The 143,601-nt window shown below is 42.7% G+C and overlaps 3 protein-coding genes and 2 long non-coding RNA genes across 8 annotated transcripts; 2 read left to right on the top strand and 3 right to left on the bottom strand.

Moving 5' to 3' along the window:
- Positions 1–9,145: 9,145 nt before the first annotated feature.
- On the bottom strand, positions 9,146–21,197 carry LOC122181146. The gene is made up of 4 exons (XR_006179365.1): positions 20,918–21,197; positions 15,292–15,476; positions 14,134–14,280; positions 9,146–14,016 (listed from the first exon to the last, which is right to left on the bottom strand). It is a non-coding gene; the product is annotated as an uncharacterized LOC122181146 (long non-coding RNA).
- Positions 21,198–21,368: 171 nt separating this feature from the next.
- PCNX4 (pecanex 4) lies at positions 21,369–35,512 on the top strand. 2 transcript variants are annotated; one of them, XM_042866309.1, is made up of 11 exons: positions 21,369–21,482; positions 24,193–24,919; positions 25,794–25,973; positions 26,065–26,579; positions 27,349–27,449; positions 27,600–27,722; positions 27,972–28,335; positions 30,836–30,939; positions 31,377–32,413; positions 32,908–33,094; positions 33,509–35,512. In XM_042866309.1, the coding sequence occupies exons 2-11, from the start codon at positions 24,231–24,233 to the stop codon at positions 33,758–33,760; spliced, it is 3,552 nt and encodes a 1,183-aa protein (XP_042722243.1). In that variant the 5' UTR covers positions 21,369–21,482; positions 24,193–24,230; the 3' UTR covers positions 33,761–35,512. The 2 variants fall into 2 exon arrangements, with proteins under 2 accessions (XP_042722243.1, XP_042722252.1); XM_042866318.1 differs by lacking the exon at positions 27,600–27,722.
- A 1,966-nt stretch (positions 35,513–37,478) lies between these two features.
- Positions 37,479–53,968, bottom strand: DHRS7 (dehydrogenase/reductase 7). The gene is made up of 7 exons (XM_042866330.1): positions 53,818–53,968; positions 49,768–49,920; positions 45,026–45,132; positions 44,023–44,262; positions 40,081–40,203; positions 38,427–38,642; positions 37,479–37,686 (listed from the first exon to the last, which is right to left on the bottom strand). The coding sequence occupies exons 1-7, from the start codon at positions 53,951–53,953 to the stop codon at positions 37,651–37,653; spliced, it is 1,011 nt and encodes a 336-aa protein (XP_042722264.1). The 5' UTR covers positions 53,954–53,968; the 3' UTR covers positions 37,479–37,650.
- Positions 53,969–63,504: 9,536 nt separating this feature from the next.
- On the bottom strand, positions 63,505–67,511 carry LOC122177180. Its single transcript, XR_006177969.1, has 3 exons — positions 67,239–67,511; positions 65,935–66,074; positions 63,505–64,301 (listed from the first exon to the last, which is right to left on the bottom strand). It is a non-coding gene; the product is annotated as an uncharacterized LOC122177180 (long non-coding RNA).
- A 550-nt stretch (positions 67,512–68,061) lies between these two features.
- PPM1A (protein phosphatase, Mg2+/Mn2+ dependent 1A) lies at positions 68,062–99,751 on the top strand. 3 transcript variants are annotated; one of them, XM_042876436.1, is made up of 6 exons: positions 68,062–68,120; positions 80,466–81,317; positions 82,953–83,070; positions 87,883–87,991; positions 90,082–90,139; positions 92,085–99,751. In XM_042876436.1, exons 2-6 carry the CDS (start codon positions 80,484–80,486, stop codon positions 92,112–92,114), a joined length of 1,149 nt encoding a protein of 382 aa, XP_042732370.1. In that variant the 5' UTR covers positions 68,062–68,120; positions 80,466–80,483; the 3' UTR covers positions 92,115–99,751. The 3 variants fall into 3 exon arrangements, with proteins under 3 accessions (XP_042732370.1, XP_042732285.1, XP_042732451.1); XM_042876351.1 differs by having other exon boundaries at positions 92,013–92,095; XM_042876517.1 differs by lacking the exon at positions 87,883–87,991 and having other exon boundaries at positions 92,085–92,110.
- Positions 99,752–143,601: the final 43,850 nt, after the last annotated feature.

Here is a 143,601-nt window from a genome sequence, read left to right as displayed (position 1 = left end):
TTCGTTTGTTTGGGTTTTTTTAAGCCTCCATGGTTTTGAATTGCTCCTTTATTTTAAAGGAAATTAACTAAAAGCCTTTCCCAGCCAAAGTGGCCATAAAAGTCAACAGCAACCATGAAAATGTGAGAAGTTAGAGGAAATTCTTTTTCTTCAGTATTATTACACAGACTGGAGTGGTGCTGCAGTAGTGGCATTTTGTATTTCCATTTTAAGGCTGTCATTGTCAATGTATAATGAATGACATGAAATGGCAATTAAGTAATGAAATCATTTCATTCAGTGAAGCAAACAATTCAACACATGTAGAATGCCTGGATCCTGTGGGACTCCGAGATCCCTTTGTCTGGTTCTGTTCTAACTCACCCCAGTATCAATCTGGATTCAATTTTCTGGATCCAGTTGCTAAGAAGTCTGAATTCAGCAGTATTTCTGCAGATCTGCATTGGAATAGTGGAGCATAGTCTGTTCTCTCCATCTTTACTATGCAGTACTGTTGTCTTCCAGGAGCTTCATGATCCCAATCACTGCTCAGTTTTTACTGAACTGGAAAAACAGCACAGATTCCATTATAATGAATTTTCTTGAAAAGGTGGGAAACTGAAAAAAAAAATATCAGTACGAATCAGATCAAGGATTATGCTGGCAAATTTACTGCCTTGCTGTTCAGATAACATTTCAGCGATCTGAAGGAGCAGTCAGTGTCCATTATGCTTACAGGCACACGGCAGGCAGCAGTGCGAAGGCTGTTGACTGACCGCAGACATTCAGGTTGCGGTTGAATCCCCTGCCCGGCTGCTGTTTCCTTTGTCTCGTGTGTAGTTTGCAGGGCAGCCGCAAGGTGTCTTTGTCGTACCGCTCATTTTCCAGACCAGGGCGGCTAACGTATGCCTCCAGCACTCAGCATCACAGCGACTCTCGCTTCGTTTGGGTTACGGCAGATTTGCACCTGAACAAACCAAAGCTGTAGGTCCTGTCCTTGCATTTTACAAGGCAAGAATAAATTATTTGTGGTGTTGCGGAACTCAGCAGGGCCTGCGAGGGCAGCACAGCCACCGAGTCAGAAATTGTTTTCTGCTTAACGTGGAGCTCTGACTTCTTGGGTAATGGATCTGAGAACAACTGGTTTATTTTTTGTGCAAACAATTTGTATCACCTTGCATCTGAAAGTCACTGCCTGAGAGCCAGAGGAAAGGAACTGCAGTGCTGTCAGGGAAAGACATTTCATACTCAGAAGAGTTCATCCTGTAAGGTGAGCCTGCAGGAGAGAGGAGCCCATGTGCAGCTAATGGAGATGGAGGAGTAACGCAGAGCAGGTGGTCTCCCACCATGAGCTGATTGTAAAAGTACTGTGCTAAAGAAAATTAAGGTGCTCATGCAGGTGTGGTGGTACTCACAGCCTTGTGTCACTGATCTTTGTACAAAATCCACCTCAGCCTCACACAGGTAACAAATTTTAAGGCATTTTAAGGCACAGTTGCCTTAAGTGAGAGAAGTGGGGAGGAAAAGGATGAGAAAGAGCTCTTCTTGTTCTCTTCAGAGACCACCCAGTGCAGCTTTTTGCTCTTGTGTGCTCCGTGTGAATTCAAACCAGGTAGCAAACGCCCTGTTTATGCCTGAACAAAAGTACCCTTTGGCATGCCACCTGCTTCCAAGATGGAGAGCGTTGTTCTGGCAGCCTGTTAGAGGTGAACAGCTCTCCTTTATGTAGGCTGTAAAAGCACAACGTGGTGAACGTAAAATTAGGAATACATGTGTGTTCCCTCTGGCTTTACTTTGTTTTCATTGTCTGAACTACATTATGGGTCTATGTGCATAATATTCTTTTGAATTCCAACGCCTTTCAGAGATTTCAAATTTCACTTTTGTCTTTTGCCAGGGCATTTTGAAGTGCAGCATTTTATAATGGAAGCATAACTCTGGTTTTGGGGCTAACTGGTCTCCATTTAAAAACACTTTCAGGATATCCTGGTGTAGGAAAATATATATATATATATATTATATATATGTATCCTTTTTGAGTAACAGTAGATTTAGAGATGCAGAAGCATCGTAACTGTAGAGGGCACTCATGCTACAAAACTTTTAGAAGAGGTGTCTGCATGGGAGAAACAGGTTGGAGCAGTGAGAAATGCTTAACATTCAGATTTGTCTCCCAAAATTGTGACATTTGATAACATTTTGTTTGCTTTTGATCCATGCTCAAAGACCGCTAGTGATGGCAGAGGGTGGCAAAGGGGATGCAGCAGGAGATAAAAGCCTTGAGACCCCAGTCCAGTATCTGTTCATTACAGCTTTAAGCCTTATTATCTCTGGTTTTCTGGTGTAAAACTCACGGTTATTATGAGGTTCTCTCAATGATGTTGGGGTACACGGGATGATGGAGGCCCTTCTCACCCCCACTGACACATTCAGTTCCTGACAAGCAGCCCCACCACAGCCTTTGCTGTGAGAGACATTAGTGGGGTATCACCATGCTCACCAGGGCAGATCCAGCCTAAGTGGTCACACAGCCCACAGACGGTTCAGCAGGAAGGCTATAATTAGGCTGCTGACAAGGAAAGGGATAAACCTTCCAAGGAAAATCCCAGACCAGGATTTAAAGGCTCTGCAGTGGCACACTCAGTTCTTCGGATGGATGTGCCCAGGATTATCAGCGTTTACTTGTCAGCCTCCTCTGTGGGAAGAATCCTGTACAGAAGAAAGCAAGCCTTCCTGAAGCATCTCTGCCGAGTCTCATACAGCAAGCTTTCTTCCAGCAATGGGAACAGATTGCTTCTGCAAGCACCTTTCGTCAGTTTGGCCCAACAAACTGTAGTAGCGCTGAGCAGAGCAGTCTTCATCCCATACATGCATTGAAATCAATGGACGCAGGAGTAGCCCTTAGTCCTTTCTGACCCTTGTCAGAAAGTCTAAAGAACAGTAAAGACTCTTGCACAGAAACAACTTGCAAACATTCCCTGTAAAATACAGAATGAAAGCTTAGAACCTGAAGAACACCAATCTGCAACAGAGGCCTCACATCTGCAGCAGTGCCCTGGGCAGCACTGCAATCGTGGAGTCTTTGTCTATTGCCTTCTTATTTAATTTTGTTTAAATTCACCAAAAAAAGCAAATAAAACGTTGAATCTCCCCATCTGTATATGAATGCAGACAGTTAAGAAGTAATGCTACTGCACCATTTCAATAGCTTTTGTCTGCAAAGTGTCATACTTTTCATTTACCATTTAATTCTTCTAAATGGATGTTGCTCTTCTTCCCATTATGGATCTGCACCGCTTCCATGAAACATTATTTGCATAAAAGGAACTAAATAATTGATGGAGGACGTGAGCAAAAGCTAGCACACATCTTGGTAGGGGTTTGCTGGTAATCCCAGCGAGTCTAACACATAGCTCATAGCTTGTTTAATGGGATGGAAGCTGACAGGGTTTTCTTGTACCTCTGCTACAGAACTCATAGCTTCTGAATGACCTCCTTGTACTTAGCTGCTTTTCTTGTTGATCTCACTGCTCTTTTCCTCCATTAGCGGGAGAATTCTTCAAGGCAGTGATACAGTATGCTACAACTTGTGTTCACATCCACCATAAAACACTGCTGCAGCTCAGGCCTGGTGGATTTATTCTGCTGCTTTTAGAAAGTGAACTAAAAAGGAAGCAAAATCGAAAACAGATCGTACCATTAAGGGCAAAGTCTGCAAGCAGCTTTCATTTACAGGTTTGTTTGACCTTGGATCCAAACCTGAGTTCGACCTTGGGATTACAGGCTTAGGGCTTTTTTCCCACGTTAAAAGTTCTGTTGGTAAAAATCTCTTAAGGCTGTAAGATGAGATACATATTGAACACGTTCTGAATTTTAGACATTTTAGATGACTGTCAGAATATGTTTCTGAAAGGAGGATGAGCCGTGGAAGCAACAGATCTGGAAAATAAAGCTGTCAGTTGTCTGTAAGAAATGATCTAAGACTGCATTCAAATTGAATAATTCTTTTTTACGTCTTTCTACATCTCTGAAGTGTACATTCCTTACTGATCAGCAGCAGGAGTCGGGGAGTCTGGAAACAGCCAGGCTGCCTTGCTTGCTGAGGGAGCCGTTCAGCTGCTCTGACGAGCAAGGTGCCATTTTCCATGCGATCGCTGCTGATTGTGAAGCGGTTGTTTCGCTCTTAACTTTGCGCAAATCCCTCTTGGTTTTTCTCTTTTGAAAGTAAGACGTATTTCCATATGTCCATAGAAGCTTTCCTGACAGTTCAGCATGCTCTTTGGGATGTCTTATTCCTGTTGGGTGACAGGTGAAATCGGCTGCTTTGTTTATTAAGTGCACGTGACACCGTGTAAAACATACTTAATATCCTCAACCACTGCACAGGTGTTTTTGTGCCGAAAGGAGACTCCAAGTTTTGCCGATCTGACCAGCCTTGTGTTCTCTCCCATTTGGAAAGCCAAGAACTCCCATTGCTGATAAACACGTTATTGCACGGCTCCAGTGTTATTCTTAGAAACAAACAGTTTTCAGCCTTCTCCAAAGAGGAGCACTTGAAAATAAAACGATTCTGTAAGAATTAATGCTGACACGTTCCCTGTTTGGGGCCTGCTTTAGGTTTTTTGGGAAAAGGCTTTCCATGACAAAAGCGGGGTGTTTTGTTGGTGTCTCAATATTTTATTCCTCACCATGTTTTACACATGCTATTTCCATTCCCATAAAACTAAGTAGCAAACAAATATATATCGGTAGCATTTTTAGATTTCAGTTCTTATTCCTTCCCATCAATTTGGCTGAAAACAGGTATTTGCAAACACTGGTAGCCTAATTTCTCATGGCCTTTCATTTTTTATGAAGTGTTTTCAAAAGACTTCAATCAACCTTAATGGTGCGTTTTTAGTTAAGGAAACAGAATGGAGAGAAGTCAATTTAAGCTCCCCAATGAACAAGTGTGTACAGAAAAAAAGGCACAAATGGGTTTAGAAAACAGAGCCAGTACAAGCAAAATGCAGCGAGCAGAGCGCTCGGGGAAGCCAAGATATAATGGAAAGAGTAAAATACTGCAGAGCTTTTTAAACTATATACAATTGGAACAATGGACTGGACCCAGACATCCATGTTAAACTGTTGGAAGATAGGTGAAAAGCAAGCTGCAATTCTGTAGCCGGGGCCAGAGAATACTAGAATGGAAGGGCTTAAAGCCGAAGCAAATGAACGTGGGGTGGTTTAGCTTGACAGAAATCACGTCAAAATTGGTATATTTCGCTGTTTAATTTACCACGTGCAGAACCATCTCCTGGCTTTCTGTATTAAAGGACTATCAGTACCAGCCGCCTTAATGAAGCTCCTTCTAAGCCACCTGTGAAATAACAATATCGTGGTTGTTGCACCTCTGTTTTTGCCAAAACACCTTAAAAGCATCGGCTAATTAAGTAACACAGCCACTGTGAGAACAGGCCACATAGCTACAAAATGTATGCTAAAGAAATACACCTGGGGGGCTATTGCACGGTGATTGTTTAATTGCCTCCCGTTATTTAAACGTGGTATTAATTATACATGCAATGCCTTGTTCCAAAGCGTCACAGCCTCGCTGGAAAAAGGGTAAGTACATCAATATTAAAAATCCAAAGGCTAAAATAACCCAGTCCTGCTGAACCAGTGCTCTCAGATGTCTGGGCCCAAGCACCTCTTTGAAGCAATCTGCTGCACAGTGCACCAGCGCTGATCAGCGCTTGCACGGCAGCGTATCAGTTATACTTTGTTTTTATGCGCGCTTACAGTCGAGTGCAATTGTTTTTAATGCCTGCCTTGCGATGTGATTCAATCCATTTGGGTGGCTTAATGCAAAGATTCCGTAATGCGACGAGCAGCGCTAAGGCAACTCGCACAGCACTCATTATTCTTTTAACGGGAATGTCAACAAGAAGAGGAATTAGAGAGGAAATCGCTGTAACTCCAAAAGAACATCTGACTAACCACTACAGATGACATGTTTTTTCCCTTTTTATCCTCTTCACAAGCCATAAAGGAGGATTTCTCCAAAACAATTAATTTGGTTGCCAAACCCTTCTTAATTCTAAGGAGATTTAAAACTCATCTACTTGGAGTCTGTCTCATGGAGCTAGACCCACAACCGGATTACGAGCTATTCCATCATATGGCTGTTGTTAGCCCAGTTGCTGCTACGTGGTACATAATTGGACCATTAAAAAAAGAAAGAAAGAAAGAAAAAGAAAGGAAAAACAAGAAAAAGACATATAAACCCTTCAATCTTCTTTACTGAGCCCACTGGCACTTCCAGCATTTTATTGTTTGTGTTACTTTCTCCACTAAATAAAAGCCTGGCAGCCTGAGAGAAAAAGGATTTTCTACAGCTTCTTCCAAGTAACTCTGAGATAGAGCCTGCAGTACGAGCATTGACGCTCTGAAATAAACTGATAACAGACAGAATTGTGAGCTTTGATCCCACAGCAAAACTCAGGTTTAAGTTAGAAAAACGCCTCATCTTTGTGTCTGGTGTTGGAGAGCATCTGGCAAATTTCCACTTAGCAGGAATCCTGGTTTGCAGCACAAACTAGGTCCAGTGTTAATTCTTTTAATTATTGCATGTGTGTTTTGTTTTGTTTCTTTAGGGAGAATCGGTGACCTTAAACAAGACAAGGAAGACTTAAACCCAGATTCACCCCTTTGTAACATGGCTGGCTTAGAGCTGAGGTCATGGTAATGTTTTGTTTCTCTCTGCTGTGGTGCACAATGGTCGGCTCTTGATCTTTGCAAGCCAAGATGAGACCAACAGTTAGATAATGTCTGCACTGACAGCCACAGTCTCAGACCTGTGATGTTCCAAATTAGACACACCTCGTGAATGCGACAAAGCCACCATGTAGGCACCGTGCATGTCACCTTTATATGGGGAAGGCAGAAGATGGAAGGAATGTACTAAAGCCTTGTCCTAAAACGGCACCAGAAGTACTTGGTCACGTAGTTCAGAGGTGCTGTCGAAGTACACAGATGAGGGTTTTACTTTAAAGTATAAACCACTCTTTGGCTGGCAGCCTCATGCCTTTTACATTCTTTCAATGTAATTGTTTTATTTAATGTACTGTAGGCATATAATTGGTATTAAGCTTGTAAGCATAATCTGTGGAAGCCCGTAAAGTGCGGCTGCGTGCCATCTCAGCACAGATCAACAAGTACCGCAGTCTGGGAGGACAACAAGTGCACCAACAGAAACGTATTTCTTCTCTATGAACTTTAGTTTAGTAAACAAATCTGTACCATGCTAGTATTTATTACAGGTTATGGCTTGACGTGCAGATTAGGCTGACTTTTAGAAGAGAGAACATTGTGGCCAGGATAAAGTCTCTGCCCAGGAAGACACTACTGATTTTGCCAATAGAAGGGATGAAATATTGTAAGACAAAGGGACGCTTCCGCATGTGAGGACCAACCATTCAGGCTCCCTGCCCCATTTCCATATGGGGTTGAAAGACTTAATTTTACTGTCTAAATCTCAGCGTGCCAAGAAAGAAACTGCTTAAAGCTAAATATTTAAACTTAGAGTATCTCTCTTCAGATATTTTCTTCAGAAACAAAATACATTCGCTCCATATTTTCACCTTCAAGTTTCCGTTTTCCAGCTTGCAATAAGGCAGAGCCCAAGTGTATCCTGTAAACATTACCCTCACGCCAGGACAGGAGCTGTTTCACAGTGCCCCTACTTGACTGTGATCCTCTTTGGAGAAAAAAAACTCAAGTGTGAGTTTCTGATAAGTTCCAGCTTCTGAATCCGTGCTGAGATTTCTCTCTCACTCTCTGCAGGGCCCAGAAGAAATGCCCACTCTTCATTTCCTTCCTTTCGTACAGCTCCAGCCGACTCTACCAACATCAATGAACAATAGCCCTTCCTCTCCCTGTTGCGTTCGGTGCGTTACGTCACCCAGAACCAAACAAACCGCAACGTTTCCGAAAACAGAAATTGTTTTTAACAAATTCAGGCCGGCCAGCTGTTTGCTGTCTGCCAGCTGGGAGCGCTGCCTTCAGAATCCACACTGGATGCTCCTGCTCGTCCCCGCGTTGCTCACCAATCTGTCCATCTGTCCGCATGGCGTGGTGCCAGCACTTCAGCTGGCCCGATCCTTATCCTGGGCACAAAGCGGCGTGCAGTTGGATGACAGTCTCAGCAACTGCAAGCGTTTGCTACAAGTCCCTCTAACGTGACAGCATTGCTCCAAGAGGAGAGCTAGAGAGACCTCAGGTTGGTGTTATGCTACCGATGGTCTTCAGCTTTTGGAAAATGACACAGAGTCATTGGCAGAACTACAGTCACCAGTGAATATAAAATGACAAACACTGCAGTTTTATACATATATATCTTTAAGTGCATCAATGTATTCCTTAGATTAGTAGTTAGGCATCCGCAGTACCTGAAAACGTACGACAAGTTTTGTTATTGTATAACATACAAATTACGTCACAAAACTCCCATTGATTTTACTGAGAGCAGCATTTGCCTTTAAGTATATTTCTCCTAAAGCTTTTTTAAAGCAACAGCTTAGGACTCAACTTTGCCATCATTCACTGAATGCTCCAAAGAAGTCCCACTGAAACGGATGAAGTTTCTGCTAGGAAGTCCACCGTGAGTCTTGGTACCAGGAGATGCTTTGGGGAGCAGGACTCGTGGCTTGCAGCATTTCTCTTTTCCACAGTTCCATGTATCACTGCTGATTCAGATGGACTCGAATTCTGACACTCCGCTGTGTTGCTGGGTTTGTTAGAATTTACAGGTGGCTTCCTTCCCAAACCTGTCTTAGTTTCAAGAAGCTTATTTGCCCTGAAGTCCTCAGAGACCAACAGGGCATTACTCTTTTTTCAGGAATTGAGGTAGCCTACCCATTGGACAGAGGGAGCGAGCACCGGGTCATCACTGCAACCATAATTTCTCTCTGATTCAATTGTTACACAGAAAAAAGTACAAGTTACATCTTTCATCAGAAAATAATTGATTTAAGTTCTTGTTTTCTTGTTTTATAAGACTACCTGGTGTATGCAGTTGATTGTATCTGAGTGAAGAAATCTTGTAATTGACTTTTTTAAAATTAACAATTTCTTATATTTGGCATTAACTATCCTTTTAATTAAAATTTATTTTTAGAGCCTCTTCCATTAGGAAAAAAAACAACTTTAAAAAATAAACATATTAATGATACTCGTACTCTGCTGCTCCTTACGTCTCCAAATCCAAGACAGAGCAGCTGAAGGAACTGGGGCTGCTCATTCTGGAGAAGAGGAGGCTGAGGGGAGGCTTCATCGTGCTCTAGAGCTGTCTGAAAGGAGTTTGCAGCAAGGAGGGTGTTGGTCTCTTTTCCCAGGTAACGTGACAGGATGTGAGGAAACAGCCTCCAGTCGCACCAAGGGAAGTTTAGATTGGACATTGAGAGTATTTTCTTCACAGAGCAGGTGGTTAAGCTTTGGAACAGGCTGCTGAAGGAGGCAGCAGAGTCCCCATCGCTGGAGGTATGTAGGAGGTGTGGATGTGGCACTGCTGGACATGGCGTAGCGATGGGACCTGGTAGGTCAGGCTGCTAGTTTGACTGGATGACCCTACAGGTCCTTTACATCCTAGATGGCTCTATGGTTTGCACCGTGGGAAAGCTGGTCACTTACATCTGTCTTTAAGCACCTTTAAAGCTGAGGCGCTCATTTCTAGGCATCACAATTTAAGACAAATCAGAGGAGCTGTATGAGCTCTGAAAGCTCAGTGTGCTCCTGTCTTCACAAAACAATGACTGCCAAAGCGAGGCAACCTGACCGCTTCAGAACACCTCTCCATTTTGTACTGAAATCTTTCCATGCTTACCAGAAAGGTTTTGAGCAGGTGCTGCCCAAGGGCTGTGTGTGCTCGGGACCTGTCTATGGATAGGGTTATATTTATACAGGTTATAATTATATATAGACATGTCTAATTGCATTATTGCCAAAATTCCCTATTTGCATTCTTTCAATTTTTTTATGGGCTGTTCTTAGCTTGCCTTTATTTTCTGTTGTTTTGTTTCTGTGCAGTCGAAGATTCTTCATCAGATGAAGCTCTAAAAGAAAACAGACGCACAGCACAGCACAGTTTCTCTGCTGGCAGGGAAACAACATGAAAACTGCCCCAGTACTTATTGTGGCATTCAGGCTCTGTCAGTCTTCTTCAGGAGCAGTAATAACATTATAATGACTGGGAGACAAAACTGCCAAAGTCTTTCCAAGACAATCTTCTGGGCTCATCAGCATAGACAATCATTCTTTTCACTTCTGGAGTAATAGGAAGATTTTAAGCAACATCTTTTGATTTGAGTTGGACTTGAAAAATGACATAGCTGGGGGCCTTATTTTAAATGCAACGAGACTGAAATGTAAAGTGCAATTTCCCATGCAGTCTGTGGAGAGAATGAGGCACTTGTCCCAGTTCTCTTAATTGTCTCTGATTGCTGTTTGTGTAGCACAGTCACTTCCTCATCTTCAAAATCACCTTCAAGGGCTGCAACATTTTTCACTTCACTGTTTTAAATCAGGAAGGGCTAAACACTCACCCATTCAGCCATTATGGCTCTTTTATGTTATTTATGTGGTTTATGCTATTAGGCTGTAAAATTTTGTTTATTTAATTGGCTTTAACAAGTCCTTAAGTAACAGTTTTGAGGACACATCAGTGGGACTCGGCGCATGTTGATTAAGGTGTGCTTAACCTGACAGTTATATTTTGTACCATTTTCCCAGCAGCCGTTACTGTTATGGAAGAAGTGCTAATTTTCCAAAAATGGTGGCAGCCCGATTATTATGTTGGTTCTTTATTCATGCAGCTTCATTATTTTGTTGGCGCTGCTCTGTGAGAGATGAAGCAGTGCTATTATTTCTACTCCCAACTCCTTTCAGTCCTTTGCAATCACTCGGGCACATGTGTGGCATTACTCAGATAAGCAATTCTGTTTGCCTTCAGTGAGACTGGGTGTATGAATACACCCTGTAAAACAGCTGCTCACCTTCCTATGTCAGCACAGTATTTCCTGGCATGCACTTTGAGCGATGAAGAAGAAAGAGTAAAGACCCATCAAATCTTTGTTCCATCAAATCTTTGTTTAAGTTTTAATTCAGAAGGGAAGTTCTGCCAGTGAGGAGCTCTTGGTTTTATGGGGAACCCAAAAGGAGGGAAAAGGAGTGGAAATTTCCAAGGTGGTTACAGATAAGTGGAGATCAGAGAGGCCGCTTTGGCCTCTAAAAGTAGAAAGGCTGCTTAGGTCTGTGGCTGGAATATTAGAAACTGGTACTCCAAAGTTACTCAAGACTGCAGAAGTTCAACTTAGCTTTTACAACAAATTATTCATGGAAGTCAGCAGGAGCTGGAGATAAACTGTTCCTTTTGTGCATATCTACGTGAACGGAACTCTCAAGAGAGATCCTCAAGGTCCTGCCAAGAAAACAAGTGGAAACATTTTGAGAATGGAGTAAAGATTTATAATTGAAAGCACCAAAAGTGTGTTTTGGTTAGATGCCACCTTTCCTCAGACGAGCGGGTGGCACAGAGGGCAAGGAAAGGTACGAGGGCTGGAAGGAATGTGGCTGTGACACCAGGCTGCTTTTAAACGTATGGCTGGAGCTCTGTGCACTCAGCTCCCAAGACACCTTGACTCCACCAGAGCGCCCAGCTTAGACCTTCCACCTCCTTTATTTTTTCCCTGGTTGCCAAGATGACACCAGGTGTCATCACACCACGCTTGGCCTCTAGTGGAGATACATCGAAATGCTGCCTTCTACAGCCTCTGAATCCCTAGCAGCGCAGTTGCAAATAAAGGGCAGGACTGCAGACAGAAGCTTTCTTTCTCTCACATTTCTTCACTGGAGAAATAAAAATTGAACTTGTTGAAATGCATACTGTCTTATTTTTCACAACTTGATTATTATTTGAGTTACCATTGCAAACCCGTGCATGGATCTGAACGCACTGCACATGCATCCTGACCTAAGGAGCTGAGAACAGGGCAAGAGACCATGGTTGGGCAGTGACTAACAGGCCACAGGCAAAGGAACGATCAAGTAAGCCAGGTTAGCATGTGTTTAGGGGCTCAGAACACCTGCACTTTCATCTTAAATAAGACTCTGGCCATATTAAAGATGGTGGCAGTTTCAGACCACATAAGCAACTTTTTTTCCAACAAGAAGAAAATTAGTGCCACACAAAATGTGAATTTTCTTTAAAGCACTGAGTGTAGCAGTGGGGAAAGGGAATAAAGGATGTTCTTACAATGAACACTTCTGCTTTAAACAGAGCATTGGAAATGAAAAATACTATTTTTCATATTTCACCCTTAATAACACATTAAAGGGTTTCTTAGCAGTACTTCTGACAATGGGAATAAGTCAGGGTTAACTTGGCAGAAACCCCAAACCACACTTAGCTGCTCCCTATTGTAGCAGTGAACAAAGGTTTTATTAACATCTTACCCCTCGTTGGGCCCAAGAGTTCTTTTCCACACAACAGGAGCTTTGAGTCAATTTACAGCTCTGCAGAGGGGATTTGTGCTATCAGATTCCGCATGTCATTCAGCAGTTGTTTACATTTATTTCCCACCATCCCCATCAAAATTTATCCATGAGAAGTGGGGACTTTTTTTTTAAGAGTGTTTTTAAAACATATCCATGATGAGCACAAAATCAATGGATGAAAAACCTTCTAACCTCTAAAACCAAGCTGCACATAAAAGATGGACAGAGGAGGTGCTGTAGTTCATGAAGTCTGCCTTCTATAGTAAAAGCAGAAGAAAATCAGACCAAAAAAGAAAAACCCTTCAGGAAATCTTGTTCCCCAGGTGTCTCTGAAGACCACAGCTGTCTTGCTATCAGAAGGAAAAAAAGGCCACTTGCTAAGGTGCAGCATTCATCAGCCCACTTTGTTGCACCTAATCTGTGTGAGCTGCCTTCTCTGGTAGCCACAGCCTCCACTGCCTCCTAGTTCTGAAAGCATGGCCATCTCAAGCCCTCTGTGGCTATCTGGCCTGAAGGGTGCAGCTGAATCAATGTTGGTCCAATGAACATAACAGACTTCCAGTGAGTGCTGCTGTTGGGACAATTTGGTGTGGCAGGAGGTCTGAAAGGACTTCGACAAAATACAGCCAGCAATTGCCTCCTGTGTCTAACCCATATCGGGTGGGAGTAGCCTGGGATGACTCAGAAAGATCCTGTGAAAAGGTGACAGCAAAGTGGACACAGGTGAAATTTATCCAACGCAGCAGAACGGCAGCCTACTGATAAAACAGCACGCACCCACAGCATACTCATCTGTCAGATGGAGTCCTTGCCCCAAAACACTCAGCTTCTACCCATCTCAGTCCAAAACAAATGTAATGCATTCAATGAGTCTAAAGGACTTATGGCACTGATAATCCTCACTCCTTGCTGGATTTAAGATGAGGCCTTTGGAAAGGAGAATCTGCCGTCGCATGGCAAAAGATGTTTCCAACCCAATCATCTGATAATTGCTGTTAACAGGAAGCCTGCAGTTTGTAGTCCTTCACAGAGCAGCAGTGATTGCATCCCTCCGCTCAGCTTCCCAGGCCATGCAAGGCTTTCTCCCACAAGCACAGGGCCCTCTATTTAACTTGAAGCCAGAGGCTGGCCTTCCTAATGCATCGAGGTTTCGGATCCCCTTATTACCCAAACATATCCTAGACTTCAAGGGAAATGAGCACACTGTGGGAAGTGTGTCCCTGCCCTCATGGAAGCAGGCAGCCTTTAACTTTGATCGGCTCTCACACAGGGGAGAAACACCTTTGGCTTTCACAAAAAAGTTGGAGGCAGAGGGATCAGTGTGCGCTTTTAAATGGAATCCAGAACCCACCAACTTTGCGTGGAGTTACTGCAGTGGTTCTTTTCCAAAGCAAACTGATTTCTCAGCTTCTTCAGCAAGGGCTGCGCTTCCAGTCCGCATCCCTGCTGCTCTAAACAGTGAATGAAACGAGCAGCTCTCCACCTCGAGAGGGCACCACGAGACAGCTGAAAAAAGGAACGGAGGCAAACAGGCTTTACCTCAGGCCCCAAATATTCCTGTCATGAGGATGTTCAATTACAGTAATTAGCAATAATCACATAAGCAACAGGAGCTCCCCTTACCTCCCTTCACCCCACCAAAGAATGGATTCTGCTTCATTAAAACCTCCACTTCCTCCTTAATCCTGCAGCCTCGTTCCTGGGCGCTTCCTTCAGCAACGGGAGGACCTGGATCCCACTTGTGCTGCCTGACTGGGTCAGCATGTCAGCCTGGGAGGGAAAAAAGTGTCCCTTGTGAGTCACCTGCCTTCAAAATTGAAAATTAGGAGGGGATGGATGTCTTAAATGCGAACGGATGGTACTCAACAAGCTGAAGCCTATCACAAGTGTGACTGCTGCTGTTTTTTTGTAACAACCCTGACCTACTTAACATAAATGAGCTGTCTATGAAGCAGGATTTGTTGTTGTTTTTTTTTTCTCTCAATAATTATGTTTTCCCCCCTCCCACCCACCCTATAGCCAATAAATTTACCCTGGCAGTACCTAATTTGCAGGAGGAAAAATGAAGTCAGAAGATTTACTGAAGGTCAGATGAAAACACATTTGTTCAAACACCATTTTTCATTCTTGGAAGCACCTCAGCTTAGTAACTTCAACACGAGACCATTCTCCATCCCTCTCCATCCCTCCATCCCTCTGCATTGATGCTTCCCAGCAGTGAGTCACTGGCAGCAAGGCAACACCAGGGGCACGATGAAATTATAGACTAAACAAATATGTTTAAGAAGTAAATACACCTGCTAAAACATACTGGTTGAGTTTGAGCAAAGCAAGGAGAGCAGAGAGTTTTGAATGAGCTTAAGTTCTCAGTACAGATGAAATAAGGGGCCTGGATGCTCCTGACCTCCAAACGCAGGCTGCCTCCAGCACAAAGGCATTTTCAGTGCTGAGTCCCCAGAAACCAGGATTATGTCCCAAAGTCTGTGCACTGTCTGAGCCTTGGTACAGACCAGAAAGTGCAGATCCAAGGAAGAGCCTCAAGTAAGAAATCTTCACAGACAGAAATCAATCCATGCTGGGCATCTGGATGCCTCCCTGTGAGAGCTACTGCGGGGAGCCTGCTTTAGCAGGGGGGTGGGACTTGATGATCTTGAGGTCCCTTCCAACCCCTGCAATTCTGTGAACCAATGCAACGTGGATGGCAAACGTAAAGGAAGGGACCAGCAGCCCCATCCATCAGTCTGCTCCGTGAGGCTCTAAGTCTCATTTACCCCCACATACCAGCTAAAATGAGAAAGGCAAAGACAGAATTCTGGATATTCAGGACATCTGGCAATCTGATGGAGATTCCAGTCTGCGGCAGCATTTCCCAGTATTTTATACAATCAGGAAACAGCACAGATGCTCTGCTTTCTCATCGTAGGTGAGCTGAGGACAGAATTGGTGAGGCCTGGTTGGAAAGAACCCTGAGGAAAAAGCACAGTACACAGAGGAAACTATGAATTTCAGCTGGATAAATACAAAGAACATTAAGTGATTCATTCATAACCAAGAGGCTTTAATTTATACACATTCATTTTTGGGCATGATTCCTGTTGTTAAAACAGAAATGCCATAAATAAAAAATTTGTATGACTCAGGTAATAACATGGAGAATTAAATACCTTTCCTTCCTTTTTCTGCATAAACTTACAAAGCAAATAACTTCATGGATTGCTTTTCTTTTCATTTTAGATTCAGTGAGAGATCAGGGTGATGACATGGTTTTATAGAGGGTCACGAGACCAAAAAAGTTAAGGAATGATGTGTGGATTTTGTGGGAACATGAGGTAATTAAATCTCCATCCCTCCAACTCTGTCCTGAGAGGTTCTTTATAAAGACAGCAGGCAAACAGCAACTTCATAAAGTCCAACAAAGAGAATTGCAAAGCCCTGCCCCTGGGCAAGAACGACCACAAGTCCCAGAACAGGGTAGAACAGCTGGAAAGCAGCTGTGCAGGAGCTCCCATGGGAGACCTGGAGGGCAACAATTTGAGCACAAGCCAGCAATGTGCCCTTACAGCAAAAGCTACATTAGGAAGAGCATCTCCAGCAAGCCAAAGGAGATAATCCTTCTCTCCTCTGCAATAGAGAGGTCACATCTGCACTTCTTGGTTCAGTCTTTGGCTCCTCAGTACAGTGGAAGCACAGACATTCTAGGATGGGTCCAGTGAAGGGCCATGATGGTGGTTAAGGGGTTGGAGCGTCTGTCGTAAGGGGACAGGATGACAGAGCTGAGCCTGTGAGCCTGGGCTTCAGGAGTATCTTGCCAATGTGAACCAACACCTGATGGGAAGGGGTAGGAAACTGAGCCCGACTTCTAAATGGCGCTCAGTGAGCAATGGACACTGAAATACAGGAAACTATTTAAACATAAGAAAAAAAACAGACACCAAAAAAGTAAACCAAACCCTGACAACCCACACTGGAACAGGTTATGCACTCTCAATCCTTGGAAATACTAAAAGCCCAGCCAGACACAGCCCTGAGTAGCCTGCTCCACTGACCCTGCTTTGAGCAGCACTTGGACTAGGTCACCTCCAAAGGTCCCTTCCAACCTGAACACTCCTGAGGTTCTGACTGTGCAGGTTATTGATCTGTTCTGTGACAGGAAGAGCAACAAGCTGTATCAACAAACTTTGCTACTGAAAGAGCTAGGTTAGTTGCTAGAATCACACTCACCAGCTGGAGTGAAAGTGAGTTTCTGTTCAAAGCCCTGCCAATGTAAACACTATTGTTCCTGAATGTGAGCTGTATCTGTGGGATTTCTTAATGTGCCTCAAGAACATGGACATCATTAGGCACCTTATTAGCACCCTGATGAGAGCTGATGGCTAGCAAGGAGAGGGGCTGGCTGCCCAGCCTGAATGCAGCGCTTAGCTGAGCTTCTCCTTGAAAACATTCAAACCTTGTGGATGGAATGCAAAAATGGGAGAGAAATAAGGAAGGGCTGGTCCTTCCCTTTCATCTCCTGGTTAAATGATGACCTGCTTGGTAAAGAGATACAGGACACTTCACTGCAAACCTTCCCTACTTGGCACACAGCATTTTTAATTTGCCGTTCATGGAATGCATTTAAGCTTTCATTTTACTCAGGGTTAATGATTCCTGAAATAAAAAAAAGCAATGTAAATATAACTCCTGAAGATGGAACATTCAGAAGCAATACTCCTTCCATCTCAAAATTGCTCAGCTCACTTTTAAAATCATTCTCAGAAGTAGGGCAAGAGGTCTGCCTAATTATTTACCGAGCATTTGCACTTGAAAACACCATTCTAAATTACACTGATTGTATCCCAGAGCCCAACTCCAGGCCTAACAGTATGGTCTGTTACACCAGAGGAAGCTGTTTTAGCAGTGTTCCAGCAGGAATATTGTTTAGGTTTTAGAGCCCTCTTCTATCTAGGTGCCATGAAACGTAAGAAAATGAAATCAGCTAGAGCTAGGTAATCAGGAATGATTTATTTTGTAAAACTGTCCGTTTTTAATCAAGGCAGACTTAATTATTTAGATAGACCTGTTTGGGAACAAAATTAACTTCTGTGCTGGCTTCATTTTTCATCTGGGAATATATTATGACTGTGAATGCTGAGCTATAGTTTATTTCTAATCCTGCTGGTGTTCTTGCTGTACACACAATAAATTAACACAGGATGTCCTCTGCATCTTGTTACCGCTTCAGCACTTTCCACTTCAGTCCACACTGCTCTTTTCTCTTTGCATCCTTGCACGGTTCTGCACATCAGCTATCTATAATTGCCATCATCCAAACTGCAAATACAGCCTGTTTATTTCTCATATCCAAAACAGGAGCACGAGAAGAAAGGCTGGGTAAGCTGAGCATAGCTGCGGTTCAACAGAACAATGTCACTGGGTCCAAATCTAGCAAAGTTTGTAGGCACAAACTTAATTTAAAACATGTTAGTATTGTTTTTGCAAGAACACTTCTAATGTTAAGGCTTCAGTAGCAATTTTCATACTTGAATTATGCAGAAGGCAAAGAACTTCACTAGACAGAGGCCTGACCTCCAACACTAAATGCAACCCTCTTTGTCTTTCAGAACCAAATTAATTCTCTTATCCTCACACTGCAGTGCACCCCTTAGACTCAGATTTTGATTGAAGATTTAAAATGGATAATATAAATGTGACATATACATTAAGTGAAATTTCAGATAGATGGCTTTTTAACGTTCCAAAGCAGCTTCCCTGGAAGCGGCTCACTCTTAGTAAATTACCTCTGACAAGTCCGAATCTCCCCAATAAGCCTCTCAAACACTACAGCTTCTGCTCAGAGGAATATCTAAAAACTCATCACGCCCAGTCCTTGACAAAGAACAAGAATTAGATTCAAACTGAAAAGAAGCGATGCTGGGAGAGGCTGACATTCAAAAAGGGTAGGAGGATAAAAGAGAGAGAAAAATGACAGACCCAGTCTGCACCATTACTAAAATTAGATCATTTCTTTTGTTCTCCTGAACCTTCTGCTCTATTTGCCAGGAATCATATTAGCAACAGAAACTGTGAGAATCTGTCCAACCTTATTAGAGAAGCTGGGCACAAAGAAATGATGAAAATCCTTTTTAAATGTACTTGCACATACAAAGGAAAAAAGCGGAGTTTCAGGATTTTGAAAGATTGGATCAAAACCCACGTCGGAAAAACTGGACATCAAACTAACAAAGCTTAATTAGCAGTACTGCAGTGCATGGAGAACAAGCAAAGAACAGAACTTTACCACTTGCATCAGTATAGATATAGGCTTAATGCTCCACAACAGGGGTAAACACAGGCATGCTCTCAAGCTCTTCTCCTCCAAAACATTCATCTACTGTCCAAGCACTGCCACCTGTAAGAGCTCCGAGGGGTCAGCTCTGCTATTGGGAAGCCTTCTGGCAGCTGACTTATGCTGCAGGACAGTGCATTTCTTCCCCATCCTCCTCCCATAGCTCCAGCACCCCAGCTGGGTGGGGTGGATATTGTCAGCCTCTATCCATTAGGCTAAAAAGGCATTTGTTCATATAACGTGGGAGATTCACCTGCAGGCCTAATGGTCTGCACTCCATAGGAGCAGCTGATGGTGTGTACAAATCACGCACCCCTCAGCGTTGTTGGAATGTCACGAGGATCTTCACAGTCAGATCCTGATGGAGGCCATTGGAACCCACACCCTGATAACTACGGGGTGTGAAGGCAACCATTCTTGACTGGGTGAAGTGCACCCACTGGCTTGCATGCAGATGACACAAATTCAGTACTCATACAAGAGCTACAACTTGTCCTGAAGCTCCAGCAGTGAGAGGCTGCTGGAATGGCATCTCTTGCACAGTCTGCCTCCATTCATAAGCACATCTACATGGCCATGGAGCGTGGGACAAATGACAACTGTGACGTCTGCATGGCCACAGGACTCTTACGCCCTGTCAAACCAAAGATGCAGAATATCCCATAGTCAATCCTGGGTTGTCACTTACAATTCAAGCAGTACACAAATTTGCAATTTGTAGTTCTTTTTCTGTCCCCTTCTCCTCGGATCAGTGACAGATTCTCAAAGCACAGCAATCGAAAGAGACTTCCAAGACAAGTGAGCAGCTGAATGAAAGTTAATACTTGATAAAATTCACCACATGAATGACTGTTACACTGGCACGATCAATAGTAGTTCAGAAATACCACCGAAAGCCCTTGGCCCTGGGGAAATGCAGGTATCTTTCACACAGAGGAACTTTTTAAAACTTTTTTAATGAAGTAGATGGTTTATTTTAAAGGGATAAAGTCATCCAGAAAGAAGCAAATTCCCAAGTATTCCATGGCTTTCTGCCAGCCTAAGGTCATACTGTCTAAAGGAATTACTTCTAAGGGAGCCATGAAAAAGTAGTTGTGGATAATACACATCCAGCATACACAGCTTCATCAATCTTAAGAAAGTAACCATAAAAAGTATGAAAATATGCAAGATGATTACTTGGGGGATCAGAATTAAGAGCCCTTTCACCAACTAAAAAGAAGCAACCCAAAAAACAAGTCTTAAGCCTGCAAATAGTTTATGTATATCTCAATTCAGGCAGATGAGAACTATTAATTTCAGAAGAATTGTTCACATGCTTGCAGTTACACACTACAGTAATCTGGAAAGGACAGCTGGAGGCTGGCAAAATTGACCTGCAACACTTTGCAAGTTTTATTTTATATGACCAAGAAAGCTCTTCTAACTTCTGGAGAAATAAATTAGTGTGCTCTCTTTTCCAGTACTTAAGAGTTTGCATTGACTCAATTTCTGATTAATTCTTGAGTAAGGACAGGCAAGAATCTTTTCTCTAAGTTCTGAAACACAAGCTGCAGAGACTGTCTTTAAATAAAGCTTATGTCTGCTTACCCCCGAAATTGTCAGATTTACACATTTCAGTACAGTGTTTTAATAGGATTGCAAGAGACACATTTCAAGGACAAGGTGTGAATAAACCTGGAATGCTGGAGAAACCGAGCAGCCTGAGATGTGCATCGTCCTGCCTACTGGGCTCTGAGTCACTTGTACGGTTGACCTCCACGGGAAAGAAACCCCATAAATGTAAATCTGTCTTTTTTGGTAGTGTTTCCCGAGTTCTACACTGGATACCCCCCACTTTGTCGCTTTGTTATCTTTGAAGAATACAGACTAACAAGCCTCTAAAAAAAGTTACTACGCTTCTGACTCAAACTGCTCAGAAGAATTCCTTTGCTGTATTTACAATTTCAAGTACACAGAAATGCATTAGACGTTATTAGGGATTCAGATTCCAACTGATGCAATTGTTTCCAAGAACTCACAACATGAATATTAAGGCAGACAGATGCATGCCCTGCTACCCTACAGTACACAGTTACACACCGTAATGCTGTTAGATGTAAATCCTGTTAAGGACGCTCCGGCTGCTAAACAGTGTGCAATGGGCCTGATGTGGTCCGCAGGGCCCAGGCTGGTGAGGGACCCAGGGACAGCAACCTGCTGCAGCTGCTGGATGGGCCGGGGGCTTTTCTTCACTTTTTTCTTCATTTTGGGAGCCTGCCAGCAAGCCACGGCTAGACAGGGCCCTCACGTCTCGTTTTACAGCGGGACGACGGCAGTTCGGGGCGGCAGACGCACACGGTGCTGCCGACGGAGCTTCGCCCTCAGCGCCGCGCGGCCGTTTCCCTCAGGCGGCAAAATGGCGGCGGCGGCTACGAAGGGGGGGCGCGCCGCCGCGAGGCCGGAATCCGTTATCCAACGCCTCCTCCTGCTGCTCTTCCCGCCCTGCCGGCGGGGAGGAGCGCCGGGCCGCGGCCTGCACCGTTCACGCCCCCTGAGGGAACCGGTGGGGCCGGGGTGCGGGGCAGCGCTCCACCGTCCTCCTCCTCCTGCCGCAGGCTCGGCCCCGTTCCCCTTCTCCCCGAGCTGCTCGGAGCCCAGGCCCGAGGTAGGTGCCGCCGCGGTGCTCGGAGGAGCCGATCTGATCTGCGGGCTCCGTGGCTCGGCGAGGCCTGATGGCAACGGGGAGAAACCTCCCCACCGCCGGCACGGGGCCAGAGCCGTCCGCCACAGAGCCGCGGCTTTCCCCGCAGGAATACGGGGACTTCAGCACGTGGGAGGGGGCATCCCGTGCGCGGTGCCTTGAGCGCTCCGTGCGGACGCGGATGGGGGCTGGAACGCGTGGAGCGGTCTGATGGCGCTGCAGCCCTGTAGCGCCGCTACGACGCTTCGGTCCCCGCCTGGGATGAGCAGCTGTTGTCCCGCGGACTGTTTGGGTAACCAGGAGGGTTGTCAGCGCTGGGCCAGGCCCCTATGATAGGAATGCGTGCTGGAGCCAGGTCCTGTAAACAGTCGGTGCCTCGTGGAGCCCCGTTGCTAAGGGCTCAGCAATAACGAGACGCGTGAGCGCCTCGTGGGAGCCGGGAGGTGTTACCTGACTGCTGGCAGCCGGCAGGACTGCTGATGGGGGCATTTCCACGTTTCTTCAGCTTAAGTTTTGGGCTTTATAAATAAACTCTCTTCCTTTTCTGGCTCCTGGTAGGTTTTTGGAGGGTGGCCAAGTGGAGCTGTATTGTTTGTGTGTGTAGATTCTGCGTCTCGCACAAAGATGTCTGTTGTTTACACAGAAGCTGTAAGAGGGATGTTTTGTTGGCGTTTGGTTGGCAATACAAATCGACACAACGCAAACAAAGCCTTGAAACAGAAATAGCCCTTTTTACAGAGAGCTGAACTTCACGGCTGCCAAAGATCTGCTTTTAAAGGAGGACGGTGCACCTTTTGGTTCTACTTTCTTCTTTGGTTTTGTTTGAAAGCTCGTCTTCTGTCCTTTACATACATATGAATCTGCTGCACCTAACTGTGGGAGCAACTTACTTTTGTGTATGCAGGTCATTTAAGCAGCATTCTTATAAAAGAGGTTGGCTGAACTGTAAACTTTTAAAACGACATTTGAAAATTGTTTTTAATTGGATGCGTCACTGTTAGGTTTTCACATCCTCGAGCTGACTGCAGTGAATTCCTCTCCCCATTGTCAACATGTGTCTTTTCCATTATGACTGATTTCTGCCTTCTCCTTTCCTCTAGCTTGGAATTTTTACAGTTTGGAAGAAAAAATAATCCAGCGTTGGTGGAGAGTGGTTGAAGAAAGCCTGCAGGGCCCCACGTTTCACTGGGGTGTGTGTTGGGGTAGTGTTCCCTGAAAGCAAGCTTCTGGTTGAGCTAGTGCATAGAAATGGCCTTTAGAATCCCTCATTTGCACTGCTTCTTAGTCTGAGAATGATGAGCAGCTACCTCTGCCGCTAGTATGTGATTAAATGTGAGGAGTGAAGTGGGCACCTAAAAGGATTTGGTATGTAGGGATCACAGGAAAGGATCACAGTAGGTGGGAACTCCATGGTGGTCAATGTGTTTCACTGTATCAACAATGATGTCTAGTAGGCTTTCATTGGGTTGTGCACATCCAGTGGAAGGAAGGCAGAATTGCATCTTCCAAGGCAATCCAGCATCTCTTTTTAAGAAGCATTCTTATCAATGAATTAGTTCTGCCATTGCATGCTTTGTGCTGCTCTTGGAGGAGTAGAAGTGCCATTCTACCCCATGTCTTACCTCAAGTATTTGTACATGTTGGCATCTCCCAAGAACATCTGTGGGTTTTCGCTTTTGTGACCAGTCTTGTAAGATTATATTTGAATATTGGAGTTACCATCATTATTTCTCAGTGTTTGTGACTGGCTCTTACATGGTGATCCACTGTAAAGGTTTAGAGGCGTTTTAAAGTTCTTACTCTAAGAGTGGTGAGGTGCTGGAAGAGCTGCCCAGAGAGGTTGTGGATGCCCCGTCCCTAGGGGTGTTCAAGGCCAGGTTGGATGGGGCCCTGGGCAGCCTGGGCTGGTATTAAATGGGGAGTTTGGTGGCCTTGCATGTGGCAGGGGGTTGGAGATTCATGATCCTTGAGGTCCCTTCCAACCCTGGCCATTCTGTGATTCTGTTTTCTCCTTCTTTCAGCTTTCCCCACTGCCATGAGGAAGATGTGAGTTGTGCAGGATCAGTGCATGGAAAACTATCAGTGTCATTTCCTTTATATGTTTTAGGAGGCAGAAAGCTATGTTGGAAAGAGACTAAAGATGCTGGTGTTACAGAAATAATAGGCTTTTCTAATTTTTTACAGTTTATTTCATAGTGCTTTGATTTTTGTTGGGACTTCAGGTGTGACTGTATGCCTGATTATGTGCCCAAATCAGTGACTCTTCAGTTTGTCCGTGGAGATCTGTAACAGGATTAATTGAAGTTGGAGTTCCATAGCAAGACGTGTTTGGAGTTAGCCCAGGTGAAAAAGAAATCCTTTTTAGGCAGACACTGTGGTGTGGAGATGAGTGGTTTTCTCATTTCCCAGCAACAGGTTAGATCATCTGCTGCCTAAAGCTTTGGATCGTTAGCATATTCTTTAATTTAAAAAATGGTCTTATTGACATTCTTGGCGTTTGCTTACTAGTTGTATTCTAGTAGCAAAATCTCTGGACGTGTTTCGGCAGTTTCTGGTACTACTGTTAAAATTCAGCTAGAATTAGCTACATGAAAATAGGAGAAGAGAACTCTCGGTCTCGGTTTTGAGTAAGATTCAGTAATGTTTGCTCCTTCTTCTTTCTGCTCTCTTACAGGAAAAATGATACTCATCCAGCATTCCTGAGTAATAAGAATGGGTCCAGATGTACCGCTGCTCAATGATTACAAGCAGGAGTTCTTCTTGAAGCGCTTTCCGCAGACTGTGCTGGGAGGTCCCCGCTTTAAGCTGGGCTATTGTGCCCCTCCTTACGTATATGTGAATCAGATCATTCTTTTCTTGATGCCATGGGTTTTGGGAGGAGTAGGAACGCTTCTGTACCAATTAGACATTATGAAAGACTATTATACTGCAGCACTTTCAGGAGGACTGATGTTTGCCACTGCGCTTATTCTTCAGATGGCAAATCTATATGCAAAACAGAAAACAGTGACAGTAGAAAGAATGCAAATCCAGAATGCTCTAACAGATGAAGATGAGTTTGAATTTTCCAGCTGTGTAGGTTCAGAGACAATAAAATTTATTATTCCTGGAAAGAAATACATCATCAACACTGTATTCCATTCGCTTCTGGCAGGGGTATTGTGCGGGCTGGGAACTTGGTATTTGCTGCCAAACAGAATAACCTTGCTGTATAACAACATAGGAGGAACTGTTATGATCTTTGTGTTTGGATGGGTGACTGTATGTATAGCAGAGTATTCGTTAATCGTAAATACAGCTACTGAGACTGCTACTTTCCAAGCGCTGGATACTTACGAAATCACCGCTCTGATGAGGCCTTTCTATATTTTTGTCTTTATTGCAGTGGATCTTGCACACAGGTAAACCTAATGCAGCATTTTCCTAATTAAAGCTCTAGTTATTTTGTGTGTGTTTTTATGAGAAAGGTGCAATTATTCTTCTGAGGGAAATTAACCAACTGTAGGTTGTCCAAAAGAAGGCAGAGAAGTGTTATGTCAAATACTGATGCTCTACATTGTGTATAAAAGGTTGTTCTTAAATTGCTGTATTTTGTCACGTAAATTGGGAAGACCCTGAGCAGCTTATAAGTTAGAAACAGTTAAAACTGTCTTTTGCAGTGTTAATTTGCTTTTAGATGTACTTCACACAAGCTTTCTCCTTGTCAAGCAGTAGTGATATCACTTAGTCAGAAAATGTGTTCATGTGACAGAGGTACTTCAAATGCATTATTAAAAAAAGCGTGTTTGCTTTTGATTGGATTAGTTTTGCACTTTTAGATGTAATTTACCCTAGTTGCTTTTTCAGTTACAATGTGATAATTACACAAACACTCTTGGACCCCAAATAGTTCCCTATAAACTCATGAACAGAAAATTCAGACGTTCTTTAAATTCCTGAAAACATTCCTTTGAGGCAGGCGTATTTGTTTACTAGGAAGCAGAGGGAAATCCAGTACCTTAGCAGTCCACCTGTGAGTCAGTGTGCTTGCTGATGAACTATATATGGCTTAGAATTTATGCCGACTTCTAATACTGATCTTTGTGTTTTTACAGAAAGGTTTAGATGCTTTTATGTACAAAATTACTACAATTTTGAAAGATAGAGGCTGAGGTCTTGTAGATTGAATAGGTCGTGTTTATGCTTCTGGATGGACTGTACTAGTTGAGCAAAAAGCCTTCCCACACATCAGCTGTATTTTCCTTCACAAAAGTCAAATGCGTTTCTTCTTTCCAGGTTTGCTGTCAACGCACCCATTCTAGAGCAGGCAAACCAGATTTTGCACGTCGTATTTCTTTGTCTGCCGTTCTTGTGGGCAATGGGAATTCTGCCCCCGCTTGACGCGCTTTTTCTGTGGGGAATGGAACAACTGTTGGAGTTTGGACTAGGAGGTTCACCTATGTCAAGTAACACAAAGTAAATTTTGTTTATATAATGATAAAATACAGCAAGATTGTTTATAACCTTTTTCTTTTCAAGCAAATCTTTTTTATTTTCTCCTTCACAGGTTGTTAGTAATGTTTCTCATTTCTGCTGGAACAGCAATAGCATCGTATTTCATTCCCAGCACTCTCGGTGCGATCCTCTTCATGACTGGATTTGGGTTCATACTGAGTCTTAACCTAAGCGAGATTGGCTTTGCCTTCAAACGCCCCATGAGCAGCCGTTTAGCCTCCAGCAAATCTAAAGATATGCATAGTGGTCTTAGAATACAGCTTGGGTGGAGGGAGTTGATTTTTTATTTGACTGTACTGACACTTGCTCTCACAGAAGCTAGCCTGCTGCATCAGTTTGCAGGCTTTTCATCGTTTTCCAAGGCCAGTCCCCAGGCTGTAGTGAGTTACGTTCTGCTGGTATTACTTGTAACTGTGTGGATTCTTAGAGAGATTCAGAGAGTGTACTTGTTTGGAACCTTCCGAAACCCCTTTTATCCCAAGGATATCAGGACTGTGACTGTATTCATGGAGAAGCAAAGAAGGCTAATGAAAGTTGGTGTTGTCAGGAGGATTTTACTAACACTAGGTAGGAATGCACACTATCTGTTGTTTGTTAGATGATGATTGTAGGAAGATTGAAACAACACTAGAATTACTTTATGTGCAAGACTGTGAATGAACTAAGAAAAACCGAGTAGCTGGAATTATTTGTTGTTCTTTGCTGTTCTTTCTGCATTGAGAAAATACGGGCTCCGAATATTTGAAAGTGATTACCAGTTTATTTTTTTTAAAGGGATAAACTTTAAAGTTTGAGAATATTAAAACTCCAGCTCGAGAAGTAAGGCCTGCTAAAGGATTTTAGTTAAAACATCAGTATGCACTTAAAAAACAAAACAAAACAAAACAAAACTTTTCTTGATTTTTTTTAAAAAAGGTCTTTGGAATCTGAAGTGATTTGAGAGTCTTCAGGTTTACTGAATTTGCTAGCAAACAGAACACTCTCCTTTCTGGTGGGGTTAGGGACAAATTTGTTTACTTTGAGGGAACCAAAATTTGACCTAAGTTCATTCAATTTCATAAGAAGTTCCAGTTTGGGGAAGTGGACTGACCTAGAAATATTCCCTTCTCAGGGAAACAAAGAAAGTAATAATGAGTGAAAAGCAAGCACTGACATAAATGTTTGCATTGCCATTAGTTCTTTGATGTCTTGGAAATGTAGTACAAAGAGGAGCTTGTCACAATGAAAGAAGGAATTCTCTTTTCACACTAAGACTTTACTCTGCAATAATACTGCTTACCACTGTAAACTTCATGTTTCTGAAAGGAAATCAATTACTCTTTTGTTTCCATTTCAGTGTCTCCGTTTGCTATGATAGCATTCCTGTCACTAGACCGGTCGCTGCAAAACCTTCATTCTGTCTCTGTTTCCATTGGATTCACAAGAATATTTAGGATGGTAATTTGAAGTTTAATTACGTTAGCCTAAGAAATTCTCTTTAGCGTTATTCCAGTATTAAGATGACTTGGCAGAAATATTCCAGGTCAAGAAAGCTGAGAAAAATTAAGGACGTTTTTAGAATGTACTTCTAACATACCTTTATTTTAGGTATGGCAGAATACAGAAAATGCCCTACTGGACATTGTGATTGTGTCAGTAGTGCAAATGTTGGTGTTCAATCCAGACCTGTGGTGGAACAAGAGCCTTGATACAGGAATCAGACTATTGCTGGTAATTGTCATAATGTATATTTTTGCATTTAGTTGTAATCTAAACTCTGTTTCCTTGCCCTCCCCTATGAGACATGCACAGAGTTCAGGATCTAGCAGAGACTAAAAAGCTGTGTACTAAGACATGCACTCTGAAGAAGTCAATGATAATCACTCTTCACTTTCTTAAAATTATTCTAGATAAGGCAGTTTTAGCAGTGCTGTGATAGAAAATACAGATAAACATACTCATGTTATATGTATCTTGCAGGTTGGTATCCTACGGGATCGACTGCTTCAGTTTGCCTCAAAGCTGCAATTTGCCATAGCCATTCTTTTGACATCATGGACAGAGAAAAAACAGCGTCGTAAATCTGCTGCCACCTTAATCACGTTGAACGTGGTTTTCTTCCCAATCCTGCTGATCTTCATTGCCATCTCTGCGCTCCTTTCTTCTCCACTGCTGCCTCTCTTCACACTACCAGTATTTCTGATTGGCTTTCCTAGGCCGATCCGAAGCTGGCCAGGACCAGTGGGTGCTACAGCGTGTGTTTGTTCTGACACGGTGTACTACCAGCAGATGGTTCCAAGCCTGGCTCTTGCTCTGCAGTCTGCATTAGCAGCTGGTAGCTTAGGTAGGTATGGCAGCTCCACCACAATGGAATGTAATTAATGCTTTGAGAAATGTGATCTTGCTGCAACATGGCAGAATCAGCATCTGGTTGATAATACTTCTCAAGTGCTTAGATTAAATCTGATAACCAGAGATTTTTCATTTGAGGAAAAACTGATTACTTCCCATCTTTCTCATGCCACTCTACTTCTTAGGTTCTCTCAAGGAAATATTTCTCTTTGTTGCCTTTAAAATAAGCAAATAAGCAGAAACAAAGGGGCAGTGGCGCAGTATCAGTCTTGATCTTACTGTACTGAACAAAAAAAGATGGCATGAATTCATCTCACCTATATAGAGACAGTGAATTGAGGAGTTCTCTTGACAGTGGAGAGAAGGAGGTGTCAAACTGCTCTTTGTGTTTGTATATGTGCATGCCTTTCTCTTCATCCATCCCAGTATTTGGGGACTAGAAGGTGATTCTACTAATTTGATTATGTTATAAGGTGAAATGAATATGGATGGAATGTCCATTAAGGTATATGGTGTCACCTAACTAGCATTAGCAGTTGAGACCAGAACCAGTTGATGAGACTTAATGTCATACCTTGTAGGGTTGCCACAACACTTCTCATCTTAAAGCCTGAGATGAACGTGATGCTGGGTGTTTCACAGGTTTATATAAATAAAAGGGAAGAAATGCTGCTGTTTTTCCCAGCTGGAGACAGAATAACTTGAAATTGCAAGCTCATTTTCTAGATGAGCAGTCTCTGTATAGCATAAATAATCAAAAGCTCGTTACCCTGTGACAAAGGACAAACATTTTCAGAAGCCTGTGGCTTATGGTTTACAACTAGAAAAGTTGGACTGATATTTAAAGAGGGTGGAAGTTAATCACTCTATCTAGTGAAGACTGAATACAGTTAGAGAGATATTTAAAAAAAAAAAGCTGTTTTCCTCTAAAGAAGTGAGACATTTAACTGTCCAGTCCATCAGCCTCTGTGTGTGTATTGTATGTTTCTCTATGGCCATTGTGGTTTTGGTGGCATGTATACTTCAGCTTAAATAATTTAAACACTAGTCTTGATGGAAAAAGTGTCTTCTCTTTAATGGGAAACTCTGTGAATGAATGTCCTCAAGCAAGAAAAAATGTTGTGTTCTCAGATGAGTTAAAATATGAAAATGTTTCACTTTGTGTGTCTCCATTTTAATTTAAAGCCGTACTTTTTTATGTAAAGAAGTTTTAGTAGCTTTAACAGCTAGTAAGAAAAATGTTGCAGTCTTTGCAAAATGTTAGCAAGAAAATGCACTTCATTAGTTCACTGGGATAGAAAAGGTTACTTAAATTTTAACTGCAGCTTAATGCTTGGTTTCACTGATGCCATCTTACAACTTTCTAAAACTGAAATTCTCCATGGAAGTGAGTGATCACTTGGATGTGAGTGGGAGCAGAAGCAAGTCATAAACTGCTGCAGAGGTACCTCATCAGGCTTTGAAACAGCACCAATGTGTGAGGAGGTGACAGTGGTTGTAACTTAAATACACGATAACCACCAGTTGGAAGGAAGTTTGGCGTTGCCTCTTTTACTGAAATAGGTTAAAAGAGAGAAATAGAACGTGTGTGTTTGGGAATAAGCTGTGTAATTCTTACAGTCGTCACCACATTGTGGGACTTTTGAGCATTAATGACTTTGATCTGTGATCTGATGTTGTTCAGAACTTAATTTTCAAATTTCAGTTTGTTTTTCCTGACTATTTTTGGTGATGTCAAACTTACAACAGCTGATTTTTTTTCTTGCTCTTGTTAAACCTCGTGCAGTTGGTGATTGCTCAGCCTTCCACTTTGTGTAGATCCCTCTGCAACCCCTCTCAGCCCTCAAGAGAATCAACAGCCACTCCCAACCTAGCAGAATGATTTAAGCTCTGTATTTTGTATCCTGAGTAATACTTCTTTAATCACTGTAATACAGACAAATTAATTTAGGAACTGGGAGTATAGGTACCGACTTCCATTGAGTGAGAATTTTCTTGTTCCCTTAGCTTTGTACTCCAGTAAGCAGGGCCACTGAGATACCCATATGCTAGATAATAATTCTTCACTGTATTCCACAGTCTCAAGAATTTTATATCTCCATGATGTATCTCCATTTATATCTCCATTGATGGAACCTGTGCACTTGGAAATGCAGCTAAAGGTGATCTTCGATCACAGAAGACTATGAAGGCAGTTGAGGGTGGAGTTACTTAATCCTGGTTCAGTGTGAATACTGTGGTCATGCAGTTGTGTAAGGATTTCACAATTTTCTACAGCTTTTTCGAAGATAGCAGGACAACTACAAGGTCAGGCTTTGCAGCTAGTTCCTTCAAGGTCCTAGGGTACTAATTAGCCAGGTATAATTAATTGTTATGTTGATGTTTTGCGTTTGCAATTGAGTTTCTTAGCTGGCATGTGGAAAAGGCTTTCACTGATAGAATGCTACAGTAACACAGCAGTTGGTTTGGCTTTTTTCTTTTTTCTTGTTTAGGTCTCTCTCTACCTGGATCACATTATTTGTGCCGTTTTCAGGATAGACTAATGTGGATATTGGTGCTGGAAAAAGGCTTCACTTACTGTGGTGTTAATATCAAGGTAACTGCATGCTTTACTTAACTTGAGATTTACTTTTGAATGTTTTAGAACCATGTAGAGATTTTGCTGTATTGCTGTTGAACACATAACTGATTTACCTGCTGTTACAGTCAGTTTTTTAAGATGAGTGTTCCATCTGCATTAACTAGTCTTGCAGCTGACATGCCAAGCAGGTGTAAAATTATTTATTTTCTGTCTTGTCATGTTTTTATTAGCTGGTAGACATTTGCATGAGGCAAATTCTTGGCTTCTTCTAAAGTCACTTATCTGTGCCTAACAGTGTAGTGATTGTCTAGTTAGATTTATAGGCAGCTCCTCTCTGAAAATACTCTGATAATGGAGCACATCTTCATTTGTTGGGAAAAATGTTGTTGTAAGAAAACAGAGGATAAGGACTGGTAAAAACTAAAACTAAATTGTTTGCATTTCTGCTGTAGGGACTGGAGCTGCAGGAAACATCTTGTCATGCTGCTGAAGCTCACAGGGTGGATGAGATTTTTGAAATGGCCTTTGAACATCAAGAGCACGCAAAGATTCTCTCTCTCAATCACCATTTTGGACACATTTTGACTCCTTGTACCGTTCTACCCGTGAGACTGTATTCTGATGCCAGAAATGTGTTATCTGGAATAATTGACTCCCATGAGAATTTAAAGCATCTAAAAGATGATTTCATTAAAGTGCTTGTATGGATGCTTGTCCAGTATTGTTATAAAAAATCAAAAGCATGGGAAACCCTGGGCAGTGCAGACAGGAACAAGAAAGGACCGTTTGCAGGAAAGCAGCACACTGGTGCAGTAGGAGCACCCAGGGCCCTGAGGGACGAAGAGAGCGTTAGCGTTGATACAGTTGAGGACTGGACTGATGATAGTGATGTTTTTGATCTCGAACCCAGGGGCAGAATGAGAGACAGAAAAGAACCTCGGCATTTGGGAATGACACCAAAAGTGCATCTGTCTATTCCAGGATCTGTAGAAACACAAAGCCAAGGTGTCCTGCAGGAAATGTTGCCAGAAGATAAATTACACAGGGCTGTTGTGCTTGGGCTTCCTGCTGTAGACAAAGGAAAACAGCAGGAAGTTTTACCTCGGGTTGAGTTTAGTTGCTCTTACTCAGAGCTACTGAGCATCCCTGAAGAATGGAGAACAGCCCCAGTGCCTCCTTCCAAAGTCCATGAAATGAGGCAGAAGTTTCCAGAAGAATGGTACCACTTTATTTTGAGTCAGCTGGACTTTTTTCACCTGAAAGACAAGCCTTCCAATTTACTTGATGACCTTATGAAAGATAAAGCTTTACAAGACTTATACGTCCATGGTGTATTGTCGTGTTGTTTTGGTCTGTTTGGACTGGATAACACGGTGCCTGCCCCGAGCCATGTGTTCAGAGCCTACACTGGTGGTATTCCTTGGTCTGTAGGCTTGGACTGGCTAACTGGCAAACCAGAGCTGTTCCAACTTGCATTAAAAGCATTCAGGTAAATGCAAAATGCTCTCTCAGATTTGAAAAATGACATAGGGAATACTGAACTTTGAAAGTCTGCAAAGATTAGTTCACTTTAAAACCATCTCATTTAAAGGTATTTGTAGCTTCTTTCTACCTAAATACTGCCTGTGTGCCAAGGCCACAAAGCCTGTAGTATGGAGTTTCCTTCTTTATTCATTCCCTGCTTGCAGCTGCCTCCAACTCTTGAAATTCGACCCATTTTCACTGTCCACATCACCTGGGAGAATTGCGATGGAGTGAAATGTTTGGCACTTCCTTTTAGCAGACAGGGTAACAGTGTTTGAGGTGAATGAAAGATGTTTCAGCTAATGTGCTTTACGTCTGGGTGAGCTAAAAGCATATGCTCACTAACTGCTAGTTACTCAGCTGTCAAGAAGTAACTGACAAAGTTAGTACTGCCTAAGAGGCTTTCTTCCTCCCCTCCTTTGCAGCAGCACTTACTGTATGTCTTTCTGTACCTTTCAGATACACTTTTAAACTCATGGTTGACAAAGCAAGCCTGGGTCCAGTTGAGAACTTCAAAGAGCTCGTTAACTATCTAGAAGAATATGAAAACGACTGGTACATCGGGCTGGTGTCAGATCTTGAGTGGCAGCAAGCAGTTCTCCAAGAAAAGCCATACCTTTTTTCTTTGGGGCATGATCGAAATATGGTAAGAAGAATCATAGCAAGCGGTGTCAAAGCTTGGTTTTCTTTTCCACTATTTTGTGGTTTGTCTGGTGTTTCGTTTGTACGTGTTTTGTGTGTGTTTTTTGGTTTTTCTTGTTTTGTTTTGTTCCAGAAGATGTAGGCTGTGCCACCAAATTGTGCTAGACAGGAGCTGACTTCACCATTGCTGAAAATAGCAAGGCATTGTTCTTCAGATGCTGTCATGTTTGCTGGTTATGTTCCAGAATGGAAGAGTTGAATCAGGAAGACTAGCTGATGCACTTTGCCATTTTAGAGAGCCAGTGCTCATAGCATGAGATGTCCCAGTGCTTCAGAGCCTCATTCAGTGCTTTGTAACTGAGGTGCTTGTGTGACTGCTTGGAGAAAATAATGAACGTTTTGATGTTTGTTTTTGAAGGGAATTTACACTGGGCGAGTCCTCACTCTCCAGGAACTGTTAGTACAAGTGGGAAAGCTTAATGATGAAGCTGTCCGAGGTCAGTGGGCAAATCTGTCCTGGGAGCTGCTGTATGCCACGAACGATGATGAAGAACGCTACAGCATCCAGGCACACCCAGTTCTTCTGAGAAACCTCACTGTGCAAGCTGCAGACCCACCTCTTGGCTACCCTGTTTATTCTTCTGAGCTTCTGCATCTGTCTTTGTTCTAGACTGTCCGTAGCACTTCTTTGTTGTTATTTTCTATTTTCCATTTGCCTGTTGGGAAAATGCTCATGCTACATTTATACGCTAGAAGTAAGACTGAGAATCGCGCTGGGTGGCAGTGCCAGACCAGTGTATGTGATTTGCACAGAAGTGGTGCTAGCCAGAACCTTCAGCAGGCAAGAAGTTCTGTTTTCTTGCTGCTGGAACATTTGAGACACCATTGCCAGTGTGGCTGACAAGCCAGGAGATGCTGAAATTCTCTTCTCCAGGTTAGAGAAGAGCAGCATGATTCTGATCATTAACTGTGGTGCGTTCTGATCTTTTTCTTTCTAATAGTTGGACAGGTGACTTGCACTGACAGGTTACAGCTCCCTGTAGAACCGTCAACCACAGAGTTGGTAACCAAAGTGTATATATGACTATTTATATGATTTTTTTTTTTTTTTTTATTCTGGCCATTTTATATTGGACTGAGTTCAGTTTTAGTACTTGTGATAATATATGATTTTGGGTGATCTTCCTTAGTTGTAGTAAGTTATCAGCTGTGCTTTTGTGAAGTCGTAAGGAGGATTTTTACCAAAGTACATGTTGTGGGGGGCAAAGACGTTCATATAAAACAGTTTGCATTCTGACACGTTAATAACCCGTATGGCCTGCTGATGAAAGTGGGCGAGTGTGGTCAGGGGACAGATGGAATTTAAGTCCAAATGCATTAATTTTATTTCCTTCTTCCAGTAAAACTGTTGTGTGCATCCTATGTCCCCATCACTAAGCCGTCTTCCACAAATGCAGTGAGTGCTGGATAACTGAGGGTGGAGCCCAGCTGTCTTTGGCAGATCTGTTGTTATGTTTTTGTTCTGGTTTGTTTTTTTTACCTTAGCAGAGCTTAAAACAATTGGCAATTGTTTTATATTATTTGAGGTCTCCTTTGAAACAGGTCTGGGTCATCTCTCCACTTTATCCTGGTCGTTACCACCAGACATTAGCACATAAATGTATTTTCTCTGTAGATCTGTAGTTATAGTGTAGTTATTGCTGGTGTAGGTTGAGCAGGATTAAATACTCGACTTTCTTCAAGCTGTAGAATCAATTTAAAGCACATCTGCTCTGTAACTGGTATGGTGTTGGTTTAGAGAACCCTGTCCTGCATAACCTGGAGCATGTGTATTACTTCTGCTCCTCACCTTTAAGATGTTTTCCTCTTGGATAAAATATGTCACGGGATTGTGTGCAATGTACGTGGTTATTAACTGTGTGTTTTCACCAGTGAAGTATGCAAACCTTGTAATGGAATTCAGAAGTGGTACCAGAACACCCATCAAACACCAAAGCGTAACTCTTCCACAGTACAGTATGAAATTCACATTGAGTATTCATGGAATCAGCTTTTTAGACAGTGGTTGTTTGGTGTGCCACAGGAGCATGAACAGCAGAGTGCTGATAATGACAAAAACCCTTGCTTGCCCTGTACCTGGAAACAGAGAGTTGTGGACACAGATCTGCTGAGGGCTTTTACACAGCACCTGCTTCAGCTCCCAGTCAAGGAGGACTATCCTGGCAAATGTTTTATCCAACTTAAAACATTTCATACCAGTTGGAAAGGTTGGGATTGTTGTTTGTTCGTTTCTTTTTTTCTTGTCCAATTTAAACCTCCCTGCCTCAGTGTACACCTCCTACTGACTTACCTTCACAGACAGTTTAATTCTTTTGTTTTCTACTTTGTCTTCTGTAAACCAAATAAACTAGTTGAGAAAAGACTGAAGAGAGCTGTGATCATTTTCTCTCGTTTCCCTGGTTCTGTCCATCTGGTACCCAGCCTTCTTGAAAAGCATTGCTGGTAACTGGTGTTACTGGCCCCGGTGTTCCAGCAGAGATCTCGATTGGTACCAGATGGAGGAATAGAATTAGTTATGTGCAGAATTCCTGTTTATGGACAGACTCCAGCATCCTGAAACATCCTGTCCCCAGCTACTGCAGGCAGCATGTCCTGCAGCCCCTCATGCATGGGTACACTGAGCCAATTCATACATTCCACTATGTTGTGTGGCAGCATGACTGATTCTTGGTAATGATTTTCTGTACCCCTCTTCAGAATCTAATTTTTGGCAGAACTGCTGGTTAAAGTCTCTTGGTCTGCACTGCAGATTGATGTGGCTCAGTGCCTCTGTTACGTGTGTTGTTTTCTGTGTGCTACTCGAACAGTCCTGTTTGGTTTGGAGCATTTCTTTGAGTTCTGAGGAATTTACAGCACCTTCAAGCCAGGTTTGTCTGCAGCTCTTGTAAGCACATATGCTACTACTCATCTGTCTGAGGGAATGATTTGGGATGCAGTATCTGGTTGCTGTGTGACCCCTGAGAACTGTTCTAGCTTTTTAACCAGGTATGCATCAGCTGTGTTATAAATTCTTATTAACACCTGCTTGCATTACAGATCGCAATATTCATCACACAAAGGTAAGCATAAGACACTGCGGCCTTGAAAAAGAATACTGAACAAGATCAGCTTTAATGTAACAAAAGTTCAGTGCTCATTAGAGGATTTTTACCCCTTCTGATTTAAGCAGGATTTTTTTAGCTCTCATACAAAAACATTAAGTCCCAGAGACAGCCTGTCTCATTTTGTTATTATGAGGCAACAGGAATCAGCTTAATGGAGTGAAATGAACCTTCTGTTCTTCCAGAGCTGCGTGAGACTCGCTTGTCATTTGATCAGTCATTTTTGTTCTAGACGGTAGATTCCTTCTGTATTAAAAGCCATGTGAAAAATGTCACTTTTGACTCTGCTACACTTAGAAAGTTTCAATAATTTATGAATGGGTTACTCTTTTATTATTGCTCAATAATATATATGAAGTAGGATTTTTATTTTTATTTTACCTAGAGAGTGTGGCTTCAGGTACATCCAAACATTACTGAGGACTTCAGCAGCAAAATGGTCACCAAGCTTGTAAACACAAAGAAATTACAGAGGTATTTCTAGTGAACAATTAAACTGAATGTTAATTTGACTGTAGAAGTTTTAAAACTGCAGTCCTCGGTTCTCCACCGCTGATGTTGGGATTTGCTTCTGCTTTGTATGAGGGTGCCTGCTCCTGGCAGGGCTGGGAGCTTTGTCTCGTGCTTGAGTCACCCACAATGCAATGCCTGCCCTAATCCAGCTCTGACACAAGCGCTGTTGTCTTGGCTGTAAGCAACCTGATGTAACAAGTTCTTTGTTAATGCCATGCCTGTGCTTGTAGCTACATGTTGTTCTGCTATAGGAACTCTTCCCTTCTTTTCATGATACTCTAGAGCATGTACCAGGCTTAGTGCAAAGCTGAGTGCCTGCTGTGACAGAGGTTACAGTCATATCATCACTTTCTTCCTTCCCCATTGCCTAAGTTTCACACTTCACCTCACCAACCAGAAACTTGAGGTCTGGGGGCTCTGCAGTTGTCCTTGGAGTCCCGAAGACAAAGTACTTCTAAATACTGATGAAATCTCCTTTTCCTAAAGGAACAATTCTCAAACACTGACTATGCTTCCTTTAACCACAAGCTTCTACCTGTGTTTTTCTTCTGCTAATGGCCCATTAAGAGTAAAAGTGAAGGAAATGGAATCCTGTGGGTATATAATTCATAGCTTGCTCACACAGTATTTGCTAGTGTCATAGCAGCAGAAAACAAAGCAATGCTTGACCTCTGTCTCAGTTGCTGTAAGTTTTTAAACATGTTTTAAACCAGGTGTATTTAAAAACTGAACTTTATTTAGCCAAGTGCGTATACAGCTTGATAGATCTGTCGAGTCATACGATGAGAAAGGTACAAGTGATAAAAAAGTTCTCATTTGCAGTCATGCAGCATGGGAAAGTTTCTCAGCTTCAGCACGAGTACAGCAGGATTCTGTACATTTCTCCTTATTTCTTCTTTCTTGAATAAGAGGCATCAGCATCCTGGAGTGAGAATACATTGTCAGCATTTCCCCTCCTTGTGCTATACTGGTGTCCTTCACTCACAGTGTTACTTTGCCAGAACCACCCTGTGACAGTGGGCAGCTGCAACTTAAAGCTTCCTGCCTTTGCAATCCATGTGCCAACGTTAGTGTTCCATTTCCTGATTTTTGAATGCTTCAACACGTTATTGCACACTAAGTTCAAGAACACAGCAAAAAGTGTACCATCTACCAAGTAGTGCTGCAAGATCAAGATACACCGTTGTATGTCTGTCTTCTGGGAAATGAATGAGAGGGAAGAGGCCTGACGCAGAGCCATACTCTTAACGTGCTTTGGGAGATGCTCTGATTACACATCTGATAGAGAAACTTGACAGAACTCCCAGAGAGTCTGTCAACAGTCTTAATTTCAAACTGCGTTAAATAATCCGTGCTGGTGACTTACAGCTCAGCCCTGCACTGCTGCTGAGTGTGAACTCGTGGCCTGCGTGACAAAGAGTAGAGGCAAGACCCTGGCACTACAAGATGTACTGACTTCACTGCTCTGCAATGTGACGGTGCTGCAGTAATTCTAGACTACCGGGCACACAGCTGTGAAGCCGAGCTGGGCATCAGCTGCCAGGGAAGTGAGGAGGAAGAAAAGAAACGGATCCAAAATTGCAATCCCAGCATTCCTGCAGCTAAAGAGTCTGTCAGCAGCATAAAAAAAGCAACAAGTGGGGGAGAGAAGAATAAACTCACCACTCCGCTCTTAAAGTTCTCTATTCTCCTCTTGCCCATTCTGTTCATCAGCCACCAGGCCCAGGTGGGCGCGTACTGCCAGAGGTAGCAGACAGCCAGGTAGGGCTGGTCGCTGATCCAGGCCTCCTTCAGGTCATTGACTGTGCTCACCAGCGTGAGCCGGACGCAGCGCTCGGTTGGCATCTTGTGGGACTGGTCACCGCTGTTCTCTAGCGACTGCAGCACAGAGAGGGCAGGAATCAGAACCAATCTGTGGTTGTGGCTGACAGAGGGAGAGAAAGGGCCGGGCTCTGTGCAGCAGGCATGCTCTTCTTAATTTCTGCACTGTGCAAATGAGGAACAACCCATCTCTCCCTGCTAATCCACTGGCTTTCTGTGTGGGAAAGCTTACTGCCTTCCTTTAGATTAAATAAAGGACCTTTTTAATTAATGCCTTATTGAATAGTTCCAAGGTTAAAAATGCCTCAAAAATCTATTCTGGTTTGGCATGAAATTACACTGAAGGAGATACATCAGGACAAATTACCCATTCTGCACCTAAAGGCTTTGAGAAATGCAAACTTTCCTGTTCCCAGCTGCCTACCCCATTATACATTCCAAGTTAATCTGTAATCAAATTAGTACGAGGACATGTCCTCCATTAACTTAAAACTTCCTGCCAGCTCTGCTCTGTGTGCAGCTATCTCAAGAGAAGAGCAATAGACTTCTTCAGTAGCAGTGATGTTTTGTTTGATGTCTTCTCCACAGGTATCCCATAGTGAAAATAAGCTGCAGCTCTGTGAATTCATACACATCTCACTCCAGCAGTCGTGGATTGCTTTATCACTTTGTTGTTCTGTTTCCCGGAGCAAAAGCTATTCTAGCTTAGATTCAGTCTTCCTCCTGGGTCTTTTGCCACACTGAAATCTAAGGAATTTGTTTTGCAACATTTCCAGATTGCTGGAAAAGTACATCTTTTCTTTCATGAAAGTATGCAGTTTTGCAAGCCAAAATTCCTTTCAGAACTTGATTTAACAATGGGAGAACTTCTTTCTCCCCCTCTTACTTGTGTGTTATCCTGAGCTTTAAATTAACTGAATTTATGACATTACCAATATAAATCACAGCAACAACTTCTGCCAGCTATTCTGCGAGACAGCCTTTATTAAAAACAACTGAGCAATTGGGAGGTTTTGCTATTTGTCCTTGAACAACCACTAACAGGAAAAGAATGCATGCCTCGCATCAGCTGACCCCAGCGGCTTTGCCAACACTTGCACCAGAGTCAGCCAAACAGAGGACCTTGTGAGTAGGGCAAACAGAAAACTACCTGTGCTGAAACAACACTGCTCTGCACTGTAGCATGGTATCTAGGAAACAGAGGCCTTTTCCCCAAGACTGGAGCAGGGCAGCTGTAGGGTTAATTTACAAGGTGTGGATTGGGTGCGTTGGAAGAGAGGACAACAACTCTACAACTTTATTTTCATTTTATATGGACCTAATACCACAAAGCATTACATGACAACACGTGGCTTTGCATTAACCAAAGCATTTCTTGGTAAGAAAAGGGAGGTTGGTGTTTGCTAGGGGAAGCAAGAGAAAACAAAATCACAAAAGGTTCACATTTGCCTGTAGCAAAAGTTGGATTTACTGTAATAGAATTTCGAGTCCTTACCTTGTCAAGTTTCTCCGTAAAGACATTTTGTATGATCTTAGACTGCACAGGTCCTGGGCATATGTTGATAATGCTTATCTCAGGGTAGTCTGTCAGCTCCGTCCGAAGAGAATTAAAAAAACCCTGGAAGAGAAGACTGTCGTGTGACTACATTTTAAAGATCAATTTCTGCAATCCCTACTATTTTGACTATTGTCCTATCCAGCTTGGGAAGAGGGCTGTCTGGCCCAAGCTCTTATCCAAAATGCGCTGCAGGAGAAATGTCAATCAGATGTTCTCCTGTGGTGACACCAACACAACAACTGGAGCAATGCACTAAGGACAGGCAACAAGTTGCACACCCATGCACGCTTACAACCAAGACCTGTCCACATATGCTCTGATTTCCCAATCACTGGTGGCTGATTCCAGCTCACAGATTGCACATAGGCTCTGCAGCTACGTTCTGTAAAAACACTGACTTGCACCTTTTAACTTACAAGACCTGCAGGCCCCACATTAGATCTTCAAAGCAAATTATCTAAGATGTGTAGCTTCTGGAGGACTAATTCTAACACTAAAGATGTTTGTATGTCTGGAAGTCTGCTTCTGGACAGATCAGGAAGCCTCTCAGATCTCCTAAGCATTCAGATGATTTTGATTAAAAACCTGGGCTCCTCCCTGGAGTACTTCCCCATCCCTATGCACATCTTCAGCCATGGCATCAACACTGCTGGCTGGGCTTCACCCATTGCTCTGGGCTGATGCTGCAGCCCACAGCTGTGCTTCTCACATCCCCTCCTTTGCCCAAGGGATCCTGGGGACACATCTCATAAAAGAGCACCAATTTGTGCAGTTCCATCACAGAAGCTGTGCAGCCAAGCTAAGTAGAAAGTAATATGCCAAAGAGCACTGGACCTTAAAGGGGAGAAGGTGGCAGTGTGTCAAGTTGGTGAGGACAGCCAGTTTGATCACGAGTGCTTTGTATGCTATTTACTGCAGCAGTGACTACAAGCCTGGGCTCTCACACAAAGACACCCTAAGCAGTAAGCTATGCAACCATAGTCCCTGCCATATGCAGTCGTTGGTTCCTCCATCAATACCAAATTGCAGGAGCAGCACTTACAGCTCTTCCAACCCTCACTCCCTTATCACTCCATGGGATTTGGGATTGGGTCACTGGGGGGCTCCAGGGATATGAATTCTAGCCAAAATTGGGCACAACCCAGAAGAAGCCAGCTCTGCAACTTCAGACAGCTTCCCGCAGAGGGCTCTGGCACACTCCCTCAGACTGCTGGTTCCCTCCAAGCATTTTACAAAGAGAGCCTTGTTGCCTTGAACAAATTGCAAGGTAACAAAAGCTAAGCATTGGTCCAGTGAGACGTAGTTATCCTTGAAGATCCTGTCTAGACATCAGCCAAGCACAGGGCTGCTGAGGCTTTTTTCAGTGTTGTTTGAGTAGTGGGGTCAATGTCAGTGCTATTTGCAACCAAGGGCTTCAGACTCCACAAACACGAAATCTATGTAGCCAGAGAAACCAGCAAGATGCAGTTTGTACTGTGATCACCCTGCTATCCCCCTGCATTTAAAGGGCTTTCTGTGACCCCTCCCTCCCTCCCAATGCAGTTCTTACACTGCAGAAGAGGTGCAGCCCACCCAGAGCACACAGTGACTGGCACACTTGCTCAGGGGGAATTCAACAGACCCTCATGAAGAAGGCAGCTCTGGCACAAGGAGCTGGATGAGGCTGCAGCAGGTCACAGAAGAGATTATTGAATCTCTTATTGAATATGGAGATTATTGATTCCAACCTCAATGGTAATGCAGGTTCCCTACAGCAGGCTGCACTAGGGTCTGCAGAACAGGAACTGCTTCAAACCATGGGCCTCTTCAGCTTTGTAACCATATCCTAGAAGATGCTGCAAAAGGTGATGCTGAAATGACTTCTAAGACAGAAATGTACTTCAGAAATTCCTCTAAGGATCAGAGGCTGAATGAAGAGTGGCTGTTGCTGCTCCATGCAGCCCATGTGCCCATTAGACAAGCTCCTGATGGAGGTACATTTTTAAGATCACCATTTCTGACTCACTCCACATGCCACCAATTACACACATTACAACCAGAGGAATGGTGCATCATTTCCACCAGCACCACCACATCAGGAGAGAAACTGCAGAAAAGGCTGATTTCCTCAGCTTTTGAAATCTTCCTCATTCTAAAGAGATCCAGTTGACATGAATCAAGATATACTCCTCTCTAATCATTTCCTCCTGGTCATCAGAGATGGGTGTCTGCTAAGTGCAGAGGACTGCCATTCTGACAAATCTCCTTTATCTGAGCTATATTGGTGAAGTTTGATATTTCAAAAGAGCTTTTATAGCTTTGGAGGTCTCATGCCCACATCTACCCATAGCTCTGGACTGGTAAGAGACTCTCAGGGCGAGTCTGATTTCAAAAATCTATATTGCAAACTATTTGCAATTAGTATTTGCAGGACTACTGCAAAAGAAACAAGAGAGGAGGTCTGGGGTCTGGCCTGGTTATTGAGCAGAAGAAGAAATACCAAAGAAAAAACAAGGTAACTGAACTGCTTATAACTAATCCAGACATTTCAATAAACTATTTTCTTTTAATCTTCTTCCACATTCTTAATCCCCACATGAAACTCGAAGTTTGAGAACGCTTAAAGCAACTAACTAGCTGTGCTTATTCCAACAGCACCACAGCCAAAAGATCAGTCAAGTGAAAGAACGTTTTCAAATAAAGGAGTGTAAGTGAATGGAGTCCATGCTTCTGCACACTGTGTTCTTCTAATTTAAATCTACCAGACCTAAGTCAAGGCTGGCCTCTAACGGGCAATTCCATTGCTGGCGCTGAAATTAGAAGTAGCAGCTCTCTCCCTGTCATTAGCTGAAAGTTTTCTGTGAGCAGAGACTTGTTGCTGTCTTCTATATCCTCATTCTTGCAAGTGCCCATGGCTTTGCAATGTCAGCCACTTGTTCCACGTCTGCTGTTGGTGGTCAAACTGTCAAAAAGATATCAATCCAATAGACTGAGCAGAGTTCTGTACCCTGTTCGTGTGCATAATCCCAGCAGGAAGCAGGAACGTGCCAGCTTTTTGTTATTAAAATCATCTCCAAGTACAGCTGAACTTTGGCTTTCTGAGATCAAAGCATACATTAGCAGGAAGTCAAACAGTGGTGAAAGAGAAATATGTCTAAATAAATTTGCTAGTTAAACAAATGATTCTGCAATGATAGAAGCAGCCTCTTTTCCCTGCAGACATTTTTCTCAGCTCTTCTATGTTCTTCTGCATGAGTGAAATGGCTTTCAGAAATCTTTCCAAGCAAAACTGAAAATTCAGTGTTACGTAGAAGAGAGTAGGACCTCCTTCCTAAGGCACGATGAGCTGCCAGTTCTTCACAGCACAGAAAGATTCAAAGCTACTGGGAAGATTCCTTCAGATCTTTCCAAGATCAGGGATTGCCCTTTCTCTTGTTAGTCTGCTTTACCCATCACTGCTCTCACTTTACTGACCTCAAGATTTCCTATAGTCTTTCTGTAGTTTTCCCTCACTCACTGAGCCGTGTCTTCAAGCACCATACCCCCATTCTTGCACCACACTCCAAGATACCTGCACAAGGACTTTGCTCAGCTCAGCGCCTTTTGCACACAGTGAGTGTGATGGGTCAGAAGGAGTGAAGAGAAGCATGGCAAACCCTTCTCCCACATTATCCAGTGCTGCACATGTAGTTCAGAACTGCTGTAAGCTTCTGTGCGGGGTTTTTTTGCTAAAAACAAAGCAGATTCTCTAACAATGAACTGCCAGTGCTGTTAGCTGAAGAAGGGCTTGAAGTTCAATTCAAAGCTATTTTAAAGGCTACACAACTAGAAACTTGAGAAGGAGGCCATCTGTTGGTCTTTCACACAACAAGACTTGATAAAGATCAGAACGTGACTTACCTGCAGAGCATGTTTGCTGGCACAGTACCCTGAGGCAAGAGGAGCGCCCATGATCCCCATCACACTGCTCACAGTCACAATCTTTCCTCTTCTCCTTTGGATCATGTGATCCAGAACATGTTTTGTCAAAGAGATCGTGCCTAGGTAGTTCAGTTCCATTATGGCACTGAAGACATCCAGGTTTGTATCCACGAACAGAGAGCGTTGGGAACGTCCACCATTGTTGACCAAAACATCAATCTCAGAAAAAATAAAGTGATAAATACATGTTTTCTTTAATATTTCTCCTTCCTCAAGCAATTGCTAACTGACTGTTCCCTTCCTTCCTGCCTCCCCAAAACAGGACACCGCTCCTTTGTATTGAGGACTGGCTGCTTTAGAGCAGAGACAACAAAACAGAAGTGTTTGACCCCAATTCCTAGTATAGGAACAATGGCAGCTGGAAACCAACTAGATCTGGTACCAAACACCTCACTGTGACACCAAAGTACCAGTGGACGACTAAGGTGTAGCTTGAAGCTTCAACCACCACATGCAGTATTAGTCAGATCTGACTGTCATTATTTTGGACTCACAGTCCAAAATACCACACCAAACAAGGCAAGCACTTGTGCCTGAGGTCCAGTTTTGTTCCATATAGCCCAAATTGCATACATTATAAAGCTTACAAAATCAAAGTCCTGACTTTCACACACAGTTTTAGGACTAGAATATACAGATGAGGCTTACTCCATTTGGTCAGGAAATACAGTGACATCAAGCAAATTAATTTTTAATTCTTGGTAACAACCAGTGATTACTTGTTATTTGCTGTATCTCTGCAAAGCTGCTAAAACTCAGAAGCAAGCAATGGAAGGGATGGGAATTTAGGTATTACTTGTCATGTTCAATAATGAAACTTAAGCAAGAATGTACGCATCAGTAAATGAAGTGAAATACAGACATACATGCAGGGATAGGAGAGGAGGAGATAGAAAAATTCAGCCCCAGGAACATTCCTCACCTTGCCAAAATGCTTCAGAACACTGTTGGTAGCAGCTTCATGAGAGCTTCTGTCAGTCAAGTCAAGACGCAGAACAAGGATATCTCTATCGCTCAAGTTGCTGATCTCTAAAAACAATCACAAAGTAAATGGGAACCAGTAAGGGTGCTAATACAACAACTGTGATAAGTGTGTTTTAAAACAGTCATTTGCACTAAAAAGAAACCATGACATTAAAATGGAAATCAAATGCTTTCTTCGTCCTCATTTTGATCTCCACACTGAACACATTTTTAATCCCTTCCTATCAAGTCTTTTTTCTTATCATTACGTTTTTGCTTCCAAAAAGCTTGACTTTATTAAATAGGTTTGTGCATTGCAATGTAGACAATGCAACTCTCCAAATAAATTGCAGAGGTTGGAAGCAATGTATTATGTGATTATTATTGGCAGCCTTGACATCTTCCTTGTACGTAAACTGCTCAACCACGCCTACCCTCTCTAACAAGAACAGTATAGTTGAGGCCAAAGCCACAACCTGTATACATGAGCTGATTTATTGCAAAGGGAAGAAGCAGAATGATCCTTGGGAGTCCCTTCTAGCATGGGATATTCTCTAAGAAGTTTTCCCTTTAACTGAGAGTTTTCAAAGCATCCACCTCATGGAATAAAAGTCACTTATCATCAACTTCAAGTCATTATACTGAGTGTTTACACCACTGCCTCTTCAGAGCTGACCTTTTCCCTAGAAAGCATTTCTAGAGCAGCCATGTGCTACCCTGGGGCTTGGGGGCATTTGACTCACAAAAATAAAATCTTCATTGTTAATCTGCCATTTTTTTAAACTGGATATTTTAAAGAATTTATTTGTACTGGTTTAGTAGTGCTATTTTTGTTTCTAAATTGATTCCTAGCCACAATTACGTACACCCGCTCCCCTTTAACCACCGTGCTCTTTAAATACAGAGCACAGAGTTTTTCATTATTGCCTGCATATGTAGGTCAGGCTGAACTTTGTCTCTACAGTGATGCACAGAAGAGGTGACTGAAATCCATAGCTTGCCTCTGTTCAAAGGTCACGAGTATTTAGGCAACTGGATATAATATACCCATTTCTCTGGTTTAAAGCTACTGTATTTCAGTGAACAGCCCCCTCCAAGACCTCTTCTCTCCCCTCCATGCATTTTTCTTTCATTACAGACAGCAACAGAAGTCCTGGTACATCAAACTACACCTCTGGCCTCACACTCACACAAGCAGATTTGCACAAGCAAAGTCTACTGAGACAGGCCATGGGGCTAGAGCACCTCTCCTATGGAAAGGGTGAGAGAGCTGGGGCTGTTGAGTTTGGAGAAGGCATCAGGGAGACCTCACTGCAGCCTTCCAGTACTCAAAAGGGCAGCAGGAAAGCTGGGGAGTAACTCTTCATCAGGGAGTGTAGCAACAGGACAAGGGGGAAGAGCTTTAAACTAAAGGAGCATAGATAAAGATTTAACATTAGGATGAAATTCTTCATGATGAAGGTGGTGAAGCACTGCAACAGGCTGACAGAGAAGCCCCAAGCCTGGCACTGCTCATGGCCAGGCTGGATGGGGCTTTGGGCCCAGGTTCCTCCTTTTAAGGGCTTTTGAGAGAAAAGAAATTCCAGTAGTACTGGTGAAATTCAACTTGTTGTAGAGAATGCTGCAGGAAAATACAAATCCTCTTAGAAAAATCCTTTCAGTTACTTTCTCCTCCTGCAGAGGTGCAATGAAGCGTGGAGCATGTGGGCATGTGCATGACAACAGGTATTACCTGTAACCTTTACACAGCTTTCCTTCTCTTACCTTCAGCATTTAAGCGGTGTAGAATGCATAAACATATCACAGGGTGGTGTCTGAATTTTGAACAAGATAAATGTGCTTTGTTCTGACATTAATATGTCAATTATCTAGTTAAGTTACTGCTATGCATAGCCTACTGCATGCATGTTAAAGCTTATTAGCTCCAATTATGCCATATAATTCAGCCAAATTCAAGTTGTTGTTATGCATTACAACTCAATCTTAACCCATCTCATGCTACTTAAGCCTTATAGGACATCCTTGAACTCAGTTACAAAAAGAAAATACACAGGAGGTAGAAGCAAGCACAAGCTGCCCTGTGTATCTGCTTTACATGGCATTTTGGTAGCAAGAGGGCTGCAGGGGCAGCCTCTGGAAGCAGAATCCAGAAGTTAGTTAAGCATGCAGAGATGGAATCAGGAAGGCTGCAACTCAGATGTAGTCAAAGCTGGTGAGAAAAGCAAAAGGCTTAAAAGGACTTCTATGGGTACAGCAGCAACAAAAGGAAGACCTAAAGACTGCGAGATCACCACTCAGTATAGAGATGGGAATGAAATGATGAAGGACACAGGAAAACATGAAAGATTCATGTTGTGTTTTCTGCCTGAATTTCACTGCCAAGTTCTCTCTGGTCTCCCACATTCCTGAGGCTAGCCTCTGGGGGAAAGCCTACCAGCATCAGAGGAAGACCAAGCTAGGGACAAACCAGAGATACCAACAGGTTGATACATGCATTCAGAAGCTACAAGAACCGACCAGAAGCACCAGAGTGGTACTGATATTTAGAGGAGGTCTCCAGTGACTGGAAAAAACACAAGTGTCATTAAACCTAACCTCAGTCCTTTGGAAAATTATATGGCAATTCCCCCTAAAACAATCTCCAAACATACAAAAGACAAGAAGACTACTAACTGCCAACATAGATATAAGATGGATGTAGACTGCCCAACAACTTAATTGCCTTCTGTGATGACAACTGGCTCTACAGACAAGGGGAGAGCAGCAGGTGTTTAATATCTAGACTACTTAGCTTTCTGTGCTGTCTTCCATAGCATCCCTGTAACAATATTAGAGAAATGAGGGGTCTAGAGGAGTTGATTACAGTGTAAATAAACACCAGGCTGGAGCAACCAACCACTCAAAATTAAAGTGATGACCAGTTCTAAGAGGTATCTCTCCATGGACAGTATTTTTCAGTATCTTCCTCATTAATTTCCCAGATGATGGAATGAAACATGGGTTTTCAGCAAATTTTGAGATAATGTCAAGTTCAAAGGAGCATTTGATATGCTGGAGGGCAGGACTGCCTTTCAGAGGCATCTTAACAAGCTGTAATAATGGTCTGACAAACCTCATTAAGCTCAACAAAAATCAAATGAAAAATTTTGCACTTGGGACTGAATAGTGTTACGCAGCACTGCAAACCAACATCCAAATGGTTGGGTATCAGATCCCCAAACAAGACTTAAGATCTTGATGAAAGTCAGAAAAAAATGCTACTGGGCTGCAAACAAGTACTGAGAAACTGCAGCACAGGGCCACCAAGATGGCTGGAGGAGCCAGCATACATGATAGTTAAGGAAAGGGATGGAAGGTTGAGTTTAGAGAGAAGGTAAGAGTGCAAGGGGGCTTCTTACTGAGGAGTTTCATGTATTCCTATCAATTCTCCCATCTGAATTTTTGCCATTATCACCACTTAGCCACACAGATCCCTCTTGCTCCCTTTTAAATATATCTATTGAGGTGACAGTAGAAGCTTTTTTGAGGCATCAGAAAATGGAAATAAGGAGTAGTGCATTTCTAAAGATCACTGTCAGATCTTCAGAGTAGAAATGCTTAACTACTGAATGCTTAACTATAGAAATGCTTAACAATTTCTTCCTCAGGATACACAGGAGATATTCTTTTCTGCATCTTGATCAGCTCATCCACATGAATCAGCAGATTATAATCAGGGAACTGTGTATGAGGCTGACTATCAGCTCCAGTGTGTTGGAAATGATGGTGGCAGAGCTGGAATATTGCAAAATTTGTGCCAAGCGACTCGCATAACTGTATGCAAGTTCGTCAGGACCTACAGAAACCAATATGAGGCTGAAGGTTCCCTGGATCGTATCATTACTGGTGATAAGATGTGGTATCACCACTATGAGCCAGAGTCAAAACAGCAGTCCATGGAGATAGCAAGGGGCGATCCTTCTGGATTTCCTGAAACTCAGACCATCAACTCCAACCAGCACATCATCACACTGACTAAGCTGAAGGTTTAAACTACTGAGTTAGGCCAGAGAAGATGACTTCCTTTCTCCAGCAACACGATAATGCCAGGCCACATACTGGTTTGAAGACTGTGAAGCATACTGCCAGTCTTGCCTGGACTGTCCTATCACACCCACCAGATAGTTCACATTTAGCAACTTCCATCTTCCATCTGTATGTGTTGAGGAAAGACAGACTGCATGGGCAACATGCACTCCCAACACCATCACAGCAGCTGTGAAACAGGGGGTCACCTCAGATTTGTACAAGCACAGCATGCAGGCTCTTGTTCATCACTGACAAAAATGCAGAGATAATGGTAGTGACTACACTGGAAAAAAGCATTTGGTAACTGAGAACCTGCTCTATCAAACAGTGTTCTTGTGCTCTTTGCATATGTTGTAGTTTCCATGGAAATAAATAGGAGGCATTACTTGTGAAGTGACCAACACAGAATGATACCCCTTCACATGCTTCCTTCCCTGTTACATAACATGGAATTAATAATGAGATTCTGACCTAACTCCAGTTCTCGAAGGCACTCATACCACATGCCTGAGTTATGCATAAAGTTTACTTTCATCATGAAATTTATTCCCATGCTTGTAGGTAACTATTTCTGCAGCGACTCCACCACACTAAGAGTGGAACTGGCCACATGAAGCAAGAACTTATACTTACGAAGGCATCTCTTTTTCACTCTTTCCAGCTCATCCTCTCTTCTTGCTGAGATAGCAAGCAAAGCTCCTATCTTCGACAGCTGGTAAGCCAATTCTTCTCCAATTCCACTTGAAGCTCCTGTCACCCAGACAACCTTGCCACGCAGCTCATTTTCTGTCAAAAGAACCAGGACAGCAGTTCACACCTTGCTAATGCTACAATAAACATAGGAGTCACTGCAGAGATACAATCTGATACTGTTTGTAAGACCTGCTCAGCTTTATTGGCTGTTACAAAATCTTGACTTCTTTATTTTTTGGTCACATGTAGTTGTGAAATTGTTCAATGTTGTTCAACTGCCACTTGAACTTTGTTCCAAGGCTGATCTGAACAAACACGGATGGAAGGTATTTGGTTGCTTTTCTGCTGGATAGGATTTCCACAGACCTGATCAAAATGAGGTTCAGAGGAAATAGGGGAATTCTTGGAAACCACAGAAAACTGTTACTATATTGCAAATCCAAAGAAAAGGCTGAGCAAACATTTCCTAATAAATGTTCTACCTCAAAAACGTTCCTAAGGAATTGCTTAAAGCAGCAAGTTCTCTGATCGTAGGAGGCTGATCAAAACAAACAGAATGGTGTTCAGCCACCTTGTTTTACATCTGATGCAGGTTAATTCTTGCATTGGTCAGAGTACAATACACTATTTTTCTTTTTTTCTTTTTCTTTTTTTTCTTTTTTCTTTAAGCTGACTGTACATTAGCCAAAGAACAAGTCTTTCCTTTTGTTTAAAAAAATTACTTTTCCAAAGGAGAAAGCTAAGGTTATGAGCATGGGAAGTGGAAAGAGATGTCACTGAAGTTGTAGGAATAACTGTAATTAATAATTGTATCAGAAGGCTGCTGCTTTCAACACTTATTTACACTCTCCCTACAGTTTCATTTCAATATATTCCTAATTCCTTAAATTAATCACAAGAAACATGGGGGTTCACAGCTGATTAGTTTGTTTTGTTGGCAGAAAACCTGTGGAAACAAGTACTATGTGAAGAAAAGGGCACATGGACATGCCTTCATCCCTGTTTATTACACTCATCTCCTTTTGCTACTGCAAACAAATTCACTTCTTCCTATGACACAGTTCCTTCATTCTCAAATTGTCCTGGGCAGCTTCACTTCCTGAAGTTGTTCAGGATCTTGTTCCGTGGACAGAATAATTAACAGAGATTTCTCAGTGCTGATTGCTACCAAGCACTGGAGTTGATGTAATTTAAGATCTAGCTCATAAGCTGCATCAAAACCTAGATGGTTTTAGAATAAATGCCCTGTTGATACTGCAAATAGGCTTAAAAATTAACTGTGCCAAATTGAAAAATAAAAGGAGAATGTGCTTTTACTAACCATTAACTACTGCGTTACAAGGCATAAGAAACAAGTGGTTGAACAAAGCAGTAGCACTCGTCTTACAAGATGTGCTTCTGTTGTTCAGCTCTATTTGGTTTGGGAGGTTTGCCATCATTTGTGTGCCTATCACACAAAGTTGCCACTTTATTTCATACATAAAAACATTTGGGGTGGAGAAGTTTGAAGTAGAAAATTCCCCATGCCCAAAAAGAATCATGATATTACGCTTAACTTAAAGTTTAAGGAGTAGGCTTTCACATACGTACACATTTGTACACAAAAGGATCCAACCACACTGACTGTGAAAAACACAATGTTCAGAGTGACTGCTGATCTGCTAATGAGACACAACACAAAGTCACACAGTAACCCTTATCTCCTGATCACACAAATATTTACATTTTGGGAAATAATCCAGCATCTGCCAATGACAAAATCCAGATGCTTCCCTATAGAAGTGAATCAATGGAATGAAACCAGTCTTACCTACGTGTAATTACAGTTCACAGGATAAAGAAACATCTTTGCTAGTACTTGTCCCTTTTGTTCCCCTCACTGAGTGGACATGACCAGCACTGTGGTGCCACTATCCCATATATGCCTGGCAGAGCTATCAGCAAAACACCACTGAAATGCTACCATCTCAGCTACATGTTGCAGTTGATGACAAGCACCAGTGGCAGAACACAACCCATCTCTTTGCAAAGTAAAGAAGCTTACATTTATAAAATTCTGACTGATTCTTCTCAACAAGTTGAAACTGCCCCATCCGAAAATGTCTACATTGTTCCTAATGTGGGACTATTTAAAAGGTTTCAAAGCTCCTAGCGAGGCTGAAGGCTACCTTCAAAAAATAGTGGTCAGGAGCTGGAAAAGGCAGTCACCATCTCTGGAGGTGTTCAAGAAATGTGTAGATGTGATACAAAGCAATGTGGTTTAGAGGGGAAATATTGGTGGTAGGTGGATGGTTGGACCCAACCATCTTGGAGGTCTTTTCCAACCTTGGATTCTGTGATTCTATGAATACCATCTACCCGAGAGCTCCTAGATCTCCATGTGCATCACATAAACCCTCACAGCAAAACCTCTGCAAAACAGCTTTATTTGGGGAGATCTCTCATGTTTCTCTGCCCTGAGTCTTTGCATGTACTCTGCAAAGATCACACACACAGATGTGATTTTTTTAGTGCAGTTTTCTTGTAGTAAGGGAACTACCTGACAGACTTACTATAAAACATTATATACACAAAGAGATACAGAGGATTGCACACATTTTGTGTTCTTAGTGGTGTGTGTTACTTGTGCACTTTTCTGTTCTGTTCTCCACTATATAGACTTCTACAGCAAGCTCTGTCAGAAAGTAGAAGACAGAACAACCTCAACAAATTTGGGGCCAAAACCAAGTCTCAACACCCTCAAACCCAACTCCACAGGGAAATGACCCTCACGTTATCCCACTTCTTCTGTACAACCTGAAGATTGCCTCCATCTTTGCTCCTAGCTTGTTGCACATCCTGTTGGTTAGTCACAAAAAACAGAATGGCCAGGGTTGGAAGGGACCTCAAGAATCTCCAAAAACCAGTCCCACATTCACATTTCAAACATCTTTCTTGCCAAACTCTTGACAGAGTTTGCCCTGTGCATCTCTCAATCCCTTCCCAATGCCAGCCTTCACCTGCACCACCATTCGTAGATGAATGACTGCCTCAAACTCAAATCTTCATCCCTCCATTCCCCCCAGACTCATTTTCTTGATGCTGCTTCTCCCTGCCTCAACCCACCATACAGTTTCATTTCACACACAGGACAGCTTACAATGTTTTCTGCCCCATCCCCCATTCTCCATCCCACCAGACAATGTAAGAGGATGCTGTACAGGGACTGACAGCTCCAGCTCCATTTTCACCTCAGCTATCCAGAGCTCACAGCATCTCAGATTGGGCTGTTGACTAAGCTAAGGTGAAATCCCCAAAGTTCGTAGCTCATCTGATCAAAAGCCTCTGTTAAGCATGTAAAAGTTAGTTTTACAGATCGTTAGTTGTCTGGAAGTGGGCAGAACTACAGACAAATTAGGAGGCCAACCTAGAAGTTGAAAATCCTGTCTGGGAGCTTTTTAGAGTCTTCATACCCCAGGTGACAAAGGCCACTCCTTACTTTCACAGCGGTCAGGATCCGAGGCAGTATCGCATCCCCTCTCCTTATGGACCCTCCTTTGGTGCGGCCTCCTGAGCAACGTGCTCGCTCAGCAGAACTGTTGCTACCCCAGAACCGGACGTATGACCGGAAAAGATGCAAAACAATAGTTTTGGGGCAAGCCCGGTCCCTGCAAAGTTACTTCAGGTTACTGCTTTATTCAACAGGTCCCTCCGCAGTCGCCCCGCAGGGAGATGCACGCGAGGGGCACCGCACACCTTGTGGATAAAGGGCTAAGAACTCTGTTTTCGGGGTGATTTTTGTCGTTCTTCAGACAAAGCCGTGGGGCAGCGGTGGTCAGGTTCACGGAGCTGAGGAAACTTCAGCCCCAGCTCCCGAGGAAACCTCTCACCCCCACGCACCGCCGCGCCCCGTCCCGTCCCCTCACAGAATCCCACCCCCGGGATCACCGCCGCCCACACCCGACCCCGCCGCCTCCCTCCTAGCGGCCGGGGCCGCAGGCACAGCTTTACCTGGCTTCTTCCCCCTCCACTCCGCCCACAGCAACGTGAGGTCGCCGTCGGCGCGCAGCCACCGAAGCAGCTGCAACAGCAGCACCAGCAGGGCGCCGCCGACCAGCAGCGCGCACAGTCCGCAGCCACACGACATGGCCGCCACCTCCCGCCGCCCGCCGCGCGCCTTTATAAGGGCCTCGGCCAGGCGGGAGCCGCCCCTGCTGCCCGCAGCCAGCGCCGGCCTGCCCTTCCCCGCCTCTCGCCTCCCATTCCACCCGCTTTCCCCGCCGGGCTGCGGTGGGCGGCTCCACTCTGCTCTTCCCGGGGACGTGGCCCGCGCTCCCTGGTTGGGGCCGGTTGGTCACGGCCCCGCGTTTGGCGCAGTCAAGGCTACGGCGATAAGCACTGCGTTTGCGGGGCAGAGGTCACGCATGCGACGGGGTGAAGGTTGCTTCCTGGAAGCGGGGCCTTCTTTATCCCGACGTGACGTGCTCTCGAGGGGAGCAGAGCTTGTGAACACACATCCTCGGTACTTCTGCGCCCAGAGATCAAAATCCGGAGCTCAACGCGAGGAGGAGAGTCTCGGGGGACACCGCCATCCCTTTGCTCCTCAGGCAGCTCCCTGTCATGGAGTGTGCTGCATTGCCTTTACAGGAGACAGCAGCTCAAAGTGCAGCACTAAGGCCAACCCCACCCACATCTGGCAGCTGATGTCATCTGTCTGGAAAGAGATGGGGTTAAAGGTTGGACTGTTATTAGGTGGATAAAGAATTGGCTGGAAGGTCGCAGCCAGCGGGCTGTGATCAATGGTCCAGGTGGAGGCAAGTCACGAGTGGTGTCTCATGGAGGTCTGTCTTGGGACTGGTACTCTTCCAACACCTTTATCAATGACGAACATTGAGGGATCGAATGTACTCTCAGCAAGTTTAATGATGAAACCAAGCTGAATGGCGCAGTTGATAGATCAGAAGGAAGGGATGCCACCCAGAGGGACGTAGACAGGCTTGAGAAGTGGGAGCACAGGAATCTAGTGAGGTTCAACAAATTCAAGGTACTACTGTTGGATCGGGGCAATCCCAGCTGTGGGTACAGACTGGGAGAAGAACTCATTGTGAGCAGCCCTGCGGAGAAGGATGTGGGGGTGTCAGAGTGGAGGCCAGTCACAAACAGTGTCCCTCAGGCGTCGGTCCCGGGACCGGTGCTCCCAGGGTCTCCCTTTAGATGATCCCAGTGATCTTTTTCAACAGGAATGATTCTACGATTCCGTGGTTATCTTAATGATAGATAAATATAGTTAAGAAATTATATTAATTATACCCACTCAAGTCTGTGAAAAAACTTCTTGAGAGCTCCATCAGCTAAAAAGCAGTGAACTGACCACAGTCTGTGGCTTTTATCTCTGATTTCTGTAAACAATTTACATCATGCCCAACCACAAGATTTCTTCTCAGCATCAAAACAACAGGCAAAAGATTGACAGGAGTCCCAGGCTGCCAGCTTCCAGTCTTACCTTGATGGCCAGGGGTGCTTTGGCTTTCCTTCCTGGAAATACAGCTTTGAGTACTGCCAGTAACATATGCTCTTTGTGTTGCTTCAGAACCAGCAACTGCTTAGAGAAAAGTTGCATGACAAATTATGAAAGCAAAATGAAAGATTTCTTAAAGATTCGTGCCAACAAAAAAGCCCCTGGATTTGACCAACTCTAAGTTCTCAAGGAAAACAAAAAAACTATCTTTCTAAGGTCTGAGCTCAGTTTCCTCATGAGAAGCTGATTTTCACTTTCTGAAGAAGCCATTACTGCTAGCAGTTTTTAAACGTGGTTGAGGATTACAGACTCAATTTACCGAAGTCAGCCTGTCCATCAAGAGAATGAATGACAGACCTATTGCACTTTGTGCTGTGATTTACGCAGATGACACTTTGGAGTCCAGTAAACATTCTGTTATTTGTATGTACTCAAGTACGCAGTGAACTGCAAGAACCAAATGCAAGGCTGAAGTACACGGCTCTGAAAAGAGAACAGTTACCTCTTCAGGAGGTCACAGTCTTGCTCCACACCCTGCTGCCAGCCTTGGTGAGACTCCCTGTGTTGACTATGTGGCAGCAGATAACAGATCAATTGAAGTCTGAACATAGCATGGCAACATGCACTATTCCTGTTACTGCCTGTTCCACCTGTGATATTGGCAACAATGGAAATCATAGCAAAATAAGATGCCATAAGCCTCCAAAGCAGTAAGACAGAAATACATATTTGACTAGATTGCTTTTTCTACATACTTACATGTATTCTGCAGTCATGAAGTATTAGGAAGATCTTGTGCATAAGTGCAATGATACAAACTCTCAAAGGATCTCTATTAATGAATAATGAATGTACAATACTTTTAATGCTACTAAATTAAAAATGTGTCAGTAGACTGAAAGCAGACTCTGCTTGTCCTCTTCAGCTTTATGATTCCAATTAGACCTGTTTCTGTGGGGCTTTTTATTTAGAACTTTATTTACTTAGAAACTGGAAGGAAATAACATCCATCTTTTCTTCTTTCTCCTTAATTTTACTTATTCCTTCCATCTACTTCATTTCAGTCAGTTTAGTTTATGTTTTATGTGGAAAACTTACATCCGTTTAAAACTCGAAGTTGTGGAGCCAGTTCTAAATAGGGCACCTTGAACTACTGTGTCTTTTACTCATTTTTAAAGCAAACATTTAAACTGTTGATGCTGTCTTCTTGGCCACCGCATTACAGTTTTGTTCCAAAACAATAAATGGTAAACTAGAGAGATCACTTTTTTTGCCTGTAACAGGTATGGTTACAGGCATGAGCTCTGCCAAGGCATGAGCTCTGCACTGACCCATGACCATCCATAACTTTATCATGGCTCACAGTTTGCTCAGCCCATACACATTCTCCCACACAGGGTCTGAGGACACTGTCCCAAACAGCATTAGCTACAGGGACAAGCCAGGTCCAGCCCAATGGCATCAAGACTAGAAAGTCAAAAAGTTGTTCTGCCTAGTAGCAGACACAGCACAGATGGTTACAGAAGTCTTTGCAACCATTTATTTAAGCAAATCCAACCTTAGACTGATGAAACTGTTGATCATTTTTTCCCTCTCTCTTCGCCCTGTACCTCATTGGTTTCTCTCTCAGAAATAAAAATACGTAGCAAACAAAACATCTGAGAACAATACAAAATACAAAATAGCCATATAAAATACACAGTGGCAATAAGAAGCACAGGAAGCATCTACAGACAGAAGACTCCTGGTTATTGGTCACCGACTTTTTGTGGCGTCCTCTGAGATGGCATCCATAGTGAGAAGGAGTATCTCAGCATAAAAACTAGAGATGTTTTCTAGAGTGTGATACTTTTGTTGGAAGCTACAAAACAAAGCAGGGATCCCAGTTACACTTGGCCCTTCCCTTCTTCCAAATTTCAAATCTATGACTTTTCAATTAGGTTATGAACTGCTTGGCTTTTTGTTTGTTTGAGAAGTGCTTGGTGTGCTTGTACTGACACCTATATCACCTATCGCAGTGATATCTCCTAAACAGAATATCTGCCTCCAGGCAAAGAGCTCCTGCACAGCAAGTTGCCATCATTGCCCTAACTGGATATCTGAATGTGACTTCAGAGTTCTAGGTGTGTTATGCAGGTTCTTCACGTAACAGTGAATTTTATTCAGAGAATTAAGATCAGGACTGACTGCCTCAGCTATGCTCACTCTTTTAGACCACATATTTTGAATTCTCTTTCTGTTTATTGACATTGAAAGTACTTTTATTTGGAGAAATAAAGAGAAATCCAGGAAAACTCCAATCTCTTCTCCAAGAGATGAACCATTTATATGAAGATTTGTTTAGTATGGTGGCACACCAATGGAACTCAGAGTCCTTATGATGCATTATTTACTATTCTTAAAATACTTCCTTTAGTTTACATTGAGGGCTGTGACTAAATTGCCTACGTTTATACAAATACCAAAAAAACAGAATGTGTTCAGGTTAATTGAAAAAAATATATCTTTTGTTAATGCTATTTTGTTTCATTATAACATTAAGTGAGAGATGGCAGGAGGAAACAAACAAGAGGGGCAAATTCTGCAGAGCTCAGTGTCTGTGAGCAGCCTGCTGTAGTCAGCAGAAGCAAACTGTTGTGGGGTGGCCAGGAAGCATAAATGAAGAAACAGCTCTGAGTCCTGCACTGAAAGATTTCCTCTATCTCCTTACACAGAGGCACCTATGGTTAGTTTTCATTAAAGTGTGGCACAGTTAGCATTTGAGAACGTCTCCCAAATCTCACAAACAGATGGTTCAGGGAACCTGTCCTTTAGTAACTATTAGCCAATGACTCCATCAGATAACCAAAACTATTTTTCCTAATCAAAACTAATATTTTTTTCTGAATTATTAGTACTACTTTTTTGATAACATCTTAACATCAAAATTTTCCTGGCCAATTAGTTTCCTTCTATTTTCATTAATGTTTTGGTTTTCATAGAGCACTAAATTAAAGTTTACATCTTTTTTTACTCCTCTATAGTCAGATTTCAGAACAAATCTGGGAATAGGGTTTGCTTTCTAACTCAGGCACCCTCTGCTGGCCTTCCCAAAGCAAAACACATCAGAGACACTTCATACACAACAGTGGCTTTTAAGACCAAAAATAAAATAATAATAATAAAAATAAAATTTAAATTTTAAAAAAACAAAACCAGATTTGTTTCTAGACCTTTTACTACCCGAATATAAGCTACACAGAAGATCAGCTTTAGGGCTAGTTTGTTTTTTGTTTTTAAAATGAATTCAAGAAAATAATTGCACAATCAAGCATGTGAACCTGTGGAATTTCTCAAGCAAAAAGTCCAAATGTGAACATTGCCTAAAAAGTTGATCACAGTTCGACTTGGCTCTTTGTAGAAAGCTGTGATTGGCATTTTAATGAAGGTATTACGTAATGAGCTCCAGAAGTATATTCTACTTGTGGGCTTTTCTTCTCTGTGGATCCTGTTTAGCAAAAATCACAGATAGATTTCCATAGATAGTACAGCTTCTAAGGAGAGAACGAGCTAAGGAAATGCAGTGATTAAATAGCTTCTATTCCAGTGAAACAATAAAACAGAGATGATATAATTATTCATCTGAGAAAATCCCTGGATGTCAGAGAATCACATTGGAGCTCTGTACTTTGTGAACACGCTGAAGGATAGGATTTACTGATGCTGGAAGAGGGTAAGTTTGGTGCACCCAGTACTCCTAACAGTCATTTGCTGTAACCAAACCCAATAAAAAGGTGGCTCTAAGACTGCTCTGACTAGTACAACATCTAAACAAAGATTGCTGTGCTTCTCAGGATCAGGCAGATGTGTTTGTCAGGAAGATGACAACATTCCTCTCTGGCACTGTATAGGGTGCTGTGCTGCAATAAGCTTTGAATAAAATCTATAGGAATGTAAATCCAAGATGTACATTTGATCTGGTGAATATTTCACCCATTCCACTTTCTGAATTCAACTTTTACTTGACATTAAGCTTCAGAGCAAGCATTGTGGTGCTTTGTTGCAGTTCAGCCTTCTGTGTATGACAAGTGTCAACCCAGAGAGGATCAGCAAGTCACAAAAGACAGTAACATCTTTTGAATAGTAGAGTTTGTAAATGATGTTAAAAAGCATTTTAGAAGTCAGAGCAATGGGCAGGATACTAACCTAAATAAAAGCTCTGTAAGCAGTCTCCTGCTGCCCTTCCTGGATAAGTAATTCTTCAGCATACAGAAGAAAGTGCAGTGGATGAGCAGCATGATGAAGACAAACTTAGAGAGCCAGTTTTGCTCAGCTGTAAGAAGAGAAGGTTAAGGACAGATTTTATTGCTGCCTTCAACTGCATGGCAGGAGGATACAGCGAAGACAAAGCCAGACTCTTCTGAGAAATACACAGTGATGAGACAAGAGGCAATGGGCAAAAATCACAGCACAGTAAACTCTGACTGGAAACACTGAAACGCATACCTAGAGAAGTGGGATTTCAGACCTCAGGGATACCCAGACCTCAGATGGACAAAGACCTCAGCAAACCCATCTTGTAGAATCTGCTTTGAGCTGAGGGGATTGGACTCCCTCCAAAAAGACCTCCAGAAATCAGTTCCAAGCAAAATTAGTCAGTGACTTTATGCTAAATGACCACTGTATCGTTAATCCAGTTTAGAGTGATGAAAGTCATTTTGGCAGTGCAAATGCTTCCCCGGGCAAATAAGAAATTTAAACTCAATCCAGGCTCACTGAAGTCAGTAGGAATCTTGAGTTTAACTTGAAAAGCATTGGATCAACTTCAACACTTTTAAGGTTTCTTTCAGAAAAGATCTTAAATTTTAGTTTTGAATAAGCATTAAAAACTGCACCAGGGTGTTGTTTTTTTTCACTGTGGGTTACTCAGTAGGTTGCTGTTGCAGCCAGATGAGACTGAAACATTCCACAACCACTATCTTTGAGTGTTCACAAATTTTACCTAGAGAATGAGTAGGAGAATCAAGTGTTTGCTTGGTGCTCTGAAGGTATGGTACTGCGTTTTTCAGTTTGCACTTGCAGGAAAATTCCTATTTGCTAACTGTTACTGGTAATGAGTCTCTCATCTAACTTGGGTTCAGCTCAGGTCAACTGCTACATTCATATTGAAAGTGTCCATAATTAATTGAAATTTATGTCATACAATGGCAATCTTGAGACCTCTGCAGAGTGAGCTAATGATTCCAATCCAGTACTCAGCTGACTACTGCAAATTTGCATCACCACTGCTTTCCCATTTTTACCTAATTGTTTTTCTCATCATTACCAGACAAGCTTTTTGCCTCTTCTATACCTTGTCTCTTACAAAGGGTTATATTATTTATTCTGAACACATATCAGAGTACAACACCACAGGGAAGGAATTAGAATAAACATGACACGTGTCAGCTACTAGCCAGTTATTTTGCTTATTCCTACAAAAGTTTGTAAATAAATGTATTTATAAAAACACAGTATAATCTTTCATACACACAAATATAATTCAAATACATACTTATCTAAATAAATACATAGGTGGCATACTGCAGTGAATGAAAACAAGCAAGAAAACAACTGTATTTCAAACACCTAAAAAAAAATCAGATTACCAAATCTCTTAAGAAGAAGCTGGACTCCTAATCTATTGGATGCACTGAAATTCCCTGAGAAGGGAGAATACCAGCTGAGCAGGGTGGAGACTCGGATTATCTCCAAGTACCATCCATGTTGTGAGTAATACTTTGATATGAAGCTGCACCGCACTGTTTGCAGTAGATATCTTAAATGCTTGACAAAAGAAACATAAACTAATGTGTCCTGGCCTATGGGATCTTCTTTTTCTCATAGGTTTCTCCTGAAACTGAGCTTGAACTGAACAACATGGAGCTGTTGGTTTACTTTTTTAATAATTGCCTTTATTGCTTTGTTAATATTTCATTCTGCTCGGTCTCAAAGAAATACAACACTGGCACAAGGCTAGAAACCAATACTAATAGAAGTCATCATCACATACGGCTTTGATCTCTTATCCATTTTTATAATGGCCTTCATGCCTGTAGGCATGAAAATGATGTCTTACTTCTTACAGACATACTATGTCTATGCTTATGTAATGGAACTAAATTTAAACCTTAGTTATGCTATCAGTTAAAAAGGGCCTAAGTGGCACAAATCAGATTATCATTTAACCTTGGATTCTCCACAATCCTTGGTACTACACAAAACCTATTTTGCAGAGCACTGAGCAATGTTCAGATTTCACTGTCTCCAAATGTAGGCTATTTGATTCTGACATACTGGTTTTAGATCAACTGCAGTTTAATGCAGCTAATTAAAACACACACAGAAGAACCTTCTCAGCTGTGCCTCAGATTGTGTTGTTTGTTAAAAGGGACAACTGATTGAACAGATTTATGTGAATGAATGCAGGAAGAAGTAAGCTTTTTGGTTGTGCAAAGAAGGCAACTAGATACGGCTGTTTAAAGAACAAAAGGACTAATAACACAAAAAATGGAGTTCACAGAATAAGAATTTCCTTCACATCTGGAAATTCAAATCTTTATTGAATTTCAGAATCTCCTGCTTGAGCATTAATAATTATAAAAGTCTAAGAGCATCATTAGAGTCCTGATGACTCAGTATGATGTATTCCTACGTATCAACAGTCTGACATGTAGTTTCAGCTGTAATTGCTAAGCTAATTTTTAGGTTAAACAATGAACAATTGTAGCCAGGCCCATTGAAATTGGCTGGGACAACAGCCGTTTTTACAACATGCTAATGACTAAGGGTTTGATCCTGCAACACTGAGGTCAATGGAAGCTTTGTACTGACTTCAGTGAGGATGCAGGCCTTCATGTACAGACTACTAATAGCAAATGAAAAGAGCAACTTACGTGTACCCTTACATTGTTAAAACAAGAGAACTATCCAACAGATGAAATGACCTAAAGCCTAGCTGGTAAAATATTCTGATTGTTCTGTAACTCACAGTTTTGTCTTATAGATAAAAAAAAAAAAATCATCTCAAGAAAATTAAACTTTCAGCAACTAACAATGTCTTGTCCATCTCGTACACTGACAAATGAAGATTCAATAAAGCATGACCCCTTCAGACTGAAAAGAACTGGAGAAAAGTATCAGTGCTGGAGTCCTGTCGTTTTTTACTAATGTCGCTTTAAGCCATTTCACGGTTTCTGTGTTGAAGAGCGATGATCTCAGTGAGACCATTTACATCCTACTATCATGAATTCGGCACAGTGGCCTTTTAGGGTCCCTTCCAACTCCAATGTATGAAGCCAGGCTTAAACCTGGTCTTTACATAGTGTAACAAAAATGCATTATTGCAGAAGTTCAGAAAATGTGTTACACCCTGAAAACTAGTTCTAGTTAAGGACAAAGATTTGGAAGCACAGCTGTCACCTGGCATCTCCAGCAAGATTCTTCTCCAAGTAAAGGAAAATTGAGGGAATGTTACAAGACTTCTCAGTCTCATCTATTCAGTCAGTTGCCAAAGTAGTGTCCAATGCTACTATTAAATCTGGAAAATACTCTATAGAGCAACTGAATTACAATCTTCAAGAGCAAATCTTTATTATGCAGGTTTCCTACACAAGGCCATAGCTCCCAAGCTCTTCATACCCAAGTTTTGTTGGGAAAACCAACCACATTCCATATCTCAGCACAATCCTCCGAGCAAGCACAGGTATGACATAACTTATCAGCCTCAATCTGCCTTACTGGGTAGTAGACACCAATTGATAGCTAAAATGGAAAAGATATTAAAAATATGCTTTTTATTTGCATTTGGAATATCATTGTAAATGTGATGCCTAATGAGTACTGACAAATGAGAAATCTACAGATAGAAAATGAAGATTTGAAGGAAAAAAGGAGAGAAAAATAACAGCAATATTCTATAATAAGCCTTCATATTAATTTTCAAAGTAAATATGGTTTTCCCTCTGTTGACATTTGGGTCTTACTGTGCTTTGCTTTGGCTGATTTTCCAGAACAGCGTGTTACTCTTATCAGTAAATTCTCAGTAGAAGAACTGAATCAGTGAGAATTGCTTTCTTTCTGTTAAGCTAGAACCAGAAAACCACACTGCGATGCTGTAATGATTTTGTAGACTGCAAAATACAAGTTTTTGTTTTCACAAATGTTTTTCTTTATTAATTAACAACAACAACAAAACAACCCCGTAAAGAGAGTGTAATTTTTTTCTCTGAGCAGGCAAAGTGTGGCAGTTTGTTTAGCCCCCTACAAGAATCTAGCAGAAAGCAAATTCTATCCAGAACTGTGGCACTTCAAGAACACAGGACTTTTGCACACCATGTTCTTAAAACATTCACAGTCTTTGTGACATCTTTCAGATAAATTCAGTTTGGATACAGGATGGTGTGCATTTGATGATTTAAACATCATGTGACTATTAATCATAGCTGCAGTACTGGCACTTTATGGAGTTCCCAATGGCACAGCTGCCTGAGCAGGTACCTACGGACGTCATTACAGCAGGGTGTTGCAGCACCAGTACTAAGAAGACATAAAGCCTGCAGCACAGTCATCCTGCTGGCTTTTACATTCTAAAAATAGGCAGAGCCCACTGGAGAAGACATGAGGTAGAGCCAAGTGTAAGTATCTGGCAAGTTCAAGATGACGGTATTACAAGCTTTACATATTAGTATGAAGATTTACATTAGACAACACTAAATAAATAATTTGAGCCATCAAAAAATTTAAGAATCTAATCTAGGTTGTCATCTCACCTTCTTCTATATCCAGAGAAACTGTAGGAGAGAAAAGTCACCTTCAGCAGGCAAATTGTTCAGCCTGCTTTAGACACCAGGGTAAGCATGGGAGGAATGTTTATCTGGACATACCTGATTTCCTCCACTGACTGAAGACATCTTCACCTATATGTTTGATCTTTAGATGAGAATTATTGATACAAATCCTATTCCAAACAAAACAAAAATCCACAATCTATCAGCTTTTTAGCCTGCAAAGTAACTTCAAATGTCTTATTTGAAAAAAAAAAAAAAAAAAAAAAAAAAAAAAGAAAGAAAGAAAGAAAAAGGAAAGAAAGAAAAGCAGGTTTTCAATTCTGAGCTGCATCAAAAGTATAACTAATTGAAATTCAAAGTAGCGTTGATTAAGGTTACAGGAATTTGTCTGTGACCTTCCAAAAATGTCCATTTCTTTGTGTAACACACTGTGTATCTTCTGTTCCCACCTCCAGTATATTTTCGGAATATTTTTCATTTGGTTTTCCCTAAAGGTCTTCTTCCAACTAAAGAATTAGTTGCATTTAACTGCAATTTAAGGGCCTGAAAGAGTTAAAACAACATTGAGTGCTACTGAGTGTAGTTCATGCTCACACTAACATGACTGGGATGAATACTGTAAGACTGAGTCCGAACATACCATTCCATCACAGTCAGCAACGGGAACTGCAGATTTTGAATCACAGAATCACAGAATGGCCAGGGTTGGAATGGACCTCAAGTATCATCCAGATACTTGAGGTCCATATACATAGATGGATAAATCCATACATACATCTGGATGTCCAGATACATCCAGATCAAGAATCTCCAACTCCCCTGCCACATGCAGGGCCACCAACCTCCCCATTTAATACCAGACCAGGCTGCTCAGGGCCTCATCCAACCTGGCCCTGAACACCTCCAGGGACGGGGCATCCACAGCCTCTCTGGGCAGCTGTTCCAGCACCTCACTGCTCTCATAGCAAAGAACTTCCCCCTGACATCCAACCAAAACCTTCCCTCCCTCAACTTAAAACTATTTGTCCTTGTCCTGCCGTTATCTACCTTTTCAAAGAGTTGATTCCCCTCCTGTTTGTAGGCTCCCTTTAGGTACTGAAATGCTGCAATGAGGTCATCCCGCAGCCTTCTTTTCTCCAGGCTGAACAAGCCCAATTCCCTCAATCTGTCCTCATAGGGGAGGTGCTCCAGCCCCCTGATCATCTTCATGGCTCTCCTCTGGACCCTCTCCAACAGCTTCCTCTCTTTCTTGTACTGTATTTTGAAGTCATACTGAGACACAATAACTTCATCTATTACAGGAATCCTGAAACCAGGCGGTTTTGTTACATTTATTTCAGCTTTCCTAGACTGCTCTTCTCTGCTTTTATAGGTCTCATCTGTATAAGAATCCTCAATTTATTGCCTTCTGCTGCTGGCACACTCAGGTTGAAGCTACACTGATCATTATAGGAATAGCAGCAGGAAAAGAACCAGCAATTTGAGCACTTTTCAAACATTCAGTTGAGGGAAACCTTACCATGCAGCTGTGCATTCTGATTATTGTCAGAAGCCACCTCAACAACCTTCCTGATTCTTTAGCTAAGTACCTACTTCAACCATTCCTTTTTTGGCATGAAAGGACAGAGCACAGTCCTGTAGAAAAGGACCTGGGGGTACTGGAGGATGGCAAGCTGGACATGAGCCACCTGTGTGTCCTTACAGCCCAGAAAGACAATCGTACCCTGGACTGCATCCATAGCAGCATGATCATCAGGGTGAAGGAGAGAATCGGCCACTCTGCTCTGTGCTGTAAGACCTCACCTGGAATACTGTATCCAGATGTGGAGTCCTCACTACAGGAGTCATGGACCTGTTGGATCCCGGGGATGGAACCTTTCAAGGACAGGCTGAGAGAGCTGGAGAAGAGACCTGAGAGTGGCCTTTCAGTATCTCATGGGAGGCTGTAAGAAAGAAAGGGATGGACTCCTTAGGAGGGTCTGCTGTGGTAGGATAACGGGAAATGATTTCAAACTAAAATGGGAGATTTAGATACGATATAAGGAAAATGTTTTTTTATGATAAGGGAGGCGAGGCACTGGCACAGGTTGCCCAGAAAGGTGATGGTTGTTCTGCCCCTGCAGACAGCTAAGGTCAGGCTGGACAGGGCTCTGAGCACCTGCTGGAGCTGTGGGTGTCCCTGCTCACTGCAGGGGGGTTGCACCAGATGGCCTTTAAGGGTCACAGAATCACACAGAATCACAGAATTGTAGGGGTTGGAAGGGACCTCCAGAGATCATCGAGTCCAACCCCCCTGCCAAAGCAGGTTCCCTACAGTAGGTCGCACAGGTAGGCATCCAGGCAGGTCTTGAACATCTCCAGAGAAGGAGACTCCACCACCTCCCTGGGCAGCCTGTTCCAGTGCTCCGTCACCCTCACTGTAAAGAAGTTCTTGTGCATGTTTGTGCACAACTTCCTATGCTGCAGTTTCCAGCCGTTTCCCCTTGTCCTGTCTCCACTCACCACTGAAAAGAGTCTGGCCTCGCCATTCTGCCCCCCACACCTTAGATATTTATAGACCTGGATCAGGTCCCCTCTCAGTCTCCTTTTCTCAAGGCTGAACAGACCCAGTTCACTCAGCCTTTCCTCATAGGGGAGATGCTCCAGGCCCTTCACCATCTTTGTGGCCCTCCGCTGGACTCTTTCCAAGAGATCCCTGTCTTTTTTGTACTGGGGAGCCCAGAACTGGACGCAGTACTCCAGATGAGGTCTTACCAGGGCAGAGTAGAGGGGGAGGATCACCTCCTTTGACCTGCTGGCCACGCTCTTCTTAATGCACCCCAGTAAGCCATTGACCTTTTTGGCCACAAGGGCACACTGCTGGCTCATGGCCAACCTGTCGTCCACCAGGACACCCAGGTCCCTTTCCGCAGAGCTCCCCTCCAGCAGCTCATCCCCCAACCTGTACTGGTGCATGGAATTATTCCTCCCCAGATGCAAGACTCTACACTTGCTTTTGTTAAACCTCATCCGGTTTTTTTCTGCCCAGCTCTCCAGCCTATCCAGGTCTTGCTGGTCCTTCCAACCTAACTGATTCTATGATAGTTTCAAATGAGTCTGGTCCTAACCCGTTTCTTCCAAGCAGTAATTCCCACATCCGCACCACTTCCGACGTCCTCAGCCCGGGATGAGAGCCAGCTGCCCACAGCGCCGCCCGCAGAGGGACGTGGGCCCAGCGGAGCAGGGTTTGCCTCAGCGTCCATCGCCACAAGCATTCCCACCATTCCTCTATCAGCAAGGCAGCCTTCATCACAATGCTTCAGCTTCCTCCGGCGGGCAGCGAACGCCACCGGCGGCCACGAGCAGCAGAACACACACTGCTATCATCCGCCCCGCCCGGCCCGAACGCCTCCCCTCAGCACGGGAGGCGGAGCCCGATGACATCACCACCCCGAGCTCACGCCCTGCGCATGCTCAGTGCGGCTGCGCGGGTCGCACACGCAGGGTGATGTAATACCTCCCCGCCCCCACCTTCGCAGCCTCAACATCCGGGCACTGCGCGCGCGCTCCCGCCTCTCCCTCCCCTCACCGCTGCGCTCTCGGCGCCTGCGCAGAAGTGAGGAGGAGGCGGCGGCGCAGTGCGAGCGCGGCGGGGAGACGCTCCGCGGCGCTGCGCGAGTGGGCGCGGAGCTCGGGCGGGCGGGAGGGGGCCGGGGAGAAGGGGGGGGGAGGGGGGTCGGCGGCAGCGGCCGAGAGGAGCGGAGCGGGAGGCGAGATGAGCGCTGGGCTCCCCCTGGGCAGCGAGCCGCCCTCGGCAGCCGCCGCCTGTGAATGAACTGAGGCGAGGCCGCCCCCCTTCCTCGTCCTCCTCCTTCTCCTCCTCCTCCTCCCCCGTTCTTCCCCCCCCCACTCCCCCATCCCGGCCCGCCGCCCGCCCTCACGCGTCGCCGGGAGCGCGGCCGTGCGTCGCCGCTGCAGCCCGGTGCCGTCCCCGCCGCGGCCCGGAGGGGGTAAGTGGTGCGGGGCCGGGCCGAGGGGGGCACGGCCGAGCGGGGAGGGCTGTGATGCGCCATCCCGGACGGTGGGGGGGAGCGGCGGGGGGCGACCCGCGGCCCCGGAGGGCGGCCTGGTGCTGGGCGGGGGGCTGAGGCGGCGGCCTGGCGCAGGTAACAGCGCTGCCCTCCTCCCCCCTCCCTGGGCCGCTTCGGAGTTCATTTAATAATGGCTATAAACAGCCTCTTCCTCTCCCATCGCCACCCAAACGCTCGAGGCACGACGCTGGGAGGGGAACGGAGAAAGAGAGAGAAGGAGAAAAAAAAAAAAGCATCTATTTATAAAGCACCCCACCCTAACGAGGGTCGGAGCACCGGGCGCTCCCCGAGCGGTGCCGTCGTTTCGGAACCCGTTTCGTAGGCATCATCTGTTAGATATCTGCGCGTTTGTTTTGCGCACGTTGAAATGTTTCAGCGCTGTGCCACGGCTGTGGCAAAACCCCGCTGTTGCAAAACCACCTAGAGCTGGTGAGGAACTTATTTTTGCGCTGTACCTTTCCTCGGATGAGGAAATGGTGGCTGTGTGTGTGTGTCACGCTGAAGAATTATTTTCCTCCTTTTAAGCAGATGGCAGTCTTAAACGAAATCCTGTGAGCAACAGGCTTTAGCTCTGTCCTCTTCAGGGGTAGGTGATTTTCCATAGACGGTGATGGGTAATGACAGAATAAATAGAATTGTCTTGTAAAGCAGGGCAGTTCTAACCCTTGTGATTCTAGGAACTTACTTTCCAGATAGGATCAGTGTGACCTTTTCCTGAGTCTCTACACGTACTGCTTCAGTGCCCAGGTGGCTGCTGAAGGATTCGTGAAGCCCTGGTGAAATTAAAGATACTGCTGTGCTCAGGACCCTGTGTGAATTGCCAAATTAACAGGAATTAATTGTGCAAGTTCTACCCTTATTTCTTCTCTGACAGTTTTCTTTTGATGCTATTCATAGGTTTTCTATGAATAAGATCAGAGACAGGGAAGGGGTGGAGGAAAACACGGGTCAAGGAAGTTGTACTCTTTCCCTGTGTGATCAAAGGAAAGATACTGAAGAAGAACAGTTCTGATAGCTGTACGAGTGTTTTTCACCAGGGCAGAGAGAGCTGCTCCGAGAGCTTTTCCCTTCAGGCCTGTCTTCCTGGGTGTGTGTTTTGTACATGGGGCTGCTCTAAAAGTAAAAGTCTTGCTGATGCATTATGCCAATTACTAATGTTTTCCTCACAGTCACATTTATCTGATAAAACCCTCTGATAACTGCAGCTTGTACTGGAGAGCTGGTCGGTGTTCTCTCTCTCTTCAGATGGAAGAGTTTTTCTAGAAGATAGGCATGGCGTTGCTCTGCTTAATACTTCTAGTCCTTTGGTAGTCCTCTGGTAAATGTTTCCCCTTGAGGTGTGGTAGAAAACTATACCTGTTTTCCAAGTACTTACTTAGCTGTCTGGAGCTAAGCTTGAGACACTTTGTTGGAAACGAGAAGGAGAGATGGAAGTGCCAAAGGAATGGCAGAGCTTGCAGGTCTAAACAAGCAGAGCTCACTTGGTGCAATTTGAATTAAAGCAGAATACAAAAAAGCCTTTTCTGTGAAGTCAAGCTGGTTGCTTCTTATCTGGAGTGCATTTTATATGGTGAAGTTGAGTCACTCTTGCTGAGAGAGCGTTTTAAGAACTATCGTTAAAAAGCTTAGATACCTCGGCACAGCATGATTTGCAAACTTATGTAACTGGTATGTTTTTGAATGCAGCTGTCAATAAGAGATCTGATTGCACTTTTCCCTTTCTAGTGGAACTAGGAATATAGAGGAGCTACTTTCACTTAATGACCTAAATGTAAGTGATTTAAGAACAGCGCATTTCATACTCAAATATCAACTTTGATATTGGCTTTGTTTTTGCATGCTCTCATGCTAATGCAAAAATATTAGCCAATGCTAATGTAAAAGTACATTTACATAATTACAAGTTATTTACAAACAAGCGAGTTTTGGAATGGGAAGTACTGCAGAAGAACTATATTTGTTTTGTCTCTGCAGACCTGCAACTCCTTTTAATAAGGCTTGAATAATATTGTTTGAAGTCAAGACAACAGCAGCTTAGCAGAGCTACACCTGAGCTATGCAGCGTGCCTTGTTACTATTGCGTGTGGCTGGCTGTTGCTCCTCCTTTCTCTTAACCATACCTCACTTCTTTCCTTAAACAGATCCTTGGTGGATCTGTATAATCTGTAGCTCTTCTTAAACGCTCTTCTTAAACCTGTGGTCAGATCTATTCTTTTGAAAATTGAGCTATTTCTGAATGTTGGATTCTTAACTGGTATTGTTTGTGTTTGTCACGTGATCCATATTTCAGTTAAAAGTAGTAGGACAAGAAGAAAACTTCTAAAATTTGAGTACTTTAACTGCAGTGTTCTTCATTGAAAGAATGACAAATTGCAAGTTACAAAGTATAGATAGAAATGTGATGGGTCAAAAAACCTGTTCTTAAGATGTTTAGGAAGTCCAGTGTATGTACACAAAGTTCAAGAGCCACTGTATAAAAAGCTGTTCAGGAAGAATTTGTGTTTGAGCCAAGATGTGGTGTGGATCTGTGAGGGCAGCGTTACCTCCTTGAGGCTTCTCGTTGCTCCCTTTCCTGCCTGTCTCTGAAGGAACAACTTCATATTTAGTAAGACTTAATACTGTTAGAGTAAATCATTTAAGTCTTTAAAACTAGAAAGAAAATTGTGGTTGGGGTAGGAGAACAAGTGAGGTACCATGCTAACAGAGGGAGCGTGCTGGTTTTTGTTCCTGGATAGAGGTGGTGTCCTGCTGAGTGCTGTAGGTGTGAAAGCACTGCTGTAAGGTCTGCCTGTCTGTGCTCCATCTGCCAAGCTGTGCTCTTGTTAAGCCACATACCAAGTTCAAGGTATCTGTCGAGTCTGTTTCTGTATTTCTCTTTGTGTGTTTAAGCTGAACAGGCCTTTGTTTAACTGAGTGTTCATTTAATTTTTTTTGTTGTTTTCACATACCAGTAAAATTAACTAATGGTTATTACAGCTTGCTACCAGAATCTGCAGAACAAAGTGTGTTTATAAATATATCAAACATCTGCTCTGGTTTTTTTAACAGCTCTTCTAAAAAGGTGTTCATTTGTGACCAAAACAACAGAATAAACACTTCCTCCATCTATAAATCATATAAACGAAGTAGGCTTCTGCTATTTAGAGTGTAAACTTCAGAGCAGTATATTAGCAGAAGAGAACGTTAGGGCTAATATGAAGGAAAAACAAAGCTGACTGACCAGGTTTCAGTATGGAAATTTGGAGAAATGCTAAAAGTTTGCACATAAAGGAGAAAGTGTGTTAGCTTCTCGATTGCTAACACCTCAATTCTTGGTTCAGGTGAGAATATTTTAATGGATTAAGAACATAAGTCTTAAGTCTTCCAGGAAAATCATTTATAAACCCAAGAAACTCAAGTATGATGTGACTGTTCTGATAGCTGCAGTTTAAATAAAGCAAAGCACTTAAATGTGCTTACTCTGATATGCAGTGTGCAGCTGAATTATGTGGGACTGCTTGAATGTGTGATGTAACTCTCATACTTACGTGCCTTACTGGATTGTGACCCAGGGGATGAAATGTGCTTTCATGTTTGGGTCTCAACTGTGACTTGAAAGATTTTCTGTAGCTATGCTTACCATTTACACTGTCTGTACTCCTGGTATGGAATTGCATGGCAGTCTGAATTCTCCTTGGCCACGTGTTGTGGCTGTTTGTGTGTAACACTCAGCTGGTTTTAGATTAAGGGAATACCCTAAAAATGAGCGGCCACAGGAGCTGTGTAATCTGTGCATAAGCTGTTCGTGTTTGGAGATGATTATAAGGAGTTAGCCAGTTGTCTGCTAAGTTGTGTAAAACCAATCTTTAGGAAGGGATTCAGAATACAGTGGGCAGGTAAGTGGTTGAGTATTAAATTGTAGAACACTGGATGAAGGGAGAGTCAGTTTCTACCAGTAAATGATTTTCTTGTTTTCCTAATGAAATACAGTAAGTGTTTGGACAGACCCTTCTTACAGATCCTGTCTGTAAAGAGCTGTTCTGAGGCTGTCAAGTCAGGCCCACTGAGCTTAGGAAATGCTGCTGTTCACACTGCTGGAACTTCTGGCAGCTCAATTCCTCAGCGTCCCAGCTCAGTGAGTGGGGTATTTCAAACTGCAGCCAGCTCAGCTTTGGGCTCAGGAGAGCAACACCTCCCTGCCTCCTTCATCACAGGTAGCCCTGTTAGCTCTGGCTGCGCTGACTGCCACAGGTGAGCTTGGTAGGCTGCTGGGCTCTCAAAGGAAAGCCTTTCTGTCTTAGAAGTTCTTGTCTGCATGGAAAGACTACAATTGAGGTTTTTTCCCCTTGGATTTCTTCTGCTTTTTTGATGTAGATTTGGGGGGAAATATCTTTATTCTAGCAGTCATTTGCTGTCCTTTTAATGAGAGAGGAATGCTGGGGATGTGAGGGCAAAATGGCTTTGTTAAATGAAAGCTCTCTGCGTGTGCAGATGACAAACTCCAGCTTTTCCTAAGCTTTGAGGATTTGACTTCCAGGTCTTAATGTGCTTCTGGCATCGTTTTGATGTAATTTCCTTGCAAGCAAAGCCAGGTTACAGCTGTGCACTTCAGAACATTTCCCATTTTATTCCCCTTTTATTCTGATGTGTAGTCAGCAGGTTTGAAGTCTCGTGTGCTGCTTTTCATTTATCCTCACCAGAACAATGGTAGTGTTGCTGTGATTACAACCACAAATATTTTCTCACAAAGTGAAGAGTCTGGAGAATGGTATCTTACATTGAATTGTTTCGTAATATTGAGTGCTTGGCTTAGCAGGAAAACTTGTGGCCCTCATGGAAACATCTCCTAATCACGAGATGAGTGCTCACTGTGTACAACTAGAGGTACAAGGGCTGAAAATTCAGGAGGAAATGTTGTAATGATTCAACGCATTTGATTTTTTCTTTGTGCTGTATACAACAACGATAACACAGCGTGCTTTGTGGTGAAGGTATCTGTTAAACGGGGCAGCGACATCCGTGACAGACGAATGGTGGGATTCTGCAGGAATTTGCCTTTACATTTACATAACCACAACTGGCAGTGCTGCACGGCGCTGACTGTAAACGAAAACAAAGTGCTGGTTTCCTGAGCAGGAAACAGTTTCATCATGTGTGCGTGTGGGTTTGTTTTGCTGCATTTCGGGAGTGCTTCAATTAATGCATTTGGTGTTGTGGTGTCTTTTAAATTATTGTTAGCCTCCGATTAGCTGCTCTGGTCTATAGAGGTCGGCTACCCAAGAATTTCACTTTCCTCTTTTGGGGTATGATGGCATGGGCTGAACTCAAACCCTCTGGTTGTTCTGAATAGGGTTAGCTGAAGTTGATGAAAACAAACGCTGTTTTGTTGTGTTTTGTTTTCTTTCTGACTCAGAAATAGCAGTGAAATAGTGTGGTTCTTCCACTACAGAAAACATTCCTTTGTAGATGTTCGATATATCTTTCTGTAAACGCCAAGTACTGTTTAGATGATAATGCTAGCAGGGAACAAAGATGCTGAGACTTCAAGCTGTGAATGAGAGGTCGAAAGATTGAAGTTTAAAGGACAGTTTCATTCAGCTGTTACTTGAAGTGTTTGATACGTTCAGATCTGTTCAGTTCTTGGACTAGCAGTGGGCTATTTGTACCCAGGTGAGGATTGGATGTTAGGCCCACAGTGTATAGGAATGGGGTAATATTCCTAATGGTGGTGGTAGGTGACAGTGATGTTGTGTTGGTATTATAAATACTGGAGAAATTGCAGTTCAGCTTATGTGACAGCCTGATTATTTTTCTGCGTGCTGTCTTTTTCCCTTCCCTCCCCCAGCTCCCTTGTATGTGTTTTTGTTCTTGTGAAGCTGCAGTGCTGTGCGTGGTTCTGCTGCTGGAACCACGTAATGCTATGTGCTCTTCTGAGAAATCTTTGACTTTTATTGAAATTATTTTCACTTTTTTGCTTTGCTCTTTCAAAAACTGTGGATCTTGCTGCATCTCATTGATTGCTGCATAAAGTGAAGTAGGGCTTTTCTTTCTCCTGACTTCTGTCTCACATAGAATGTTGCTTCCTTGGATCTCGCAGTTCCTTTCTACAGTGCTTTCCTCAATGGGGCTTTGAATTTTGGCTGTAGTCTGCAGGAGTTTGTGTGCTATTAACAAAGCGTTTGTTTAATCTCTGTGCCTTAAATGGGTGCCTTTTGTTTATCTTCCAAGGCTTTTCTTTAAAAGAACTCTTTGAAAAACGAGGTATAACCAGAAAGGTGCTGCAACTAAGCAGCATTTTCTGCTTATTATTTTTTTCAAACGAGAACCTGGGGGATTTGATTCTTCTCCTGCTGTTCAGACAGCAGCCTATGAATTTATGCAGGACTGCTTCATTGATTTTCAGTGTACTTGCAGATGCCATTTTGGTTGTCTATGCAGTTTTTCATAGCGATTGGTCTGCTTGTACTTTGATAATGCTGCTTTTTATGTTGTCCTATCTCTGCTTCGTAGCACAGATGTTAAGAAGGAAGTAAGAATTCTTTTTGGGCCAAGAAATATTCCCTTACTTGTGTTCTGAGGGTGGCAGCTGTGCTAGGATGGTGATGGTTTATGTGGGTACAAGTTGTATCTCCTCTCAAAATCAATTTAGTGATTGTTCTATTCACAGCAGTGGTCCAGGTGATACTGAGAAGTAATTTTCTTCAGCAACTGATAGTAGAGAAAAACAACTCCATAAAGAAATCTTGAAGCTACATCACTCTTTCATAATTCAGGAGTGATTTGTAAGGCAAACTGTTTTTGTTTGGTTTTTTTTTTTTCCATGTTAGAACTTGCTTTTAGGAAAACCAGATTACATACAGCTTCTGAGAGAGTCTGGACTTCAACCAGTATTGTAACAGCTCCTAGTTGAACCTTGGAACTGGTTTCATTGTCTGGAGGAAGGGTAGATAACAGCAGAAGATGATGTCTGGGGGTTGTGTGTAGATGTCCTTACCTCTGAAGGCCTTTTTCTGCAAAATATGGAGCTTGGCGTTTTTCTTTCCTTTTTGTCACATTAACCCTTCCAGCTGTCTGCCTTCTCCTGCTCTGCTTTTCCACCATATGCCATAGCATGGAGACGGCATCTGTCCTAAAACAAAATAATCATTAATGTTCTTAATTCAGTGGGAAGTTTCCACTCGCGTATTCCTATCTGCAGTTATCTTACCAAAATTTAATGCAGGCTACAGTTTCATCTCTGAGAAGAAAGTATTCTGGTGGGGAAATAGCGTTACTCCTTGTTTACTGAAATACCCTGTTTCTGTATTTATTTCTTGTCCTGCTTCTTTTTCAGAGACAATTCACATCTCTGAATTGGCCATCTATTCCTGCATTTGAAAGTACACATTCAGAAGCATCAGCTCAGATTTTTTCAGTGCTTTATTGATGTTGGTGAGCCGTGAATGCCAGAAACTCATCGTACGGCCTCTGATAGTTCTGAAATAGTTTCATTGGCATAAAGCTTTTTCATTACTTCATTCAGCCCATGACTGTGGTGTAATTATGTCTCCTCATCCACGTGTTCTGTTTTATTTTAGTCATTCTTCTGATCCTCTGACATGTTATTTGGTAATGTTAATTGATTTGGTGCATCCAGTATGTTCTCGTTTTTCATTCAGCAGGAGCTAACTTGGGAAATGGTTCCATATTTGCACGATGACGTGCTGACTGGTTACTGCATCCTGCCTGCTTAAGGCAGGGGAGAAGTGCCACAAATCAGGTTGGAGCTGAAAGGATCGAATGCCCCTTTTCTATTCAGTAGCAGTATGTATAATTTGGTGACTTTTTCTATGTCCTTTCTGTGTAGCTTAAGTAAAGATAGTAATCTTTCTTTGTGTGCTCCTTCCAGCATACAGGGCATAATGTCACTTGGAGAATTGTTCCAGGAAATTGCAATATGGGGACATTTCTTGGCTTAGTTAGAACAAATAGCTCCAGCTTCAGTGTGGTTCGTATAAGCAGCTTATCCTAGTGGAAGAAATACAATTCAAACATTGTTTTAAAAGGATTATTAAATTATATATTGTTAAAGTACAAATTTCAGATGGTGAGGTAGTGGTGTTTCTGGGATAAGACACTCCAGTCAGTGTTCTTTGGAAAAATAAATAGTGTTTCTACAGGGATATATATGGGGTTACGTCAGCTGTCCTCTGTTGAACAGTTTAAGACGTCTTCATTTGAACCCTCAAAATAAGCAGAGGTAAAGTTTACCTTCTCATGTATCAGGAGGCAATATAGTTGCACTGGCTGAATAGTGTAATTTGAGGGACAAATGAAGGGGCAAAGGGATTTCATGCATTCCAGTGATGTATCTGTGGTTGTCCATGGATGTCCGTGCTCTGGTATACTAATTACCCTCCTTTTCTTTGCCCCTCTGTTCTCCAATTGCATCTGTTTTCAAAGGTTTTAGCTGCTGACTCTTTAGCATGCTCCATTCATTGTTTCAGTTTTGTTTCTAATGCTGCAGCCCTTTGAATTTTGGTACTCTTGTGTTTTCTCCAAGGTTTTGTCACTTGTGTTAGTTTTCTTTTCTAGGCCTGTACAGTTCTCCTGCTTTCCTGTCTGCAAACTGTGGCTTGAGTTTTTCAAGCGCTTGCTATGGAGGCTGTCCTTCAGTTTGACCTCTACGAAGTCAGCATTTCAGAAGTCATGCTTTGGATGCTGTCATAAATGCATATGGATACATGCATGTATATTCATATTTATGCAAATAATCCATTCTCAGTTAAAATATATATAATTAGACAAGCTTCTGAATATGTATTGTTGGGAGCCAAAATCTAGGGGCTTTGATTGCAGAAAGCTTTCTTTATGGGGGGAATTGATGGAAGTCACAGACAATGAGGTGGTGAACCGAAAGTTGATTTAGGTTAGAAATGGAGTTTGGTCGACCATTGCAGTGCTTGGTGGTATTTCATTTACCTCTTCAGGAGAGAGCCTTGTGCCTCATGTTTTACACATCACTCTGCTATAGTACCTGTTCAGAATCATCTTCCTCTAAGAAAAAACAATGGGTGTTGTAGTGTTGCATGTTTGTCTATAAGATTTAGGATTCAAGTGCATTTTCTCTCCCTTTTTTCTTTAGTAGGGATAGGAAGGCCATCTGGCTGCGTTCTGTACGTCAGTCAGGCATCCTGAAAGCCAAGGACTCCAGAGCAGAGGATGAGTCTGTATCCCACTGTCAGGCTCTAATTTCCTACTGTTATTGCTGATTGTTCACAGAACTGCAGCTGGGCTAAGAAGGATGAGGAGAAGGGTTTTTAAAAAAAAGTGATCCTATTAATGAAAATGACTGAAGAAATGTAAAAGAGAACACTCAGCTGAGCCACATTTGCTGCTTTATTGCAAATCATGCATGCAGTCTGTTCTGGGTTTGACTTCTGTCTTTCGTGTTATTACATAACAAAGTCATGCTGCAACTTGGATGCTTGCTCTGCTGTAAGTTAATCTGATTTGCATACAGGGTTACATGTGCTTAATTAAGGTATCATTCCAACTCCAAGCAGTATTGTGCTCAAAACTCTTCATGGAGGAATGTATGGGAGAGTGGTGATTTAGGTAGGCAGTAATGTGTGAAAGATGTCTGTGTGGATACAAACTCAAGAACAGGACTGAAAGATGATTATTTTAGTAGGAAGGAGACACAGCTTTCTTACATCAGCCTCTTAGTGTTTTTCCCCCCTTTTATAAAACTAAAAATAAATGTTATGACTTAAAGACTACATTCCTCAGGTTGCAGCCACATATTGGTCATATTAAGCTCACGCTCTTCCAGAATTTCCATTCTTGTTCAGAAAAGCTAGATGTTTGCTGTATTCATCCTACATGCAGATAAACTATACTTTCCCTTCAGATGTAACAAGGATTTTGAAAGTCTGGCCTACATGCTGAGAGGTACAGACTGATGTTAGGGTTGGAAAAACAATTACCTAGAGCTTGGCAAGGAATGTGACTGCAGGCTCTTGCTATCCTTCTCAGGAGGGGAATACTTTACGCCGTGGGCTCTGAATAATTTCATAAGTAAAAGTTACACAACTGCACTGTGGTTATCCCGGTTGTATTCACATCTCTGGTGGGTTGCTCACATCCTTGAAGAAATGTGTCAGCACATCACCTTCGAGGCTTAATTTAGAAGAACAGCAACAGCTCACACTTTGCCTTATGCCTTCCCAGGCGGCATCTTGATTTTAAATGGAGAGTGGGCTAGTGAATTTTTGAAGTGTTCCAGCAGTTCTGTGTGAGTTACTGGAGCTGCATACGATGTGTCTGGGGGTACTTTTAATCATGGTTTGGATGGCAAAGAGTGATGAACAGCTTACAGAGCACAACTCTAAATATTGTGTACCTGCTTAGGAAGTTTGCTTTTCCTAGTCCAAGCTTAACAGTGCTTGTGTCCAGTTTAACTATCTTCTTTCTTAATGCTTCTGTATTTGGTTACTTTTTAAACACAGCAATAAAACAATGTAGAACCTTCACAAAAATGTGGTATTTGCCTGGGTGCTTTCTGCTTTTTGAGCTCTTAAAGAGAGTGATTTGAATTCTACTTCATGATTTCTTCGACAATGAAAGTATTATACATCAGTTCAAACTCTGCTGCTGACACAGAATAAGAATTACATTCTGTGAAATAATTCCCTGTTTGATTTATGGTGGCATTCAGTAATTACTTTGATCACGCTGACTTCATTAGAGCTGTATGGCAAGATAAAATTGTGTAAGTCATTTTTCCTAGCAGTTGCAGTGATGTGAACCTTGTGGGCATGCTGTAGCATACAAGACCAATGTCTTGTTCTATTTTGTTGGCTGGTTATGGTTTGCATGAGCGTTGTTGTGCTGTGTTCACTTGATCCACACAGCTGAAATGTGGGGCTTTTGGTTTTGTGCATGTGACCAAAACAAGTGTGCCTCCAGAGCCCCTGCCTGACATTGCAGTCAGGTGTGGTGAGATCAGATGTAAACGTTCTGGACTGCTTTTATTAACACATACGGATGTTTCTAACAGGTTGATGATGTGTTGGAAGATGCGTGCTTGAAAGGCTTTGTTAGATGTGTAGTTTCATGTATAGCTGGGGATCTGTTTGAATAATAATGTTATAAAAAATGATGCTATCACATAGGAAACTGATCTAATATATTTCACACACACACTAAAACCTAAAATCCCTAGAAAATAACCTGTGCAAGTGCAGCAGATTGGCTGGGGCTTTGGGTAAGATCTTGCTTTGGGATTTGACTTGCAGTTGATCTGTCTGACATCTTTGAATTGAAGGTCTTCTGTGGTTATTCCCTTACCCTGTGTTGTGTAACAGCAGTTTGCACTCTCTCTAGTGCTGAATTTGCAAGTATGTAAAATGTGTGACCTATTTTATGTATTTTTTTAAATATGTAATGAATGCACAGATAAACTGATGTGATTAGAAGGGTGGGTTGAATGCATAGGGTGTGAAAGCCACGAAGATCAACCAGTCCATTTCTGCTGCCTGCAGATGTTCGTCCCTTAAGCACGAATATTTGCTGCATCACATCCCAATGATTGCAGGTGGAGGAGGGTAGGGTGTGCAGTACCTTGGTCTGGCTTGAACACAAAAGCAGCATGAATTGACAGTACATGTGATTTTATTTCCAAACAGGTTTCCTTAAACTTGTCAGGGGTGGTTGTCTTTCACCAAAGCATGCATACATTAAGGTTTTAAGTAAATCTGCTGTGTAGACATCTGAGAAGCTTGCTGTGTGATATAACTGAAAATCTAAGGATGGACTTTTATGAGATGGCTGAGCCATACTAATGGCTGCCTGAAGGGACAGCTGCTCTCTTCCCTCCGTGTCTTGCTCCTAGTTGTCCAGTTTGCCACTATTTTTAATGCAGACTCACATTCATCTTCACCCTTCAGATCACTTCACCTGTTTTAACCAAACAAAAGCAAAACCTTATCCTCCAGAATAATTTTCCTTTCGTTTCCACGCCACCATCATAAAACCAGGAGGACTTCATGGCCTGGCAGTAGGGACCTAGGCAACACTGCTGTCCTGGAAACATCAGCTAGTAGCAGTGTCCTTGTTTAATTTAGACTAAAGCAATGCTAATTTTACTTTTGTGGGGGGGAAAAAAAAAACTATATCTGTTGAGGGTTTTTTTAATTGTCTTTAGCATTATTTGGACTACTAAATTCAGTTTCTAATAGTGTAGTTACTGCTTATTTCTGAAGTTCTAGATCATCTTAATAACCCTTTTCTCTTTCTTTTTAGACCTGAAGGAAAGGCATCATGGGAGCATTTTTAGACAAGCCAAAGATGGAGAAGCATAATGCCCAAGGGCAGGGGAATGGGCTTCGTTATGGTCTGAGTAGTATGCAAGGCTGGCGAGTCGAAATGGAGGACGCGCATACAGCTGTGATTGGTTTGCCAAATGGACTTGATGGATGGTCGTTTTTTGCTGTATACGATGGGCACGCTGGATCACAGGTTGCCAAGTACTGCTGTGAGCATTTATTAGATCACATCACAAGCAACCAGGATTTTAAAGGGCCAGATGGGCCACCATCTGTGGAAAGTGTAAAGAGTGGCATCAGAACAGGTTTTCTGCAAATTGATGAACACATGAGAGTCATCTCTGAGAAGAAACATGGTGCAGACAGAAGTGGGTCAACAGCTGTGGGTGTCATGATTTCTCCCCAGCATACATACTTCATCAACTGTGGAGACTCAAGAGGTTTACTTTGTAGAAACAGGAAGGTTCACTTCTTCACACAGGATCACAAACCAAGCAACCCACTGGAGAAAGAGCGTATACAGAATGCAGGCGGCTCTGTAATGATTCAGCGTGTGAATGGCTCTCTTGCTGTTTCAAGGGCACTTGGGGACTTTGATTACAAATGTGTCCATGGGAAAGGTCCCACAGAACAGCTAGTCTCACCAGAGCCTGAAGTTTATGAAATTGAGAGATCAGAAGAAGATGATCAGTTCATCATACTGGCTTGCGATGGTATCTGGGATGTTATGGGAAATGAAGAGCTCTGTGACTTTGTAAGATCCAGACTTGAAGTCACTGATGACCTTGAGAAAGTTTGCAATGAGATAGTTGACACCTGCTTGTACAAGGTAGCAAGGCTTGAGAGGAGAAATTTACTATGTTTTTGCTATAGAAGTTTATAAACAAGTTAATGTTTTGATTCCACTCTATATTTTGTTAATAATTATTACCAGAGAAATGGCAATAATGGGTAAACAAGCATGCAACAGAAATAGATGGATTAGATGGAAATAGATGGATTAGATGGAAATAAATGGATTTCTGGGTACCTTTGAAGAGTTAAAAGTCGTGAATAGGTATGTTGTGATACCCGAGAAGCCAGAAACATATGGGAAAGCCAAGGACCATAACCGTCCTTTTCTGGTTCACAATGTACTTTACAAATTCTCAGCTCTTTAATCAGAGTGGGAAATATGCTTTTCCTTCCTCTCCTGACCATGTAGTAACATTACTGCCATGATCATGTCAGGATAAATACAGAGTGATTCAACTCTGACTTCATATCTTACAGTTTAAAGTCTTGACTGTGTGAAGATCTGACTTCCTGAATCAGGTTTTGTTCTGGTTTAATTACTGTACTTCTCATTCAGTGTTGTCATATGGCTGTGAAACTAACACTGTTTTGTTTAACAAATCTCTGCAATTTTCTGCACGGCAGCTTTCCACCTTGTTTCAGTGAACTGTAGGATGGCACAGTTAAGAGATCTGAAATATTTAATTTTGTAACTTAGCACTTAGTTCTGTAAAGACAGGCTGTAAGCTGTAGTGTAAATACACAGTTTTTCTTATGCTATCGAGGCAAGACTGTGTATCAGCTCATGCCACGTGGCTAACAAGGTCATAGTTTCCCACTTGGAAAAAGAGAAATTTGCTTTCCAGCATTGTAGAGGATTGATAAGGCTCATGTTTTTGTTTACAGCTTTATCTGCTAGTCTTGAAAACAAATGCTGTGGAATGAACGCTGTCTTATGGATGCTGTAAATTTTGCAGTAGCCAGCTGCCAGCACCTTCTCATATCTATAGAAGCTTGTTTTAAACATTTGTTCTTGATCTCACTAACTTCAGTGCATTCAGTTGTTGATGTTAAGCATAAATGCATGTCTGTAGACAAGAGCGCAGGGTTTGTGAAAGCAAACTAAACAGTAAGTTTTCTTAAGTAGAATGTGATTGTGTTTAAATACATGGTGAGTATTAGGACTGTGTTTAGTCTAAGTTCTAAACGTTTCCATTTCAAAGAATGCTTTTGTAAAGGCTAGAGCTCTTTCCAACTGGTCCCTTAATAGATACTATAACCTGTAATTTCTTTATTTAGTGTTTTTAAAGGGGAAAAAAAACCTCTGATCAGTAGCAGTGTTGTTAAGTAAAAGTGCTGTCTGACTTCAACAGCTTCCTTTGTACTGCGTTTAAGCAGTGAAGGCTTTGCTTACTGATATAATATTTCATCTGTTTTCTTGAAATGATTAGAAAATACTTAAAACAAGTAATTGTGCAACTTTGTACATCACTTATTAGTAATATCATTTTAGAAAGACAGTGGGCTGTCTGTAATCGTCTTCAGAGCATGAAGGTGGAAAAAAAAGTGACTTAAAGGTAGTTTTTACGGAATGAACAACTAGAATTTTGAAAGAAAAAGTGAAAATGCTTTGATTTGGTTTCTGTCTGGTGTGTTTGTGTTCTCAAATCATTTTTTTTTTTTCCACCAGGGAAGTCGAGACAACATGAGTGTGATACTGATCTGCTTTCCGAATGCCCCAAAGGTATCACCGGAGGCGGTGAAAAGAGAGGCAGAGTTGGACAAGTACCTGGAAAGCAGAGTAGAAGGTGGATCATTTAAAAAAAAATAAGTAACTTTGTTTCTAAACAGACCCCCTGGCCCCCTTCCCTTTGCAACAACTAAACTTAATCCATGCAAGCTTTTTGATAGACCATCAAGTGCTGTTGGCCATCTAGTGTACATCTCAGAAAAAGGCACTCTTACAGTCCTGCTGTATGACCTGGCAGAATTCTGCTATGCGAGTTCAGCAGCCCATCTGAAAATTGTTCAGGATGGCAAAATTTTCATTTTGCTCATGAGTTGTTCCTCATGAGTCCATTGCAGCAATAACTACAGGCCAGTAAATCACTGTTCCTGTTACATGGAGTTAAATGAAATAGAATGTCCTGCAAAATGTGTATGAAGATGGTAATTTGCATGTCATTTCTGTGTAGTTCTGTCTGCAAATTAGTCATAAAAATATTTCATTATGCAATTACAGCTTGATTACTGTTACATTGAAGGCACCTGCTGACGTGTATATTTATTTGGAAGTATGTCAGAAGTTTGCTAAAGCTAATCTTTAAGCGTTCCTGATGAGCAAAATCTGGGAGCACATCCTTGATAATAACTTCAGAATTTTGTTTAAACTTGTATTTCTGGATGATTTAAACTTTGAGCTCAAACTGCAAGTCATGGGTGCTCTGGATCATCATGATCAATTTGGATCATGATATTTGAAGTCAATTTAATTTCAGAGATTTCTCATTAAAACTGGATTTTATCGTGCCTTTTGATATTTAAAGATGAGCACAGCTTGGATTTTGTTTCTGAAACGTAAGACTTGCTGTATGCATTGTTTGCATAGGCTAAGTCTATTTTTGAAGTGGACTCTTTGGGTCTGTGTGTTACCAGTCTAGTTATGTGTATATACTGCAAGAATCCCTAACAGCACACACAGCACAGTACACAGAGTACTTAGCAACGATGGTATCAGTGATTAATATGTTACAGGAATATATTGTCCACTTTTTTTCCTCCTTAACTTGCACAAAGGTAATACAAAGTGCAGCTTCGTAAGCTTCACCAAGGTCTTGTCTACATGGGAATTCTGGGTTCAGATAAATTAACATGAAGTTCAAAGCACTTACTACTGGTCTAAGTGCTCCTTAAGGAAGGAGTTGCCTATTTCAAAGACCTTGTCCCCAAGGTCGTGGCAAAGTACAGCTGTTCTGCCTCTGAACTAATGACCAGATAGAGCATGTTTTCTGGTTTGATCCAACTTTCCTAATAGGAAGGGTTGGTGCACCCCAAGCTATGGTGTGGGTTTATTTGACCATGTAGCAGGAGTATCTGTGTGTATGGTAGAACTGCATGAGTTAAGTGTCACATAGCTTTCTCCATTTCAGGCATTCGAAGAGCTCATTATGTAGGCCCACTCACAAAACTGCTGAAGAGCAAGTATGCTGTGAAGTCACACATTAATTTACAGCATGCTAACTCTTTCTAATCTGGACGAGTATTGCCTTCATACCTTACCTGTTTTGCCTTACTTCATGCCAACCCGTTACCTGCAACACCTCAGTAAATGAAAAACCTGTCACTGCATCTGCATGTGGTTATGGTTCATACAGTGAATTTGGCTGCCAATTCTTTCCATTTATACAAATAGAAGATTTCAGTAATGAGTGAAGTGTCATACTTGAATGGAAGCTAACAGATTCTGTATGTAGTTGCAAAGCACTTTAATACTAATTTAATGACAAGTTGTCTGAGCTACTTGAGGAAATGATTTGTACTTCCCCTCAAGGGTCTTCGCTTCTTTTTAGTGTTGTTCTCAAACTTTTGTCTCTTGTTGTACAAAAGTATTATTTAAACTTATGAATATGTAGTAAACACTATTAAAACCTGCACTGGTTTATATCAGCTGTAGACAGAACTTCCCCTTTTAGCTCTGACTGAGGAGGGAAGTTGAAAAGCTGAACTAAAACAAAACTTCAAGAGCAGGTGACAGTTGTTACATTTAACTAGATAATTTTTATGCAATTATGTTGTTTCTTGCTGGAAATGGATCATGCAGAGTCGGCTAGCAAAGCAGAACTGCTATGCTATCTGAAATGTTCAACACTACAGTAACGATTTTTCATTAAGATGCTTTAGGAATAATCATGTTTGACTTTAAAAGCCTAATATGTAGCTGAAGGAAGTAGAAAATGCAAGGACTACTTTGAGACTTTTAGAGTTCTCTTACTAATTTGTAATACCAGTTTAAAATTAAAATTCAGTAAAATGGAAACCTGGTGAAAATGCATAAAATAGACTTTTATGCACTCCAGTACTCAATGTAGTCTCAACAGGTAATGAGATTTGATGCTTGCTAATAATGTGCATTATTCCTAGTCATGTTTTATCCTAGAACCTATTTTTACACTGAAAAAGTAGTACAAGTTTTAAGACTGAATGATGCTTTCTACTGATGGTCCTCTGGAACAAGAGGGGACTTAGAATTAGTGGATCTTTAAGGTATCTTCCAAATGATTCTGTGAACAAGCAGATATTATTCAGATTTAAAGAAAAGAAGCTTTCTACTGACTATGCCACCATCAATCTCATTGTGTTTGTGGTCCAGATTCACAGCTGTGACAGCAACAGAAGAGAAAGCAAGTGTGGAGAAGCGTCTTTTTTTTGCCATTACTTGCAGTAAATAAGTGTTGCTCATAAAATGTTATGTGATCTTCCTTGTAGAAGTAATCAGTCACTCCAGAATGCATTGCTGTTATTTGCACTAATATGTGAGTTATTGATGTGTTTAAAATGACACTTGTCTAGGCTGCTTCTTCTGTTCTCAGTTTCTTACATATAAACGTTCAGTAATAGATAATGTAGCAATGTTTTTATCTACATAGAGGTGAATCATTTTCAGTTAGCTGCTACATGTTCCCTCCCATATTTTCACAACGTTGCAAATTTGAATTTTCTTAATCTGTGTGGAATTCCCGTTCAGAGAATGAAATAAGCAGTTATGTTTTAATCCTTTATTTGTAGGGTTATATAAGTACGATCTTCCCATGCTTGATGCCATGAAAATGTTTAGAAGGTTTTAAAGTAAATTGAATAGGTGTGGGGCTCATAAGATGTATTGCAAGAAAGTAATTCCAATAAATTAATGCAGCTAGCAGACCGACTCCATTTGTTCTGTCATCAGTGTTCATTCAGTCTGTATCTTAGTTATATCAAAATATAAATGTATTCATTTAGTGGAGACTGTATGTTACATGTACTGCAGTTACAGGTTGTGATACTGTGTAGTATAGGTAAAACACACAAAGTCCTTATTTTTGTACAGCAGAACTCTAGCTCTAGCACAATGTAGAATATACTAGATGTTCAAAATTGCACAATAAAGGAACTTGGCAAACCAAAACTGAGATCTTGCTTCTTATTCAGATTTATGAGTGGTAGATTATTTCCTCAATATTAGATGGTAAAATGAATTTTAGCCATAGAATTTCTTGAGGAAGCTGCAAGTTTCTGAACTATCTGGTGTGTGGTGTCATACATCTAAAACTTAGGTTCTTATTTGAGCAGGTTAAAGCTTTGTGTTACAGTCTGACACTGCTGAGGACTAGACAGTGCTTTCATTGTACCTTGCAAATAATTTGCACAATCTGCTGGCAAAATAAAGCTGATTCTTCCCGTAAACACACACAGCCCTGAAAAACTACTGCATGCACAAAAATAATTTGCTATTTATTTATCTGACCTATTTTACAAAAAAGGACTGGGGACGTGCTGGTTTTAAGCTTCAGTGTGCCATATCTCACTGATTAAATTACAAAGTGGAAACTTGGTATGTTATCTGCAATTATCTGTTAGAGTAAAAACTAAATGCTCAAGTATTCATTTCAGAAATGGTACTGATGAATTCCAACTGCTCTTCAAGTTGTATCAATACATAAGGAATAATGTGTGTGTATAGACATACCTATTGTATATGGGCTGCAGTATTCACTTGAAGATCAATAATGCTGAGTCTTAATAATTCATCTCTTATTTTCTAAGCTTGTATTTACAGACAATCTGCAGAAATGCATTTTGAAGAAATAGATTGTTTTTGAATTTATTAAAATTCCTATAAAAAGAGAATATTTTCAGAGGTGTTACAGCAAAATCTCCTGTGATTTCCATTGTGCTTACTGCTTTAAAAAGGAAAATAGGCCTAAGAATAAAATTAGAGAAGTACAGTGCAAGGCCTCTCTCTCCAGACTTTGGAGGAGCTCAGCTTTAAATAACTGCCTAGTAGTCACGTACTGCGAGTTGAGTGAAGGGTGGAGCTGCCCCTCACTCCAATGTCCCTGGCTTTTAACTTGTACATGATAGCTCCTAACATTTGCATGTTGCAGTGATGTGGTAAGGTACAGGTATTGGCTTATAGGCTTGCAGCCACGTGTACTTGTACTGGGGGTCATTTGTGTCTGATGATGAACTCTGTTTGGTGAAAATACCATTGCTTTCTAGGATGGTGATAATCTTTAACCTTCTATTGCAGTGATAAAGCTGATGTTAATCTTTGCTTCGTGCCCAGTGCATTTTGTTAGGAAAATAAAATGATGCTATAGCAGGAAAGCCATTAGACTTGGAATCATTAGCTGTGTATTTCTGAAACCTGTGTGCATGTTAACAGCTAGCAGGGTATCTTGTGTCAGATCCATCACGGGTCTTTTTTGTTATGGAATCAAGTTAACACCATGTTGAGTATGGTCTGTCATTAATTTCTTATATTAACAGAAATTAAGCTGCCTTTTTATAAAACTGAGTATTTCAATCTTTTAAAGTTAAATTTGGACTGCACTTACAAAAAAAGTACTTCTGATTCCCAGAGATCATAAAGAAGCAGGGTGAAGGAGTGCCAGACTTAGTCCACGTGATGCGTACGTTAGCAACTGAGAGCATCCCAAACCTCCCGCCAGGGGGTGAATTGGCAAGCAAGTGAGTTCACATCAGTGTAAATGTGTTTTTATTATTATTATTTAAATCAAACTTAACTGTAAGGCCACTCTTAAAAGTACGGGGAGGGAGGAAGGGCGCAGGACGAATGTGATCTGTTCTTCGGTTGTTGTTACTGAACTGTTCTGAATGAAAAGGAAAGTACAAGAACAGAGTTAACTATGAATCACTGTTAAAAATTACATGTCAAAATGTAGTTTTGAGAAGGATCAAGGGTGTTTGTTTTTTTTTTAAGGGTGGCCTGAGTGTCTCTGTTTTTGTAATTAATTGGGTTTCGTTGGGTGGGACATGGTTTGAAGGTACAAAAATAACATACTGACTGCCTTTAGTAGCTACTTGGACATATGGTTCTGCTCTTCAAAAAGTTTTATGCATATCATGTTTTGCTTGGCAGCTTTCTTTTCTTGTCTGTAGCTAAGGCAATGTGGTAATTGCTTAAAATTTTGCTTATGCACCTCTCTGCTTGTGTCGAACACAAAACCAGGATAGAAGTCTATCCAAAAAGTTAAGTAGAACTTTAAATAGGCTGTTTTTTGGCCTTGAAGAGTTCAGCGCTGTGCTACAGGGTCTCAAATTGATGTTCAACAGTTAAGAAAGAAACGCACTTGGCTTTTTTTCCACAGCAAGTGTTTTTTGGTTCAGAAGGTCATTCATGAACTTGTACTGTGTATATTGAGCACATGTGATGTGGACAGTTTATTTTTAATACTTCAGTGTGTAATTTTTGTCTTGTTACATAGGAACTTGAAGTCTGTAGGCACGTAGAGGAATAAATGATAAGTGGGCTGTAAGGATGACTTCTACATAACAAAATTCTTCCTTTATGATGTAGGAAAAGAAGAGATGGCTATTATATATAAATAGTAGTGTCTATTTAGGATGTGTTACAGTCATCTTGAAGCACTGATGAGTCAGTTACTCATAAAAGATGGCATACAAGTTGTTTATCAAGCTTTGGCTAGCAGTAGCTTTGTGGTTGTGAGGCAGTGCTGAAGTCACTGAAATGAGTGACTTTGGTGGGATTATGTGCTTTAGTGATGTTATCTTGAATAGTGATTGACAGAAATATGGATTTAATTGTATTATAGTGTAACTTGAAGCAATAGTGACCATTTGGAAAGCAAACAATGCTTGTCAAGTAACTTGGCTTTATTTAGAATCAGCGATAGCTATCTCTGAAAGATGAGAACAACTTTGTGCATTGTACTTTGGGAATAATTGCTTATTTTTATTTCTTCAAATTCATCCTCTTCTCCCATGCTGTATGATCATTCACCAGATTTGCTGTGATGTTTATACTGCTGTATGATAGTACCCAACTTTCTGATGTTACAGGAAGATTATAAAGACTGCCATCTGCTTTTTTTTTTTCTTTTACTTTGAAAGCACTCTCATTTTTCCCCTGCATGTATTCATGAGCAGTTAAAAGGTGGCTTTGAGGTTGTATCCGAGTTGTAGTGTGCTATTTTGTCATACTTGGTTCTGCACATTAGGGTATCTGGAGGAAAATTGCTTTTGATGTCCAGTCTGTTTTTCCTTTATTCCTCTCTTTCCTTCCTGCTCCCCTTCCAAAATTCTTATGTGCTGGGTAAGGTAGAGGCTTCCTTATCCTTCACCCTCCCTTATTTTTCGTGTGTATCATTTTTCTTGAAAAACCTCTTTAAGCCCTCTGGAAGTGTCCTAATATATGAAGGTTCTACTGCAGTGTTCATTGGGCACACAAATGGCCATGGCATTCAACCTGTATCAGGTTCTCTGATCCTCTTTTTTTTCTTCTTTAAGTATGAGAGACATACCTCCAAACAAAACAGCACTGCAGCCTCATCTGACTGTTTGGTTGTGCTTCTCTTCTGTTGAATGCAAAGTGCTTATTCAGCTTTCTTTTTCTTGAACTTGAGGGTTTTAAAGGATTGGGATAACTATGGTTGGTGTGTAATGGCACTTAAGACTAACTTGCAGTAAACTTGGTTCTGCAAATGTAAGATCTTTAAAAGTTTGCTTTTAAAATTACAATTTTACCTAAGGAGTTTGACTTTAAAATATTGTATTTTTTTTATTTATTTTTGATCTAGACGGAGTGTAATAGAAGCTGTTTATAACAGACTGAACCCCTACAGGAATGATGACACTGTAAGTATCTCTTCTATGGCATTCTTTCTTCCCGCCCCAGCAATTGCATTTGTTTTGGAAAGCAACATATTTCCAGTTCTACTTTCCCAAAAAAAAAGTAAGAACCATTTTGTGCCTTTGGGACTGTTTTTGGATGCCTTCTGCTGATCATAGAATTTCAGCACTGTTTACTTGTTGGTGTTGGAATTCCCTGATTTGTATCTTGCAAATGTAGCATAGAAGTGAAATGCCTTCAAACATAAAGCTGTGCATCGGCTTTGAAACTGAGTGCTACTGTTTGGCAGTTCTCTCGGTACCCTTAGCCTAACAATGCCTTAATGCTATCTGAAAAAGGATGCAATTTGAATGTAAAGCATTCTGTTTAAGTTGCTGTTCCACAAATGAACGTTAAACATCTTCATTTTATGATGATGTTGGCAACTAGGATACAGGAATTTGCATACTGAATAGTTGGCATGCAGCTCCTGCATTTTTACGCACTACTGCTTTTATTCTGCAGCCTTACACTTGGAAAAACATAACCATTTTAGTCTCTCATATAATGGTGCTCCTTTGCTCCTTCTGGTTTTGAAGAAAAATCTGGGGGTGGTACTCTCACAAAGAGTAATTTTAGTGATCTTGGCTTTTGTGCTACACCTCCGTGCCAACTGTTCTTCTTTTTGGTCTGTAATGAATTCTGTGTGCAGGTTTTGAATGGAGGGTGCAGAAATTTAATGCTAGGAAGTTGTCATATGTGGCGTTGCTAAAGACTTAATTAGCCTCTTCCCTTTCAAAGGAATCAGTAAGACAGTACTTTCAAAGAAGAGTAATACTTGTATCTCCTGCAGTCTCAGTAACAATAGGGGTGTGCAGCTGTAGAAGTACCAGCTGAGAGCATTGTTAAAGCCCATCATGTCTCTGCTATTTAGGGGAAGATAGTACTTAATGCTGAAACAACCCCAAATTGCTGCTGTACATAAGCAGTTTGCTCTGCTGGCTGTGCTGCTGATTTAACTGTTGGTTCAGCTAGCAAGCTGTGGCCATGCTTAGTTAACATATATACCCAACTTCGTGGAACAGAGAAGGCAGTTAGCTTAAGCCAAGTGTAGAACAATCTTAGTGAGGGGAAAGGAAACAGATACAACGTAAAACAATTAAACACCACTAGAACTTTACTATTTGGTGTGTGTTAAGATGTGTTTTCTTTTAACTGATAGCAGGAATTAAACACTTTTTTCAGAGTGGTTCCATTTATCAGCTATACAAAACCCTCTGTTGTCTGGGGGCCTAAAGGGCCTAATTTAAGGGCTACTCAGATACTGGATGCATGGATGTAATGGCGTGCAGTGTGGCCTTGTAGTTATGATTTAGAGCCTACTGTGTCTCTGATTCCAATTCTATATTATGGAATTCTTTTTCTCCTTGCAGATTTATTCCAATTCAAAATTAAGATTTCTAGCAGTTACTGAAACTACACTTCTCTGTTTAACCTTAAATTATAAGAGATAAAATTGATCTGAATTACAGTTAGATATTGGTTAATGACTGTCTTCCTATGCCGTGACAAAGGACTGAAATACCAAAAGGTGCTGGTAATGATAGCAAAAAGCACAAGGCTCATCCTGCTCTTAGTGTATCACTGTAGAAAATACATGCATTTGCATGACTTTTAACTATTCTGGAAATGTTTGTGAGTATTATTCCTGGGATATTATTGTCAGGATCAGTAAGCATTTGAGACAAAACTTGATCTGATTCTCGAATGTTTGCTACTCAGTGTTTCATTAATTAAGCATGCATGTTTTCTAGATGCCTCTTAAATGTTGTTTCTGCTATTTCTGAAAGGAGAGTGAAAACAGGCTCCTAAAATGATTCAAGCTTTTTCCCTTTTCAGTCTGGATTATCCAGAAACTGCTGTAACTATGGGCACTCCAGACTTTAAAGGGCTCCTTCTTTTTTCTTTAAGGATTCTGCCTCAACTGATGATATGTGGTAAAACTGCTCATCTAGCTGTGGAGTTCACGTTTCATTCTTCAAATGAAAGTGCAGCCCAACCTCAGTGACCCTTCTTAACATCCACCCTCAATATTAAGTAAAGAAGGGAGTATGATGTGTTGGTGAGAGTGACTGCAGCAGAAAACTACAGCAGTACGACATCTAGCCCAGGAACTGATCTTTTTTTGTAAAACAGACTTCTGTAAACGTGATTTCAAACCATAATCCATGTTGTAAATCAGACTCCAGCAATTTATGTTGTATGATTTTGTTTTTTTTTTTGTAAAGTGCAATTGTCTTTGTACAAAATGCTCATATTTAATTATGAACTGCTTTAAATCACTACAAAGGTTAGAAGAAATGTTTGACTTGTGTGATGCAACAATATATATCCCTTTACATTCATGTTGTGGTTTTGGATTGCAAGGAGCAGCAGCCTAGCCAGCTCGGTGCTCGAGAGGTGCACAAAACTGTAAAGGTAACATTTTTGTCTTCTATGAAAGCTGATCTTGTGGGTGACTTCCCCAAAATCACAGTAATGAATTTGCTTGGCAGTGGAAAAACAATGAGAGTAGTGCACATTCTTCAACAAGCGGATCTTGTTTTCTCAGAGGTACTCCTGCTCTCACATTGAGTTGAAGGGAGTTCTCATTTCGACTTGGGTGGGAGTTAAATCATGCCCTAATAATAGTATCATGTGTTCATAAGCGTATGAACCTCGAGATTAGAATGCCTCGATTCTCTGCACCTCTTTTCATTAACCCTTACCTGAAAGTTACTAATCACTGAGCACAAACAGGCAGCTTTCTACATACCGTAGGAGTCTGCAGCATTTTTACAATCTTAATTGGCTGGATCTGCTGCTGTTCCAAGTGAAATACTTTGAATTCCATTTTATCAATAAAGCTTGGTTTAACAAACAAGAAATTTATCCATAGATGTGTAATTCCTTTTTTCCTGCCTTTTAAAATGTCAGTGCCATTGTAAATGATCTTTTACACGTGGAAGAATATTTTTATTAATTGGTAGCCCATTTTTAAAATGGGAAGAGTTTTGATTATTGCCCAAGACATAGCCATATGCTAGAGGATGAAGTGGGATAAATCTGTGACCCTGTTTTTTACGAGTATGGATTTGTTTCAGGCTGCTTCTGTTGTCCCCACTGAAGATGTGCATTGGTTTGAATTTGCCTACTGTTTGATAAAAATACATTTGTCAGAGCCTGACAATCTTTTACATTTTATGGTGTGTGTTTTTAATTGACCCACTTACAACGAGAGACTAGTGGTTAAACAGTACTTGTGATTAGAGATGTAGCATGTTGATAATATCTAACTGTTTGTTGTTTAAAATTCTAATTTAAATTTTATAAGAGAATAAACTGAGTTGATTTAAGGTTAGCTTTCTCCCACTGAACATGCAAAATTAAGTTTTCAAGTCAGTCGTGTTTGCAAAACTGCTGTTTTGTGCACCTTGTGTTGTCTTTTTGTTTGAGAATATTGTATTTAATATGTAGTTTACTCATTTAGTAGGCAGATTCCCCAAAAGGAAAATCAGTAAAACAAGTAGATTGTAACATTTGCTACGGATAAACAGAATCAAAACTTGGTGTATAATTATTTTGATAGGAAAACGTAGTACAATGCATTTTGCTATGTGTCTTTCCCTAACTTTGAAATATACATATTTGTATATATAGCCTTAAAACTAATGCAGAGTTAGGGAACACTGAACAGTGAAAAAGTAACTTATAGTGTCTTGGAACTAAGTATAGTATATACCAGCAAACTTTTCTTTTTATCCCTCTTGTCTGTGTGGGGTGCTTAAAACGTAACTTCATTGTATTCAGTTTGTAATCTGTTGGAGCATGAATGAAGAAAAAAATAAGCACTATTTGTATTTATAAATTTCTAGCAATTTTTGCTTAAAGAACCAGTTCCTTACCTACCTATGAATAAATGCTTAAAATGTCTGATTTTGTTGTAGAGTGCAAAACTGTAATAACGTTAAGTCAGAGCTTCGCAGGCACCTGATGAACAGGCGTATTTAATAACACGTGGTGTGTTAGTGCGAGAAGCTGAATGCAATTTAGGACTAGGCAGATAAGGTTCTGTCCTTTTTCATATAGGCTGAAGTTTAGTTTTGGAAAAACCTTGAACTGGACTGTGGAAACCTTTTCAGTTTCAGACTTCTAGAAATCGGAAGCAAAACTGTGGTGTGTAAAGCCATACTTCATAATCGCTTAAACTGTCCCAGTGACAAATCTGTGTCGTTGAAGCCTCTTCCTATGAGGCCTCCTGAAGGTTAGGAAGGACCTCTGCTGTTGTGACAGGAGCTGTCACTGGCTTTGAGGGCAGTGGCAGAAAGCCTCTTTCAGGCCTTTCTCCCTCCCAGCTGCGTTCTTTTTGATGAGGTCAGAGCACTGAATCTATTATGTATGCATAAACACTGCCATTTTAGATACAGGTTTTGATTACAAGATACACTACTTACGTAAAGCATCCTAGAAAAGAGGCAAGCTGCACTTTTCACTGCTCTGAAAAGAAAAAGGCACTTTTGCACGTTTGTGCACTTCCTTCTTGCACCAGAAACTTTTCTCTAATGCTAAAAACATTAGCACCTCAGGGGTAAGGCAGCAATTTTTCTTGAAGTATTGTGTGCTATTTATTTCCCTCATGGAAAAAGTTTCCTGTGTGACGAAAATGAAAATTGTGTGATGTTAAAAGATGTATTTTTAAATACATGTTCAAATAGGGTGGTCCCAATTTGCTTGTTGGAAATGATATTTGTAAAGCTTCTCTTCGTATGCCATGCAACTTTGTTTTCCTTCTACATTTAACAGCTTGACTGGCTTCAGTTTTCTGTGAGTTTTGTTACAGTCAGATTAAATGTTTCACTGGTCGTTCTGGGAAAATACCTGTACTGCTTTACTGACAGCTGTTTCAAATAATTCTCACTAATTCAGCATTGAAATATGTTCAAGACAGAAGCTGCTTCTAAAACGTGTTTTAAAACCAGTGTTGTATTAACTCAGTGTGATTACATTAAGCAGGGCCCCAGACTTGCAAGGCTTTGTAAATCTGTTGTCAGTTGCATCCTGGTACCCACAGTGGGCACAGATCAGCAGGTCCTGAGCAAGCAATGGCCTTTCAGCTGGCCTGCACTTACGTAGTCTGTAAGCAGCTCTGCAGAGCCCCTGGTGTGTGCCCATCACTCAGTGTAATTTCCAGCAGAAGTCAGAATTGGAGATCAAAATTTCACCTCCTTGTTATTAACCTATGCTGAATTGTGGTAATTCTGGGTTGTTTCATGCTAGCAAGATGCCCACAGAATATTAAACAGCAGATGAGGAATTGCAGCACTGACCTTGGTGGCTCATGCAGGTGCCAAAGTTGTTCATCTTAACACGTGCATAGGACACTGACTTGAATGACAATGAGATTGTTTACTAGGAAACTGGTACCATCTCAACTGTATAGATTGAAATCTGAGCAATTTTCCTTAGTTCAAGAATTGGAAACTTCAGGGTGATTTAGTAAAACTGGGGAGCAGTTTGCACTGCAGTTGATACTCTGATAAGAATCTCATTTTGACTTGTTACACGGGGATAATACAGGCTTCCTATTGCATTTTGGTTTTTTAATAATTTATAAACTAAGGATATGGTTTCATGGTCAACTCTGTGTCAGCAGTAGTGCTTGTGTGGCTGTGCAGTTATGAGAGGGAGAGAAAACCTGTGCTCTTCAGCTTGGATAAATGGATACTGCAAGTACCTGGTGCTAGCACCAGGAAGGCAGGGCTGTGAGCAGAGGAATGGATCAGCATTCCTTTTGCCACAGCTGGGGAAATCAGAGCCTCAGTGCAGATAAATGATGGACCTACATAGGAAATATCAAAGCCTTTGCAGATCTTTCTCCACGCTATGCTTAAGACAAATATTTTACCTTGGTCAGCATTCTTTTTCTTGAAACTGGAGTCACGGAACTTTGAGTTTAATGTCTTGTATGGGAGCTCCATGGTGACAAATGGACTTTTTGTTAACTGTCTGTATTTGTATGCAGTTCTGTCCCGAGAGAGGTAGCATGGCTGTCATAATTAGGTCAATGAAAAGGCTCTTAGAGTTTACCTTATTTCAGTGTACAGCAGGATTTCGTCATGTTAAGATGTTCACTTGAATTTCTGCATGTGCATTCTTGAACTGCTGTATAGCCAAATGACTTGATACGTTTAAATTTCTTGATTATTTAACTTGGCCATTTCAGCAACTGGTGAACATTTAGTCAAACATAACCCTTTTTCCTCATCATTGGGCAAATACAAGATTTTAATAGAAACCTGATGTACCTGGCTTAGATTAAGAAACAGCAGATCTGGATAGAGCAGGGGAACTGTACTTTACAGCTGTGTTTCCTTAGGAATTGGAATTGTTGCTCTGTGCCAAGCTTCTGGAGGTGAAAAATGTCTTCAGGATAACTGGTATCACTCCTTGTTCCTGCAGCTGTGTCCATTTCAGATGATCACGACCTAAGCCTTCGTATGACATTACAAGGTGCAAAGTCTCTACTTGACCGGATAGATTTTTAACTCTTTGAGTGGTAAGAAGGGGCTCCACATGTGAATTTCTAGGATGTTGTAGTGCATAAAATGAATGCAGTTCCTAGAGTGAGTCATTAAAATAGATAAAAACAGTGAAATCTGCAGGTAGCAATCTGGGCGAAGTATTTTGGATAGAGCAGTGTTGATGGGAGGATGCAACCTTCTAATGAGCTCTTCCTGAGCTGCCTCTGGAGCACTTGCAGAGTCTGCAGCTCAGACATTGCCTCTGGAAGCTTTTGTACCCTTATTTGCTTCATGCTGGTATTGCTTTGTGAATGAGGTAGCATGTACCTGGGCCGTGGCATTTGGTTGCAGAAGAGGCTGCAGGAGAACTTCAAGCTTTTGCTTACAGTCATAGACAGCTAAATGCTTCCAAGCACAAAAAGAACATACAGCATGCTGAAAATTAGGTTTACATCATCTCCTGCTGAAAATGAATCTTCCAGAATTTTGTTTAGTACGTGATAAAGTCAGGCACTTTAATCTGATTATGTTGTAGTTGCTGACTTACAGTGAGCCATATCTTTATCTCATTTTCCTTTCAGGTAGCAGTAAAACAGTTTTTTTCTTGTCCTTTAGGCACTTGTTACAGTAGAAATTTTTGGTTGCCAGCTGGGAGTCCAGGAGTGGTTGTGGTGTCTTAAGAAAAGGGCTTCTGAGGAGGTGTGCGTCACTTACAACCAAAATCTCAGTCTTTGCGACCACAGAATTTGGGAAAGTGGGTTTAACTTAATGCCTTCTGTAGGATTAATGACATTGCTCGATTCTGAAGATTTCAGAACTTCAGTGAGCTGGGATGATAGGTCAGACTTCAGGATTATGTATGTTTTTATGCCTAACCAAATGTTTATGTGTAACTCGTATCGATTCCTGTATGAATACTTTTTAAAGTATCTTTTATGTTGAAATAAAAAATAAAGAGAGGGAGAAAACTTAGTAAGAGGAGAAAGCTCCTTACTACTGTATAAGCAGTAATTTGTTTGCAAAGATGAGTGCTGTGTCAGACAGCAGTGCTTTGCTCTAAGAGCACTGTGTGCACACTTCTCAGCTCACTCAATAGCACCGAGCCAAAACTGAAATTCATGTGTGCTTCCATTGACTGTGTGGCTCTGAAGAGCTGCTGGAACCACGTGTTCTTGATGGCTGAAGTAGGCAGGGCTCTTGACATATATTGTCAACGCAATGCAACCCTCCCCAACACACAGGAGATGCCATTGTGATTTTTCTTGAGACGTATCTTTGTGAATTAAAATGAGAAAACAGGCTTGCGGATCAGAAAGCATTACGTACTTTTACTTCTCTTGATACCTGTAGACTGAGGTCTTCAGAGTTTAATTCCATTTGTATCGCTGAATTCAGCTCAGTTTGAGCAATGGAAATAGCAGTTGCCAATTTCATTTTCACTGCTGGGTTTTCAGGCTGCAGCACAATATCTTAGTTCACACTACAAGGGAAAATTGAACTTAAGTGATCTTAGGAAAATAGAAGTGCGTTCTTAACAACAGCCTGCTGATGTTGGTGGAGAGTCAATCCCAGTACATAGAGCTTGCACAAGTATTGTTGCAGCCTTAACTGTCCCACTTTTGTTGGAGTTGGTTTTGAAAAGGATTTCAAAGCTGAAGGGGAAGAAGGTGACAGACCTAAAGCAAAGCGGTGGATTAATTATAATTAATCATGTCCTAATTCTTTGAATATGCGAGTCAGCAGTTTTTTTCTTTTAAAACATCAGAAGGACAAAATTGAAGAGGTTCCGGTCTTTCATGTACTGCTTTTGGCTTTAAGGATAAAAGGATGGAACCCAAAATGAATTACCTGGGATGGGAATGCAAAGAGGCCCGAAATCCCTAGGAATAAATGTGCTGAATATGCAGAGCATCTTTTCCACGTCCATTAGTGGAACTACTGAAAACATCAGTGCTGGCATTTTAGGGAGCTTTTGTTCTTGCTGAGTGTTTGATGCTGGACTCTCAAGTCTGCTGCGTGTGAAACTTTCAGCCGTGTAAATGGGCAGCTGGGCGTTATGCGATGGTCCCCAGTCTGCAAGGTGCTGGAGGAGCCGTTCCCATGCCTTCTGTTGCTTGCTGCCATAGGAACAGCTTGATGCTGGAAATTGGGATTTCCTACTGTCTGTAAGTTGTATTTATTAACCAGATCTAACTTTTTGGTGCCAGGAATCTAGTTGGTAGAGGGAGTGCTGAGTTTTGCAAGTGTTGATAACTAATCGTTCCAGGCAGTTCAGCGCTCAGATAACTGAACCACTGCTGACAAGGGGTTAACAGGAGACACAAGCCTAGGTTCTCCTGGCCAGGAAATATGGATAACTGAGAAATGTGAGTCAATAGCGTTTCCAGAACCGGCTGCTTCATTAATGTTTCAAAGCAAAGATTTTGGTTTGTAGCATCTGTCTTGTTACCAGGACTATGTACAGACATGCTGAATTAGAGAGTTCTCACCTGTCTCCTCACAGCGTTAACTCCACATCGTACCATGAACGTCTCGTTTGTAGTGACATGCTGTGCCTGTCTTTTTAGAAAATTCATGACCTCTTTATATCTATTTTGTGGAAAGTGTAACTTTTTCATTGATGACTTGTATAAATGTGTGTTACAAATGGAGAGATTTAAGCTTGAAAAGCATGTTTGCAGAATACACAGCTTCGTTATGGAATTTATAAATTTAACAGAGTAATATACCAGAGCATAACTATTTTCCTTAAGTAGAATGTATAACAGTATATAATAAATTATTCTCCACATAGTTCACCGATATTTACAGTTTTACACAATTCAAACTGTGTGTTTACAGAAAGTTCAATAAATGTATATTTTGTACTATGTACAGATTCCTGGTCCCAAAGAAAATGTGTGAACTTAGTTTCTAACTTAACTTTTGAGATTGTACCTTTTTTTGTTTGTTTGGAATCAGTTGAACAAACTGCATTACGCCTGTTGACGGTGGAGGCTTGCTTTGGAGTAAATGGGAGTTGGAAATATTTCTAATCTACAAAAGTGATTCCACTAAATAAAACAGGCAATGACATTGTGTGTGTGTATTTGGTATGCTCTAAACCATGTTCACATCTGCTTTATTGTCACTAAATTACAAACTGGCTATCAGGCCTCCTTCTGTTTTCTTCTTCAAATAGAATATGAAGTGCTTATTCTCGTCATTAGTTAATTACAGACGTAAAAATCCCCCTCTTCCATGTTAAAATTCCAAGACCAAGCAGTGTGCAGCTCCAGCACCGGTGTTCCTAAGTTGTTACCTTGTCAGGGGTTTTCAGAGCTGGGGATGATCAGGATGCCCAACTTCTGGAAGACCAACTCACAGTGGAGCAAGATATATTTGAATCTTTTGTCCTAAGTCGGTACCATAAAATACAGAGCAGACTGTGAAAAGATAAATTCACTGTTTTTAGCCTGCATGATTTGAAGAGAGAGTGGCATTATACGTGGTCTCCTTGGAAGTCTTTTGTCCAAGCAGAGAGCTGGTAGGGTTCTGAGAAGAGCCATACGAGTCGCAGCAGGAAGGGGCAGGTGGGCGTTCTGCTGTCCCTGAACTGCAGCAAGGCTGCCTTTCCTCAAGGTTCAGCTCCATTCCTTTAAGGATTAAAAATCAAAACTACTGGTTTTGCTACTTTTCTAGCAAAATTAGGGGATGTTTTCTGTGTATTAAATAACTGAAATTGCTGTTACAACTGAGTATTAGCTTTGGTTCACACAAATCGAGCAAGCATAGGAGACAAAGTACGTCCCTTTGTCTAGTTGAAAGCTTATGGAAAGAATGCTTCATCCCATCGAATTGGGAGTTTCAGTTTAATTTTTCCTTAAATGAAAGGAATCATACACCTCTGACTAACATTGTTGGCTCATGTAAATGCTTTTTTAGTGCTTGTCGTGCGATCATAATTTTGAATGTCCCTAGAGAGACATATTCATCTGACTTGGTTGTGTGTTGTGGTTGAGTTTAATCAGACAGCATTTACATGGGCTGATTTTATAAAAGTAGAACAGTGAAGTTCAGATAAATCATTTAACTTTGCATTTTGGGGCTTGGAGAGTACAAGAGTCCATTCTAATGCAGTGAAGTTCTTAAGGAAGGAAGGTGTGTTTGGCAAGGAGGGGCAAATCAAATTGTTTTGAGTTCTTTGAAATAATGGTGAATTATTGATTCACCAAATTAATGAAATAATTACCCCTGCAAATATGCATACACTGGAGAGTGTGGGTTGAGGGAGCTGGGTGCGCGGCTCGTATCTGTGAGCTTGCAGGACTTGAAGTTCATGAGCATGAGTGGAATTTGTATGTCAGACTATGTACTCTTCCATTTTATTGGGAAATTTGCATCATTTTTACTAAAAGTAAAAACTTAAGACAACTTAAAATTAGCCTCATCCTTCCAGAGATCCCACTTACAAGCCATATTTCTTGTGACAAAAAGTTCTTCTCACCATTAGCAACTTTCTGGTGTTCAGCCCCTGCTTTGTGAGGTTTGCTGGCTGGGTTTCTCATCCCGTTAGACAGGACTGCAGACCTTGCCATCACCTAACACATAGGCCTGATCTGAATTAAAACTTTGCTGAACACACATTTAACCAGTGAGCTTGTTTGCGGGGTAGAGCAGATATGAATTCAACCTAAGTTGCTCTATGTGATTTCTTTAACAGTAGAAGTGTCTGTGACAGTACCTGGCATTCTGCTGCTCCTCTTTAGGAAGTATCATCTTGCTGACCTGCATCGTGGCTCTTCTCCTTTCCTCTGAACCACTATGGCACAGTTTGCTGCTGGTTCATGCATACCAACTGTGACTTGGTGGAACAGTCACCTTCCTCTGAAACTTGAGTCCTGTCCCATAAACTATAAAAAGGTACAGGATGAAACAGCTCTGTATCGTGTGCTTCAACAAAATCATTCCAAGTATGTCACAAGTGTGCAAAAAAAATAATTACGTGTAAGGAAACAAAATCTTTTTTTGGTCTGTTTCTAAAATAACCTGTGGTATCCCTAAGCTATGATCTAAACAGGAGGAGTAGGATATTTGGACATGGTTCACTTGCAGGTTTTTTGTAGCCGTGCTTTTCTGTATTTTGTACTTTCTAAAGGCCAGAAGCCTTCAGAAGCCTTTAGAAGCCTCTCAGTACTCCTTCAGTTGAGTAAGGGACTGCTTTTGTAGCGCCTGCTGCTGCCATTGGATGCACTGGGAGTCTGTTACTTAAAGAATACGAAGCAACGCAGCTTGATCTTACTCCTAATATGTTTTACTTCATGTTGTAATTAGTCTGAAGCTTACACTTCAGATTTTTTTTATGTCATTGCAATATTTTGTTTATTTGGGGCATTTTGATGCTCACCTTCAGTTACCTTGCTTGCCTATTCCAACTTTACAGTCTACAGCCACCTTCCATTCCCAGTAATGAATTGGAGGCCACCAGTTCATTTTCATTTCAGATTTCAGAAGTCAGTTTCAGCAAAAAAAGCCTGAAGGCCAATTTTAGAAGACTTTAACTGAAAATATTAGTAATTAAACATACAGAATGAATCAAAATAATGTCAGTACTGAGGTACAGATGTATATTAGCTGAATGATTTTATACATCTAAAGCTTACGGAGTTCCAATATAAGAATATATTGAATTAATATAAGAATATATATTCCTGTTGGCAAACACTAATAGGAGGCCAGCCTAATTAGGGCTGAGTCTAGCACTAATTTCAGATGTCACAATGAGGGTGAAGATCTTGCTTTACCTGTATCTGAAAGCTGTGATGTGGGCATGAGTTCAACTGGAAGAAAGCTGCTCCAGGCCACAGCCCAGCTTTTCTTGTTCAATAGCTAATAACAAGCTTTGATATTAGAATTTGAACTGGGTTTGCTTGGACCAGGTGATTTTGGTGGTCTTTTCCAGCCTTTAAGATCCTCTGACTTTGATGACACCCAATTTATCATCATGCTTCTAGGTAGACTGTAACCTGTAGGCTAATTTTGAAACCCCCTACATACTCAAATTGTTTGGGTCTTGTCCTGTGGTTGGTTCTTGCTTTGTGTGCAGCGAAGCGCATTCCTTCTGCCACCTCTCACACACACCAACCTCATCCCTCTGATTTACCTTCCATGACCACCTCTTTTTGGCCTGAAGCCTGGACCCTTGTCCTTTTGCATGCAGCTGGCTGTGTTGACTGCATCCTGCAGCATCTGCTGAACATTCCGTCCCGGCTGAAGCTCGAGATGCTCGCGTGCTTAGAAGCAAGCGCAGTCAGATGTTTGTGGCACCGAACCCGCAATTCATTTCCTCCACCGTTGCCATGGTTTTTTTAAAGATGAAAGAGAAACAAAGAAAAACACAACTGTGCTGTCTACGTCTGCTAAAAAGAGGAAAATTAATGGAGCTACGTTTTACCCTATTTTAAATGTCTTTTTATTAAATCTTCAGTATTGCTTGACTTCAAGTCTTCGCAGTGTTGCCTAGAAGATGCTTAGTGAGCAATACTGATGTATTGTGTTCTCCATGTTGTACAAATCTATTCCTTTGGAAAATCCCTGTGCCCTGACTTCACAAGCTTTTAAAATGTTCTCCAACCTCATTCTCAATTCCTTCATCTTTACCTCTTCTAAAATGTTTGTGTATGGTTAATATATTTGTGTTTAAAGCACTGCTGGGGAGAGCAAACTCAATGCCATGTCTGTGCACCAACAGATCCAGAAGTTCTTCTTTGCTGAAGGTAACTGAAACAGCTGGAAACACTCTCTCACCAGTAATACCACAAGAATCTCTTTGCTGTGTCTATGAGGGCATTATAAGTCTTAATACTGCCATTCATTTGCTATCCAAATCACAATCAGTGGTTTTACCCTGTGTTTGAATGCTCTGCTCAGTGGGAACAAAACCCTTCATTTCCATGCTCTGGTTGTGGTCTCTAATGTCAAAGCAGAACTGCTTTAGTTGAGCAGCATTTACAAATCCTGATAGTTGCGAGTGGAAAAGGAAACGTCGGGTCCAGATGAAGCTCCCTCCTTTCCACCACTCCTAATTCCCCTGCACTTCCATCCAGAGAAAACCTGAAGATAAAGACACTGGGCAGCCCAAGCCTTGAGGCCAGCTGTCTCTTTTGACATATATTTCATGAGGCAGTTACAGCTCCTGAATTACACACGTTCTTTGTCTGTAGGATTGTGACCCCTGGTGCAGCTGGTGATGTTTCTGTAGGGAAGACCAGGGATCATCTATTCTGATCTCATGGAAATCAGATCTCTGTGAACAGAAAGCCAGTGATTTCCTCACGTGGGCTGAGGAAGATCAGCTGGGAGAGACTTTCTGTAGCTCCCCTTTTGCCAGCCACCATGCACATCTTGGGCCAGAAGCCCTTGTGAGTATTAGCTCAGAGAAGATTTAGCTGTTTTCCTCTTGATACGCATGGATAGGGTCATTGACTCCATGCAGCTGAAGGCCTTCTGTAATCGATTTTCAGAACCGTCTGAGGTCGTTGCATTCTGTGCCCTGAGGCAACGCAAGGATTTGTATATTGTGTGCTTTGACCTGATTCTTTTCTCCCCTCTCTCCCAATATCCCGAGGTAGATTTGTGATGCTTTGTTGTCCCTCACAAGCATCAAAAGGGGGAGGGAGAGAGTGCAGATTTGATTTGATTCTTTAATTAATGCCTAGAAATCTACGTGTAGAATTGCTGTTGTCTTTTCGCTGCCCAAGCTTCAATGTTACCGCCTTGATGAGGCCTTGGCATGGTGTGTTCAAACTGCTGGGACCTGTTCTGGCAGTGCCTTCACAAAAATGTGCATGAAATCACGAGACCAGACCAGGGGTCTTTAGGATGTAGAGAAAATACGCATCTTGAGTCACGTGCCTTGCTTCCTGGCACAGTATGGAGATAAAGGCATCGTGTTGCACAGATCCCCAGTTTCAACCAGTTAACAGAATGTTCAAGAGAATCTTCTTCTTCATTATGCTCAGCTCACCGTGTTCTGATTTAATTCTATACTTGTGCAAGCTGACACGTTTATATGGGTCTGTCCCTGCGTGTGGCTGGTGCTTGGCTGTCAGACATCAACAGAAGATGCTAACACAGGACTTCTTGCCTTAAAAATACAGAAACAAAGAGATTTCACACAAGCGTAGGGAAAAATTTCAGGGAAAAGAGCCTTAGAATGGGAAAAGACCAGCGTGCTGTTTCTTTGGATTTAACATCAGTTGGATAGATTAATTGTACGCATTGCATCATATTAGCTCATATTCAGTAGGATGCAAAAATGGGGCGACTACTTCTTAAAAAGCATAAGACTTTATTCCTGTGCTGGTGTAGGACGTGGTCTGTGCTCAGATGGAGTCACCCTGCCCTCAAGACGAGGCGCACAGAAAGTCTCAAGGCAGCACCCAAGCAAACACACGCCTGTGTTCCAGCCTCATTTAGGAGTACAGTCTCTAATTGCAAGAACGCCTTTGAAAACTGTACTAGGAATTTTCTCCACTAGCAAGTCATCCGTTCTCTTTTGCAGAAGCTAACAATGGAGAACTGACCTAAATACACGCAATTATACAGGAAATTTTGCTTTGGGGCACAAAATGGAATTGTAGGCAGGGTATGAAAGTTAATTTGAATTTCAGACAGAGTCCCAACTGTTGCAGAATGGAGAGTCACAGGAAACTGGATTTCAGGGGTTTTTCCATCCAGCTGTGAACACTGAATTTTCCTGCGGTAATTTTCTTATAAGTGAGACTTGTAAATGTTTGTAAAAGAGGCTGTCGCTAGTGAAGCTTTCTCACCCTCTTCCCTCTTATGCTCTAAATAATTGTCTGCCTGTTCTCAGGGAGATGTCCTAGAATAGGGTGGCCTCTTTCTCCTGGTTGGTGGTGAATGCTGGATCTGGGTTGCTGCCACCAAGCCTGGCTGCTGCTGGACTCAGCCATAGAAAATTCAGCTGATGTGAAAACACGGTCTGGACATCTCAGCACGAGCACTGCCCTTTCTCTGAGCTCCTAGAAGAAATTTGGGCAAAAAAATGGGCTTTAAAATGCTGCACTTGCCTTCTCTTGTGCTGCAAAGATCAAGTTAGCAAAAAAGAAAAGAATTTCATGTAATAAATGGGAAGAGGCCAGAACTGTCAGTTCATTTCAGCCGATTGTAATGAGGAGTGAGTAAAAAAAATACAGCAGAGGAACCAAAGGAGTCAGTAGAAAACTAGAAGCCAGTGGTCTCCTACTGGTCTACATTTTAATTCTCTGGTAAGAAGATTGCATTTGCACTGTGCTTCAGAAATCTGGACGTTGCAGTATGGTAGACCTACACCAGTGCTCTGCAGTGATGCTTCTTACTGAGGAAAAGCCTTCATGTAGGGACGTCAAAGCCTTCCCAAGGGCAGGCTGCTGCTAATGTTTCTCTTTGGCTGTGGAACAGCGATTTATCTTCTGGAAAAGTCAGATAATGAGAGCTGGTTGCATGAGGAGATGTGGTGGGACAGCCGTGCTGTTCTTGCATCTGGGGCCCACAACACAGTTTCCAGTGAACCTGCAGAGTGCAAATGTGCTGCAGCACAGCTTTGTATCCACTGGTGTGCTCTTAACCTTGAAGGTAAGGGAAATACTGGGAAAAACATGGGGAAACAGGCAAGCAAAAGCCTGGTGGTGACTGAAGTACTGCACAGAGTTTGTCTCACTGATGGGCCAGTTTCTTACAGCACTTGAGTTCCAATCCAACTCGGAGATGGGTAGGATTTATTTTTTTTAGTACTATTCGTTTTCAAAGAACTTGTTCACACAAGAGTTATCCGCTGCTCCAAACAGCAAGAATGAGATTGTTATCTCAAATGCCCTGCAAGAGAATTGTCCTTCAAGAACACTGTTTTCTGAAAAGCTTTTGAGTTCCCACAGAGAAATGGCAGTGCTCCTGGATTCACTTACTGATGCCAGTCTTGGTGAGTGCACAGATTGCCCTGGGCTTGTGCTGTCCCAGGAGCATACTCAGCATACCCAGCTCCCAGCTGAATCAAGGCAGGCTGCAAAGGCTGCTTTGGCAGTCAGGGTGAGGCTGTGAGCCTAATGGCAGGGGAGGATGGCAGCAGAGTTGTGCACTGATTGAGAGGTGGGAATAGAGAAAGGCTGTGGCAACAGGGAATACACGGGATGGTGATGAGGCAGAAGCACAGTCACTGAGGCTGGAAGGCAGCTCTGGAGGTGGTCTAAGTCCGTCCCAAGCTCACAGCAGCATCAGTTTGAGCAGGCTGCTCAAAGTGTGTGGAGTTGTGCTTTTAATGTCTCCAAGGAAGAAATGTCTTTGCTCTGCTTCCAGGGCAGAGTGTGCCATTGTTTCATCCCCTTTGCCATACATAAGCTTTTTCTTTCGTTTCTATGGAATCAATTCTCTGTAGTTTGATTTGTACCCATTACTCTTATCTTTTCATTGGGCACCACTGAGAAGAGTCTGGCTCTTCTTCTCCTTCCCACCACGTAGGTAAACACTGATAAGATTCCTCCAGAATCCTTATATCTTCAGGCTGAACAGTCCCATTTCCCTCAGCCTTTCCTCATCAGAGGGATGCTCCAGTCGCATCTTCATGGCTGCTGTTGGGCTCAGCCCAGTGCATCCATGTCTCTCTTGCCCTGGGAAGCCCAGGACCGTACAACAGCACTCCAAATGTGCTTCCCCTGTGAAGAGAAGAAGGATCATCTCCCTTGACCTGCTGGTCATTCTCTGCTTCATGTACCTCAAGAGACTGTTGGCTTTCTGCGTCATGGAGGCACTTTCTTACCCCCATGGTCAACTTGGTGTCCATTGGGGCCTGCAGGTACTTCTCTATAAAATTGCTTTCCAGCTGGTTGCTCCCCAGTCTGTGCTGGTGTTCCTCCCAGACATGGGACTTATCTAGGGCTAAGGAGGTAGCACTCAGACTCCATCGTCATTCTGTTCATCTATGCCTGGATGTGCTATAACATCAAATGAAAGGACAAGAGCCACAGACAGAAACGACCCCATTTCTCACTTTTCCCTCACTGTTGTCACTGTTGGTTTGTTTTACAGCTGTGCCTAGAGGCACCCCGTGTCAGCTCTGAGGGCCCTGCCAGCTAAAATCTTTCCTTAATTCCAACTTTAAATATCCACGGCAGCATTTAGTGCACAAAGCACCATCTGCAGGTGTATCTGTCCCCCAACGGTGCTGCCATGCCCACAGCTTTCCTATGGCCCAGGCCAGCAGAGACCTTGCAGCCTGCTCTCCTGGGGCTGGAGGCAGGGAGCACTCCTGCCCTTTGTTCCCCGTGTAAATTCTATTTCCCTTTCCATTATGCCCTGCTGCTTGTCGAGGTAATGTTACACCGAGGGTAGGGGACTTTGACAAAGAAACTTCGGTGAAGGCTGGCAAATTACAATCCTTTACTTGTGAATGGGGATGTCATAAGAGTTGGGTTGAAGCAAAGCACCTGGTGTAAATAATTACATGCTTGCAATAGGGGGAAAGGGCTAAAGGCAAGCTAAAGGCCAGGTGATTGTTTGGGATGGCAAAGGAGGAACAAATGCACTGCTCTAGGGTCTGGTGCTGGTAGAGCAATTACTCTTTTCTTCCTCATTCTTTCCCTTACTTTTAGAGTTTTGTTCATTCCCCACCACCACCCCTTTTTGTTCTTGTTCCCAGAGCAACACCTGGAGGCAGGGGCTGTCCTAGGAGCGGAACCCCACTGCAGCACATTCCAACCACGACTGTATTTCAAGTCACCTGGGTCTTTGTTTCTTTCAACACCTCTTTGATCTACAAACTGCCCCTTAAATGATTGAAACAGGAACCTGAGCACTGGTGAATTGGCTTTACCAACCCTCCGAGATGAATTTTCCAGACCTGCAGCAACTACGATGCGGTCAACGAATGTTTTAAGTGGTGGTGCTGGTACTTGCATAGAGATGTGGAAAGCAACTGAGCTTACCACAACATAAGCTCTCTTTGTGGTTATTTCCAATGCCTTCCTTCTGTAAAGCTGATGTGGGTAAAATATGAAATACAGAAGAATCTTCTCTTGGGAGGGTTGGTCCTTGAATAACTCCAGCCCACTTTGCAATCCTGCATCTCCAGAAGAGATCACAAAGAGCTGCTATGATACTTCATGACTCTTCCAGGCATAGTAGTACAGGAGGGGAAAGCACCCAGAGGCCAACACATGAGGCTGAGGCTCACTGTGCAGTGCTGGAGTGGTGAAGGTGATGGTTAACAAGCCTCCGTGTTTGGGTGTGGGGAAACCCGCTGTGCACTGCTGCTCTCCCAGATGAATTTTTTGACCCTGAAATGAGCAACATGACAGAACAGGCATTGCGGAGATAAGACTAATGATGGGAGGAAACTCAGCCCATCAGCAAGGATTATTTATGGCCCTTTAGACAAGAGAAATGTAAATTCTGAAACAAAGCTCTTAATTTCCATCTTCTTTTCTTTGCGTGCTTTGTTTTTCCAGATTTTAATATAAAACATCAGAACAGCAAACATCACTGGACGGTTTCCCACTGCGTGACTTTCATTCATCCACTTATCTGTCGTAGCTCCTCCTTCTCCCTCCCCCTGCCTTCTCCCCCAGAAATCACTGTAACTGGAGGGAAAAGTGTCAGGATTCTGGCAAAACCTGTTCCTAACTAAACAAGTGAAGTCTTGCCCCCACTGACACTACTGACGCATTTACCTTGCCTTCATTTGGGCCAGAACCCGGGAAAGCAGAGCAGCTGGTGAAACCTGGGCAGTTCCCCACGCACCGCATGACTTGGCTCCTGTCATGCTCTGTTTCTTAGCGCTGCCCCTACGAGTCACTAATGCAGCAACACAGCGCTGAGCGTGGCTCTCCCCGGGGCTGGGGATCTCATGGCAGGAGGGTACGATCCAATTCACATTGAGGTGGATGCATTAAATCTTTTTACTCACTGCCTTGCCAAGAAGAGCAGATCTCCCTGCTATCAAAGGCACCGAGAGCGCCCCAGCCCATGCAAGTAGTTTCATGTACTCATTGATACAGAATAGATTGCCACTAAACCTTTCAGGCATTGTTGTCAAGGTCAATAATGCTGATCTATTTTAGCACAACAGGGGGTAAAAATGGGATTCTATCAAGACATGACCTTTAAAAGACCTCATCTTTCAAGATGCAAAACAAAAAAAATGTGGAAAGGATATGATGTTGTTACCTTCAGTCTGATCTGAGCTGACAGTAATTATACACGTTAGCAAGGAAGCAGTCAGGAAATGGTTTGCTTAGTAGTGAGATGTTACAAACAACAAAACAAGCAGCATGCTAATTTGATGAGTTCACATAAAGGCATTTAAAGCACATTTTTCCCACTGTGACTTTCAGCAGTATTCTGCTAGCTTCCTTTTCATGCAGCACGTCCAACTGCACTCTTCTTGTGGCTGCCCTTGACCTTGCCTCCTGCTTCTGTTACCCGGTGCTGCTCTTCTGCTGGTTTAGAGCTGCCCATTAACAGGCTGCCCAGAAAGCTGTGGGTGCTCCATCCCTGGAGGTGCCCGAGGCCATGAATGGGCCCTGGGTAGCCTGAGCTGGTGGAGGGCACCCAGCCCAAGGCAGAAGGGTTGGAACTCAATGATCTCTTCCAACCCAACCATTCTATGGTTCGCTCTTTGCAGCTCTGCCTCTGCACCATCCGTAGGTCTGGGATAGGAGCTCTGCACCACGGTGCCATGAAGCATTCAGGGAGCTTGTGCACCAAATGCCCATGTGTTGGATGAAGTCTTCAGCCACGGAGAAGGTAAAGCAGAGAATTTGGCAGAGGGCCCAGCCAGATTTACTGTATATGCTGAAAGCAGTTTAGTTGTTTTAAGATTAGTCTCAAATGAGTGCTGAGCCCACTCTTGATGTTGATACAGACACCAAAAATGAGTTTTTAGTTTCTCCTACACATCATCTCCCAGGTTCCTGGGGTGCAAGCACTTTTCTCCAGTTTTCTGTTGAAAGCAAGTAGGTTTCATCATTGTGCTGTTTTGCAGTTTAGCACTGCCAGATATGGATCGGAACATGACCTTACAACCTTCTTTTAGGTACACAATTCTTTCATCATTGCTTTTCCTCCCTTCATCAGAATGATGATAAGTGGGGATGAAGTTACATGTCTAAACCCACGATTCTCTGCCAAGTCCTTTAACTCACATGCATTCCATTAGTCAGCATCTGTAGACATTATGATATCTAATAAAAAGATCTGATATGCAAAACCACCAGGCTAGCTGATCTTACTTGGGAAGAGCTATAGGTAGGAGTAGAACAAGTGTGTAACACAAGCAGTTTTTCCAGTCAGCATAAATAAATTGTTGCCTACTTTGCTCCAGGGAACTAATTTTTCATGTGCCACCAACACTGACTTTTTCGCTTGACTTGATCTGTATTGTGGCATATGCAGCAAGCCTTTCTCCCTTCCTCTATGTTACATTTATTTTAGGCCAGTATAAATACATCTCTAGAAACACGCGGAGAAGAGAATCTAAAGGTCCTTCATGCATTCCATTTGAACTGTTTGATTCTTGCTTGGATGGGAGAACCTTTGGGAGAAAAAGGGAAAACAGTGCGAGGAGCAAAGAAATACTTTGACTACTTCCCCATTTTTGGTATACATAAGAAATAGCACTTGGGACTCTGCCTATTGAAGGAATGTATGTTATGACATTTGTCTTTTTGCATGAAGCGTTGCCTCATGATTAGGAGCTTTCAGCATGAAACTGGCTCAGAGGTCACTTTACCACAGTGAACCTGAGGCTGAAAGGAATTTCCTCCCCACAACTTTTGCTCTTGGTCCCTTAAGCTTTTCTGTGATAAGCCAGAAACAAAACAACTCTCTCTGATGTTTTTCAGCTCCTCAGCTTGGCTCACAGCAGCAAAATCACTGGTCCAGGGCTGACCTAAGCCCACTTCAGTTCCAAACTTATTGTGGAAGGTGTCTTCTTACCTTTTAGAGCAGGGCAGCAATACTGTTTGACTGGAAGGTACTTCTTGCATCACTGAGCTCAGCTTTCCACTACAGAGAACCACGTCTGTAATCCTGCTTGTAGACCCTGCCTGTGGTAACGGGGTTGGAAGCTGGTGAACCTTGAGGTCCCTTCCAACCCAAACCATTCTATGATTCTGTGATAGACGTAGGCATCGACAAGCAGTGAAATGGCCATTGGACTTGTTGGATGGGCAGATGTAGAAAAGGATGACTAATGCAGAGCAGGGAATGACCACAAAATAGCAATATTTCTATAGCTTGGGAAAGTCCAGGCTATGTGGTGTTTTTTGGTGTCAGCAGCGATGAAAAATGGTGGGTTTATAGGTCAGCTGAGATACACCCATGGAAACTTGGCTTTTGATAAAGCAAACACATGCAGTGCTGTCTAGCAGAAATATTCCATTAAATCCACGCATTATACTTTTAAAAGAGAGACCATATGTACAAATACATGACCGTGATACATTTGAACAGAATCTGTAAGCTTTGCCAGCGTCCTGAACCATGAAAGCTGTGGATATTTACGAATGCCAGCAAGATCTCCAATGAAACCGTAACGTTGGTATTTACTTCAGGACTTCATTACTATTTATTAATGTATGAGATCATAGATCTGAAAGTATAAATAGATGGAGGAATTTTCTGTGGACAGCAAAAGCATGGTCTAGAATATATTTATCTGGGCTATGCAAGTGATGCACAGGAGATGTTAAACAAAGGATTTTTCTTCAGAATCTTTTTATATGCTCTAATTCAGTTTATATTTCAGCCATCGCAAACAGGGCCCAAGCTCAGCCAAGGAGGAATTACATAACTTTTTTATTATTTCCATTATTTTACTTGATGTATTTAGAACGGCTTGATTAATTAGTCATGACTCATGGTCCAATTCACAAAAAGTTTGTCGGCCGCTTTGGCCGCTTACATTTGCAGAGCTCAGCATGATGCACTTCAGCTTGGAGCACTTGGATGCTTTCCTGCTCAACCTGCTGTAGGGAAGGGCTTCAGAAGGGGACTCAATGATCTCCAAAGGTCCCTTCCAACCATTACAGTGCTGCAGTTCTATCGTGGTTCTATGATTTGTCAGGAGCTATTGGCTGACTTCTGACTCCCTCCTCCCCCTGTCTATGCTAAATGACCATCACACTGTTACAATTCAGATCTAGTCAAGCATAATACATTTAGTCGTGTAATTATTTTTTTTAATCACCACCCAGTTATTTTGTGTAAATAAAATGGATAATTCCATAGGGAATTTTCTTCCCTGATTTTAGATCCCAAAATATGCTCTTTTAGGTGTTCCCCACATGGCTCTAGGGTGATGTTCTCCTAGTGTCCTGGAATTCCTAATGTAGCCACTAGATAATATCAGCTCTTCAGATCATCTGTCCCCAGAAGTAAATAAGATTCAGCTTCAAAAAGTGCAAAAGCTCTTGTCATTTCCTCCCCAGGTTTCCAGCGGCTTTAGCTCCTTCATATTACCTCCCTGACCTCACTGTCAGTTCTCATGTATTCTCCACAGCCCTATGAGCAGGAGCAGCTCATGACATTGCAGTGCAGTGTCACAGCTCTCTCTGACTTCCAGGCTGCCCCCAGGCCCCATGTCAGATGCTGCTGGCTGCCCTGTCCTGTGATGCACATTGCAGAGGGCTCCTCGCACAGCAGGAAAGCCGTGAGCTGCCTGAGGCCTCCCACAGCACAGGCTGTGTTATGATCCTGCTGTCCTGCCCTACCTCATGGCTGCATGGGGCTTGTTGAAGTGCTGACAGCTTCAGATCATATGGGGTGGTACACTGCAATGAGTCCTCTCTGCTCCATTTGCCGTGGCCAATTGGTTTCAGCCCCAGTGCCACTTCTGTCGTCTCCTTAAGCTCCTGATTTGGAGGAAGCAGAGATGACCCTCAGCCGTGAAATTCAGGTGAACCAACTGACTTTTCGCCACACAAAAAGCAGCGTGGTGTAATCTGGTTCCATACTCAAAAAAATACTGGTCAATAGGAAACTCACACAGACCCACTGCTTTCAACCTGGACCTGAGATACTTCACAGGGAGGGAGGGACAGGAACAAGACAGGGATTGGAACTAGATGACCTTACGGATCCCTTCCAACCCAAACCATTCTATGTTTCTACGACCCTATGAAGGAAAGACCCTTTCCAAAATAGCCAAGAGGAATCTGAATCTCCAAAGGAGGATTTCAGAAAGTTATGAATCACATAGATTTAATTAAGCTGCTCATAAAAGGCCATTTCAGCGCTAATAAAATCAAACTTTTACAATTCTGCAGGAATTTTTCATGTTGGGTTTCCTTAACTGTAAGGAAAAAGATTTCAAGGGAATTTAAAGCAAGCAAAAGTTTGCACTTCAATTTAAACTGAAGACTCAGTGAGAACATGTGAAACTTGGGTCTGCAGGTAATGCATTATTGGATTTGTTGGAGACTTCATGCGGTGGGGGGGTGGGAGGAGGAGCAAGGGGAATCAAAGCAGAAAACCTCATCATTTCAGTTGCAATTTGAGTTTTTCAAGACTTGAGATTTTTCAGGCTTCATCAGCAAACCAAAAAACTCCTCCACTCGCTCAAAGGATGTAATGATAAATGATAAAGCAGTGGTGCCTCTCAGCTCAAAAAGTAAAGCCCTGTTAGTAGAGGGACTTGCTGTGACCACAGAGCAGAGGATGGAGGCAGCAGGTCTGCGACTCTGGCAAATGCTTTGCACTGACTGCATAGCACCCCTCGGGGGGGTTAAGCTGTCAGCCCAGCATGGAGGCAGCGATAAACTGTTTATAAATAAAAAGACAGCTTACACCAAACGTGACTGTGTTTATAAATGCAGTCTGCCATCTCAGCTTATGGTGGTCCTTCCATCTTGGTGTCTCTTCTGTTGGGTTATCCTCACGGTAATGCTGTTCCTAGGAGCTTTTTTCTGGCAAATTACCCAAACGGTCCCATGTGAAACCAACCCTGCCAAATCAGAGCAATGACTCGTTGCATTCAACATTATACTTTCTGTTAATCAAATTATTTCTTCATCTTTGCCTGTGTCACGCTGCTGACTCCAGCATCTTGCCCACCCTGAGGTGACCAGTTCATGGCACGGTGGGAAGGACCACGTCCCTCTGCGATGGAGAAGGAACCACACCACGCCAGCCCCCTTTTGGCGGCAGGATGTCCCCCACCAGTGGTTGGTGAGTTATTTATTAAAAACCAACCCATGCCTGAGGTGCACCGAACCCTTCGCAGTGCGTGAGGGAACTTGAGGAGGCCCAGAGCTGGGGCTGCACCTCTGGTGTGGAAATCCCAACTGCCTGAAGCTCTGCCTCCACTATGGGCAGCTTCAGTGAGAAGAAACCCTTGGGGACAGCTTCTCCCCAGGACAGCAGGCCTTCTTTTGTCCCAGTGTTCACCACGGCAGCCCCAGGCCTTTGCCTTCCTCTTGTCCACACCACCAGAGTGAGGAAGAGAGTTTCAGCCAGGTGAGGCTTGCTGGATGGTCACACCAAGCCTGAGGATGGTCAGACCATGCAGCCATCTATGGCACCCAGCCCAACCAGGAAGCATCCGATGTGTGAGCCCCACAGGGGTGACGAAGCCAAGTGCTGCAGAAGTCAAGGAAGCAGTAGATTATGATCATTAGTGGTATGAATTATCATCATATCAGTTTTTCATTTCAGCATGTGTTTTATGCATATGAAAGGAACAAGTGTGCTCAAACAGGGCCTGGCTTGAGATTCAGTATCATGCATGCTTCATGAGCTATAGTGCACCCCAGATTTAGTAGGTAAGTTTATTGATGTTTGCAAATGTGGGTTTTTTTCATTATGAATAGGTGATAAAGCACATTTATTGCTCTAATGACTACAAAAATGAATGGTAGCTATCTTCTGAGGGTGGCAGCGTTCCTGTAACAGGTGACTTTGTGCTGACTTTGGGCTTGGGGCAAATGTTTCATTTAAAAATCATAGAATCACAGAATCGTAGAATCCTTAAGGTTGGAAAAGACCTTTAAGACCACCTAGTCCAACCACCCACCTACCACCAGTGTTGCCCATTAAACTGTGTCTACACACTTTTTGAACACCCCACCACCTCCCTGGGCAGCCTGTTCCGATGCAGCTCTCTTGGAGAAGTTTATCTGAAGATCCAACCTGATATCTAAGAGGTGAACGATGATAATGCTGCCCCAAAGCCTGTTCCACCAGGGACAAAGCTCCTATCTATCCCTTTCTGAACATTTTAGAAGAACATAAATGGAAAAATACTGTAATCTGAATGTGTTGGCTTGTCTCAAATTGCATTAAGTGCAAATATCTAAAGTATAGAGTTGTAAATAGGGCCATGGCACACAGTAAAGAGACTGCTGAGTGTTTAACATGCTACTTTATTCAAATCAACAAGTCCCATTACAGCACATTACCATAATGTCTTCTGTCATGCTCGTACTTCTTTTCTTTGTTGGAGCTCGCATCTCCCAGACACACAGCTGCTGTTTGCATGAGGTATTGGGACCCCTGTCTCAGTGTAAGGTACTGTGGGCAGCAGTTATTTCCATTTCAGCTGTGCTGTGGTTAAAGTCAGCAACTGCACTCTGGTTTTCAGTCTCTCTTGCACTGTGCGGTCCAGGCAGTAAAGCAGAAATACCTGTGTTATCTCTTCCAGCTCTGATCTTGAAGCGTTAGGTACATTCTTTTCTGTAGGTGTTGTGTTGAACCACACGTAGAGGAAGCACATCACTTGCTGAATGCACTTTTTGTCAGATTCTAATCACCATCGTATACATATGGTGAGAAGCAGGAAGCAGAATAGAGACAGACCAAACATGACCTTTACCTGAATCTATCTACATCGCAAACCAAATGTAGGCAGGTTGATTTTAGTGACTTTAATGCTGCTGGCTGTTTTCATTAATGCTTACCTCTTCTTGCAATAGAACAACAGAACAACAAATGAAGTACGTGGTTAGCAGGCAATATTGGTGGCAGGGGAGTGGTTGGACTAGATGATCTCAGAGGTGTTTTCCAGCCTTTATGATTCCATGACTGTAACTGAAGACATCTTTAAAAGGCCTGAATTTTCAGAGGGTCTCAATAGCTCATAAGAAGCCACGTCCCCCTGTTGTCTTACAAGTGGGAGCTTGGAAATCTCAGCTCTCTTGAGCAGAGGGGCTTGATTTGCAGCTTAGGTTATTTGTTTCACATAGGAAATGCACTGACTTGAATTGGACTCGGAAGCAGGGGAGAAGGCCAGGTGCAATGAAAGCAGTGAGATGCACAACATTCTCACTTACTTGTACATAACAATGTGAATAGCTTCCAAAAGAATGGCCCCGAAAGGAAGATGCAGAACCAGGATCTGGAGGCCGTCAGAAGCAGTCTGTAGGATCTAAAGCCCAGCCATGACAATTCTAGGGGGATGTCTGAAATGTGCCTGCAGTAGAAACAACGTAAAGCCGTCGAGCAGATTTTTATAGCGACTGTTCTCAGAAGCTGGGAAGGCTTTACCCCGCCGTGCCTCTGCTCTTCCAGAGAGATTTTTGCACGCTTCAAAACTCGACACAAGAGGGCTCCAGTTGCATTCGTCAGGAGAAATCCCGGCTGCTGGAAAGAGCACAGCCAGGCTGAGAGCTTCCCGGCCGCTGGAGCGCGGTGACAACGAGCAGCGAGCCGCTGCCGGCAGAAGGTGTCTGCTGTGTGCCCGGCCCGCAGATCCCCGGGGGAGATGGGAAGAAGAACCTGCAACAAGCACAGCAGGAATGTAGCTGTAAAAATGAATGCAAACACGTTGTGCGTGAAAGCCTGAGGTTTTGTGCTCCAGCGCCGGCCTTAGGGGGAGGTCAGGAGGAGTTCAGCCTGCTTGCTTCAGCTCCTGCCATCCGCAGCCTCGTTCGCTCTTCCTCTCCTCCTCGCACAGCTCCGGACCGGGCAGGACAACGGTGTGTGCTGCCTTCAGCCCAGGGATGGGCAGCATGGCTGAGAGCCAGAGGGAGCCGGGATGAAACCACCCAGTACTCTGTGCTTAAACGTGAGAGTGTGATCTGGCTCCTGTGAGTAATAATCATAATAATCGAAAACAGAGATAGGCATCAATTTGAAGCATGACACCAGAGCTGGCCCTCTCTGAAGTTTACAGCAATAGTGATCCACTGTCAGCTTGGGCTCTGCTCGGTGGTTTGCCTCATGAAGGTCTCTGTTCTGCACACCCTCAGCACCAGGATTTGCCCTTGGAAGGCAGATATTGTGCTGCCCATCGCTGTCTCCCCTGTAAGAACCATCTCTCTGCTTCTAACAGGGCTTTGCAAACTTCTTCCTGCTGCTTTAGCACGCTGTCAAACTTGGACAAGTGGTGCAGGGCCTGTTACGGTGTGCAAGAGCTCACCCAAGATGTGTTCTCCCCTCATGATGTATGAACCAGTGCTGGCACAAGGCAGTGTTTTTTTTTCTCAGGACTTGAGCATACTTTTTGCAAAGGAGTGGTCATTTCTCTGAAAGGAGGGACTGCATGTGCTTAGCAAGTTGCTGAGCACTGTAGCTGGGTCCCAGCAAAGGCTAAAGGTTAATCCTGCAAACTGACTTCAGTGCCACTTCTGAAAATCACACCCATGCTGAATTCCTCCGGACACTGCGGTGCTGTCTTAGGGAGTAGCTCTGATAGTCCACAGTTTGCAGGGTTTTGTGGCACAAGTTATTAACTTTTCCAGTTTGGTTGTTCTGTGCAGCCCCGGCCCCTTAAATATCACCTTTGTATAAACCCCACAGCCTGACCATCCTGAAATGCAAAGATCCCTAATGAAATTCAGCTTTAGAAAATGCAGGTGTTGCAACACCTGCCTTTGCTCTGACAACCCATTAATGCAATTAGCTTCCCAAAGCCTTACTGTATGGGGAGAGAGATGCACACGGCATCGCTTTAAGCGACAAGTACCTCTTTTCTTCGTGGTGCCAGAATTAAGAGACAAAAAGTTTCATGGGTGGTCCGCAGTGACGGGAGAAATCTTTTCCTTTCCTTTTCTTTTCCATCCCCCACAAACAAGCAGCAAAGAATACATTGCTTTCAGCAGGCAGAATGTCCCTATCACTTTTAATTGCACCTTTCAACGAATTTACCAACTGCTCCGTTGCCATTTATTAGCCAGGGGCCAAAGTGTGAAAGGTGGTGATCTGAAGTGTGCTTTGTGAGGCTGAACTCACTGTGAGGTTGGTGATATCCAGCCCTCAGCTTGTTTGATTGCACCGTGCCCAGCCTAAGGGACACATTTGTGTCCCACAGTAAAGATAAATCCAGAAAGCTACAGATTTGATCTTCTGGGTTCTCTCTTAGGAAAAGCATCTGCTCATATTTGCTTGGATTCAAAGCGGATGCATCACAGAATGCTGTGTGTTGCCCATAGCAGTGATAAGTTTCTCAGAAGTTAATGTTTGAATCTGTGCCTTCCCATCCACGTGCCACAGCTCCAGACAGGACTCAGCGGTGTGACCCAGCTTCACCAGTTTGGTTGCCAATGCACCTCTTTCAGCCTCCCTAGCTGTCCCCTGGGGCCAGATGTGGGTTCTCATTAAAACACGTTCCTTTATAACCTGGTGACCGTGGGAAAACGCTTTCGCACACTCCGATATTTCAGAGTGTTCCCATGAACAGTGAATGCCTGTGTGTGTCCCAGCCCAGGCAGATTTTCCTCCCACATGGCCCAGTGGCCAACCAGTGATGCTGTGTGATCACAGCTGTGATTTGTTAGCAGGGATGGATGGAGGCTCAGGAAGCTGGCTCATGCCTTGTCTTGGCTGCAGACTCCCTGTAGGATTTGCACATAGTGCACGGGCACCTCCGCTATCCCTAAGCACCAGGGACTCAGGGCTTCCTTTGGGATGTGTAGTCTACTCTCTGCTACTTGTAGAACTGGGTGAGGCAGATAGAAGATGTCCCTACCTTCCCTTCTTCAGCTACTTCATTGTTTATATCCCTCACCCTATTACAGCAGCCAGAATCATGGAAACATTGAGGTTGGAAAGAGCACCAGAAGCATCAAGTCCAACCATCAGTGCCTGCCTGTGACCACTCTAGATCATGTCTCTCTGTGCAACAGTGAGGTACTAAATGAGTTTTTTGAGCTACTAAATGAGTTTTTTGCCTTCATCTTCAGTTCAACGTAGCAAAGCGCAAGGTTTTGCACTTGGGTCCCAGATACAGTCTGGGAGAAAAGCTCCTTGAGAGCAGCCCTGCAGAGAAGGACCTGGGGTCCTGGTGGATGAAAAACTGAACATGAGCCAGCAGTGTGCCCTTGCAGCTCAGAAGACCAATGATATCCTGGGCTCCATCAGAAGAGGGGTGGCCAGCAGGGATATGGAGGCGATTTCCCATCTCTACTCTGCCTTTGTGAGGCCCTATCTGCAGTACTGCATCCAGGTTTGGGGACCCCAATACAGGAAAGATGTGGAGCTGTTGGAGAGGGTCCAAAGGAGAGCCACAAAGGTGAGCAGGGGGCTGGAGCACCTCCCCTGTGAAGACAGGCTGAGGGAGCTGGGCTTGTTCAGCCTGGAGAAAAGAAGGCTGCAGGGTGACCCCATTGCAGCCTTCCAGTATTTAAAAGGGGATTATAAACAGGAAAGGAATTGACTTTTTACAGGGGTAGACAGTGCCAGGACAAGGGGGAACTCGACGATCCTTGGGATCCCTTTCAACTCAAGCCACTCTATGATTCTATGGCAGTGCTGGGTCCTGCTGTAATAGGGGGCACCAACCAGTCTCCAGCAGCCCATGTCCTCATGTGCACACTCATCCATGCACATGGAAGAAAGGAAGCAGGATAGCTACAAAGGCACAGTGGCTGGTTTTATATCACCCTGCATAGTCTGCAGGGGCAGCTCTGTGTGTCTGAGCAGTGCTGTCATTCCAGCCTGGGTGAGAGCATGGTGGGAGACTAGAAAGGCAGTGACAGCTCCAGACAGAACACATTATCAAGAAAGAGTTGGTAAGTCAGCAAAAGTCCTCTCTTCTCATCATCTGAAATCTGACAGGAAAAAAAAAGTATGCTGAACAGACCCTATATGACAACCTCTATGCTGGAGACCCTGCATTATAACCTCTAATCCCTTTCCTTTACAACCTCTTAATGTAATGATCTTGCTGAAGTTCTCAGGAAGCTGTGGACATAACATCTGATCCTCTGAGTTCAGCCCCATGGTAATAGGATGTGCTCATATGAGCAGCTCAGGTCAGAAGGCCTGTTATGCACAAAGCAAGGTGCCATTGGCTTTATAATCATTTTGAAGGATATCTGCTTTGTCTGAATGTTGGATTGGCAACATCCTCAAGACTGACACTCTTAATCTGAATGCAACTTGGACCACACTTCAAAAGAGCTGTTTAGGAAAGCAGAAGTCTGACAAGTTCAACTGACTTTTCTTACAGCCAGGTAAGGTGGTTGTGAGTCTGAACATGTGTCCAGACATACGTTGCTCCCTTATAAAGGGCACAGTGTACAAGAGTGACTGTAACACAGAGGTCCAAGTTAGGTGTAGTGCCCAGCAGTGGGTTTAAGGGGAGCACAGAGCCAGGCAGTATTACAGCACTGGGGCTGCGTGTGCATCTCTGATAGAGCTCTGCCTGCAACAAGGGGCAAAGTCAAGGGGAGCAGGGTTTTGGAGCACCCACTGCTCTTAGCCCAGCAATAGAGGAGAGCAGTGGGTTAAAAACACTTCCTGTCTCCTTTTTCCATTCCTCCCTGCTCAGATGTCTGCATGTGCTGCAATTCTATTAAGAAGAAATGATACATTTTTTAATGTTTATAATTGTACTATTCCTATATGTTCCTATATTTCTCCTTGTTGCTGTTTTATTAGTACTTCGGTGCCATTTTCTTTCAGGTTCAGCCGTCCTGGATGCGTGTTCAAACGTGTCATTTCCTCCCAGGGATTATAATTTTTACATTGTGGATAAAGAAGTCCCAAGAGAATAAGGTTTTTCAGGCAAAATACCCTGGGTACAATATCTGCTTTCATAAAGCTCTGGGCATGCTGTTTGTCATTTCCTAATCTCATCCGTGCTTTTCTATGCTATTGGAGACCAACTTCTGGTGGCAAAGTCCTTGTACAGAAAAAAGTGAATATTTTGACCAATAGCCTGAAATCACACATTCTTTCATTGAAAACAGTTAATTAGGAATTGAGCTCTGAAGTTAATTTCACCAAGGTCACTCACTGTTCTGTTGGGTTCAGTGACCCTGTCTTAAGTAATCACGGCATTAACATACAAGGTTATAGCTTTCTTTTCAGTTGATGACATAATCTCTTTAATTGGTGTCAGGAGGCCTGCTTGTGAAAGAACCATGGAAAACACCTATAGACTATAATTTTACTTTCCCCATTCACGGAGAAAATGAAACAAGCCTTAAGAATGTACTAGAGGCTCATTACATCTCCTGGCCTGTCAACACAAAGCCCCTCCACTGCAGCCAAAGCATTAGGAATGATCAATTCTGTTTACTTCTAACTTCAGCCCGTGAACTATTAACCTTTTCAGCAAAACTGGTGAATAGTAAATGTCAGATAATCCTCTCTGAGAAAGTTAAGAGGGTGGATAATGCATTTTAATTGATTAAAACTTCCATGAACAAAAGTTTAAAATATCAACGAGAGAATCCCTCGCGGTCCCTATTTTTGGTGGGACCTGATCCAACCATTCTGCTCTGACCCCAATGTCCGCTTCAATTTGTCTTTTCCAAGACAAAACTTTCCCAAAAATTACACCTGAAAATTAATATCCTGCCTAGCAGAAATTCTGCTTGTAGAACACAGGGTCCTTTCTGCAGCCAGCGTGCACAGCTTGCGGGAAAGGAGCTGCAAAGGTTTAAGCACGGCCAGGATTTATACAGGTTGTTACTGCAGGTAGATTTAAAACAGATCTCCCTATCGAACAAATTTGCAAAGCTCCAGAAATGGGAGTGAATACTTTCATGTGTTCTCTTCGTTCTGTAGTACTAGGAGTTGCTTTTATTCAAAATATTTGGTTATTTTTTCCTTCTTTTTTGGAGCAGTCTGGACTCCCATGTATTCCATGATTGATCCAACTCCTTCACAGAGGATTTTCTTTGTAACCCCTATGGAATCTGTCAGCACTCTCTGACTGACAGAGGGACTTAAGAAGTTCTAACACAAACAACACTGTGCTCATTCTGGAGATAGCAAGATGCATTTCACCCCTAACAAAATTATTCACATCTTCTGCTTTCCCCCCCCCCCCCCCCTCCCCATTGCACTCCTCTAATCCTGCTACTATTTCACATTTTTAGTATCTCTTCAGAGTTTTCACATAATCCACTTTTATATCTTTTTTTTTTTGGGTATTAAAAAACCATGGTGGTATGGCTGTCAGGGTGGAGGTGGGCTGGGGTTGGGCTTGGGGACCTTGGAGGTCTTCTTCAACATTATAATGACTCTATGATTCTACTATTGCACATTATCACCAGATTGTTCTCAGCCTTGTGAAGCTATTCCTTAGGTTCACATTTATCAGCTGAAACCAAGACAACAAATGAACCGCTTCCATCCCTACTCTTGGTTACATCAACTCTAGGCACTGGAACAGGCTGCCCAAGGAAGCGGTTGAGTCATTGCCCCAGGAGGTGTTCAAGAAACGTTTAGATGTTACCCTAACAGAGATGGTTTAGTGGGAAATGTTAATGGTATGTGGATGATTGAATGAGATGATCTTGAATGCCTTTTTCAACCTTGGTGATCCTGTGATCCTATAGATCTATAGCTAGGGTAAAAGCTCCAAGCCTGCAGAAGGCTTGTTTTCTCCTGAATTTGCTGTGGGCACTGAGGTGTGATGGTTGGGGCTGTAATTTCTCTCTCATTTCCTTTTCTCCTCTTGCTTCTATCTTGTTTAGTGGGCATGGTGGAGTTGGGTGGATGGTTGGATGAGATGATCTTAGTGGTCATTTCCAACCTTAATGATTCTATGATTCTGTACTGAAGGAGAGACCAACCAATGTTCAAGACATCAGCCAAGACCCCAGCTGTCAGCAGCTCTCCTGGTGGTGGCAGCACTGAGAAGCACTCACCCAGACTTCTGCCATGGACTGGAGAGGTGTTTGCCGGGTCGGGAATTAGGTATTCTCTTTATCCTGTGTATTTAGATAACCTGTCTCCAAGCACAGGCCTGACTTCATGTCAGTGCACAGATTGCTTAGAATTTACTGCATGGACTCATGAAGAAAAACAGCTCTTCTTCTCAGACAACAGCACTTGTTTCCCACAACATTTCTTGGACACATTCAGTCCCCCACACCTCATTTCGCCCTCAGAAGGAAGGCAGCTTCCCTCCGATGCAAAAACACACCACGTATTTCCTATTTATCTTTTCTTTCTTCGAACTTGTTTAAGTCTCTAGGAGCCAGTCTTGGCCATTTAGTTACAAAATGTGTGCGTGCGTGTGTGTGTTTCCAGCGAGTGAAAAGAAGGGAAAAAACCCACAGGTTCGAGTTTGTACAATGTTTGCCCCTTTTCCCAGCAGGGATGGGTTTTGAGAGCCAGGAGACAAAAAGCATGGCCTCAACAAGCTGAATTTAAAAAAGAACATCATTTTCATTATGTAGTCAATCTCAATTACAAGCAAATGTTTTCTCTGTTGAGACTTTTCTCTTTTCAGAGCATTATGCAAGCCTCTTTTGTGGGTTGAGAGAAAGGATCAGTGGTCAATAGGGAGCAGAGTGTTGTGTACAGTGGATTTTTGTATCCTTTAGTCTACTACATAATGCGTTTTGTCAGGAGAACAGCCCAACATCCTGAGCAGATTTGCTGAATTAAAGAGCACAGCAGGGATAGGAAACTTGTTGCTAGGTGACTGACAACTGCTGCATGTCAGTATCTCTGTGCCGGAGGTTACTCTTTCCTTTTCTCCCACTCCTCAGTCTTGCCTTTTAATCTGCATCTATAATTAACTCTCTTAATACTGCAGATCCATTTGTTTCCCTTTTACCGTGCTTCGGATGGCTCTATTGCCATTATTTCATCTCGAACGGAGGGAAAACTATTTAATTTTTGTGCTTGGCTTGGCGTGGGGATGTTGGGGGTTTGTGCGGCGCAGTGTCTCATGTCTGCGCCGCGATGAGATGGCTCTTAAAAGACATTTCAGCAGATATGGTCTCTGCTAATCTCAATGCTCACTGAAACATCTCTGTGTTTACCGTTCCCTCTAAAGCCTGTTTGTTTCAGTTCAACTTCATTGAAACGCGATTGTTTTTTAACTGTTTAGGCTTGGTGACCTTCCAAGCTCTTACACTTGTGCATTTTGCGAAATAGATTTTCTTTGTATGAGGCTCTTTCTTAAGTGACTGGAAACCAAGGGCTGCATCTGGCCTAGATTTGTAGTGGCAGAAGTCAATTAAGCGACAGTGTTCTCCCCGCTCAGTTTTGCTGTGATTTTTTGTGCACAGACCAAACCATGAAGCTTGGCGTTGTTCTGAGGATGGATCTGCAGTGAAGAATCGCATCAATGGTTTCCTTCCATCCGTCTCTCTGGAAATGTGTTTAATTTCAATTTTCATTCATAGAATCATAGGATGGCTTAAGTTGGAAGGGATCTTAAAGATCATCAGGTTGCAAGTCCCTGCATTCCAAGAGGTTATGCAAAACCCATGGGATTAGCAAATATAGTCATGGCAGGAATATGACCATTTGCTTGTTGTTTTTAATTAGAAAATTACAAGAAAATATACATCAACTTATAAGTAATTTTTTCTTGGGGGTTTGTGAAAAAGCTACAATCATGGAAAAGCATCTACTTGAGACTTGTACTGAAAATCAGATGGCCATTTAAGAAGAACAGCCACATAGATGCGAGAAGTGCTGCTGGTGAAAATAGGCAGCAGTTGTTGCTTCTAGGGGACTATCACTTGTTCGGCCCCAAAATGCTGAACTTGTGGAATTTAAAGAAATAAAAAAAATCCCAAAGCGAAGCAGCAGAGATATTTTTATCCATATCTATGCTGTGTTGTTCTTCTCCTTCCTGCTAGCGAAAAACAAAGCCCTGCCTGGAGGAATGTATCTCTGAACTGGAGGAGGAAGAGAGGAAAGTTTGCAAGCTCTTGTGCTTGGAGCAGCACATGCAGTAATACATAGGGCCAGGAGAGGGCAAGCACTGAAAAGACACAGGCATGGGTGTGTGTTGGTATCGGAGCTGGAAAATTCTGCAGCGGCTGATCCAGAAGCATAGAGAACCAGTAAGTGACCAACTCAGATGAGTTGAACCCAAGGCTTTCCAACCCATACAAGGTGTGTGCATCTTATCTGAATTCTTATCAGCATCTTGGGAGTCAGAAAAAGAGATGAAGGTCTTATTTTACAGCAGTTTGCAGTAGAATTGCAGAAATTCCATCCTTCTCTTGAGCAGACAGAAGCCAGTGCTGGTGCTGAATAAAGCAATTTTGCCTTATGCTCTTCAGCTTTGACAACAGTTTGCTCTTTACTGTTGTACAAGTCTCTTATGCGCTAGGACAGGCATATGGATCTGGCACAGCTGTGGGTGCCCCATCTCTGGAGGTGCCCAAGGGCAGGTTGGATGATGCCCTGAGCAGCCTGATCTGGTGGGGGTCAACTACCCGATGGTAGAACAGTTGGAACTAGATGATCTTTAAGGTTCCTTCCAACCCAAGACATTCTGTGATTCTATTCTATGGTTTGGGCAGGCAGGGGTGAGATGTAGGGCCTAGAAAGTAGGATGTTATTATATCCTTGTAATTGTGTGTTGCAGAGACATGGGTTTTTTCACCAATCTTCAGCATGTCCTGATTTCTTCACAGCAGTATTTCACCCACATTTATGCTGATTTTGACCAAGTAAAGCAACATTACTTCTTTCATGTGATGCTATAGATCAAGTTCCACTCTTTGTATGATGGTCTCTTTGAAGGCACCTGGAAAAGTTGGCTCTTCTACCTGGAGGACAGATTAGGCTTTCAACCATTAGTTTGGGTTGTACTTTTCATAGTCGTTGATTGGTACTGCAAACTTGATGATTAATTTATAAACTGTCAGTGACAGGGTCAAGTCCATGGCAGTCCCCCAGCCTCAGGCTCACGCTAAATACACAGGAGCAGGTTCTTGTATTTTCTCTCCCTGACCCATGAGGGTGATGGGCTCACCAGTGTTAGGCAAATGGTCATTTACTTGGCCGTGTCCTCCTTTGTGCAGCAGAGAAACCAGATTGTTTATTATTGCTATGGATTTGTTTTCTTATCTGGAAGAAGGTGTGGGATACCTCTACACCTCCACAAAACATCCAACATTAAAGGTTAAGCTCTGTGTGAGGAGCATGGCTGGGCATCAGCCAGCACACCTACCTTGCAGAAAACGTGCAGGCAGCTGCTTGGGCTTCAGGTAGATTCTCAGGGATTCCTTTGCTAGGTAAGACATAGGAAATATTGCTTATAAAAGAGCTTTTACTCTGCTCATCTACAGAATCATAGACTCGTAGAATGGCTTAGGTTGGAAGGGACCTTTATTTTCACTATGAGACCTTGACCTTGTCACACATATGGGCAGGGTTATCCTTTGCCAAAGTTTCTCTTCTAAATTGACACCAACCATGGTGTGAGCAAAGAAGACCCCCACAGATCAAAAGACAGGGTGACAACAAGAGGTGATGGCCACTGTTTGGGAAGGAGTTCAACAAGGATTAGCAAATGGGAAAAAAGAGGGAGCCAGAGGGCCAGAGAAAGGCAGAGGAAGCAGTGTGGAATCTCTGGGCTGGAACAGCAGCCCCTCAGCATGGAGATATCCTGGGCAGGGATGTCCATCTCCTCATTGGTGCGGGTATTTTCCATGGCTAGGAGAAGAAACCTGGACTTAGGCCTGGAAATGTGAGATTACAAAACATGTTTCAAATCCCAAACTCCCCTTGACCCACTAAAAGGGGAAAGAGCTCCGCATCTCAGGGATTCTTTCCTGACTCGTCTTGATCTCTCTTATTAATACATTTATGGATTCTAAGATGACTTGGCCAGACTGTGTTCGTGTCTAAATTTAGCAGTCAATTTGGTTTATTGCTTCAGGGCTGCACTGAAGAAAAACCAACAAAAAAGCGTCTCCCTTTTTTTTTTTTTTTATCACTGCAGTTGAAAGCGCGTTTGTGTGAAAATGGATCTGAGCTCAGAAATAACAGGATTTAATTATTTATTAAGCCCAAGCTGGGGACAGGCTGTAAAAAAAGAAATTGCACAGCGTCTCTCCCACACAGACACTCGTTTGTCCTTTGTCTGCGTGTTGTCTGTGTGTCACAAGGGCTCTGCCAAAGATGTTCCCTGGGCACAAATGCTGCTGCAAGAGGACGTGGATGCCCTAAGCTATCACAGGACGAGGAGAGCCTCCTGGTGAACACTTGGCCAACAGCAGGACAGACACCATAGCTCCGGTTTCTGCCATTTCAGAAGCCTGTGATGCATGTCTTAGATTTTAATCTGTTCCCAGAAGCTGTCCAGATATGGGCCTGGGCAACAGACTTAGCTGTCCCCGTTTGAGCAGGTTGGACCCAGTGACCTCCAGACGTCCCTTCCAGCTTCAGCCATTCTGTCGTTCTGTGCTTCAGCTGAGAAATAAAATTAAATCCTTTCAGTGAAATCAATATGACCAAGCAAAACTTCTCTGGAACCATCTGCTGCCTAGTTAGTACACAAAGAAAGACAGTTCCCCAAATTACTCTTTCAATGGAAAATGAGCAGCAGGGTTTTATAACAGAATTTTGTCCGATGGGAAACCAATCAGAACAGCTTTTGTATCTGAACTTGGTTACTAGCTATGTGTCTCATAATCTCTTACCAAGGCTTCAGCAACTGTGAAAGAGCCTGCTGTCTCATTCTGTTGAAGGAAAAACACAGTGGGAATTGGGTTAAAGTCTTCGCTCTCTGCCTCAGTTATCAGTCATTTGTACAGTTGTCGGTTCAGCTTCTCTTTTAACTCATTTTCGAGGCTCAGGAGTGTTGGAGTGGCAAAAACCCCTGCTACATCTTCACAGTGGTCCCCAGTCCCACTATTTTCTGCCCAATTACAATGAGATTCACTGCCCCAACAGATCAGGAGCATCAGCAAGGGCGAGAGATGCAGCACTGCTGCCCAGGGCTGTGGGTGCCCCATCCCTGGAGGTGCCCAAGGCCACGGATGGGGTCCTGGGCAGCCTGAGCTGGGGGGCACTCAGCCCATGGCAGGGGTTGGAACTCAGTGATATTTAAGCTCTCCTGCAACCCAAACCATTCAAATGCTCCCCAGAATGCTCTGTTGCTTTGCAGGTGAGGTTCTGGTGAACGTTCTGTTGGGTCTGGGTTTTTCTTACTCTTAATTTCAAAAGAAATTAACAGTGGCCAAAGTGTGGAAAATGAGCAATGCTGAAATTTCCAGGCACCTTTTCTTCTTTTTGAAAATGAAAATCTTCAGAAATGTAACCAAACTTGTGTTTATTTATGGAGCAGGGAGCCCTGATGCCATGAAATTAGTTGTGACATTTTAATGTAATTAGACAACATTAGTGTCAGATAAGATTCATTAAGGGACCTTGATCTTTCATGGTTGTTCAAAATTGATTTTTTTGCACTGGAAATCTATGTTGGATTTAAAGAAAAAAAAAATTAGACATTCACCTTTCTGCTAAAATGCTCAGCTAATTGACGTAAATACATTAATGAGAGCAACACACTAATAGGATTATATCAATATTCTCCCTGCATCAGCCAGAGCGCCAGCAGCAATGGTCATTAGTTATTGCCTTATGGTAATCCTTGGCAGCTTTTGCAGGACTTGGATTGTCCCTCTTTGAGAAGATCTTTCTGCTTTGTTATTTTTCCCAAACATGAGGCTTTGCTGCTGTTTATACCAATGCGATCCCACTGGCCACAAAGTCAAGCTGCGGTTCAAAGGGAGCCAGAGAATCACACCTAAAATGCAGGATGTTTTTTGAGAGCAGGGCCTAACTATTCACTTGGAAGGGATTTTAGTGGTTGGAGAAGATGATCCTACTGGCCTTTTCCAACCTTACTGCTTCTATGATTCGCAAGAACAGGAAACACCGTGGTTCAGTTTGTACTGGAAATAGATTTTTATCAAAATAAAATCCTACTTTTCCACGTCCAAGCTGAAAATTTTTGGCTAAAGATTTCAGCTGAATTGCTTCATGTTTATAACACCTTTATATCCCTTGCTTTGAACTGCACTAAAATAAATTGTTAAAACTGCAGAGTTTTTGTTATAGGCTAAGAGTGATAATAAATGTGGATATTTATTGAACTGACTTGGGTTTGTGATGTTGCAGAAAGCATTGATATTCGATCTTAAACCACTTATGGGTTTAGTGATCACAAGTTCTTTTACATAAAATCCTGTTTTTGTTTATCATCTCAATCCATCCCAATTCCATCCCAAATACTTAATGTAATACAAAGCACAAGAAACTGTACGTCCTTTCCCAATAGCACTCATCTGCTCTGGGAAGTCAGCCTATAAATAGAGAAAATTCCCCTATTTATAAACCAGTTCATTGCAGTTAGATGTAATCCACATTTGGAAGCCTTAGGGAGCAAAATCCATTAAGTCCAGGTAGCATTGGATCAGCTCTGTCTGGGCAGGCATGTTTCCAGCTGCAGACAGAGCTCCACCAGCGACTTCCCTATGGAGTCTGAATTGCCTAATATCATCATCAATGAGCTCAGGATATTGGCATCAGTGAATATAAATCTCTACAAGAATTCAAGATATCTCTGCAAACATGAGCAAGCAGCTTGCAGGTTGGATATTAGGAAAAAATTATTCTCAGAAAGAGTGGTGATGCAGTGGCACAGCTGCCTGGGAGCGGTGGGGCCACAGTCCATGGAGGAGTTCCAGAACCATGGAGATGTGGCACTGAGGGACCTGGTTGGTGGGCATGGTGGGGGTGGGCTGGGGTTGGGCTTGGGGATCTTGGAGTGATCACCTTAGTGATTCTGTGATTCTACGATTCTTTGCAAACAAAGAGGAACTGGGGCAGAGTGCAGAGCCTATTGGCAGCATACAGCATCAAGCCTCTCCCAAGAGGCAGAAGAAAAATGTAAAAATAGCCAGAAAGAGCCAAAAAGAGACAGGAAATTAAGTGAAATGTTTGCGATTCAAGAATTTTGAGATGGCTTGTTCTTCAAAGCGCACAAACCAAATGAATGAAGGCAAGATAGCATGCAGTGCAGTGCTGCAGCAGTAGTGCGGGACACAGCAGGGCAGTCTCAGCTGCAATGACTGAGTGTTGTCCCCAGACTTCTCCCCACAGTGGTGTGGGGGCTTAACACTGAGATCAGAAGCTGAGAGACACAGCATGATCTTCTTCCATCCAAACTGAGTGAAGAGGTGGGATGTGGGTGGGTACTTTTCTTAAGTAGAGAGAGATAAGACAAGATAGATAGGACCTAACCATTGGGTTCACAGTAGGGTATATCTAACCCTCTTTTTTTTTTGCATAAGTAAGTCAGGTTTTGTATCTTGCTGAGCCTTAAACATGAGCTTTTAAATAAATATCAGTAATGGCATGAATTCACACAACTTCTCTGCCCAGAGGAAGCAAGCAGGCAAGCAGTAGTTGCCCACCTGTTGCTTGTAGGTCCCCAGGTAATCATGCATGTGAAAAGCATTAAGGAAAGTTGGCCTTTTGTCATAGGCTAAAGGCACTGGTGTTTATTCCTAGTGCAAGAAAAAAAATTAGACATTTATGAATTACAGCAAGACAGAGTTAGATGGAAATCTTTTTTTTTTTTTTTACAGCAGCCACTGGGATGGATGGGCTGAGAAAGCATGGGCACACAGCAGTGCTAAAGCTGCATATCCAGTGAGGCTGATGCAGAGGAGGAGCGACAGTTCCTGTAGTCATGTGCAGTCGTGTAGTCGAGTGGATGGAGCCACCAGGAGTTGTGTTTTTTTAAGGTCAAGAAGGAAGGAAGAAAAGGTTCTTCAGAAAGTACTGAGAGTAGGTGAGGGGCTGACTTTGCGCAGCGCCTTGGGAAGGTGATGAGTGGTGGCAGCAGGGGAAATGCCAAGAGGTTCTTGTGAAGCAGATACTGGAGTTGGTACATAGGGCATGGAGGGTGTGCGGGGGGACGCAGGCAAAGTGGGGAGAGCTGGAAGGATGCAGGGCACAGAGGCAAGGACGAGGAGCTTACACAGATGCAGCAGAGGAAGGGGGAGTCAGTGAGGGATTGACAACGGCTGGGTTGGTCTTGACAAAAGAAAAGATGGATTTCAACGGCCGTGTTCTGCCTGTTCTGCAGAGAAAAGCAAGTTTTATTAAATTATGAATAAGTAAACAATTATCCTGGGCTTTCAGCAGTGCCACCTGGAAGGCAGAAATAGAGCTCTTACTTGTCATTCTTCTAACACAAATGCTGTTCTCAGTTCCTGGAAAGAGCTCTGACATTTTGCTTAGCTTTACTTTCATTTATATTGAATTCTTCTTCCCCATTCACGTGCATGATAAATGTTTTCATTTCATCCTGGCTCAGAAATGCTCCAGACTGACTCTTATTCCAGACTTGCATTGCTGCAAACCCACTGACAACATTTCAGTTACCCCAAATTTTCTGTGGATGTAAATGCGAGAAGCATCAAGCTCCTTATCTGGATCCAGAGGGCTGACTGCCTCTTAATAGAAACATAATGAAACCATCAAGAGTTTTCATTCAATTAGACTTCTTTTCCCTCTGGCAAATGATTATAACACATTTATAGTGTAACAGGCAATTACTTTATACTCCTTGTCTGTTGACATCTTATTAAGTCTACATTTTCTGTCCCTAACAAAGAGATCAGATATAATTGTTAGGAACTACAAGGAAGACTTAAGAACTACCAGAATACATTAAGCATCATGAATATGTATCTGTTAGTGAGCTGCATGATATGTGATGGCAGATTTCTCCACTCCTTTCCGCTCTGGGGAAATCTCCGTTACATATTCTTTTGTTTCTCCATACATTATCTTTTCCTCTGATGTCAAAGAATGATCTTTGTACTGAATGGATGTGGATAACACAGTGAATCCTGTACTTGTGAATGTGAGTTCAAGAGATGCAATGAAGGCTGTGAAGGCGATTTTTGCCCCTGGAGGCTTTGCAGATATGTATGTTGTTAGCTTTTTAAATTCCTGTAGCAGGAGGCAGGGCAGGAGCAAGAACTGATGGAGCTGGGTATGTTGTGAAGCACAATGGATCCTTCCAACAAATCTGATGTTTTTTTGTTTCCAGCCTGGTCGGGCTGGATGGGCTCTGAGCACCTGATGAAGCTGTGGGTACCTCTGTTCATTGCAGGGAGTTGGACCAGGTGGCCTTTAAGGCTGCCTTCCAACTCAAACCATTCCATGATTCTTTGGGTCCATGGCATTTCTTGTCCAGCCCCTGCAGACTGTGACGCTTCTTGTGGTGCTCAATCACCCTGGGATGTCCTGGTTTTAGGCAACAGGCAGATGCATGCAGCATAAATGCTATCAGTGCAAACCACGCTACGTGTCTTTGGGAACAAAATTCAGCCTTTGGATGGTGCTGCTTAGCAAACTCTTACACAAGGATTTAACCATGAGACATGAGCCAATGACTGAGGCAAACAATGTGGGATGTGTCTGGGCTTTTGCAAGCCATGGCTCTTCATCTATGTTAGCAAGCACCGAAATGGTCCTCACTGATGTTCCAGCTCACTGCATTAGAGTTTCTGATAATTGCAGCTTTCTCTTTACTGCCAGATTAAAGGGCAACCAATGGGATGTACAAAGACTCCTTCCACCTCCTTGCTTTTATCCTCCATTATTTCATTGTCCTATGTGATTATATATCCAGGATAACGACAGAATGATCCTAGAATGATCTATATTGGGAATGACCTTCGAGATCATCAAATGCAACCATCAGTTTGACCTACCAAGAAAATCACCACATCCTGTTGCAGTTGCCTAGGAATCCTGAACACAGGCCAGTAGCTCCTGCTGCCTGGTTGCAGTGAGGTCAGTTGACAGCTCAGGTGACAATTTTCATTTCAGTGGAGTCCAGGCCAGGACTATGGGATCTCTGATGGAGTTGATGAAATCAGCATATCATGCAAAACTATTCCATCTGTAAGTCCAGAAGTCACTAATGAAGAATTCTTACCTGAGCACCCATGTCCTCACTCTTCCTTATTCATCTCTTAGACCAGCTGGAGTGTGAGATAAGCAAGAATACGCCAGCAGTGGGCAGTTCTCATTTCAGGTCTTCAACACTTAGTGCCTAACTCCAAAAACCAAAGTGCTTCTCTGTTTCACTGCTCTTTAGAGCTAATCCTGACCATTTTCAAGAGTCTGAAAGGGGTTTTGCTATCATTACTGTCAAATGTGGATTACAAGCTGCTTTATTCCAGCCTCTTCTGAAACATCCTCATATGGGCAAATTTTCACACGACTTGTGTTGCTGGTTCTGCTTTCATGTAATGAGTGATTAATCACACAGCTGAAGTTTAGTAAGTGACAGACTTGGGTAAGGAGGAATTTGTGCCGTTGATCAGATGCACACGGGCCGATTGTTTTTGCTTTTGGGGGTAAAATCTTCCCAATGCCATTCAAATTTGCACAGAAACACACTTAAGGTATTAATTCAGCACACTGAAGGTGCCAGATTTGCTACTGATGTCAGAGACTGTGTGACACAGAGGCCAGAAGCAGTCACACATGGGGAGTGGTGTGTGCTGTGCTGTGAGTCCCTGAGCCTCTATTGCCAGGGTTGTGTGGTGGTGAAACTGGGAACCTTCCTCAAGTCTTTGTCCCAGTCCATCTGCAAATTCTTCTGAAGAATAAGAATGCAAACATTTGTGTTTCTGCCTACTGGTTGGTCTTGTCTTCTTCATCCCATGGATTCAGGCGTGACTTTTATCACTCTCCACCTAAATTATCCATTTTGCACCCATTTGTCTTGTATGTCTTTTATAAGGCCATTTCCTGTATTTTGTTAAATCAGGTACCCGTATGTATTTTGTTTTCAGAGTGAATATGAATTTCATCATACTTCAATTATTGCTAAATAGCACTGGGGACAGGATGCTTGGAGGCAGTCTGAATTTTGATTCAAAATGTCAGGTCTTTTTCTGAATAGCTCCTTCAACTGGAGACCTTTCCCATGAGCTCTTTCATAAAGAGAAAGGAGACAAATGGGAAGATGAGCTGACTAGGAAAGAAAGAGATATTCCTTCCCTTGACCTAGAAGCCTGACAGGACTCTTTTTCAATGCAGTGCATTATGTAGTGGTTTTCACTATTATGCATATATTTAGCAAATGTCGCACACCAATCTGCAAAGGGAATGAGGTGGTGAAAGATGGAATTCAAGGGAGGAAAGAAGCACAGATGTTTTGTCTCTGCTTTTATACTGCAAAGACTGTACTGGAATATACACAAGAATATATCTGCATTGTAACTTGGGATGCTGTAGCTTTAGCATCTCTTTATTAATAATATACTTCCTGGGGACATTTCTGAACAAAAAGACCACTTCAAACTGCTTTCAGGACCAATCAAAAAGCAGCTGTAATTACAAGCAGAAGTAAAAAGATGCAACACAGTGCAATGAGAAATGTAGGGCCCATCAGAGAACACAGACCGGTCTTCATCCTCCAGCTTGAGAGCATGTACTGAGAAAGATGTCCATGAGCTGGATCTTGAGCATCTTTTAAGGCAGGCTATTTCTGCTGAGATCCTACCCTGCACACAGTATGCATCCTGACTTAAAAATAATTTTCACCTATAAATTCTGGCATCTTGAGTGCTTGGTACCTGCTAGTTTGCAGATTCCCTATTTTAAAGACCTGCTGGGGGAAGGTACCTATAAATGCTGATGTGTCATCAGGTACTGAGCATTTTTTGTTTCCTTGTCTTTATCCCCTGGCAGATCATCCATGTCTCTTGGACTCCATAAGGACAAAAGAAGACAAGGGAGCTTTGATTCCAGAAGTAGAAATAAAACCCTGAATCGGGGCACCATGGTAAGCAACAGAAGGAAGTGCACATCTGAAAGGCAGAGTCATGTAAAATAAGGGATAAGAAGAGTATGAGGGTTGTTGGAAGACCTTATGCTTATAACTGATGTATGTTTATGAAATAGGACAGTCCATCTGAGTAAATATACAAGCCAAGAGGACATAAAGCCAAGAGAAGATATAATACACAGCATACAATATATTTAATTAACACATGGGTGGTGGGGAATCATTGAGCAGATCTCACTTCCTTTGCATATTCAGATATTTGGTGTTATTTTTTAAGTTTACTGTGATGTCTTCCACATCTCTCATCTGGTCAAAGGCAGCTCACTGTGAGTATTGAGTGTTTGTTACTGGGGAATTATTCACTGCATGACACAGAGCATGCAATGAATATTGCCACCGGTCATCATCCCTCATCTTCAGTCCTGCTGGAGTCCTTGTGCAATTGCAGCACAAGTCCCTATTAAAGAGATCTTGAAATAGTTTGTGTGGGCACAGAAGACGTGGTACAGAGGGCAAATGCACAACCAGTGACCAAACACGAGTTAGCCCTCAGCCAAACAAACTCAGAGAAGGACTCAAGTAGGGCCACTTGAAATGTCAGCATTATGGCCCCCTCTCCTCTATTTTCACACTGCACGTATCACAGCAGCTGAACATTCTGGTGATGCAGTGGCACAGCGGCCTGGGGAATGGTGGGGTCACTGTCCCTGGAGGTGTTCCAGAACCACGGAGATGTGGCACTGAGGAACAGGGTTGGTGGGCATGGTTGGAGCGGGCTGGGATTGGAGATTTCAAAGGTCTTTTCCAACCTTAGCGATTCTATGGTTCTATGATTGTATTTCTGTGAGTGCTTCCATCAACAGAATAAACCCTCAGAATGGATTCACTCTCCAATCTTGCAATGCTCAGCCATGGAGTGAAGGACAAAAGCCTCCAGGTGAGCCTCCATCACAAGCCTCCTATGTCCAGTGGTTCATACTGACCTCGTTTCTTCAGGGCCATGTTTTGTTTCCATACAATGGAAACGCTGCTCATTTTAATCTCTTCTAAAGGCTTTCAGAAGCAACGTGTGTGTCTCAGGTTAGTTCTGTTTTTGGCTCTGCAGTAATCCCAGAAATGAGAATCATTTCCTAAGTTATCTACCATCCATTGCAAGAGCTGTTTGAGTGGGCACTGAAGTGACTGAGAAGTCTGTAACGCCTGGCCATCATTTGGGAGCTGCAACATTCAGAGCACAAATGGCCTTTTGGCCAAAAAAAAAGGCGACGTTTATTTTTCTTCATCAAAGTGATTATTGATTGGCTTACAGCAAAGCCAGTGACGAACCATATGGGGCTGCCTGTTATACGATTGGATTAGTTTGTGTCTCACTGCACTCCAGCTCTGGCTTTAGGATCAATAGAAGATGATGAAGAATGATTAGCTTTGTAGCTTCTGTGGGTGCTGTAACCCTTTGGCAATACAGTAATTAAAAAAAAAAAGAAAGAAAGAAATGGGGAGACTGAAAAAAATAACGATTATCACTAAAATGCCACTCCTCTGTTTCCTAAACCAGGGGAATGCTTAAGAAACACCAGATGCAGATTCTAGCTAAGTTCAACATTCTATTCCAGGAGATGCCTCTACATCCCAAAAGATGCAAATTTTTAAAGGGTTTGGTCATTTGTCTATAAAATTTTTCAGAGCACTAGATCAGATTTCTTAAAGCATGGAGAATGATGGATTTTCCCCACTAAGTAATACAAATTCTTCAAGACATTCTAAAGCTCCTTCTACATTTGTTCAGAAATATATCACCTCCCCTTTCTTTTGCTTTTAGGACATAGCACAGGGCTGCTTTTGTTCTGCTTTGGGATGAATGTGGAAAAATAGATTTTAATACAGAATAGTCCCCTATTAGGAACAGCTTCCTAATATATGAGATGGCTTGGGTTACTAATCCTATTAGTAGGAGCAGATGCTGATTGTCCTGTTAATCAAAGCAAGTCATTAGGCATTAATTACACTTAGTAGCAGAATAATTGCTTGGTTTACCTAAACTGTGCTAGGAATGCTTTTTCTTCTTTCTCAGTAAGATAAGCTTATTTAAATTTTACCATGTGCACATCATGGGACATAACATCCAAGATCCGAGTCTGCTTTGTTTGTAGAAGGTGGTGAGGCACTGGCACAGGTTGCCCAAGGAGGCTGTGGATGCCCCATCCCTGCAGGCATTCAAGGCCAGGCTGGATGTGGCTCTGGGCAGCCTGGGCTGCTGGTTGGCGACCTGCACACAGCAGGGGGTTGGAACTGGATGAGCATTGTGCTCCTGTTCAACTCAGGCCATTCTATCATTCTATGATTCTGCTTCTATGATTTGTTTTGTACACGTAGAGGTGAGCTGATCTATGATGCAGTGTTGGCAGGCTGATGTACACAGTCTATAGATAAGACTGATAGCAAAGGGTGCTGGGCACAGGGATGAATTTTGCAGATGGCAGGTTCTTCCATCATGAAGGAGTGGGAGAAGCTGCCAGTGCATGGAAAGAGGGAACAGGAGTGGAAAGAGACAAAGCCAGGAGGCAGGCTGGACAAGGTGGGAGGAGGTGGGTGGCTCTGCTTCCACTTGGAGCCCTGGGCTGAGTCACGCTGAGGTATTACTAAGGGCACAGTTCAGCATTAGTGACAGTGACTGCACAGTCAGAGAATCCAACCTTCCTGTATGCAGCACTCTGTGCACTCCCTGCAAGGGCTCGATCACACCTTGCTCCATCTGAGCAGCCAAAAATGCAAAACATCTCAGCTGAAACCAAGTCACTTTTCAGCTTTCTTTTCTAATTGTTGAGTCTAATGAAAGACACTGCATCTTCTCACAGACTCTAGCACACATAAACAACGATAACATTGTAATTTTGATCCATTGAGAGCAGAGATACAGGAAAACCTCTGACAGGTCCAGAGACAAATCCAAAGGTGTAATGAAACAAATGCATTTACAGCTTGGACATTGACCTTAATAAAATAGGGCAGGCCCAGCAATGGTGACACCGTGTTTATGGCTGTTTTAATGTTCATTGCACTGATACACAAGAATGCTAATTGTTTTCCACTCATTCAGCAGCTCACTGAAAGTCTGCACTGGCACCACGCTGCTTTGGGAAGGAAGAGGCTGACACTGTAGTGTGCACACGAGAAGCAATGTATTGCTGTTAGTTTGTGCACACAAGCCTGTGCTTGCACATTTTCTGCTTACAGAGGTAATTTTTGCTGCTTGTGAATGCTTCTGCAGCCAGGGTGTATGAGTGGCACTTACACCATACTGCGAGAATGGGCAAGAGGAATGGAGCTGGAACACAGTTTGTCCTTGCTTTTCTTGGGTTATTGTAAATTTAATATGAGACATAACATAAGCCCTTTTCGAGATCTCTGTCCATCAACTTGTTGAAATCAGCTGGTACAGCTGTGAGCATCCCAAAGCTGCCTGCCTGAAGATTGCTGTGCTTTCCATCCCTCTGTTGCTGGAGAACAGGTGATGGCAGCACATGATCCTGTGTTTTTCATGTATGCTGTGCACATCTGTGTCACCCAGTATATAATGTAATACAAATGGAATTGCCAGGGATTAAGGGTTTGTTTCTGCTCCCACTAATAGCTGCCACAGTCCCCACAGACTTTGCTGAAACGGAATCAGCCCTTAAATGACCCAACACTGACATTTGTGAGAATCCTCCCAAACGCAACATGCTTCAGGAATGACACACAGAACCATATGGACGACCTTCTTTTTGCCTCCCACAGCAGCTGCCAGAAGCTGTAATGCTGACTCCAGTAGCGACAGCTACCCAGAAGAGAGGGTTTTTCCTACGGGAAAAACAGGACCAGCTTCTCAGACCACTCACCTGGCCAAATGGTGTTGGCTGCTACGCCTTGATGTCTTGCACATACACTGCCTTTCAGGGATGTAATGAGCCACACTGGATGCCAGCCTGCATACTGTTGTTCCCTGTGCCACGGAGCTCCCCTGCTCCTCCTAAATCCAGATCTGGGAGCTCTGGGACTTGCAGACATCGATTCATATTGCATACAGCCCTGCGTAAGGTCTGGGGGTAAGAAGAAATTAATGCATTATATCATGGCACTAATAGTCAGTCTTTCTTTGATTCAAAGATTTTACTGTGACTCCTATGATTCTATGACTTGCTGTTTGCCTCTCCTCCCCTCACCAGATTTGCTTTCATCATCTTTCTCGACTGACATACACTGGAAAGGACATTCAGCACTTTGAAAGCTGCTGTTTTTCAGGTTTTATAAATTTCTCCCAGCTGAAGTTCTCGATGACAACTCTGCTCAGAGCATGGCTTGTCAGTAACACTGATCTAGTGGAAACAGCCCAGTTCGAATGTGGTGAGTGATGCTTTCCTGAGACAGCCTAACAAAACCCAGCCAGAGAGAGGAACTTCTATTTCCTACAACCATCATTTCCAAACGCTGAGTATTTCTTTTAAGGATTTTCCGCCTCTGCAAATGCTATGAAACAAGCAGAGGGGGAAAAAATAAATTATTTTTTTAATTTTTGTCATTGCTTTTTTCTTTTTATTGAGCCCTACAGGCTCAGTGGAGCAGTGTGACCAATACTGGGATCCTAAACACCCTTAACCCCCATTTGCTCCAGAGGAAACCAATGTGCTCAGCACTGGTAGGAAGCACTCAGCATTTATAATCCAGCCCACCACTGTCTGCTCAGCCCCTTTAAACTGTAAAACATTCGAAGATTGGACTCTCACCAAGCAGCCCTAAGTGAAGCTGTGCCCTCTGGGTACTCCTGTAATATTGATAACTGCTATGCAAGCCTCCCAGCTATAAATACAAATTAATTCACATGCTTGCTTTTGCTGAAGGGACGATAGGAGGGATTGCTCCCAAATCAGTCCTTTGAGACATAACAGCAGCAAGGTGTATCCAGATCTCACATGCAGTGAATAATTAAGTCAGGCTATTTTTTCATTTTGGAGTAGCTGATTGCAAACAGATACATTTTGGTCCAATATCACCCAGTTCCTGAAATGTCAACCATATCATCAGGATGATAGCAGTGATTATTGCTTTCTTTGGCCAAGACCAGGGTCACAGGACTCATACTTTGTAACTCCACATATCTGAATAGCAAATACAGCACAACAGTTATACGTCTTGATATTCATGATCAGTCAGATGAGTGAAGAGTTCACTGAATGACTTCAGAGTTTGATTTCTGCCTTTCTCTCACCCTTTAAATCTCACATTAATTAAACTGTGTTCATATTACAACTCTCAACAAGAGAACTTTCTAACTATAAAGACAAGTGTTCCTGCTAAGGAAACTTGAGGTACAGGTCAGTGTTACCTATGTGTTCCACTAGGTTACAAAACCACACTGCACTGCAATGAGAAGCATGCGCGTTCAAATAAGAACGCTGTTCTAAAATCTTCTTCCATGCAGGAATTTGCAGAGTCACAAGTATTTCCCAAACCAGTTTTCCAAAGACATGCTCAGCATTTTTATCTTCTTTATTACTGCAATTGTTTTATACAACTTAGAGTATCCAGAATTTTGCTATACCCATATGAAAGGGCACGATAAACAATTTCATGGAATTAACCTGATAGCAGTGGATACATTTGCTGCTCCTAACTACATTTTCTAATTTACAAAGACAACATATAAGCAGTGACCATCAGCTGTCAGTCTTGATATGATGTTAATAACAGATAACTTAACTATTGCTGAAGCTCTGGAAGAAATCACTAACCCAGCAGCACTCCCTTGTCAAAAACATCACCGTAACTGACAAAGTAAGCCACAAAAGACAGAAAGCAGAAATTCAAATCATTATTTTACTTTATGCCAATACTTGCAAATGATAAAAGTGCTCTGCCCAGCCTCTGACAATCTACTTTATTCCAATAGTGTCAGCTCGGATAAGGCTCAATGAAGGGAACTGAAATTCATACGCTGTCCACTGGAGCATCTTTTTTTTCTTTTTGTGATGTAAAACACTGCACTGAAATACTGACACCACAGCATGCGAGTGAGCTGCGACCAACACAAAGTGCAGCACGCTGCTGCCAGCCTCACACTGCTCTGAATGTTCTAATTTACATACTGGGAAAGGCTTATCCTCAACGTTTTGCTTTTGCTTTGTATTTCAGAGATGCCCAAGGCAATGCTGGAGTGATTGTGGCAATATATGTATACTGGTTTATATTGTTTGTGTCTTCCTTTCCATGATTCCATAACTCCTCTTAACCAAAACCAGCACAGGGACTGAAGCTGAAGGTTGTGCAGATCTTCCATACCCATGCTTACTGTGAAGGCACAAATTGCCATGAGCTCAGGGCAAACCCACAGATGCTTCATGTACAAAGGGAGCTGATCCTCATCTCACCATTTGGAAGCAGCGTTTCTGATTTCTCAGAAAAGAAACTTGTACCTTCCCTGGATGCTGGCACAAAAAAACTCTTGCCTGCCATGCTGCTGATGGCTTGGTGGTTGGACTTGATGATCATAGATGCCTTTTTCAACCTTCACAGTTCCGTATCATTGTTTCCAAGTCTTTTATGTAGATGTGTAACTGTTGGGAACGTTACTATTGACAGCCATGTTCTTTCCATACCCATAGATTGTTCAGCAGTTGAGGCTGCAGCAACAGATTCAGAACTTCTGACCTAATTTTCCTACTTGTGATCCCCTTGTAGGTGTGAGGGAAGCCTGCAACAATCCAGAGTTAACATTCCAACCCCAAATTAGCTCCTCTATATGTTACTGGGGACTGTGGGATGCTCAGTGACTGATGATGGGCAGATCCACAGCTCCAGTTAACACCAGACTGTAATCCAAGTGTCCTATCGCTAAGCACCAAGCATATCTCAGGACTACTTAAAAGAGCAGTCTGAACAATTAACCTCTTACATGCATCCAATTACTGGCTTTCTTAATGATTCTTCAGGAAGTCACAAAAAACAGTCATTTTGATACAACTCTGCACCAGAGACAGCACTGCATTCTTACTACCTGTAGCACCAAGTGCTCAGCAGACCTCAGTCTCTGCTACACCGTATTTATTTCTATTTGACAAACCATACCCACAAGCTGATGCAGTGCCAACGGCAAACCCCCAGTCCTCACAGTGTGAAGCCTCTTTCATAGCTCCCAGGCCTATGAAGTTCAGCTATAAGAGAAAAATCTGCTCAACTATTACTGCACCATTTCTGCAATCAGAAAGCAACAAGCGATCTATTTTCTGAGTCCTGTAAGAGCACAATCCAAGGTTAAGTGGAAGTTTAGATGAAGCAATACCTACTTCTCAGAATCAGTTTCTTTTAAGTGCTCTGGATGGCCGGTTTGGGTTTAAAAGTACCCGTGAAATTTAGCACTGGTTTTCCACATACTCTGTGATTTACATTTTTTAATCAAGACACTACTCTTCCTTGGCCTCTGATGGTGATTCACATGAATTGTTTCAGGATGGGAAAAAAAATCTAAGCTACGCTCTGCACCGCTCCTCTTCTAACAGAACAGCAGCAGCACCTAGCAGTGGGCTTTGCACTGAGAATTGGTGGCCTTGGCCTTGGTTTAACACCTCACCCCTAGGATCACATCAGCAATGAGTTGGTGTATTTTTGAGAACCTCTTCCAACTGCGATGGAGAAATAGACATGATAACTCCTCCAATATATGCAGCAGTGAGAAACGTGACGAGTCAGAAGCATCCAGGATGAGATTCTCAAAGCAAAAATTATTTTAAAGGACATATTTTATCAGGTGATGTTTGTCAACCCACCTGGGATGATTTGAAACTGGGGTGCACGTCTGTTCCATTTGGGTGATGGCTAGAAGGCTTCCAAGACTCGGCACCTCCCTGCAAAGCAATGCTTACAAGGGATTTGTAGGTCATGGTTAAGA

The sequence above is a fragment of the Lagopus leucura genome, unplaced genomic scaffold (assembly GCF_019238085.1).
Source record: "Lagopus leucura isolate 7727_CA_CO unplaced genomic scaffold, USGS_WTPT01 Super-Scaffold_1, whole genome shotgun sequence".
NCBI classification, from domain to species: domain Eukaryota; kingdom Metazoa; phylum Chordata; class Aves; order Galliformes; family Phasianidae; genus Lagopus; species Lagopus leucura.
The sequence above is the reverse complement of the archived record's forward strand: the minus strand, read 5'-3'. Positions and strand labels throughout refer to the sequence as shown.

What these genes read in the sequence shown, in the direction of transcription:
- PCNX4 (XM_042866309.1), top strand. Translation starts at nt 24,231, where the DNA reads ATGGGTCCAGATGTACCGCTGCTCAATGATTACAAGCAGGAGTTCTTC. An exon ending in GCAGTGGATCTTGCACACAG is followed by an intron (nt 24,920 to 25,793) that starts GTAAACCTAATG and finishes TCTTCTTTCCAG; the next exon opens with GTTTGCTGTCAACGCACCCA. An exon ending in TGGGGCATGATCGAAATATG is followed by an intron (nt 33,095 to 33,508) that starts GTAAGAAGAATC and finishes TTGTTTTTGAAG; the next exon opens with GGAATTTACACTGGGCGAGT.
- DHRS7 (XM_042866330.1), bottom strand. Translation starts at nt 53,953, where the DNA reads ATGTCGTGTGGCTGCGGACTGTGCGCGCTGCTGGTCGGCGGCGCCCTG. An exon ending in AGTGAAAAAGAGATGCCTTC is followed by an intron (nt 45,133 to 49,767) that starts GTAAGTATAAGT and finishes GATTGTTTTTAG; the next exon opens with AGATCAGCAACTTGAGCGAT. An exon ending in TTACGGAGAAACTTGACAAG is followed by an intron (nt 38,643 to 40,080) that starts GTAAGGACTCGA and finishes TCTGTGCTGCAG; the next exon opens with TCGCTAGAGAACAGCGGTGA.
- PPM1A (XM_042876351.1), top strand. Translation starts at nt 80,484, where the DNA reads ATGGGAGCATTTTTAGACAAGCCAAAGATGGAGAAGCATAATGCCCAA. An exon ending in CCTGGAAAGCAGAGTAGAAG is followed by an intron (nt 83,071 to 87,882) that starts GTGGATCATTTA and finishes TCTGATTCCCAG; the next exon opens with AGATCATAAAGAAGCAGGGT. An exon ending in CCTACAGGAATGATGACACT is followed by an intron (nt 90,140 to 92,012) that starts GTAAGTATCTCT and finishes TTCCCTTTTCAG; the next exon opens with TCTGGATTATCCAGAAACTG.